At 41.5% G+C, this 114,101-nt stretch overlaps 9 protein-coding genes and 2 long non-coding RNA genes across 13 annotated transcripts; 3 read left to right on the top strand and 8 right to left on the bottom strand.

Annotated features, from left to right (window-relative positions):
• Window positions 1-500: 500 nt before the first annotated feature.
• On the bottom strand, window positions 501-9,324 carry slc24a6a (solute carrier family 24 member 6a; the record flags this gene model as incomplete). The annotated part of the gene is made up of 17 exons (XM_079167024.1): window positions 501-611; window positions 861-926; window positions 1,271-1,383; window positions 1,572-1,686; window positions 1,798-1,964; window positions 2,138-2,405; window positions 3,634-3,722; window positions 4,021-4,157; window positions 4,281-4,334; window positions 4,441-4,466; window positions 4,834-4,908; window positions 5,064-5,167; window positions 5,977-6,061; window positions 6,702-6,776; window positions 6,911-6,987; window positions 8,867-8,968; window positions 9,216-9,324. The coding sequence occupies 17 exons, from the start codon at window positions 9,322-9,324 to the stop codon at window positions 501-503; spliced, it is 1,773 nt and encodes a 590-aa protein (XP_079023150.1).
• A 5,063-nt stretch (window positions 9,325-14,387) lies between these two features.
• On the bottom strand, window positions 14,388-17,269 carry zdhhc24 (zDHHC palmitoyltransferase 24). The gene is made up of 3 exons (XM_079167310.1): window positions 16,706-17,269; window positions 16,132-16,409; window positions 14,388-15,894 (listed from the first exon to the last, which is right to left on the bottom strand). Exons 1-3 carry the CDS (start codon window positions 17,008-17,010, stop codon window positions 15,602-15,604), a joined length of 876 nt encoding a protein of 291 aa, XP_079023436.1. The 5' UTR covers window positions 17,011-17,269; the 3' UTR covers window positions 14,388-15,601.
• A 4,512-nt stretch (window positions 17,270-21,781) lies between these two features.
• Window positions 21,782-27,120, bottom strand: pola2 (polymerase (DNA directed), alpha 2). Its single transcript, XM_079168067.1, has 18 exons — window positions 26,906-27,120; window positions 26,289-26,413; window positions 26,098-26,186; window positions 25,918-25,975; window positions 25,689-25,798; window positions 25,296-25,495; window positions 25,072-25,160; window positions 24,553-24,705; window positions 24,164-24,226; window positions 23,941-23,992; window positions 23,684-23,802; window positions 23,525-23,563; window positions 23,234-23,307; window positions 22,988-23,096; window positions 22,665-22,771; window positions 22,406-22,462; window positions 22,193-22,319; window positions 21,782-22,102 (listed from the first exon to the last, which is right to left on the bottom strand). The coding sequence occupies exons 1-18, from the start codon at window positions 26,988-26,990 to the stop codon at window positions 21,950-21,952; spliced, it is 1,809 nt and encodes a 602-aa protein (XP_079024193.1). The 5' UTR covers window positions 26,991-27,120; the 3' UTR covers window positions 21,782-21,949.
• Window positions 27,121-27,661: 541 nt separating this feature from the next.
• On the bottom strand, window positions 27,662-33,161 carry top6bl (TOP6B like initiator of meiotic double strand breaks; the record flags this gene model as incomplete). Its single annotated transcript, XM_079167532.1, has 13 exons — window positions 27,662-27,781; window positions 27,897-27,995; window positions 28,225-28,335; window positions 28,684-28,805; window positions 28,895-29,053; window positions 30,404-30,527; window positions 31,149-31,344; window positions 31,522-31,593; window positions 31,778-31,833; window positions 31,925-32,008; window positions 32,148-32,269; window positions 32,343-32,396; window positions 33,119-33,161. 13 exons carry the CDS (start codon window positions 33,159-33,161, stop codon window positions 27,734-27,736), a joined length of 1,290 nt encoding a protein of 429 aa, XP_079023658.1. The 3' UTR covers window positions 27,662-27,733.
• Window positions 33,162-33,803: 642 nt separating this feature from the next.
• tstd1 (thiosulfate sulfurtransferase like domain containing 1) lies at window positions 33,804-35,813 on the bottom strand. The gene is made up of 4 exons (XM_079167266.1): window positions 35,702-35,813; window positions 34,508-34,636; window positions 34,177-34,339; window positions 33,804-34,010 (listed from the first exon to the last, which is right to left on the bottom strand). The coding sequence occupies exons 1-4, from the start codon at window positions 35,712-35,714 to the stop codon at window positions 33,956-33,958; spliced, it is 360 nt and encodes a 119-aa protein (XP_079023392.1). The 5' UTR covers window positions 35,715-35,813; the 3' UTR covers window positions 33,804-33,955.
• An 8,956-nt stretch (window positions 35,814-44,769) lies between these two features.
• slc16a2 (solute carrier family 16 member 2) lies at window positions 44,770-68,299 on the top strand. Its single transcript, XM_079167238.1, has 7 exons — window positions 44,770-45,547; window positions 56,038-56,182; window positions 57,075-57,573; window positions 59,002-59,145; window positions 60,679-60,907; window positions 62,743-63,006; window positions 63,119-68,299. Exons 1-6 carry the CDS (start codon window positions 45,064-45,066, stop codon window positions 62,988-62,990), a joined length of 1,749 nt encoding a protein of 582 aa, XP_079023364.1. The 5' UTR covers window positions 44,770-45,063; the 3' UTR covers window positions 62,991-63,006; window positions 63,119-68,299.
• A 4,553-nt stretch (window positions 68,300-72,852) lies between these two features.
• f8 (coagulation factor VIII, procoagulant component) lies at window positions 72,853-86,698 on the bottom strand (the record flags this gene model as incomplete). Its single annotated transcript, XM_079167531.1, has 28 exons — window positions 72,853-73,391; window positions 73,681-73,863; window positions 75,254-75,402; window positions 75,505-75,649; window positions 75,860-76,009; window positions 76,161-76,246; window positions 76,454-76,525; window positions 76,984-77,100; window positions 77,262-77,444; window positions 77,530-77,758; window positions 77,988-78,227; window positions 78,320-78,485; window positions 78,730-78,875; window positions 78,996-79,561; window positions 79,724-79,990; window positions 80,928-81,137; window positions 81,355-81,499; window positions 81,654-81,871; window positions 82,088-82,175; window positions 82,297-82,462; window positions 82,558-82,828; window positions 82,945-83,065; window positions 83,336-83,439; window positions 83,584-83,766; window positions 84,349-84,561; window positions 85,715-85,837; window positions 86,161-86,258; window positions 86,532-86,698. The coding sequence occupies 28 exons, from the start codon at window positions 86,696-86,698 to the stop codon at window positions 73,194-73,196; spliced, it is 5,004 nt and encodes a 1,667-aa protein (XP_079023657.1). The 3' UTR covers window positions 72,853-73,193.
• A 981-nt stretch (window positions 86,699-87,679) lies between these two features.
• On the bottom strand, window positions 87,680-100,095 carry LOC306702240 (MORC family CW-type zinc finger protein 3). 3 transcript variants are annotated; one of them, XM_079167803.1, is made up of 17 exons: window positions 100,032-100,095; window positions 99,858-99,930; window positions 97,906-98,038; window positions 97,031-97,251; window positions 96,774-96,921; window positions 95,946-96,099; window positions 94,912-95,040; window positions 94,093-94,212; window positions 93,911-94,014; window positions 93,402-93,530; window positions 92,629-92,745; window positions 91,681-91,755; window positions 90,773-90,812; window positions 90,300-90,652; window positions 89,140-89,653; window positions 88,780-88,961; window positions 87,680-88,241 (listed from the first exon to the last, which is right to left on the bottom strand). In XM_079167803.1, the coding sequence occupies exons 1-17, from the start codon at window positions 100,068-100,070 to the stop codon at window positions 88,085-88,087; spliced, it is 2,688 nt and encodes an 895-aa protein (XP_079023929.1). In that variant the 5' UTR covers window positions 100,071-100,095; the 3' UTR covers window positions 87,680-88,084. The 3 variants fall into 3 exon arrangements, with proteins under 3 accessions (XP_079023929.1, XP_079023930.1, XP_079023931.1); XM_079167804.1 differs by having other exon boundaries at window positions 91,681-91,752; XM_079167805.1 differs by lacking the exon at window positions 99,858-99,930 and having other exon boundaries at window positions 100,032-100,063.
• A 2,025-nt stretch (window positions 100,096-102,120) lies between these two features.
• On the top strand, window positions 102,121-103,346 carry LOC306701936. Its single transcript, XR_013767252.1, has 3 exons — window positions 102,121-102,219; window positions 103,180-103,221; window positions 103,305-103,346. It is a non-coding gene; the product is annotated as an uncharacterized lncRNA (long non-coding RNA).
• Window positions 103,347-104,304: 958 nt separating this feature from the next.
• Window positions 104,305-104,810, top strand: LOC306702209. The gene is made up of 3 exons (XR_013767258.1): window positions 104,305-104,345; window positions 104,500-104,600; window positions 104,710-104,810. It is a non-coding gene; the product is annotated as an uncharacterized lncRNA (long non-coding RNA).
• A 2,344-nt stretch (window positions 104,811-107,154) lies between these two features.
• pmt (phosphoethanolamine methyltransferase) lies at window positions 107,155-112,495 on the bottom strand. Its single transcript, XM_079167032.1, has 12 exons — window positions 112,415-112,495; window positions 111,206-111,377; window positions 110,823-110,978; window positions 110,128-110,264; window positions 109,806-109,957; window positions 109,474-109,662; window positions 109,237-109,326; window positions 109,038-109,127; window positions 108,805-108,927; window positions 108,144-108,275; window positions 107,408-107,524; window positions 107,155-107,304 (listed from the first exon to the last, which is right to left on the bottom strand). Exons 1-12 carry the CDS (start codon window positions 112,422-112,424, stop codon window positions 107,194-107,196), a joined length of 1,479 nt encoding a protein of 492 aa, XP_079023158.1. The 5' UTR covers window positions 112,425-112,495; the 3' UTR covers window positions 107,155-107,193.
• Between the last annotated feature and the right edge of the window lie 1,606 nt (window positions 112,496-114,101).

Genomic DNA, 114,101 nt, shown 5'->3' with positions numbered 1-114,101 from the left:
TTACAACCACAGACACAAAGGCGTGATGAAAACTCGACATTAAACTTTACATAAAATAACTTCAAGCGCTGAGAAGCAACTTCATACATTTGTGTGTAATCATCTGGTCATTGAGGTTACTCGTGGCAGTCATAAAATATTAATAAGTTACACACTTTGGGGTTCCCTATACAATATTGGTTTCAGAATACAAATACAATACGTTATAAATGTGTTTGCGATGCGAGACATTAGTGCATTACCAGTTGGGTCTGATTACACATCTGGGCCGGAGGTACAAAACTATGTAAAATACTTGTTTATCAAAGGTAAACAATGTAGCTTTTTAGGCAGCCGGTGTCGCAGTAACACTGCTCAACCATGTGAAATGAAAATTCACCCGTCCGCACATCTGATGAATAATGGCAGCAGTGAAGCAGGAGAACAAGTCAGACATCTTGTTCGTGCGTCCTGTTGTACGACTCCTGTACGTGAGTGTGCATGGGGAGGGTGCATGTCCTCTACAAACTCTCGAAGCCGACGGCGCAGAGGAGGAAGATGGCGTAGAGCAGTAAGAGACAGAGTCCCAGCCTGCGGTCCAACCTCCAGCTGTTCAGATGGACACACAGGACCTGAGAAAGTGATGGACGGAAAGACAGAGAGCTTCATTTCCTTTGCACTGCCCGAAATATAATTCTCTGAGTTTGAAAACAGAGACAAGGGCCTAGACAGGAAAAATACAAGACGAAATGATTGGTGAAGAAAAAAACAGGCAACAGATGTTGGTGCAGACTTTGTTTGCTCATGTTACAATCTAAGAAATAAGATGATTTAACTGAATTGTAACAACAATGATCAGATGGGATGGGGATCTAACTCACAGTGAGTATGACGGAGGCCAACAGAAGAATCACGGAGTACACCAGGCCTTTGCTGTTGATTGTCACCTAAAAAACAGAGATGACATTAACATGAAAGCATTAACATGTTGATAAATGATACAATCTGTGTTCATTCAAGGTGTTCTCTACATGAATACAGTAATTTACTTTATTTTGTCCTCCACTACATTCACGTTTAAAGGCATCTTCATTTCTTCTTTGAAATGCTGAGCAATACTCAGATGTAAGATATATTTTAGAAAAGTATTTTTTTTATATATGAGTGGGTAGTGAAGCAGCGACAAGGGGGAGAGACGGGATAACCAATAGGATAGTGTTATATTATTAAGATCATGGGTCAAGTCAGCTGTATCAGACATCAATCAGGTAAAGGAAGCGTTTCGGGTTACCACTGATCCGTAGCTGACGATGATAGTCCTCAGTGCCCAGGGGAAGCCCAGGCCCAGCAGCACATCAAAGATATTACTGCCAATGGAATTGGACACAGCCATGTCGCCCATCCCTGACATACACACGATAAAACTTTGTGAAATTTAAGAAGTGCGAAGGCATTCAAATAACATCCAGTCAGTTTTCTGTCAAAAGTGTGCTTGTGAATGCGATTTAGATTTGTAACTAAAATGTGCTAAAAAGCTAGGTGGTATAAATGATTCAACAATGTAAATATGTGCTGAGACACTTCAAACACACCTTGTCGGGCGACAATGAGGCTGGCCATACAGTCAGGGACACTGGTGCCGGCTGCCAGAAAAGTGATGCCCATGATGACTTCTGGAATTCCAAGTGTGTTGCTGATTATGGTCACCTAGACAGAGACACAGAGGGAAGAGGCCGTGTATATTTATGTGTGTGTGTGTGTGTGTGTGTGTGTGTGTGTGTGCACGCAAGCATGCTGGTGCATTACTGTGTTTCTTACCATCCAGACCATGAAGTAAGAGTAGAGGGCTATCCAGAGCGTGGAGGACAGGAAGGTGAGCAGGTACCAGCGCTCCCATTGCGGCAGGTTACAGTTGGGGATGGTGAAGTGAAGCAGGACGCTCAAGGGCCAAGAGAGCAGCCACTTCAGACGCACACACCAACCATCTGGAATTATGAAAACACACACACACACACAAACATGTGCACACAAGTTTCCCCACAGGGATCACTACAGATTCATCCAAACGTATTCATGTAGCATGGCTTGTTAATCTTAGTATCATCCCTTTTTAATTAGCTTTTTAATGTGCGAGTGTCTGATTTCATTTACCACTCACCTGGCAGAACGAAGGGTTCGAAAGGAGTGTTCTCCTCCTCTCCTTCCTCCTGCTCTTCCTCTTCCTCCTCTTCCTCTTTAGGCTGCGCTCCACCACCCGTCTCCCCCCCGGTCTCTTTACCCCCCTCCTTATCTCCCTCAAGCGGCTGCCTGTCTCCCTCCGACGCCGTCCCGTTCTCCCTCCCCCACGGCCCGTTAGCACCGAAACCTTCCTCCCCCGAAGCTCCTCCCTCCTCCGGCCCCCCCTGGGACCGAATCAGCCTCTGCCTCTGTTGGGTGGGGAGGGAGTGAGGGTTAAGTCAGAGAAGAGAAAGAGGGAAATTAAAAGAGAAGAAATCTAAATGAAATGAGAAAGAACTTAATCTGACTGTAGGGCATGTCCTCACATTCACCAGAGCGGATTTGGTAAGCAGCGATCTGGGGCATGACACAGAGCAGGGGCAGCAGGGGAAGTCACACTTTAATTTGGTACTGGAAATGGCAAGCACACATGCAGGAGAGCCCAGAGAGTGAGGCAGCCAATGTTGAAGATTGAGTTCTTGTCTGCTTTTGTGGGTTAATATTATGCATTAGGCAGCAGTCTGTTTGTTTTGTGGCAGCAAATAGGATGTTGTTTGATAATATGACGTAAAAAAGAAATCGATCTCATCTTTCTGTCTAACTGCAAAACTCCTGTGCACAAGCACATAGTATCCATATAGCAATCAAAAACACAATTACCATAAACACCACCACCAAGCTGAAATGGTAGCCTCTAAACGCACACAGACTTTTCTTTCAGTACAAATGGAGATAAGCTGAAAGAGATCTCATAATGGCAGATTGTGGGGGAAAAAATATTTTCAGCAAAGAAAGCAACAATGGAGAAGCTCCAATGGAGAAACAGCATTCTCACTGAGATCGGCTGTTTCTTTCAATAAGTGCATATAATGCCACTCTTTGCTTTCTGCTATGAATGAAAACAGTCAGTTAGTTCAGCATTTCCCACTCATTGTAGACTGTATGGATACCACTAACTCTGAAACACACATTTCTCAATATATATACATTGAAATTAAATGTAGCAAAGGCCCCGAAAACTAAATTTGGGCCGTTATTTTACAGCTTGTGGTATAAGTTTTAATGGTGCAACACGATTTAGTAAAGAAACTAGCAAGTAGTTAGCAACTACTAAGAGAGGACTTTACAGCACAAAGGAATAGATTTACTAACCGCTGGAGCAGTTCAGGTACACAAGCGTGAGTGCAGTGTTCCTGCATTAAATATACTGTAATTTCACCAATATGACCCTGCTTATTTGACAGTGATATACTGCTTTTTAAAATGCTGCACATGCACATTTAAATACCCACCAACCTAGCCGAAAACACGGGGGAACTTGACGCTATGTGAAGGGTGCAAGCAAGTGCAGTGTACCTCGTTGATGACCATGCGTGCTGCCATGCGCAGGCGGGTGAAGGGGGGGAAATGCGGGGTGATGAGAAGACGGAGGCTTGCCTCTGAGAAGGAGAGCTGGTGGGGATGCAGGTTCAGCATCTCATCCACCATCACCACCCCCGAGTCCTGGCCGGCCACCACACATGACTCTGGGGGTAGATGGAAGTTAGCAGGAGATATCAGTGGAAAAGAGAGGATAGTTTAATCAGACAGCAGACGAAAAAGAACACAAAGAGTACAGAGTGGAGAAAAATCGTGTCCATCAATGTGGTCTAGTTCTACTTCAGCCTGTTGGAAATCCACAGGGCAACACAAATGGGTTTTGACTGTCAGCCTTAAATGTGTCACTAGGTCTGTTGAATGCTGCTCAGAGACAGAGGGACCATTTTTTTATTTTTTCATGTTTTGAACGTTCACATTCACACGTGCATACACAAGATCCAGCACCTGGCTTCAGCGGTACCATGTCGTTGTCACAGTCTCCGATATTTCCGACAGCAGTGGTCCGTCGTAGGCTACTCAGGCATGGTTGACCTGCCCTGGTGCAGTGTCTCTCTGCCAGGCTGCACAGAGATCTGTTGAACCTACACACACACACACACACACACACACACACAGAGATGTCGTGTCTTCAGTACCTTCAGTAGAGAGTGTGGTGGCTTGATTACAGCAGGATGTAAATGTGAGAGGAATAAAAAGAGACTCACTTCATGATGATTATGTATAGTCCGTACATGGACATCAGGATGATGGTCTCCCACCTGAAACATGCACACACACACACACCAACAGATATTTATAAATACGAATACATTCGTCACACTGACAGTTATCTTGCAAACTGACATCCAATCAACAGAGGCTTACCACAGGACTTTGTCATCATAGATAACCTGCAAAAACAATGAAAATATACTTTAATTACATCTAAAAAATATATATACTTTTTCCATACCTCATCAAAGGAAAATAGAAGATTGATTAGCTAAATATCGGCTAATAAAGTTACTAGCATTAGCTCATCGCATCTTCGTTACAATTCTAAAACTAAACAAATTAAAAGGATCCTCATGAAAAAATATTACAACTGATAGGATAATGAATGAATATTGGCCTCAAAAGTCCAGTTCCATCAAGCTGTAATTTTGTATGGAGTGAGTAGTTTCTCTCCACTAGTAGCCATATGAACCGTTTGTGGTCTTGTAAATGTAGGAATTAATTAAAGTAGGTGATGTCTGTGGACACTGGAGGACTTCTCACCAAGATAAGCACCACTATGGACAGGATGTAGAAGACAGCATCACGGAACAAAGGCCACCAGCTCAGAGAGATGGGCTGGAAAGAGACGCACATTGTACATTTTCATTAGTGAAATCAAGTATATTGAGATGAGATGATGTAATCATATTTTTAAAAAAAGCTTTAAAAACATCCATTGGCTTTTAGGTCTGAAAAAGTGATATTATTCCTCCTTTTTGCTTTAGCAGTACCTGTCCAGAGAAGATGCCACAGAGGCCGATGATGACCAGGATGTTAAAGACAGCTGATCCCACGATAGTTCCCACACCCACGTCTCCTTTTGTGATAAACACCCCTAAAAACACGGAACAGGAAAAAAGAAGCTATGAATCATCAGACATTTTTTTGAATGTGGTTGTCTGAAATGAATAAATGATGGATTGTATTTCCCAAGCATACATAAATGTGTTAAAGTTAGACATAATGTCGCTCTCCCTTGAACAGAAATATTGCATCTTGTGTTCATAACCACAGACGCTGTGCGGATATCTTTTATCTTATGCTACTCGTGTGGAATATTCACTGCAATATTGCCTAAAGCCATTCCAATACCTATGAAAGCCAGCCTTTCTTTCTTTTGAGAATAAAATAGATTACATAAGAGGCAATATAAGACAAAATGTCCTTAAGCCACATGGATTCAGAAGCAAAGGTTTCATTCTTACAAATTACAACAATATATCTGTTTTAATAAACCGTATGATATGTCTTCTATTAAAAGTAGTTTTCAGGATATATCCCCAATGGTGTCCAGTGTCTTTCATTTCTAAAACATGTGTGTGAGTTTCTGTCTCTGTTTTATATCTGAGCCAAAGCTTCCAAACACTGTGAACAACATCCCTTTGTTGTCTATATTTATTTATATATACTTGTGAGAACATCTTGGCCACTGAAGTAATCCATCAAGCAAAATGAAACGTGCTCTTCTCGCCATCTTCGTTCACGTCTACTTAACGCTTGAAATCAGTGTGTCTGCCTCCAGCCACTCGACTCCTCTCAGTCTGAACCAGGTGATGTGATGACACTTAATTGGAGAACTGATGTAGCACTCATTGGGCTAACCCATTAGAGTGAGTCATTGATGAGACGAGCGCCCATACTGACCAATCAGAGAGGTGAAGAGCTCGGGGGCGGAGCTCCCAGCTGCCATGAACGTTGCCCCGGCAACATCCTGACTGAGGTGAAGGTTCTGGAGGAAGACGAGTTTAAACAGATTAAAAGGATGAAACTGGTGATATTTCATATGTTTCTTACTGTCAACAAACCCTAAATCAATGGTTTGATCCTACTATGTGTATCCAAAGCCTGATAAAGTCTCCAAAAACACATAAATGAGCCACTGTTGCACTAGAGACGAACATGGCACTGTAATTTAATTTGAGTTAGTCCCACATGTCCCCAATGAATATAAATCCACATTTGAAAATAGTCCCCAACAAATGCACTATTTACTCATGTTTGATTAATGTTTAACTAACACTAAACTGCATAACAGTTATTTTGCCTTTAAAATAAAAAAGTAAACAATGAGTATGTAATCTGTTATTAAAGATTTACGTCTTCAGTTCAAACAAATGTGCTTGGGACTGGGTGGCAGATGGGGGAGACAGAACGTACCGATATATATCTGGACTAATGCATTGTTGGTTTACTTTGTTTCATTAGATATAAAGACAGTAAGAAAATAACTCTTTATCCTTGAAACATTAAGAGGGGAAATCCCTGTTTATCTGAAAAAACACAGAGACAACATCAGCTATCTGTAGACAAACTATAGTATAAGTCCTACATGCTTTTATTTATGTATTAGATGTGTCTTTAGTTCATACCTCTGATACTTTTTCCAGTGATGGCACAAAGTAAAATTCACACACAATGGCCAGCGCATGAAACATGTAGATAGCCTGTGAAATACAGGAGACAGGTTATTGACCACATGGCTTATATAGGTTTATATATCTGTTTGTGAGTTTAATCCAACAAAGCAAGAAGCTTCCGTCATTTCAAATTCTGGCTTTCAGGCAGAGTCGATACTCACACAGAGAACATGAAGGAGTATCGCTCCATGTCTCCTCTGCTCTGGAGTGAAGATGTCTTCAGGAAAATCACTGATAGCTGCAGAAGAGACGGACAGACAGTAAACTAACGATGTACAAAAGGAGGGAAATTCCTGAACTACAGCTGAAACGATAAGTGGATTAATCGATTGGTTGAGCACAGAAGAATCAGGCAAAGCAAACATTTTCCAGCTTCTCAAATCAGAAGATTTGTTGCTAATCTGTCCCTGCAAGATTTAAAAATGTTATGTTTGATTATATGGTTTTTCAATTCTGTAATAGCATTCTCCACTGCTGTTTGTAAACGGGATTATTTTTGTATCAGCCTATAGTATATATTGTGTGTTAGGAATATGTTGAATATACCTTTAAATGTGTTGTTTATGGAGCTTTTTTCCTATCTTTAATCAAGAGAGTGATCTTTCAATGCGAGAGCATGAGTCATTGATTTCACTTCACATTTTGTAATGCCTTCCTTTAAAACCCGGTCCTCACTCTCAGTTAGCACTTTGATTTCTGCTCAAACTGTACGCTTGCACTCAAGATATATTATTGCCTGCACAGATTTAATGTGCTTCAGCCCTTCTCCTCACACTTCTTCTGCTTCTGTGTGCTCGTAAAACATGATTTCTCCTCTGCTCTTGGATTTCTTTTAGGGGGCAATAACCCTGTCAAAATGCCCCCAACCAATGGAATACCAGATGTCGTATTGATCCTGCCTCATTGCGGATGCGTGTGCTATATTTCTTATAAGGCATCTAATTTGGGTGAGTTAGACAGTGCACTGCAACCACCGTCTTTCCAACTGAGAAGAGGTGTTATGCTCGACTGCACCGTTTTTCAAAGAAAGCTCAAACAAATGCCACGACTCACTGCGCCATAAAAAAAAAAGCTTTTGTTATGAGGCAGCTCAAAGCAACAATAACGTGGAAAGTTGCCTCCCAAGTGACTTTCAGATTTCAGGAGTCAGGATTTATAAAAACCGCCGCAACAAACATGTGAGTTAAACAAGTGTGACTAAAGTGGATGAGATCTTGCACAGAGGCAACATTGTGCAGTTAGAGGTGAACAAGCATCATGTTTGGTGATGGAGGCAGAGATATTGAATGATACTATGATTTAGTTTGCATATTTCTACCACCAAGAACAAGATGGTGCTCTTGCAAACAGTAATAAGAAGATAATGTCTTTGAGGCCTTGAAGTTTAATCTGTACTGTTTCCCCCACAGGGAGTTTTCTTTAGCTCAGTACATGCAGCTTTATTATCTGTAATTGGCAACTAAATCTCTTCATCTCTCAGATCGTAAGATGATGTCACTGTTTCTCTCTCAGCCCTTTCAAACCAGCCAAATGGATCCAAGCACCACACAAGCGATGAGAGAACTGCTGATGAGAGGCTACTGATCAGCAGGTCATTAGAACGGGGCAGAGGCACTTTGAACAGCTCCAGATGCACCACACCATCCAACCACAAACTCAGCATTCAGTTTCCTAGCAACCGGGTCCCCTCAAAGGCCTAACTGTGTTTAAACACCAAGATGTGCAGAGTTGATGGATGAGGTGGAGCGGAGAGGCACAGATTGATGCACGGAGGAGATAGACTTGTATTAAACACAACGCTCTCACACTGCCTCGGCACACAAAACACACACACACACACTTGTGTTACTAATCATCACAGTATTTCCGACATGGATATCCAAACCCAAACTTAAATCTAGGCCTGTTGAAAGGTCCCCAGTCCAATTCAATACACTCACAAGTGACTGTATGGGGTCTGTTTTTGTAAGGATAAAAAAGAAGAAATCCCCTCCCTTGTCTCATACACACACACATACGGTATTTATATATATACACACACACACACACACACACACACACACACACACACACACACACACACACACACCGCACACACACACGGTTAAATGTCTCACCAGATCTAGAAACACTGTCAGTCTTGTTGTTGTCTTCTTCTTGCTGGATGAGCTCTCTCTTGGACAAGGAGATGTCATAATTCACAGTGGATGCGTGGGAACCTAAAAAATAGAGATTGACATATATATATATATATATACATAACTAAATATATAAGTCACTATACTGTATATCTGAGTGTTTGAGCAATACAGTGAGTTTGCCCAACTTTAACGTTTTTATTTGTCTACTGTGCTGCTAAAACATATGGTTGTAAATAACTAATATTACTGCAATCTAACATTTAAATAATGTTATTTGCTTGGTTAAATTCAACACAAGAATCAGTGTATATTCCTTGTGAAGCACCTGTAACATCGTTGAAGTTGAAGACCCAGGCGACTACGAGCAGAGTGACTCCACAGACGCAGAGCCGCGGGAGGAGACGCGTCTGTCTCGGTCTCCTCGGTGCCTTCATCCCGCCAGACGCCCTCGCTCGCCGGCTCTCCGCTCAGATCATGTCGCCTCCGCCGCTACACGGTCCTCCCCAAAAACAGACTGGATCAAACTGGCCTCTCCTTTTATTTTTACGATTTATCTTCTTTCGGCTATTTTAGCTTTGGGCTCCATCCACGATACAGGAGTATGTCTGGTGGGCTCGGCCTGTCATCAGCATCTCAGCACCGACGCAGCATCCGCACGCACGAGCTCAAACTCCACCAGACACACAATGAAATCATCAGCCAGCTCCGATATATAAAAAAAACATCTCTCGATTCAGACCGTCATCTCCTTCTCTTCTGCCCTACATATGAAGCCGCACTTAGCGGTTCTCTGTATGGGAGGGGGTGTTTTCAAGTCATGGACAAGACCACCAGGGAGCGCCTTCAACTGGGAGGGGCGACTGGAGAGACGGGAAGGCATTGGGCGCAAATATGCACTTTCACTGGTGCATGTAATTCAAAATGTGTAAAAGTAATTGGTAACATTTATACTGTTGCAGTGGAACTGAGAGACTTACCTGATAATAATTGATGGCCGGATCTGCTGATGCGTTAAAAAAAACTCATCAGTAATGGTCTGACTGTTACTCTAAGCTATTTCTCTATATTGGGCAGGGTGAGGCTATTCTCACAAAAATAACTAAGAAGTCAACTCTTTGTTAAAGGATTGCTACACGTTATTCAAGTGGATCTTCATACAATACTCACGTTGCTTGATATGCACACTGAATGATTTATTGGCTGCTGTCATTTCTCCATACTTGCCACAAAGATCCACGTCTAAAGCTATTTGTATGCAATTAGAATCCAAAGTGATCTTTCTGTGTAAATAAAAAAAACTGAAAAATTGCAGCAAAAAATTAAGTGGACTTTTTCTAAACTTCCACTTCCAATTTCCTTCGTTGTGCCACAATAGGAGAAACAATCACAGCAAACAAAAACTGTCTGAGTATGTTTTTAATAGAGTTGAAAAGGTATACATATATAGAGCATATATATTATTTTCATTGATTGACTTTGGTGTTTAAGTCAGACGTGTGGTAGCCAGGAAGAATAGTTTCTTAAATTATACAAATGTTGTATAGAAATTGGGTTGAGCAGGATTTTCTTCAATGTACATTTTTTTTTAAATCATACATCTCCTCCTCTAAACTAAAATCAAGTAATTCTTTTTAAAATAAAATGTCTAAGTCTAAAATCTAAGTCCTTTTAAATCGAGACATTTACTGATACAATATTTAGTACGTTTCACTGCAGACATTTTTATCAAGTTATTGACTGTGTTTTATCAAACTCAGCTACTGAAACGCTTAGTAAATGTGCAGAATGATTTATATTAAATTGCAAATGTATTCATGTATTTTTGTAAAACAAAAAGAAGAAATTCAGCACTAAACCAAATTCAAAAACCCAGACTATCAGTCAGATAAAAGGAGTCAACATGTTTAAAAGAGTGTTTGAATCAGATAGGAGGTAAGGCCACATAATGCACATGGCAGTAGGGTTCTAACATCAGGCGTGCACTGCTCCACAAGGTGTTGATGGAAATACAATTTCCTGTCCAGTTTACTGAAGTCACAAAGGCCAAAACAGTGAGAACGCCGACAAACACCAGAAGAAGTCCTGCTCTAGAGAACACATCTGCAAACCTTAGACAACGGAGAAACCCAGAGGGACGACAATGAACGAGGAAACATAAAGAACACGAAATCTGTATTTTTGATGTGAAACTGAAGTACCTTTTGGTCTGAAGGTCTAGTATGAGAGTTGGAGTTTTCAGCAGCTCCTCAGCCTCAGTTTCCTCCTGCAGACACAGTACCAGACATCACTGATCTCATCATCCCTATATCTACTGTACAGTCACAGCTGTAAGGGTTTGAATCTAGTGGCACACTCTAGTGGTCACTTGTAGGAGTACAGGACAATCAGATACAGCTTTACTAATAAACTGGCAACTGAGTGATTCTCTCAAGTTCAAACGTGTAAACACAGAAGGGAGGGGTCCTACATGTCTAAGATCTCGGGAGTCTGACACGCTGGTCTTCACTTCAGCTGAAGAGGCCAACAGCTTAACTTCCTCCGCAAAGGACAAAGGAGGACTGAGCGATCCTTCCTTCTCTCCCATCAGCTCCTTCACAAAAGTGCTGGAAACCAACAGCAGAAACACGGCGCAGTGTGAGTGCATACAGGTGACTCTCAGTGGAGGTCACCATATCATTTCAAAGCAGGAGAATATTTGTGCGTCAGGGTTACAACGAGGCCTCGTCCAGTCTCTCCTCCAACTGCTCTCTCAGCTCCTGGTTTGTCAGCCTGAGGTACTGGAGCAGAGAGACAACAAAACACACGTTCAACAGCTCATAACATGAAGATATTATCTGTGAATACGGTTCTTTCTGCTATGAATGAGACCATCTGTACCTCTATGGAGGTGGAGCACTCCTCGACCATTTCCTCCAAAAGCTTTAACTGTGCGTTTTTCTATCACAAAACACACAAAAAGAACAGTCAAAATATTCATGTTTGAACTCCAAAGAGAAAGATCAATAATCCGGTTGCTGCATTGTACTGATGTCTGTGTTCCTACCTGATAAATAACCTCGTCCCTATTCTGAAGCCATAGCTGAGCCTCCTCCATTCCACACTGAGGAAACACATGACGTAACAAATCAGGAGCTGTTTGACGATGTAACGCGACTCATGGTAGTATGAATGGAGAGAGAAAAAAGTAGTTAAATATCTCCATGTTGAATCCATGGCGTCACCTCAAGGCTTTGAAGTGAAGCGCTAAGCTTGCGAAAGCTCATCTTGTCTTCGTTCCTCTCTTGCTCGAGGCTCTTAAGCTGAGAAAAAAAGTCAGGATTATATTTATATGTATATTTTGGTACTACTTCCAACTGTAGTGTGACAGATTAAAGTTGTGAAAAGTAACAGACATCGTGCCTCTTCAGTGAGCTTCTTCTTCTGTATCTTCATCTTGGTGATTTCATCTTCCTGCACAAAAAAAAAGAACATGAAGGTTTACCTGATATGTAAAATGACAATCATATGCCTACTGTCAACCATAACTATAACTACCATAACTAACTGTGAAGGCTCCGATGTTTGGATCAAAATGAATGTGCAATTATCCTGTTGTATGTGTGCTGTATAACCCTAGCTTGTATTAAGCTATCTTATGTTTATAAATCAACAAACTTAATGTAATGAAATCATAGAGAATGACATACAAAATCTGAAACGTAATGTTTGAAGATGAATTCTGTTATTTCTTGTCAGACGTCAACTAAAAAGTAAAATCCTTGACATATACTTCAGTGTTATTGCATAGGTTTACGAGTGAGGTGCCACCGTGGCCTGTGTACAACCGACCTGGATTAGACTACAATAAAAGACACAATTTAACATTTAACACAAATTATGAGGATGTTAAGAACGAGAATAAAGCTGTTTCTGAACAATCAAACATCATTCAATGTTTGTTACGAGTTACTCGTAGATCTGAGCTCGTATAACGAGATCTCATCAAGGATTTAGCTCAAGTGTGGTCTTAAAGGCAGCGTTATATTTGTATCCAACACGTATACATACACCAGTAATACAAATTGTAACACTTTAATTTCTGGTAACGCACCAATTCCTCAATCTTTTTGTCACTGCATCTCTCCACAGCGAGGTCATCAGCCAGGAGACCGTTGCAAGGCTCTGCTTCAACCTTCAGCGCTTCACTGATGATTTTCTCCTGGCTGCAGATACACAAACATGTTAAAGTTAAGGTTAAAAAGTAGTAAGGAACAAAGATAACGTGGCTGACACATAACAACATTGAATAACAAAACATAAAAGCTCAAAGGCAGATCTCACAGATGAAGATAAAACAGACAGATTAAGTTTGACGGTTTGAGACAATGAAGTGACTTCATACGCTTCAACTTGTTCTCTGAGGGCGGTGTTTTCTGAACGCAGGATTGCCATGTCATCATCCGCAACATCCAGCCAGTCCCTCATTTTAGCAGTCAAGTCTCTCTGCTGGTTTAGACTGTAATCCCGCTCTGCTATCTTCTCGAGCATCTCCCTCAGTGTCCTACTCTCACACACACACACACACACACACACAAACACACACACACAAACCAGAAGAACAGGCGTCATATATTGCTGCTGAGTAAGTCAACCAAACATTTTTAAGTGTGTGGGTTTATTCGGTGAACATCACTCACATAGTTTCCTCTGTGACATCCATCCTGCTGGCTTACTCCTCCCTGGTGCACATAAATTACCAAAAGGAGCGACTCACAGCACTAGTATGCATCATCCATTGTTCTTCCAAACTTTATTTCTTTGTAAAATGTACACATGACTGAATCTCACATTGTAAATAACTCACTAAGGTTAGCTCCAGCTAAAACTTATCTAACACATCTTTAAAAAGCAGCACTACCTGCAATGAGAGGCGCAATGAGAGCCTTCTCATTAATTAGCTAGTTAAAATGCTAATATTTCGCCTAAATGTACTGTAGAGTGTCCATTCATTTATGTTTGTTATGCTAGTAACACGCTAGCATAAGCTAGCTAGGTTTCTCAGCTAGCTAACCTAGCATACTGCTAACGCTACTGTTTTGTACTTATATTAGCTTTAAAAATTAACAAAATGTCGAAACAGCGAGTAAATACAAACCCAGGAGGTTGTCAGCAGCTAGCTTAACCAAACTGTAGTTCTGGCTGCCATACCGAATGCAGGAAACCGTCAAAATAAACCAACAGTTACAATTACCGTTACCGTTACCGCGTTGTCACTAAGACGTCAGACACGGGACCGGTACGGTACAGGATCGCGAGGAGGGGTCCAAAACATTTTCCTGGCTATTTTAAAAATGTAGGCCGATACGATATTTGAACGTGTGTTGGACATTCTCCATAATGATTAATTAAAAAATGGTCCTGGTACTTTTTGGAATTGTTTCTCTGTATTAGATAAAAGTAAGACTTTTAAACCAAAATTTCACTAAACCACTAAAAACTACAAAAGATCAAATACATTTCAGCATTTTTATTTTTATTGAAACATTTTTTTTCAGCACTCAAATGGCAAAACCAACCATCATGGTGTGACCCATATGAAAGAGTACAAGAAGGCAGACTTTAAACAGGCAATCAAGAATAATACAAAAATATTTTTGGATGCAAAGTAAGAGCTCCTGTCAAAACAAAGGCCTGGAATTTGACACTACATTTTAAGGCCAGCAGAAATAAGTTAACTTCTGAGGTAACAATAGTTAGACGTGTTTTTTGGAAAAACATCTTCAGCATATCGTATCAAACATATTGTACAAAACAGTGATGCATGTTGATTTTCTGTATACTTACTGTAAGAACAGCATGGTATAAAGATCATAAACAGTGTACACTGGTTACAATTACTGTGTAGAAGTGAACTGAGACAGAACATGACTCTTCATGTTGTTACACTGTAGGTTTGGTTTGTAGTAGTACCTTACTGACTGAAACATGGACAACATAATGTGAAACACGGGGAAAAGCTGTTCACGTGTGCCCTCAATAGGTACATTTTACACAGTGTATTTACTAGATTACTATGTAAATGGCAATACTAGACTCATTGTCTAACTTAGTGCAACAGTATCCAGTAAAAGGCTCGATGTAATCAAATAAGATGGAGCTCAGGAGTGATGATCCGAGCTGCTAACGCACAACAGCAGGTTTATAATCCTACGGAGTATTCAGGGACAGTGCAAGACAAATTTGTATGACCTTTAGATTTAGGCAACATAAACAATAATAGAAAGAACAATTTAAGTGACTACCTGAGGGTAGTAGTAAGGGAGCTGTGAGTGCTTGTTAACAAGGATTTATAAGTATAACATTTTTCTCAATCAATAAAATACATTCTCATTTCAGTGTCGTTTACATACACTTTCAGTGCTCAGTATTCCAGAGGAACACTGCTAGCGTCTGTGTTAATATTCTGAGGCAAGCCTCAATGAGTGAACAGATTACCTTTAAATTAAGGTCAACGTACCTTCCACGGTAGACCCATAACTTCCTTGACTCAGCACAGGTAAAGGCTACGGAGAAGATACCGGTAGACCGTTATACCCGTTAACATCACAACACCCACACACGGCTTCTTCCCATCCCAAGCTACCTCTTCTTGAACTGAGGTGATGTTCCCTGCTGCTCCCGATAACATTAACCATCCCCATTAAAGCAAAGACAAGCGGCCCGTTTCAGCCGTTACCGTGTGGATTCCAGCGATCCCGTGACCTTGAAGGTCATCCCATCTCCAGGGAGAGGTGATGGGATGAGTGGGCAGAGCCAGCAGAGGTACCAGCGAAGGCCCAGAGCCTGACGCAGGTTGCCCCGCAGCCCCAGGCTGTAGGGTCGGCGGGTCGAGTACCACTCCCTGGTGGTCTGTCCCCGGAGCATCAGGACGAGATGGAAGAAGAAGAAGGCGGACACCAGCAGGAAGCCCACAACGCATGTATCAGCGATGAAGGCGAAGGCAAAAGCACGTGCCGAGACCTGGCCTGGGGAGAGAAGGGACAGCAGCGCTGATTAAGTCACAGACAGTGATAAAAATGCAAGTGTCGTTATTTTGAACTAGACATCTTAAGAAGTAATTCTTCTCTCGGGAAAAATGTGACGGGCACTTTTGAGTCAACATAGAAATCTTTATAGAGTATATGCTTCCTAGCTGTGGTACTTACCACAGCTAGGAAGGAATAGACAGGAAATAGACTAATATGTTACAAACCAGCTCATACCTGAAACTAGCATGAGCCAGGGAATGAGCAGCAGCAGGACACTGTGCACTGTCACGCCCTCCTTCAATATGACAAGGAAGACCTCTGCATTCATCAGAGTGGCGTACAGCAGCCCCGACCACATGAATAACAAGCAGCTCAGGAAATACCGGTAGTTGCGGAAGCCCACACACTGGCCAAAGAAGACGCAGTGGTGATCCCTCCGCAGCACGCACACGTTGCAGTCGTAGCAGTGGGAGCAGCGAGGAGGAGTGTGTGTCTCACAGGTATAACAGTACCTGGCAGGGAAAAAGAACAGAGAAAAACACTATTATTTATGGTCTGAGATGCTCCAAAATGTCTAAACTGAAGCATGAAAACTGTGACCATCAGTTGAAGCCAATGGAAATAATACACATGAAGTGAAAACTTAGAACAAATCTGTCTTTAAACCTGTGAAAAAGCAGAGGACTGAGTTCCTTTTTACACTTATGTGTGGATGTTTGACTGCTGTGATTACATATTCTCAAACACTATTATCTAAAATATCATTACTTGTCATCTGTAATAACCCCTCCAGCTGCTCCCTCCTTACCTCCACCCCTGGCCCATGCCCTCTCCACCCAAGAACACCCCTCTGATGCTGGGGCTGGTCCTAAGGAAGAGCAGCGCGTTCCAGCAGATGTTCCCCAGCATGAAGTACTGAGCCAGCAGGTGCGCCGCTTTCCACCAGGCGGACCACACGGTCTTCTTCTGGTCCGCCTCCAGCGGAGCCTCGAGCAGCACCAAGTAGCTCACCTCCCCGGTGATGGAGAAGACCAAGAAGGTGTTGAGGACCATGGGGAGGGGGCGACAAAACCTGTCGACCCTGGCAAAAACTTGACTGGCAAAACTCGTCATGTTTTCCTGCTCGTCCGCCTTTCCGCGGACGTGAGCTCAGCGGAAAGACTGATTTGACAGACGCACTGTGATAACCGTTGATTAGCTTAGTTAGCCGAAAAAAATAACCGCTCCGTTAGCTTTCTTTTAAGAAGTTAAATAAACCACATGATATCAATTATACTTTATATAACTTCTGAACAGATTAATGTCATTCATGAGTTGAAATGTTATACTGTTAGACTCTCAAAACTCTCTCCCTACCACGATCGCTGCTACTGGACGGAATCGAGCTTCTACTCTAGTATGGGTGTTACGTGAAAATACATCCGCAATGAAACAACACACTGGTTCCGCTTGTCAAACGTCTCCTCGGTGTATATGCCCGTTTTAAAATACTAATCAAAAAGTTATGTAGATTTTATTGTGGTTTTGAATTGGATATTAGTATCAAGTCTTTTTTTAAAGATTTGTTTCTAGATATTTGTGCCTAAAATAACCTGTTGCTGTTTCATTGCCTTGATAAGAGAAAGAGGCTTGACCAGGGTCAGTATGAAATAGCCACATGGTTTTGTAAACTCTTAATTAAATAAAATATTCACACAATATAATGTGTATTTTCTCATTTAATTGATAACTTTAGTGCAAAATAATCATATTTTGTATGTGCTTCTTATTATCGACATAACTGTGTATCACGATATCTCAATGTATAATTTCATCACGATATGATTCCATTGAAAGACTTTATCATATTGAATTATCGCCCAGCCCTATATTTAAGTGGATTAAGTTTCAATTTGTAACCTGTGTGGCACTGAAAAAAGCTCTGAAAAAAGCTCTCACTACTGATTAAGTTATTACCATGACCATGTGTGGATTGAGAGCATGTTTCTGGTCCCTCCCCCCGCCCAAAGCACAGACCTTAATCCCCGATAATCTCTACATCCACTGAACGCCTGCAGTCATGGCTGCACGGACGGAGAGTTTACTGTCTCTTGAGCATCTCACCGACCCAGAAAGAAACACTTTCACAAAACAAAGAGCACAGGCTAAAAATGAGGTAAGATCCTTGAGTGCTTTTATGAAGTATAGTAGTACTGTCAACTCATGGTTGTGTGTGAGGGTGGAGAAGTGGGATGGGTTACAATGATGCACTGTCTCTTTATCTCAGTATCAACAGGCCTCTGCTGTTGCAACCTGACTTTTCAACTCCTCAGAGTCATCAAAAGATGTAGTGCCAATACAAAAGGCAACAAAATACTTGCAAGATGCATCATCCTGTATGTTGGTGTAAATATATTTAATAACTGACTCTGTGTGTGTTTCCTGCAGCAGGGCAAGGCATCTGCAACAGCGCTGGCAGGAGCTGAAGGAGAGAGAGCTTACAGCCCAGCAAAACAACAGGCAGATGCTGCAGCAGTTTGAGGAAGCCCAGGACGCACTGAAAGAGATGTTAACCCTCACTGCTGCCATGAAAACTATTCGGGTGCACAGGCACAAACACTCACTTCCCATACTTTACCCCTGCCTCTGTGACGCTTGGTGTTGAACCTTCTTCTTGAACTTCGATCCCTCCAGATGGAGTATGAACGGTACCTGGAGGAGAGCTGCCCCCGCTGGCAGCAGCAACTCAAGGAGAAAACACAGGCTGCTCGGAGGAAGGTACAAGCAAATCACAGTCATCAGTCACTTCATTTGGGGCCAATGCCTATAGCTGGTTCGATCATAAGAGCCATCCAAATATACCTAAATCACTTTTTGCCGCTCTGCCTATTAAGTCATAATCATTGTAATCGTTTCTACCTCATCTTGCCTGATGTAAAAAAAAAAAATAAAATATGTAAAGGGCATTTCTGTTCACCTTTTACTGCATGCTGTGCAGCTCTATCAGTGTGAAAAAACAATGTGTCTTTAACAGAGGATGGAGTATTTGAGGTCATGTCTAAAGAACACAGAGGAACGAGAGACAGCATCCTCTGCAGATCAACCTTTCCTGTCACAAGGTTTCTCCTTCTGACTCTAAAAGTCATGTTGTCACATGTATTCTTTAATTGCAATTGTGTGTTCCAGACACATACAGGCTATTATCTAATATGCATCTTCATCTTTGTTGCAGGCTCCACCACAATGAACCAAAATATTGTTGCACCTCCAAGGCACTACAGCCCAAACAGCCACTTAGACTACAACCAAGATGGCCCCCCTCATCTCCCCTACGTGCAGTCTTCCTGGCAGACCCGCCTTCAATCCCAGACGGCCAGGTGTCCTATCAGAGCGCCTTACCAACCTCAGGGTTCCTCTCATGTCCCTCCATCTTTCCTCCAACCACACATCTTCCCACAGCTCCACCACCTCACCTCCTCACCTGGTGATCGACAACCCAGACCCAGGCTAAATCCACCAGGCTGGGCCCTGCAGCCCGACCAACCCTGGTCCTGGGCTGCTGGTGCAGCTGGGATCCTTTCCAGCTCTGAGGCTCTGTGGGGTCAGCTGTACCCGGAGGAGCCTCCTCCTGAGATGGGGATAGCGCAGGTGGTGGGGGAGGAGACTGACACAAGCCGGGCACCAAGCTCAAAGAGAGAGGGAGGTGGTGGAGGCAGGAGCAGTCGTTTATCCCCGGAGCTGGATATCAAACCAGGTGGGAAAAGAAAATGAGAATCTTCACTGTCTGTAAGCTACTTCTTCTTATGCATGTTATCTTCTTCAGTAGATATTTTCATTCACCTCCGATATGTAATTTTTGTGCGTGTGTGTATACGTACTTACTGTGACTAGTTCGTCTGTCCGGTGGCCTCGCAGAAAGCAGTGAGAGCAGCAGGGAGCCCAGCCAGGTGAGCAGGGAGAAGAGAAAGAAGAGGGAGGAGAGAGGGAGGTCATATTGCTCCTCCTCAAACAGCCAACGCTGCAGCTCTCAGGAGTAAGCCATATTCTCTTCAATGTTCTGCCTACCATATAAATCCACTACTTCACTAGCCTCTTATTCTGTACAATTTTCTTCTTCATTCACTGCTGATGTCAGGTCATCTAGGTCATCCAGTGCCATTGCCATTGCTGCAGTGAAAGTGGTCCAAAGCTCAGCGAGTGACGCCTCATCAGAGAAAGGCAGAACCAGCACAAGAAGGAGAACCAGGAGAAGTGGGGGGCTTGCTGTTGGATCACCAAGGGATGAGAAGGTGGTGAAGGGAAGCAAGGGAGACGACCCAGGGAGTCACAAAGAGGAGAGTCAGTCTACTAGTGAGGAGTTAGGGGGGCGAACTGAGGAATTCAGAAGTGAAAACGCAGAGAATCAAAATCCGGACGATAAATCAGAAAGCTGTGGAGAAGAGTCTGGATCCCAGAAGGAGGAAACAGGAAGTGTTAGTATAAAGATTGAAAATGGAGGTGGAGATGAAATAGAAAAACAGGAGAGTAGCAGCTCTGAAAGAAGCAATGTAGGAGAAAAGGATGAGGAAGATCTAGATGGAGAAGATGATGGTGACGCTGAAGAAAAAGAGAACAGTCAGACAGATGAAGAGCAAGAGGAGAGAGGTGGGGAGGAGGATCATCAGGCTTCTGAGAGAAAGAGTGCAACAGAGGATGACGAGGAGACAGGAGCAGAGGATGAGGAGCAGGATTCAGAGGTAAAGGATGTCCGTGAAGAAGAAGTCAGTCAGTCAGGTTAAAGAATGAATATGGTGAGAACTGAAAAAGGGTTCTGCATCTTCTCAGGATGAAGAGGACGAGGATGAGAGTGATGGAGAAGACAACATGGAGGACGAGGAGTCAGATGAAGAGGAACAGAGAGGAGACTTAGTAGGAGAACCAGAGGAGGAAAGAGACTCGGACGACAGCATCATCTCACCACAGGACAAGTAAGAGAAGTAAAGAATATAATCACCGTAAACACAAACGTCACCTGAACTTTTAAAATCTGTTTTCAGGTCTAAAAAGGTGCACATCATTCTAGAGGAGGCAAGTGAAGAAGATGAGGAGGAAGAGGGGAGTAAAACAGGATCCTCTGACGATGACTCGAACGAGATAAGTGATGAAGACGATGTTGAGAATCTACTTGCACCTCAAAAACAATCACAGAAAAAAGAGTGAGTCCTTTTTTATCTCTCTGATGGCAAAAACTACATCCTGGAATAAGGCTCACATTCTTTTTCTTTTTACATATTTTCAGAGAAAAAGACCTGAAAGCAGACGAGCAACCCAAAGGTACAATATCGCCAGAGTGTATAATTAAAAGATGGAATATACACACAAAACACAACTTGTTTTTAAAGATGTTATGTCATTTCTTTTCCAGCAATTTGTGACAACGTGGAGATTTTTCAAGTGGAGCCGGATAAATCAACAAAGTCTGATCACCAGAGTGACTCTGATGAGTTTGACCACTTTTATGGTTAAATGCGTTTGTCTCAACTGCCAAAATCTGAGAACAAAATATACCTTCCTCAGAATTTAGCTTTGCATCAGAAACAGTATATTAAAAGCAACTTGTGAAAAGGGAGGTCTGTATGGGTAATGTTGATGGTTTTGTTTTCTGATGTTTGATAAGTATTATTATAGTAGTTCACATCTATAACTAAACTACATTAAACTGCCTCATATAAAAATGCTTTTTGAGCAGTTTTTTCCCCCTCCTAAATCAGAGCCTTTAAAAGAGATACAATGCTGTGACAAACACTTAGGTAGTTGCAAGAAAATAGTATTAAAAAAAAACAATACAAAGAATAATTTATTGAAAAGAGTGTTATTGCCGTTGTGCCTGAGAGACTGATATTCCACCCCAGGAATGACAGCACCAGACACACATGTTTTGTCAAGTAAAAATAGACCAATGGGCAAAACAGTGAATTGTTTCTTTAAACATATTTTACATCAGGATGCCTGAAGAGCACAGCGTTTCAAAGCTGCTCACAAACTGGTCCTGGTTAAGTCAACAAGCATTCAGAGTCTTAATCTCCTTGAAGATTCAGATTTTCACCACCTGAGCTGCCAAACAGGGGCTCGCTCTCCTCCCGTCTTCGGGTGCAGCGCTGCGCTGAACGAGCAACCTGCCGTAGGTCCCGCCCACCTGGCCTTTGGTCAGCCGTCCGGGATTGACGCACACGCAGCCGACCACATCCTGAGGACAAGTGGAGATGAGGTGTTAAAAGACATCATGCGTCAAATAATCAGAAAAGAAAAAGCACATCTTTTAACAGGAGTTCTGCACCTTTACAAAGTAGCGCAGCTCGGAGGGAATGATGAGGACGTCAGGAGTCAGTGGCATTTGACCGAAGCTCTGAAACTTCTCGTAATCCATGTTGACCTCCTCCACAGGCGGGTACAGCGGGTAGTAACTAGAGGGGGAAACACAAACATGGCATTAATGTTGGAGGAGCCTCCTCAGAATAGAGCGAGCAAGTGAACGTTTTTAGGACTCTACCTTCTCTGGGTCAGCATGTGTTTCAGTATGCGAGAAAATCGGTCCGATCCAGTGCCGCTGAAACACAACATTGTAGTGATGCCATGAATTGAAATACGTATTTAATATTATGCTGGTATTTAAGTGAAAAGTGTGGCTGAGAGGTTTGTTCATGTGAGCACTAAACATCGAGTTCATCGACACATTTTCCTCTCAAATTCATTTCTAACTGCGCTCCAGTGCTGGGTGAAGCTATGTGAAAGTTAGAAGTCTTCCTCACCAGCTGATCTCCTCTGCGCCCATGTGGAAGAGGATGTCAGTGGACGTCAAGCCCAAGGTGACTCCATCAATTAGCAGGGTGCAGGGGTCAGGGACCAGGGTGACGCGCTGCAGAGTATGAAGAGAAACACTAGGTAAGGCTGAACCTGAAAGAGGTGTTGCTACTTGACCCAATTTAAGACCAGCCACTCCCCGAATCAAACGTTTAAAGCTATACTATTACAATTTGGCTTTCCGGGATTGCTCACAAGCCTGTTGCATGTGCTCATCAGTAAATGATAAACTTTAATTTAGTTTATGCAGTCGGGTCTTTGTGTGTCTGACCTGGGCCTGGTCCTTGCTGAGGTTCGGCAGAGTGAAGGGAGGCTGTGGGTAGATGAAATGATGGTGGATGTCTCTCTGGGAGGGCACAAACACCAGGCGGCAGCCAACACTGGATAGAGAAAACACACTAGCTGTCATTGTGGTTGAGGTTTCTGATTGGGGCACATTATTAAAAAATAAGATAGCATAATGAAACTCTTTAAGGAGCTTAAAGAGTTTAAATAGCGTAAGAGTATACCATCATACCTTTTGGTGCCATCCACAATGCTTTCAATACATCTTGAGAAAATGTCCTCAAACTTCTCGGTCACCTGAGCTTTCTATTTCACAAACAGGTTGGAATAAAGATGGTCACATCAAGTCAGGAGCAACCAACTTGTCTTAAAAAGCTGGACACAAGAAATGAATATGTTGAACAATTCACTTTGCCATGCATTGACTTTGGATGAGGACGTTTAAATGAGATTGTTATAAAATGCTAAATGGAGCGGTGGGTTTTCTAGGATAAAGACATGAAGAGTCCGCTGTTAAACGCACCTCAATTTGTTCATGTTTGGAGTCCACAAACGGGCCCAGCTGGAGAAGTGAAGGGAGGATTAGAAAAGATACGAGCATTCTGTGCATCTTCCAAGACATGCCTTCACTTGTGGAAGAACAAACGATTTTGAAACAGCAAAAATAAATAAGCAACAATACCAGCAGGCAGACGTCAGGACGATCCTTGACAATGACATTGATTAGGTCCAGCAGAGGGTCAAAGGTGAGGCTGTCGGAGGGAGTGTAGGGTCCACACGCCACCAGAACATTCATCGGCTCTGCAAACGCATGATATGACAAGTGTGTATGCAATGTACATGAAAGGGACACAAGCAGACTGCTCATCCCTTGTATTGTGGTTGAAAGCTTTACAAATAAACTTTTATTATTACAGAAAAGTGATTGTTATCACTTACCTTCATCCATCTCCATTTTCACCTCAGAAGAGTAGAAAGGAAGAGGGACTCCCTAAAAAAAAAGAAAAATATATTTAACAGAAGACACAAACAGGCCGCAGTTCGTAAAGTTGAGATACTCTGAACCACTTAATTGGGATTTTGATGCAAAACGTTATTTTGTAAAAAGCATTATCTCTCTTTATGCGTCAACAAAACTTGTAAATGCATAGTTGTCGCTGACCTCATAGAGTTTGGAAGCCATCAGTTTTCTCCCTGTTGTGTTCATTCCCTCCAGCGCCACCACCTGAAGAGAGAGAACAGAGTTTCATACGCTGCAGGCCGGTGGATTGTTATTCTCACGTGGGAGTTGTAGATCGGTTGTCGGAGTTCTCGGTCAGACGCTGGGTGACTCTCCTGCCCAGGTCCTTGGCATGCTCCGTTACTCTTGGTGGCCACGTAACCTGCTGCACACACCTCAGTGCACAGGTAAAGGAGGGACCACCGTGCTCATTCATACTGCCATCACAATGCACTCTCGTCTAGTGACTTCTTAATACAGTTAAAAAGACTTTTAAAAGCAGACCCATCTTCAGCTTAATCTGCCAAGACGAGACGTTTCCTTCTGCTCACCTGACCAGGAAACAGTGAGTACTCTTTAAGCTCCGATAGGTCAATGGGTACTTGCTGACCGCCTTGCTCCGGCCCCGCCTCCAACAGAACCGAGTGTGCGTTCAGTTTGCCGTTACTGTCGCAGCACACCTGACCCAACACGGTGATACTGTCCTAGAGAGACATAAAACACAACAAACCGAGCCGTCAGGAAATACTTAATCATACGAATACATTTAATGAAGTGTATCTAGTTTAGGAGAGCTGAAACAACAAATGTGGAGCACATGATGATGCTTTCCTAGAAATAACTAGACAAAATAAGCAAGTTAAATATCTTGACTAACATTTTCCTGCATCTAAGTTCACAAATATTCAGATTCAAATGTACAAAGTTTAGCACGAAGTAAAACAGAAGCCTCTAGTGTTCAAAATATCAAATTATTACTATAAGATATGATGTTTCCAATACTTTTGAAAGTCACAGGTTTAAGGCTTCTATGATTTTAGAGGTCTTTCACAGCAGTAACACCTTTGTACCTGAGCGGGCAGAGAGACGGGGGCAAACTCTTCGATGTTGAAGTGAGACCGGAGGCCGTCGCCAAGCTCCTCTATCTTCTCCGTCAACACTGTGGAGAAAACAGACGCACAAATCTTTAACTTCAAACAAGGTGTAATCATGTGACCCAGGGTGTACAGGGTCAGTGTTGTTCAAGATATAACATAAAGGACTCTTTACGTTGTTTTGTTTTTTTGTCTCTCACCGTTTCGAACATCGCGCAGCCTCTGGAACATGTACTTGTAGCTGCAGCGGAGCGAGTCTTCGGGCCCTTCCAGCAGCTCCAGCTGGACGCCGTCGCCCTGAGTCTTCCTGCCGGCCCAGCGGGTGCCCTGCACGACCCCGAAAGAAACCACCACCTCCCCTTTGGCTCCTCGCTGGCTGTACTTCTGGGAGGGTGTTGCACTGCCGAAGAGAGAAGGGAAGAATGTTGTGTTTCCAGTTTCCGCCAACAACTTCTTCGTAATTTGAGTGCCCAGGACTACTGTCCAAACAACTAAAAGTTTCCTTCAGCCTATTGTTGTCTGCGTTCCCATAACGGTCTAAAGACTTGCAAAGATCAGTTCACTGACTGTTGGTCTGGGTTGGTGGTGAGTACCTGGGGGAGAAGCTAGCAGGAGACAGCAGCAGGCTCGGGCTGGACAGCAGAGCTGCACTTCTTTTTGACTGAGGGTGTTCAGGAGTGGTCAGTGCTCGTTTCTGAGAACCCTACACATGAACACACAGTCAGCGTCGAGCACGCAAGTGAGTCACGACGACTTCGCTTAGCTTTTGAAAATGTACATCTCAACAGAATCACTGTGTGAAGTCAAAAGGTGACAGCTTACCTTCGCAGGAGTAGAGTACGCATCCAGGAGATTCTCTTCCTCTTCCTCAACTTTGAGTCTGAACAAATAATGTCAAGGATTGTGACACAATCGCAATACCACACACCCATGATAGACAACAGATAAAACACAGAAAGAGAAGCTGCTGGAAGGTCATGACGAGTTCACTGTGAAGGATACAAGTCCTGCAGTAATAAGATGTCTCTGGTTCGGTTATGAGTTTCTTCTTTTCTGAAGCTTTTTTTGGATTTACTCTTCTTGTTTAACACCTTCAAAGAAAAACAACTCATTGAGAATAAAGTAAATGTCTGACGGTGAGGACAGTGTGTTGACATAGAAGTTCAAAGCAACGATATCAGTAACACCGGTACCTCATGATCAAATTGCTCCAGGGTGTCCGTGGTGAGTTTTAGTCCATTTTTTGTGGTGCTGTAGGCCACCCACTCCAGCACTATCTCATCGGCTTGTATCCTGTTACAAATACACTGCTCCACCACTGAGGATGTGTGAGGGAAGGGAAGGAGAGAAAGTAAACAAAAGGGAGATGTAACAAGACATAGATGACTGCAAACACAGTACACAGAAGCCCCACAACTGTAACATGTCAACTGAACTTTGCAGGGTTATTACAGCAGAGCTAAGTGTGCATTAACACTCCGACTTGAGCACATTCAAATTACACTAATGCATTACTTTTATGCACCGCTGAGAGATGATGCACCTTCAATTAATTAATCAGTAGGTTTATTCACTAAATAACATCAGTGTGATGTAAAGGTGGCAGATTTGTCCACCTGCCATCCCCATTAATGTTGAGGTTAGGCTCTGAGAGAAACCAATGAGCAAGGCATGAACACATGTAATAATGACGTACACCTTGTTGACTACTTGAGTGGTTGTTGGGGTAAGTTGCACTTAATGGCTGAAGCTACTTTTGCCCAAAATGATTCCTCGAAAAGTACAAAATCAGCATTTGATATCTACTTACTCTTATCGAGGACGGAGTCATCTTGACAGCATATGTCGAACATTTCCAGCTCTGATTTGAGGTTTTCTCCGGTAACTAGCGCCATTGTTGTGTGCTGTATCGTTACCAGATTATCTAAGTTAACTGTGGAGAGGATAACACGTCAGACGATCCAACGTCTGTATATATAAATACTGTTTAACTACCTAACGTTACTCATCAGACGCTCATTTCATTTTGCCGCGAAAAAGAGCTGCTGCCGGTGTTGGCGGCCGGAACATGCGTCACTTTCAAAAACAATAATAAGCGGAAGTCAGCATCGTCACAAAAATAAAAGCCTCTAACGCCCGCTAGTGGTCAGCACGAGAGTGTCTGTTTTAATTTCAGCCCTCAGGCCTGTCGACACATTTCAATGTTTAACCAGTCTGGTTATCCAAGCTGAACTTGTTTTACAGCCACAAACAATAGCGTGAACTACAGCACTATATGACGCAACCTTACAGTCTCAATAATGTATACACTGAACTACATTATATTGAACAGATGTTTATGTTATTGTACTATATGTTTAATTAGGGATACAAAATCATATTTAAAAAAAAAGCATCTCAGGGTTATCTCAGATTAGAAATTCAGTTCAATGTAAATCTCTTAAAAAAAAAAATCTGTTTAAAAAGAACATCTGGTGATACAAACACACTATAATAATGCATTTTGTTTCTAATTAGATGTTAAATAGCTATTTTTTATCACCACCACATTTACGACATTCACTACTAGCACACATTTAATATTAATTTCAGTGAAAACTGCTTCCACAGCCTTCAGCCAGAACAAACACAGAGATGCTCAGATTTCTGTTCTGCTGGGCTCATCACTGTCAGGATGTTCTTCCATCTGTGAAAGTAAACATGTGGCGTTAGATTGTGGATTTAAAATCACACGTTTGAAACCACTGAAGTGCTGCTGTAGTAATTGGTTGGCATCAGTGAACAACAAACATCCCACTCACCTGAGCTGAATAGCAGCCGCTCCTGGGAGTGAATTTCCATGATGTCACCCTCCTCAGTGATTCACAGACGGAGGCTGACAATTCGTGAGTGTCACGCACCTGACAAACACAAACATTATGGATGCACATCTGACTTCTGTCACACTATCAACACACACACATGTACATCCCTGTAAGTAACAAGTGTATTAACAGTGTAGCACATCATCTAATTACATATGTACCAGTGGCTTCATTCTAAAATATGAGTTGTGGAAGTGAATAACTGTTATTTTTAAATTAACTATAAATATATGCACATGCATATTCAAAAAAATTGTTTTCAAACCTTCATGCTGTTCAGACAAGCGTTTCTGAAGTCCATGTTACTGCTGCAGCTCACAATACTGACGGCTGAACTGAGAATCACCTCAGCAGCTGAACGCAGCTTCTCTTGGTCCTTAACACCCAAACATATAATATTACGGCCCAAATCAATAACCCATTTTAATTCATTTATTGGTTCTTTTTTTCCAATTAATATGATTTAGTTTGATATTTAAAATGTCAGAAAATAATAAAAAAATAATCACGATGTCCCAAAGCCCAAAGTTGACATCTTAAATAGATTGACAAAACCCAAAGATATCATCATTTTTAGTGATGAAAGAAGAGAAAAGCAATAACTTTCTGGATAATTGTTGAGGTAATACACACTATTATTTAAAATTGTTAAAATAATAATAAACAAACACATTATTAAAGAAATGATTGCCTCTCAGGTAGTTACGGTGTGTGTCAGGCTTGCCTTTTTCCTGTGATTTTGAGGTTTCAGTGAGTTCTTCAGCTCGGTCTGCAGGGCTGTTGTGACTGCTTGCCTGTTGTTGTTCAGAATATCCTCCAGGTGGTGCTCTATCAGCACCTCTGTGGCTGTGGGGGGATCACAGACAGAGACAAAGAAGTGAGGAAGACCAACTTCAATGCAGCGTTTTGGGATTATACATGCAGCTGTCTCTCACCCATCATATCAGAGAGCTGGTAGGTGAAGGGGTCACTGTGCTGCAGGAAGAGGTAAAGCAGGAGACTCTGCTGCATTGGGGGAAGACCTGATTCTTGCTCTGGATCCTCACAGTTTTCTTGCTCTACTGTGTACACAGTGCCACTCCTATGCACTGGATCTGCAGAGAATGTTAAAACAATTACAGGAACACCTGATTATTAGTGACGATATTCACTTTAAACAGATAAAACGGCAAGTCTACACTGGTTGAAGGCCCGCTGGTACAACAGAGGGTTAACAATCACAACATGTACGTCACGTTGTGGCAATGGAAGACGCACCTTTTGGGTTGGGCAAATAATTGCTACAACATTTGTCTTTACAACTTGAGTTTTAAAACTTGAGTTCGCTAACGTTGAATGAGTCAACAGATGTTTACAAAATATTTTCTTGGGTGTAAAGTAACAACGATTATGACCTCAAAACGTATCCCCAAAGACCAGACCAGATCGTGTATTTTTAGTTTATACGATGTTTTGTGAATGACTAAGCTACTGGTGAGTTATGTAGACCTGTGGTTTTGCTTCTGAGTCATTGTGTATTTTACAAGGAAACAAAACACTTATTAAGCAAGGACAGTTTCTGAGAAACAGGCCAAATGTTATAAGTTGCACAAATATTATTTAGTGAGGATTAAGCTCAGTTCTACAGAAAGTGTCTCAAACACGGTCCGTTTAATTCAGATTTCTAACACACGGTTTAGAATAAAACCATTCTGAGGAATATTCATGCGCCAGAACTTATAAAAACTATTTGGGGGGAAATGTAATGTTTCAGACATGAGCCACTAAACCCACTTCGGTAAGGTAAGGGACCATGGTCAAAGTTAAATGTAAACACAGATGTCTAGTTTAATAAGACAGGATGGAAACCTGAGCCCTCAGTTTAAACTCAAACACATTGTAAACTCTTTCCCAACACTAAATCTCTGCTGTGAGAATGTTTTTGTGATATGAACGCAGAGCTACTTCTTGCATCAGAACCGACTGTTCACAATAAACGTGATAGTGCAGATTGGTTGCATGTGCTCATAATTCCCAGCAGATTGGTTTATATAACATGCAGTGACAATCATTTCGCTGCTGGAGCCCAGATTAGCAGACAGTGTTGGAGCCTGAGTACTGTCACTTTAAGTGGTTTTGTTACTACGTGGTATGTGTGTTCTTTTGTTCTACGTCCATTGTTCTTTCTGGTTTCATATGATTCAACTCATGGGCCTTTTGTGATCCAATAAAGTTTTTATATGCAGCTTCGAGCCAGGGCTGTGTTCATTCTCGAACAAATAAACACAAGTGGTTGAAATTAGTCTTCAACTCAGGCCTCATCAAGTGTTTCAGATCACTTTACAAGACAGGATGAACTGTCCAGGACATTTTTACCCTGTTTACAGTTCCTGGAGCAAATTACATCAAATGTAAACTGGCCATCGTATCGGTACATGTTGTTCCCATCAGTGGTTGTTTTCTACCTTCGGAGGAGGAGCAGTGAAGGCCATGCAGGCCCAGTTCCTGACAGTCCAGATGAGCAGGGAGGTTCTGGAGGAAGGAGGAAGGGCCTGAGAAAGGAACATTACTGGGGCCGCACACCAACACCTGGACACATGTGATGTCAAGGAAAACTAATCCAAATCAGAGGCCGGAAACACCTCGACTGAGTCGACACGTATGAGCAGCGGCTCAAGTCCGAGTTCCCCCCAGATGTCAGATTTCAATGTTTTGGTCATTACCTAAAGCTTATTACTTCGGGGTAAAGGTTGGAACGTAGCTCGACCAACGGAAGGGGAACTGTGTCTGATTGTTTTTGTAACTCTCCCAAACCGACAATCACACCGACTTCATGCCGTGATTGGCCCGCTGTGCTGAGGTAAGAAAATAAGCAGGCTTTTTTTATCTCGAGCATAAACTCGCAAAACTAACTTGACCCTTACCCTGACTCGTGAACAAGACCCCAAGATACTTGAACTCCATCGTTTAGAGCAGGGACTCACTCCCAATTCAAAGAGAGCAGCGGAGGAGTTGACCCTCATCCCTGCTTTCACGCCACAAACTGCCCCCTTGTGCACTGGAAGTCATGGTCCGATGAAGACAGCTGAACCACGTCATCGAGCAGGAATGCAATCATGAGGCCACCACCATAGCTCAGCCCCCCTTTAGAGATTCTTCTGTGTCTGTGAAAATCACAGACAGACTTATGATGAAATCAGCAAAGGATATTTGTATGTCAGTGAGTTGCGTTGCCAGATTGGGGTACTGAAGCACACAAGGGCTCAGGAGAGTGACCGGCTGGACGCTGAGCTCCCCAAACAGGCCGTGGTCCATGGCTTCAGGTGGGATACTGAGCGGCAACCGGCCTCCAAGGACCGGGTGTCCTCCATGACACCAGCATCCTTTCTTCACGCACTCTGGAGGCCTTTAAACCCGGAGAAAATCACTCTCTATAAACAACAGTGGACATACCCGTGTATTTGTTTTCATTGCATTAATAGATGAAAATAAAGTCATTTTGGTTACACATCCGTAAACTAAGACAGAATTGATCCACACATCAACTACACATGAAATAATGCTGAACAAGAGCTTAACTGACTGTGTTTTACATGTGACATCCAAGATCAGTGATGGTCGGTTTGCACAGGCAACTTTTCTCACAATATTCACTCTGCAAGAATATGAACACAACGTTAGCAACGTTTTCTGTTATATTCTAAATCATAAAGCCAAAAACATAGTCACTTGATATCTGTGGTGTAACTTTATATAATGCATACTTTGTGAAACAAAATAGATAAATGCTGCGTAATACAGCGTGACTAAGAAAGCCTAGGCTTTGCCTGCATTCATACCTAAAGTCTCGCTGGACGCTCTGCTGACTGAATTTGAATTTAAAGTGGATTTTGATCTGTGAAAAAGAAGGGCAGTAAATAAATGATTGCTGCCAATTTTAAAATAAAAAACATATGGTGGAATCATACTGTGGAAACCTCTCCTACCCTTGCGTTAGCCGAGCTGAACGAGTGTAGGAATGCCTCTATGCGAGCGCACCACTCTGGAATGAAAAGTCTTTCCTCTTTCATCTATACAGTGCAGAGATATAGACAGAAATGATATTCACTCACTGTGATCATCTATCATCATCCCACCCAGTTACTTAGTGAGATGAAAACAATGCAGAGGCTGTCAGTGATTGTAGTAAAGGATCCCTGTGGGTTGTACCTGAAAAGACAGGAGCAATCTGAGAGAACCATACGTGTCGGTGAAGGCACACAGTTCCTCGGGATCCGGCTGAGGACATGACCACGTACAGGCAAACATGCTCTCCTTCAGATCTGTGAGGACTGAAGTGGTAAAAGGAGGTGATGTAGAACAGCTGAAGATGAGTGATTGCGTTAGGTGTGCGCGTGTACATACCAGGTTGGAGTACTTTCATTTCAATCCCTGTGCACCAGGGACCAGCAGCTGCAACTGCACCGCAAATGTGAACAATATTACAACACTTGCCCAACATCTGCTGGCAACAGTTATATTCCTTCATCCACAAAGTAGTTTTATTTACTGCAATAATCAAGTGAAATGTGGAAATTAGTCTCAATGCATCCCTACTTGTGTGACCAACTGATATTCAGTGATGTATTAGTGTGTTTTCTCCATATATATCTGAAATGTTAATACACTTCTATACGGATGGTTACTAACGTTAGCTTTGCTATATTTGATTGAAACAATATAAAATGTATAAGACTGCTATTGGAACTGTTCATATGGAGCTTTTTCCTGTCAGAAAAAACATGAGTTGTTTAATTACATTTGACTCGGATAATGTTACTTTAAGGCCCTGTTATTCACTGCTAGTTCCTCCTGATGAAGTGTTTTTCTAAACTTACCAGTGCAGTTTATACTTGCTCCCGTTTCCGTCCACAGAAGTACCAGAAGCCCTCGTGCTTTCTTTAAACCAGGATGCTGTCTCTGTTTTTCCAAAAGCATGACCAGCCTCAGCACCTGAAGAGGTCATTAAAAACACCTGGTTTAGCTAAAGCTAAAGCTAACTATATATGTGATGCTAGCTATAGCTTCAAACATTAGCTGAGTGGCCATTCTTATAAATAACTACGAGCAGATATTAACTGTGAATCAGACAATACTTTTAACACGTACAGACGTTATGTTTTTATTATTCAAACCCTTACCTGCTGTATTTCTCTGAGCATCTTTAGCCAATTGAACTACCATGCGCGCGCTGAATTGGTTTTTATATTGTGCACGTGCCCCAGTCACAGTGCCTCACTTTTAAATAATAAACAAACTTACATCTTTTCTACAAACAATATCACAGCTAGCACTTGTGTGAACTCTGTGAAAAGATATGTAGTCGATAGAATCAATGATACATTTGGGGAAATTATACCGCGACTTGTTCATGTAATTACGCACCTTAAAGCATGACGTAGCCAGGACTTTAGAAATACTGGAGGTCATAACATCCGATTACACCAGCCAAACATGGTAAATGTTTATGCTCATTAGAAAAAATTTAATAAATAAAAAAATGTTTTAATAGAAAACACAAGAAAGGCCCATCAAATTTAAATTTAAAAAAATCATTGACTGCAAAGGAATAAAACAAATCCTGCACGTTTGTTTTGTGTTTTCATATTCAATGCATTTTCATAACAGGAATTACTGAGGACACGATCTTCCCTGAAGTTTTTTCCTTGAGCTTAAGCAGTCTTTTTTCTGTATGCCGTCTGTTTGTACTACATTTGATGCCACCGCTGTGTAAATCTTTTTTTAGCATGCAGTGTTTATTTTTCTACAGTTTTTCCATGTCTACAAATTCAGCTCTCTGAAATGATCCCCACAAAAACACATAAATCTGAGTAGATATCATTTATTTTATTTGCATCGATTCATATATCTTAAATACAATGACGTAAAGTATCAAAACAGAACAGAACAGAAAGATTTTGATGGCTTTTACAGTCGCTATTTAAATATATATATATGAAGCTTTCCTTCAACACAAATCACTTTCCCTCTTTCTCAGACCACTCCTTGTATCCTCCGGCATAATTACGTGCACTGAAACAGAAAGACAGAGGAAAAAATAAGAAAATGGAACTTATACAAAACACATGGAGAGCAAAGCTCAAGAGGCAATGTTACCGTGAGAAAACAACATTTGTACAGGAGTCGTAAAAGCAAGACGGGTTTGTGTGTAATGTATAGCAGCCAATAACTTATTTACTTCACGTATCCAAGTTTGCAGGCCTTGGTTGTGGCATCTGCCCCTCGTTTGCCCATCTGGCAGTGAAACACCAGCTCTGGCGCCTCCAGCAGTGGCTTGGTTACTCCGTACTTGGTCTTGAATTGTTCTGGCGCCATCGCAAAAGCAGCCTCTACTGTATCAACTGAACAAATAAAAAGGGAGCCAGAGAGGAAGAAAGACAAATATTTCAAGATAAAATAGCTGATGGCACACACCCAGGAGAACTTTGGTTTATGATGGGTGATGATATTGAGGGGGGAAAAAACTCTGTGTTCACTATGGAACAGTAGTACATTCCCTATGTGTTCACCTGGGATGTGAACGGATCCTTGAATTTGCCCTTTATCCACTTCCTGTTTACTGCGAACATCCACCAGGAAGAGTTTCTCGCTCTTTCCCAGGAGTGCTTTCAGATCCTCATAGGAGATGTCCTTGGTGACTGGCAATGAGAGGAAACACATTAAAGGCTTTGAAGAGCACGATGAGCCTTTGTCGGGAACTCCCAAAACATTTTTAAATCCAAGTTGGGTTTGATAACACAGCCTGATACAATATGTTGTTATTGCACTGTGTTCATTGTTAGGCACCATTCACCAAGCCAGATTCCTTGTATGTGGAACGTACTCGGCAATAAACAGTCAAAAAGTCCCATACAGTGAGCTTGACGCATTTTGAATATGGGGAACATGCGTGCTGGTGTGGATAATATGTTGAGTTGAGGTATTTCATGAGAGCAAATCATATTAAATTGCTTTGGGATAATGATTGAAAAGATTAGGATCCAGATTAGGATACAAAGAGGTGAAGACTGATTTTGTTTTTTTTTCAAATTCCTGATGCCCCCTCTACCTTCAGGTTGCATTCCTCTCCAGAAGATCGCTCCCTCATGTTGCCACTCATACTTGTTCTTATCAGAGTGTGTGTGTGTGTGTGTGTGTGTGTGTGTGTGTGTGTGTGTGTGTGTGTGTGTGTGTGTGTGTGTGTGTGTGTGTGTGTGTGTGTGTGTGACTGAAAAAGTAGGAGTAAAAGGTACAATGCACCGAGTCGCCTTAGATGTAACAGGTCACGGTATGCAATCGTGTTTAGCTTCGTTTGAGAGTGAAATATGAAACCGCTTTTTTCCCTGAAGACACAGAAAGCTTCCGGTTTGACGTTGTCAAGACGATCCTTTGTCTGCTGAGTCATTCTGAATCATTAAGAAATTAATACCATAATATTCTAAGAACAAGGGAGTCCTTCTTCATCTATTATTTATTAGTTGGGGAAATCTGTGCTCAAGATAGTTAACATGCAACAACTAAAGTTAAGAGACTCACCGTTAACGCAATCAGTCAACAACAACAATTAACGTTGCTAACGTCATGTTAACGTGATTCGTTAGCTAAACAAGTTAACGTGAACTACTAAACTAAACTTTCTCAAACAACATCAGGGATGTTTCAAGTTGTTTACTGCACTCAGTAAAATGATATCTGTCTCTCTCAATGAGATTAATGAGACTCACCTGTGCTCGCCATTCTTCTTAAAGGTAATTTCACACACTAGTTAACGTGAGATACATCTTCTTCCTCTAATTGTTTAGTGACCAGTCATTGGCTTAGACGCCAAAGAAAGGCGGGACCTTCTCCAGTTGTTAGCCAATAAAATCAACTTCCTTCTAGCTGTGCTTTTAAATGACTTTCAAAATAAAGGTTGACAAGTTATTTAAAGATTCAGTGCCCGTAAAAAAAGAAAAGATAGTACAATGTAAAAGTACTCTGTTAGGTAAAAGTCCTGCATCCAAAATTCAACTAAAATGATCATTAAAATTTACTTAAAATTAACTAAAAATACTAACTCTGCAAAATGGCCTATTTCAGAGTGTTATATTATAGGTTAATATATACAGCATGTTATTGAACTATTATTAAAGATGCATCAATTTGTGACGTTAATGTGAAGCTGGTCGAGGTGGAACTAATTTTAACAACTTAATATCGTACTGAATATTTTCCTCTATAAAAAGGCAAATATGTCAAATCTCTTCAAAGAAAAAAGGTAACTAAATCTCTGAAATAAATGTAGTGGCGTGAAAAGTAATATACAACAATAAATAATATGCCAACGCACATTAAAGCTGTTTTTGTAGCTTGTACACCTTACTAAGACACATTATGTTGTTTTCGCTATTAATTACATTTGTCACCCTTCTATGTGTCAACACATAAGCCTGCGCAAATAAGGCAAAAATTCAGACCTTTTTCACATTGTTTTTATTAAAATAAGTTTTAGTTTCTTATGAAAATCAGTACCTATATCCTAAAAAAATATCTACAATTAAATTCAGCCATGACAATACAAAGAAACGCTACAATAAACCTACAAAGCTTAATTTGCCAGCAAATAAACCTGTAGTTATAACCACAATGTAACAGAATTGTTAGTGTTATTCCATGAACTCAATTCCTCTTTCCCCCAATATGTTTACATATTCCCTGAAACAGGAGTATAAACAACTTCTTAATTCTATAATCAATCATAACACCACCCCAGAAATGTTTGCCTTTTGTTCATGATTACAGCGTTGCTGTGCCCCGTGTGTCCTGGGGCCTGTTAAGTGTCACTGGGATGGATTGTCTGTGATGAACTAGTCTTGATCACAGAGTCCCCTCTGTGCTGTAAGAAGGGTTCCCTAGTCCATCAGCGGAGTCCCTCTTTGCCTTTTTACGCATTTGATGCTTCCAGAGGATCACAGCTGCTATGATGAGAAGTAAAAAGAGGGCAACTCCTCCTCCTATAACCCCAGCCAACAGTTTATGGTCGGAAGATTCAGGAGGGTCGTACCGCTTACAGGAGAAATCTGAGGGGGTGCTGTGTCCTGCACTGTTCACTGCCTCCACGCACACCTTTGTGCCAACGTCCAAAGATACGACCAAACCTCGTCGTGAACCTTCCTGAAACTCCAGAGTTTCCCTCCCCTCTATCACCACTCTGTACCCAGACACCACAGAAGATGGAGCACACCACTGGACCTCTATCTTCCCTCTGTCACCCCCTTCACTGATTGGCTGCAGCACTTGGATGCGTGGAGCATGAGGAAGCTCATCGGCCCCACTGACCCCAGGACAGAGGCACCCAGTCCTTTCTGAAATTTGGTTGCAGGGCTCCTGATTCTCCAAGCAGGGGTTGTGCTGGCAGAACTGCGGCTTTTGTTGGAGTAAGGTAGTCTTCACGGAGTCCACCACTTTAGGAGGAGTGCTGTGGTTGTCATTTTCAAAGTAATCATCTTCATAGTTATCATCTGAGGTTAAGCCAGTCATGAATATGATCCGTGCACGAGTGGCGGGAGCTGTAGTAGAGGCGGCATGGGTGAAGTGGTGGGATTGGAGGAGAGGCGAGGCACTCAGAAAAAGAAGAAGCACAGCCAGGTTCTTACGCAGTGACGTCATCTCTAGGGACAGAAGTGAATAAGAAATGATAAGAATGAATTCCAAAAATATTGGTCACCGCAAAAACAATACAGAAAATAGATCTAAACGGATCACTAACACTGTCACCAGTACGTTCATCCAGTCAGTCTGAGAGATGAAATACGCCTTCATTGGCCATTGTTTCTCTATTGACCTTGTAAAATATTATTATACCTAGAGGCCAGTTATGAGAAGGAATTTAAAGTCTGAATAAGTTGGAGTAAAAAAACTGAAATGTAGTGATCACTGCATCAAAACACAGAAACCAAAATACAGAACTTGGTTACAATACCAGACAAAAATAAGCAAGGCAACAAGGATCCACGGTACTAAGGATAAGAGATAGGACACATTACATTTTTAAAGAAAGGTTTGTTGAGAGTGGTAAGACTTTAAACACATTTATTTAGCTTGTTGACTAAGAGGCTATTTTACCAAAGTTTATTGCTTGGAAATAGCTCTGTGGATAATCCAACAATCGCGTAGTTCTCGTTTCCATCCTGTAAACAGCTTAAGATAAATACATGCTGAGTGCTGGAAGAAAGAAATACAACTGTTGGTGTGACCCCATCAGCACTTCCATTTTCTGCTGGCACCAAGCCAGACGAGTTCTGTATGAACCCATGACTGAATCTTTACTTTACACTTTATGGTTATTTTTTAAATAACCCTAATACTCAGAAGATCATTTCGTCATGCCTGTAAATGCAACTGATGACTAAACCTCTAAGAATAAACATCCAACCATGCCAGTGTTTTGCATCTGGTGAACACACAAATCAGCATTGTGACAAATGTGACTAGTAAAGAAAAGTGTTCAAAATGGTTTACCTGTTTGACGGTGGTGGACGTTTCAAATCTTATTTTCTCTGGTTCCCACTCTGTCTGCTCTCACCGTGTACTCACGACAGTCCTCTGCTCTCACCGCCTTAAGTTGCCTCCCTCAGACTCTCCCCTCCTCCTCGACACCCCCACATTTTCTCCCCTTAGTGCCTCTCCCTCCCATTTCACTCTTTCATGCGCTCCTCTCTCCTTCTTTTCCATGTCTTGCCCCCTCCTCTTTCTCAACTTGCAACCGGCCGTTGTTGCTCTTTTATTTTTCTTTTGTATTTGTGTGTGAATGTGTGTCGGAAAAGTGGATGGGGGTGCAGAGCCACCATGTGCCTGTGTGCTGCTCCGCATATTGATTTGCTGGGTAGCAGCAGGAGGCAGGCTTGTGCTTGTTTCAGTATGTGTTTGTGTAATCCGTAGGTGTAGCGGCCTGTTTTTGATTACCTCTTTAAAAAGCTAAACTTCCGGCATACTTTGCAGGTGTTCTTGTGGAAACTAACAGGACATAGGGTCACTTCAGTGTGTTTATGTGTGGCTTTGAGAGTGGGGGGTGAGGAATGCATGCATGTGTATTTATTGTAGACCCCCCTCCACCTCTTGTAGCCCCCATTGTGACAAGCTGGAAAGGGAACAATAAAGGCTTTCTCCTCTCTCGTCCTTGGCAAAGACGACAAGTTCTTTCTTATTGAAAGTACCCACATTCACTGATGAGAGGAAAAGTACCAAGGCAGGAGCCTCCTTCTTTCTCAACTTCAAAACTTAAAGGATTTACTCAACCTGCTTTTTCCTAGAATAAATAGCTTCATTTAAATGTGAGCTGAGATGAGTGCATGTATACATATACAAGGAATTATTGGAAGAGCAAAACCAACGACATAAAGTAGACCACAGTTAAGAGACATTGTGAGAGTGTCCACTTGCACTAACAAATCAACTTGTACGGTTCACAAGAAGGCAAAATGGTTTGACAATATGTTCACAAGAAATGGGCTGAGAGCACAGAAACAATAAATCATTGGGAGATGAATAAACACCAAAGGCAGGCTTAAATGTACTGCCACTTAGAGTGTACAGCGGGAAATAGAATATAGATTTATGTACTGTTTTTATACAAACTTCTATTTACTTATTTGGGAGAAAATGTGTTCCAATATGTGCCCATTGGGTGTACAGTTGTGTACAAACGTAAAAGAATCCCAAATCATAAACAGTCAAAACCCACTTAACTTTGAACTAACTGAAGGAGTAGCTTATACGTAGCTTTTGATCACACCTTGATGAAACACATATATTGATGGCTCAGTGTGGCTCATCCTGAACTTGCATAAATGCTGAAATAAATGTGCGTGCTTTCAGGGAATATGGGTGAAACATGAATGGCGAAGTGAGAACTTCTCCGTAAAATGTCTTGTTTGTTGAGGTTTTGGGGAAGTGGCTGAAGTTCTGTGGTAATTACCATGTGTGATTAATTGGAAAAGGTGGTGCCTGTGAATGGTGCCTGTGAATTTCCATCTGCTCCTCCACATTCTCACTCCCACCTCTTATAATACAGCAGCTTGGTCAGTGGCCCCTTGGTTGTTGTTGTCATACCTATGATGGCATGTTATATCCGAATGATCTTGTCTCCGGGCTAGATGACACACACAGCCGTGTTCTCCCGAGCCAGATATCTACAAAGAAGTAAAAGATGGGCCGACTGAAATGCTTAACTAATCATACTTCTATTTCAGATCATAGGGCATGATAGTTCCCAGGAATTTATAAATATTGTTGATTGTTGGACTTTATATATGAAACTATTGGTTAGTCTGTATGTATTATGAATTACAATGCAACACACTAGAGAGGAGAATTCAGAAATGCATATATTGTTTGTCAAAGGATGTAGATGTGGATCAAAGAGGAGAGCTTTGTCTCAAGAAATACCATCAGTTTTTCCAGCTTTAAGCTTCAGGTTGTTTTGGCTGCATGAGACAACCATCTCTTCCACCCCCCGCCTGTCGTCCCGGTCCGTAACGTCAGGAGCTGATAAGTCTCAACAACCTGCTGGTAACTGGCTGGTACAGGTTGCTGTGACTTATCAGAAGTGAAGTGATTCATTTCAACATTCACTCCTGAGCGAAACAATCCATCTGCAGCCGTTTTTTTCTCACATTTCCTGGCAGTAGCCGTTTTACAGCGTTTCATCATCCAGCTGCACATTTCCCTCATTTTCCTCCATTAAGCAGTTCTTATTGTAATATCATTGTTACACTCACACTATAATGTGTGATGGTTGAAAAATCAGACCCTGTACTTGAATGAACAAAGTTTTAAAAACAAAAGAAACACACATATACAAACATAACATCAGTGATTTGTGGGGATATGGTAATGTTGGTTTGTCACTGTTTCTGTTGGTGAGTGGGTGACCACAGAACTAGTCTGTGATCAATAGAGCTATTAATATTGTATGAGTGAACCTCTGGAGGAGGCTTAGAAACACGTTGACAAGCTCAAAGGCTATTTCTATGAATGAGCTCATAATGTACTTGTGTATGGATTAGATTACATCCGAAAACAAAGGAGTTCCTCTCTTGTTCAAATAAGGAAAGAGGACAAGAAAGAGGCGAACACAAACAAGTATGTGAAATGTTTACAGGGACCATCTGTATTCTTCAGATCGACTTTTTGGTCTCTTGTACTTTGCCTCCGCCTTTCATATCCTTATCACTTATCAGAGGGGAAAAGAAAGGAACCGTTCAGTAACACTCATGATCATGGGCAGGTTAGTCAATCCCTGATGAAAGTCTAGACTCATCTAGACTAATTTGAACTGTTTTCTTCACAGTAGGCGGCATCACTGAGGAGACATTGTTTTCCTGCTGCTAGTGACAGGCCGGCATGCTGAACTTTTGTTCAAAATGTGGCTCCAAGGCCCTCAAGGAATAAAGGAAGCGGCTGAGCGTGAGTCATACTACTCTAATGACTAGCCCGCCAGTGCATTTTCCCTCTCCCACCAGCTCAGCAAGTCTGAGCATGCTGCTGGACATTTGTCAGACAACCTGCACGTATCCCCGTCGCCATCATCTGATTGTAGATAGCACCACAATTTCACTAGAGTGCTGTAAAGTCTCAGAGAAACAATACTTTTAATTCTTACCTCAATAAGATAATAGTCTTTTAAGGCAGCAATACCCCTCCGCCTGTTCAGCAAGTTAAAACAAGTACACATTACTTTCACATTCACTCACTTAATTCGGCCTTCAAGCCTCATAGTGTGACTTTATCAAACTCAGAAATGTGTGGGCCTCTCACAGATGCTCATTCCTTCTCCTACCCACACCTCTCTAAGGAGTTGAAGTATTCCAATTTAAACAGGAAGCTCTATTGGCTATATCCCCATAACCTTTGACCTGTACTTCATTCAAAAGGAATCCCAGGGTAGTCTTGCAACCATAACTGTGTGAAGTTGTGTGAACTGCTATTTTTAGCTTTAAAAAACACTGTGGAGCCAGAGTGGGCAATGCCGACTACTGATCCATAAGTGGTTCTAATAGGAAGCAGACATGTGATGATGTAGCAGCTCCATCTGATGACAAGGTCCCACATTCCTGCCGCCACTGCATGTTTGAGTCATTAGAAACTATGCAGTAAAAGAGTGGGCTGGTAATCACAGAAACCCTGCCGCAACAGGCGGAGTTCAGCTTAAATTCTCCCTGCTTAAGTGAATCTTCATGGATGTTGATTGATGTTAACCTTTGTTAGGGGAGGAAAACCTGCTGAATGTCCCTTTATGTATCCTATTAATGTCATACAAGACAACTCAAGACAACTTTGACTGGATTAAGTGATGATGTTATGGACACATCACATGTTGAAACGTGTTGGTGTTGTCTTATGACACGCCTCGGATAGATTACACAATGTAAAATATACATAGTGTGAGTGGAAAGTGGGCATGTTCGCCTGCTGGATGTCTGGATGTCTGTGACGACGGAACTAGATCATTATCAATATTTACGGTAAAGATTATACGACAGCATGTTGGGGCCTAACACACATCTCAGCTATTTCACATTATATGAAAAGATAGTTTAATCAGCCTGCAACCTGTGCCACCAAAATCAGGTAACAGGGGCACCGACTGATAAACTACAACACCAACTTGACTACATTAGAATGCTTTTTTGTTCCTCAACCGTACAACCACATAACAGGCCTTTTTTTGTTGTTGTTTTAATGTTACCAATAACGTTAATGATGGCTCATCAAGTGCCCCTGTTAGTCATGGCAGTGTGACAGTGAGCCAGCATAAAAAAAATACTAGGACCCTGAAACTGAAGCAGCTAAATTAAATTCAGCCGTCATGAATGTTATTATTTACACGTTTTTCCGGCTGTAACATGTCCTAATGTCTTTGATGACAAAGATACTGTATATGCGGTTTTCAAAAATACATTTGTGTTTTGTTATGTGAAATAGACAAAAACAAGCTCAAAACATTTGCTAGAGTAAGTTAAGCTCTGTAACTGTAACTTATTAAGCAAATCCGCCTCAGAATAAACTCCACTGAATGTCAAATGTTGGGTAACTTCCAACCAAACCAAAACACTTACACAGAGTTATAGCTCCACTTAGTGGTGAATAGTTGTACTTGTCAGCTACAATCATGTGAATACAAGTAAATAAATCCCCTGGCCTATCTCTGGGACACATCTGGCAGTGGCTCTTGCCTATTTGAGGTTATCTTGTTAAATCGAATTGATTGGTAAATAGGCTGATTTGATTTGTTCTTTGTGCCAGGGGAGAAAAAGGCAGACTTGATGTCCAAAGACACAAGATCAACATGGCAACATGATGTTTTTCTTGCTCACTCACTGGAGAACTCTTTTCGAGTGTGAAATTCCTTCCCAATAATGGTCTCGGCCTGGGGACTCTCCCTCACTTCATAAACATGAACCAGATGAGGCAGAACATATTTAGTTTGGAAGCTATATGGTTGACCTTCATGTTTAGAAGAAAAACATAATTATCCTCCCAGCCTGATCTCAACATCTATAACATGTTTTGTTTCTCACAGTGGTTTAATAAGAAGCATCCAGACGTTTTACTTGACTAAAAGATGACAAATGAAAATAACCAAGGACATTTACTGAAGCACTGTACTTTTATTGAGATACGTGTATTTCACTTGAGTATTTCTTTTTTTTTAATACTTTACACAAAGACAGTTACCTGATCATTTTTAGATTACTATTTTACATGTATTTAGCTGATGCTTTTATCCAAAGCAACTTACAATAATTGCATTCAATCATGTGGATACAACTCCAAAAATTGCAATCATGTCGTCAAAGTCAAATATGCTGAACTGCTAAATGTTGCATTTGGAGTAAATGCCGTTGAAACATTCATCCATGAGTAATAACAATCCAAGGATATATGCTATAATGATAAAATACAACTATAGTGTAATATAAGTATAATGAAGCATACATTGTAAATGCTAAAATTACAAGTATCCTACTTGTACTCTCGTCAATAACCTAGTACTTGAGTAAATGTAGTTACTTATTCAATTACATATTTTTCTAAATACTTTAGCTGGAGATAGACCAGAAATGGGTGGGAACATGCAGTTAGTTTTTTACTCCCAGTAAAGTGTACTAGAATCATTATAGGTTCGAGGTATGTTACTCAAAAACATGCGTCAAATCACCACATTTATAAAGCGATAAATGACCTAACTGTCAAAAGTTACTACATTTAACGCGTTGATGATCCGTTACATTCACGGCAGCGGGACGTTTTAAATCGGCCGAAGAAAAGAAACGGACGCCACCGTCGACGGTTAACCACAGGATGTAGTTAGCGTCTGAGGAAGTAAGTTGTCGGTGTCACACTGAAACACTCGGATCTTTACGTGAATCCGAAGCAGATCCGAAGTGCAAACTCGTTCCACAACTGTAAACTACCGTAACTGTACTGGAGCTCCGCCATTGGTTCGAACGGTCCATCCGCCGGGGAAGGGAGGCGGGGGCGAGCCGTTGAATGACGGCCGTTGCTCTATTTACACTTGAGAGAGCAGAGACAGCCTCCGGGACCCACACGGGGCCTACATATTTCATATTTATACCGAGTAACGATATCAGATGAAAGAGGAGGAGCGCGTAATCGTTTCTTTATTCACCGGGGGGGGGGGGGGTGGGGGGGGGGGGGGGTGTTGCGGATCGTGCGCGGACATGCGTGACGGGACGACACGGTGTAAAGATCAAGCGGACGTTTTCACAGGTTGATGAGCTGTGGGGAAGACAGCAAAAAGTAGCCTACACGATTGTAGTCTATAGGCTGCTTCAAATGACACGGGCTCACACTTAAAGGAGGAATAGGCGGTGCCTGCTAATTCCTGGAAAAATACAGTGGACCGGAATGAGACATTTAACGTTTTGCAGGTTGGGGTTTGTTCGCTGAAGTTGACGCTCAGACTTCGGCTACAAAGCAACGTGTGGTTGTCTGGACCGTCTGTCTGTCTTGCACATTTTGACAGATAGCCAATCACATCGGTTATTCAAATCGGCGCTCTTATGTCAGTGACCTATATCTCATGCATGTGCGCCTAAAGCCCACAGTAACCTCTTCGCCGGGACCAGACAGCATGGGGATCAACGGGTTAGACAACCAAGCGCAGCCGTCTAGCGGAGCGTCCCGGGCGGAGGAGACAGCTGCGGATCCTCAGACGGAGCAAATAGTTGCCCCTCGAGAAGCAGACTGCGGGAAGGATGACCAGGCGGGGGGCAGCGAGTGTAACACCGTGCAGGAGGACAGCTCCGTGCATTTGTTGGAGGCCGGGTGCAAGCCGCCCCTCTGCCCGGTTTCAGACTCTGAGTCGGGGGTCCAGGTGGAGGAGCGCGGCCACGGAGGAGCCGCGTTCGTCCCACCCGAAGGAGGCTACGGCTGGCTGGTGGTTTTCGCGGCAACCTGGTGCAACGGGTCGATCTTCGGCATTCAAAACTCTTTCGGAATCCTGCACATGATGCTGATGAAGGAGCACGCAGACCCAGACGACAAGACGTCTCAGTTCAAAGTGGGTGAGTACCAGACAGTCTGCTGAGGCGAGCCTGAGGATGAGGTGAAACAACAACACATCAACTGGTGCACAGATGCACATTTATTGTTTGCCTTGTCTGCATGAATGGTTGATTATAATCACTCATATAAAAAGCTAAAAGGTGGAAATGGGACCTCCAGTGAATGATTTGACAGAATATCAGCATCACGAAAACAATCTCCTCATGTAACACCAGCTTAATACTAGCGTACACTGTATAGTGTACATGCATCTACGCCACTTAAAGAAATATGGGTCATCTCACAGTTCAAGTGGGGTTTACCCAGCACTTAGAGTGGCACAATAAACATATTATATGTGCTTTGTAGATACATTTAAACTCTGCATGTTATTTTTGTTCAGAAAAGTGTGCTTTTAAAAAACTGCTCCTTCCTCCTTGTTTGACTCGGTCAGCTGCATGTTTTGGAGAGCACCATCGCTGATGTTCAATCATTAACAGGCATTTTGACTGAGCAGCTCTCTCCTTGCTATCCATTCATCACCATCACTGTTATATTAACTCCTTTAACTAGATGTGGCAAATCCAGTTAGTCTCAAATGGCTCTTTTGACAGCGGTTTCCCCCAAAGGCTGAACGTTATAGAAATGTGCCCCAGGTATTTTAATTACTTGAAAAGTGTGACCCAGCAAACTTTACAAACTTGCAAAACGTTTCTGCTCAGAATCTAAATATTCCACAGAATGTTGAATATCCAATATTTAATCTATTATTACATTACTTTTGTGACAAAAATCCTATGCTAGATTCTATTATTACAATGCTAAATATAGTATATAAGCTAAAAGACCTCGAGATAATTTAATTTCAAGAATTTATATTCCTATGTGTCACAGTAAAGCTGTTGTTGACCACATGCTGTTCATGACCAGAATAAGTCCAATGTTCACTTCTCTGTCTCCATTCTGTTAGATAAATATCACAAGCGTTCACTGGTGAATGTTCTGTCAAAATACTGGGTGGTGCAAGACTATGATATACAGCCATATACTGCAGCAGACACACACATCTTAATATATAAATCACTTATGTTCCTTTCAAGGAATAAGACCAATCAGTCTCCAGACGAACTTTGAAAACAAAGACTTCCCGAGCCAACAATAACCTCCAATAACTGACATGTTCTTGCTTGTGTTTGTTACCGTAGTGGAAATGTTGGGAAAAAAACTCAGCATCCACTTTATTGTCGATGAAGCATCTTTGGAGGTTTGGTCCCTTAATGGTTTTGCAGAGTTTTGGCCTCCAGCTTTGAAGTCGTTAATCACATAAACGACTACTGACTAAATAAGGTATTATGGAAGTTCTTGTTAAGGGAAGAACTTTGAAATGGTCTGTTTTAGATTATAGTGAAAATAAATGTTTTTTAGGAGGGGAGTAGCATGTAACAAGAGTAGGTATTTTCTTAACTTCCCGCCAAGATCCACCATCACCAGCGAAGGTTCAGGTCAGAATGTCGGAAGGGATTACGTCTCTAAGACTGTTCCCTGGAACAAATTCAACATTTCTCATCAGCATGAAAAACACAGAGGAATAGAAAACATGAAGTGAAAACCAAAAGGCTCAGGCATGATCAGCCTCAGTTAGGCACAGGTTGATTCATTTAACGGCATCTTGAACCATGTCATCTCTAACTTATCTGAAGGAAATTACAGTGTCTGGGGATAGGGCATCACCTTACTTTCAGGATTTGCGTGATATAGTGTCAGAGTGTGTCTGGCCTGAAACAGATTCCAGGCCAGATGTATTACTTACAGTATATCTTGCATTCAACAGAGGGCAGTTGCTGTCAAGGTATTGCTAGCCAGCTTTCCCCCCTTTTTTTTGGCTTGTGAAGGATTTCATCTTCAGCCGTTCCTTGGATTTGATTCTTGGATATTCTCATATGTGGAAGGATTAAGCTAGTAGGCCGAGTACTGAGTACTTTCCCCCCTGCAATAGAAGCAAACAGAGGGAAACAGCTTAACAACAATAGCCGCAGTTCTAAAAGCTCCTTTTAAACAAATATCCAGTCCGAAAGAAGTTACATTTACATGTGCAGAACATCTTAAAACAATATACTTCAAAAGTAATACATTAGGAGAGAAGGCAACACAAAATGATTGAGATGTGATTACCATTAGGTCTTTGTACCAAGCTTGATTAAACTAGGTATTTATTAAGCCTTCAGGGGTAAACAAGATATTTTCAAAATAGCTTTATAAGTATCAAGGTGGGGGATCGGAACCACTTTTTTTTTTAAGTTAAAGAAGTTAAAGAAGGGGTTTATGAGTTGCAGATGTTGGTGTTTTACTCAATGATTACAGCATGGCAAGGTTAGACGTTTAATTTCTGTTGTACAAAATTGCTTGCGTGTCAAAGATGTGTAACCAACACAACATTCTTTTAAAGTTAAAGACTGTGATGCTTCTAAAATCAGTGGGGAGTGATGAGGCGATGTGTGGCTGACCATAGGTGAGCCACATGTGCAAGAGACTAAGAAAACGTTTGCTGCAGCAGAGTTTGCAAACACTGGGGATGTGAGTGAAGCGGCAAAGAAAGGGGCTGAGTGTGTAAGTGATTCATCTTTTCTTAATGTGGACATTATTCCCCCGTCTCTACGCAACTAGTGTGAAACAGATCAGTGGGAAGACTGCAACGAGACAAACAAAGGCTCATTCAAGTACAGTCTGTCCTATTTGTCTAAATGTAGAGCTAAAGGAGTGGAGTTGTTTCACTCCAGTTAAGTGGACAGACTATAAACCTTACTGACAGCAGCATTTGGCCTTTAATGGAGTTTTCCATTAAATGCTAAAAAAGACACTGAGGACACTTAAGAAACCAAAATTTTTAACAACGTATTTTGGATAATGGAAACTTATCAGAAAGCTACAAGCAACTCTGTGCCACAATTACACATTGACGCTGATGATTTAGTTGTAGTTCAGAGTAGCTCATAGTGATTGCAGTGATAGTTGAGAAACAATGGTAACATACAAGTAAAACTAGATTGTGTGTGTTTAAATGTTGAGTTGTTTGTTTTATCATGATGCTCTTATTTGGCTTGGTACTTAGGCTATGATCGGATGTGTGTGTCCCGGGTTAGGGTTGATGAAATATTATAAATATGCATACTATGCTATTTATTTATTTATTAAACTTTTGCCCCGCTTCCCAGAGGAGCTATAACACGCTATGACCATGACAGACAGAAAGTGCGTACCCTTTCAAACCATTGGTGTTGCTTGTAATGCATCTGCTTTGTGGAGCATCTTTGGCACCATTCAGCAACTTTCAGAAGAACGAACGGGGCGCTGCCACCAACGCTGTAGCCTATTCTCTTTATGTATATATTTTTTTTTTAACCGCTTCCAATGTGGTTTAGATCCAATTTGCAAAAATCACATTTCATGTTTTTTTTTTTTGCTGTCCACACTTTCTAAAATCAATCTGGAGACCATCTGGGAATGCCAAAACAACATTTGAGCTGACAGTTTTAACAAGCATTAGTATTGAAATAAAGTCAATAAACATGTTTGTATTGAAGCTGCAGATAAACAGTATTTAGCAGGTGTTTATTACCTGGGAATTACTGTATATATTTAAATTGTATTATTGTCAGGGTGGAACAGCCTGTAATCAATTGAATTGAAGTACAGGTAAATAAAAGTATAGAATCTTTAAAGGACAATGCCCAATTCTACCCATTCAATTCAAACATACTAGCCGGTTTCAACACTGTGTTCCTTAATATTTCAATTCTCTAAAGAGAAAAAAAACAAACATCCAGGATTCAATAAATGTGGCTATGCTGTCATACTCAAACTCCTCCTATCATTAGCTTACTGCTGTGCTTTGTTGTACTGTATTGTAGTTCCGCTGCCCAGAATTTCACCAGCATCTCCAGGGCAGCTACAAATCCCAGTTTGGCAGATCAGAGAGTACTGTGGCATTTTTGGCATTCCAAAGAGCAGGGGAATGGGTTCGGCTGGGATTAGAGTCTCTTAAAGCTCCACATACTCAGAAACAGGTACGTACAGATGATCAGAAGCAGGGATGGACTGTTTTGTTGAAAGTGGGTTTACTTAATTTCAATAAATTAAGGTTTTTAATTCTAGAACATTTTCTAGCTAGCAGGGGCAAATGTAAATAGTTAGGAAAAAAGAAGGCAAACTCTCCCTAGCCGATACAAAGGAATGGATAGGTGATAAACAGCAACCCTTTCACAACTAGAAGTGAGCGTCTGTGGGAAATATGGTGTTAACTTCGAGAAACTCAAGCTGTGAGATCCAGCATGAGGTGAGGGCTACCAGTTGTAAGTTAGTTGAGTTAATTGAGTGTGATTTATGCCTGACGCATCTACAAGGGTCGTGGGTGTCTGTACAAAGTGACGTCACATCTTCGCAGGTGTTTGGTGCGGCAGGTTTTTCCTTGTCCTTGCACATCCGCCCATCGCGGACCTCAATGGGCGGAGAAAACAGATAACTTTGGATCACATGAAGTTTCCTCGTCACAATTCCGCTTCAGCTCATATGTCCGTACGACCGTCCTTGCAGAAAGTATAACCAAGACGTTAGAGTAGCACAACAGATGGTGTATCAGGAGTGAAGTTTGAGAGCCGAGTCGTGCTGCTTCACTGACATATGACCCACCGTACTCTCTGCAAAACATATCCCATACACATTCATTCAACCCCATTATTAATAGTGCCAACACAAGCTGTTTGTACAGCAGTGGATATTGGTAACTTGGAGCTTGATGTAACTGGTAAATATCTTGATTGGACCCAAATGCAGACAGTTGGAGGCAGTAGGAAGAATTCAGTGATTTATTGTAAATGACTCACAGGCAGGGAGTCCAAATGGCAGGCAGGAAACCAGCAGACAGGCAACTGGCAGTAAAATACACAGCATTGCAACTATTATGATCTGACAATGGAACAAAGGAAGTGAACCGGTAAATGTAGAGAGTGGTTGACAAAGGAATGAGATGCAGGTGAGGAGGTGGGGGAGGGGGAAGGCCTAGCAGAGCTGATTAGGGACGTGGGAACAGGTGTGTGGACGGGTGTGAAAGTATGAGAAACTCTGACAACGTAAATACCTTTTTTTTAAATGTCTTCTTATCTTCTCGGCACTTGCTTGATACAGCTTATATCTGCTAGCTACCTTCTGAATTAGCTTGTTTTTCTTTAATGCGTTTTTATTGTGCAAATCTCTCAAAATGTAGCTTCTATCCTTGCTGTGTGCTCATAAAGGGTATAACACACTCAAACATAAAAATTATTTTGGGTAAATCCAATTCTGCTAACTAGTGCTGTGCAACATAGGCAAACATAAAATCATTATACAGTATGTTTACCTAATTTCCATAAGGCTGTTTAGTTTCTTTTAGTTTCTGTGTTTTTCAGTTGAAGCGACCATGCAACAACATATTGCCCAGCCGTAGCCTGCTAAAGACATTAAATGTGGCCTTGAGGAAATGGGCTTGTACCTCAGCCTTTCCGGTAATGCTTCAAAAATATGTGTGACGATTGTTTTTTGAGCTATGTATACCCAAGACAATTTCAAACACATACGTATGTTGCATTGTTTAGTTGATGGAATATTTCTCCCATGTGTCTAAAGATAAAAGTGTAATCCAACAGAAGGCATTTGGACAGCGATGTGTTCAGTGAAATTCCTTTTCTTACTTACTGCAGTGACATCTATCTCAGCAGATAGTTTTAGTTACACTGGAGGGAGATAACATGTAGTTGGTACAGCCAGGAGCAACATGCCTTTCCAGAAACAATGTCTTTTCCTCTCAGGATAATCTAAAGAGCATGCTGTGAACATTTTATTTGAAAGAACTTCCTACGTTACTTTACCACCAAAACTTAGGAACTTAATGCCTTTAATCCATATGCGGCTCATTTGATAGGAATATTAACACCTTAAAATTAAAGCTAAAAGTATAAGGCAAACACAACCAAATGGTGTCACTGTCCAAATACTTTGTTCTTGCACCTTTGTGAATTTAATTTTGGGCTCCATATTGTAACCGCTGTGTTGAGGTAATTGTTCCATCACAGCTATGTCAAACGTAAAATGTTATGTTGTTTTGAAAGGCGTGGAAGAACCTGAACTGATGACTCAATTTTGGGAGAAAAGAGGGTTTGTTTGGCATGCAGGAAGATGTTTATGTAGATACTGAAATAAATTAGGACCAGTTTCAGCTTTGTACTCACACATGACATCAGTCACAGTAGACACATAAGCACATATATACATATTGTACATAAATATATATTTGGTTTGGTCTTATTTCGTCATGATATACATTGAAACAAATGAACATTCTGAAAATAAGGAACTAGAGCGAAACTAATTACTGTTGCGGAACTCTCTCGGTACATTAAACATCCCCCAACAGTGTTTCCCTGCCAGAGAGAAGATAGTTCCTCCAATATAAAGAAGGCCCATATAGACACTCACTCGCTGTCAGATTGCACCCTCACCTAAAGAGAGGAAAGCTTGTTAAGCCTCCTCACTACCACGAACACACACACACACACACACACACACACACACACACACACACTTTTCATTTCACTTCAGTCTCCATCCCCGTGTCCCTTTTCCTTTGTTTGGAGCCCTAATCATCTGTAATGAGTGCACTCCACTCAGTCTATTCACAGACCTTTAGCTTGTGCCAAGACAGGGGGAAATGGGTGCATCGAGGTGGGGTTAGTCGGCAAAGAGAGGAGAGAGTGGAGGAGTGAAAGATGTTGCTTTGCTAGCCTCTGATTGAAGGTTGATCCTTATATGTTGGTTCTGTACACTTTCAAACAGGGACTGCAATCGTCTTCTCCACAGTGGTTCAGTCAAGAAAGCGTGTGGATGCAGACTTGAATGAAGTAATTGCGGAATTTTAACATGACAACGTGACATTGTGCTGGTACTGCTGATGACTGCATGTTACAAGGCTGCTTCCAGTTACACAACTTTCTTCCTCTGGAGAATTTTTTTCTGAAACTGGAGAAATGATTGAGGATGCAAATGGTGAAAGGAGTTGATTGTGGAAGACTAACCCTTGAGTCCAGTGTAGTAGACCTCAACAATATGCTGTGTGTTCTCTTGTGTTTCTGTAGGGTTTCTGCATTACTCTATATACTGTCATTTTGTGATCCTGTCTCCTGTAATAATATATCCAACCAGGGATATAGGCGATAAGCAAACTGACAGTGTTAGTTTAATGAGCTAATCCTTGATATTTGTTATTTTGTCTCCATCCAGTTTTACACAGTGTTTTCCGTAGGCCTACTGTGAGTCACATGCAGTATATTTCCTTGGATTTTGTATTGATACAATTTATGATTTTGTCTTTTTTGTGTGTTCAGCCGTGGTGGCTGTCACTGCTCACTCTAGCCACCCATCTCCTCTGTTAGGGAAACAGTAAAATGCACTATTCTACAATGAATCATCCAACACGTACCCATAACTGTAAGTTCCGTAACAGAAAAGCATCGGCAAAAGAAACTACAGACGGAGAGATTAGTTATCCTTTTAAGACTCACGACCAGACAGAATTGACAGTAAAACATTTATGAGAACTTCCAAGGATGAACCGCTAAGAGAGTACACAAGGTACAGGACGTCCAGATTGGAGACACCACAGTGAGGCGGTTGAAAATGAGTGAAAGGATTTAAAATCCTGTGATTCTTTCAGACAAACAATCTGGACATGATATGGTAATGGACAAGGAACAGAAAGTGGTACTGGTGATCAGGAGTTTTGGGTTAGGGACATTTTTCTGGCGATTAACTTTTAGGGCTTTGTATTGTACATCTGTCATTACATTTGAAGGCTTTCTGTTTTATTTCTGACAGATGCTATGTGGCTTTACATCCACCACTGTAGTCAGGGAAAGTCATTGTATGACTGTTATGGCCTCATCCTTTGAGACATCTTTAAACCAGACTTATCCCCCTATATGTATGCAGATATTGTGTCATCTACATAGTACAATAGCCCTAACTGAAGAGATTATTGGCCAAAGTTCGATTTCAAGTTTGCTGTATGCGAAACCTTTAGAGAGCAGTCTATTGTGGGGAGTTTAATCTTGGTATTTCCATACTGGAAAGCCATATGTTTGCCCCTCAGGGCAAATATGTTGCAAGGGCTAAACAGAACACGTATTGTACAGCGTAACATACAGTTAGGCTCAACATTGTTGCTTGACGTTCAGTTGTGGACATTTTCAGGGTTCAGTATATTTTAAACTGCTGGAAACAATATTTTTACATTAACGTTAATTGGATCAAATGTGTAATGTGAAAGGGGTCGCTTGTAGTGACAAACCAGAGCCAGCTCTGCAGTTCCCCTCAGCTCTACGGAGCATTTATCATCTTCTAGCACATTGTTTTGGTTTTACGACTTTTAACTTTGATTCACTTTCACAAGTTTCACTTTCAGCCACAGCAGGCAGCTGTTTTTAGTGATCTTAAAAACACTGTATGCAACCTGCCCGGCACCAAACAGTGAACTGGCAAAGTTTGGGACTAACAGGTGAACAAATGTAAGCATTTAGCAGCTAAAGAGCCAGATATACCCCTCAGGTCAAAACAGACTGCCTCTGAATGGTGTGGGGTCAATCTGAAGAGCATTAAGTTTAAAGCACACCGAGTCCCATACTGAGAGTGCTTGTTAGCTCTCTAAATCAGTAGTGCAAAATAGTGCAATTGTAATGCTAAGGTGCTTATGGGAAGCCAAATCCAAACTCTAGGGCTAATCTGATCTCATGCAACTTTGTCATTGAGTTCCGTCTTAATGGTATAACATGTATGGTGTTTCAGTTGAAATGGGTTGGGAGGACAATGTACAACAACCATTTGAAATTCAATATAGCATTTGACCTACTTTACTGTTGCACCATACTGATATCCACTCCTGGATACACTGCAGGTATCTGCTGTATGCCTTCAGATGTGATGTGAAATGCTTTTACTAAGACCAAAGAAGTGGTGGGTTTTTTTGTGTATGAATGTTGCGCCTCAAGGTTAAACTTTGAACATTTTGCTGTGAAAGGTACAAAATGGTGGTAGTTCATGAAGTACATGCTAAATAGGGGAATCCCCCCCCTTTCTTGTTCCATTTGGATAAATAAACTATAGGAAGGCTTGGGTGCAGTCCCACCCTTAAACTACACAAACTTTACTTTGTAGTGTCCGCTGTGTGCTTTGTATAGTACAGAATGTTTAGGTCATCCGCCATAACAAAGACTGGGGTTGTACTGTGTTGTAGAGCTCATGTTTCACACTGAACTTGTGAGCGTGTGTGTGTGTTTTTGTCTGTGTGTGTGTGTGTCTGTGCGTGTGTATGTCAGTAGGTAAATCAGTCCATCCACCTGTTTTTCTTTCTCTCTGATCTCATTCCCATTGAGCTGTTAGATCAGTGTGACCTACAGCCCAGACACCACGGTAGACATTAAAGCTACCTTTGCTCCCCGGGAGACTGGATCCAGACATTTGTTTGCACTTCAGGGTACGCGGTGTCTCTGCTGGATCATTCTGGTCCGTTATGTTTCAACACTGGATGGATACTACGCCACAGGCCAGATCTGTCCACTTTGATCCACTTTTTGATCTGCTTAATCACCATGAGAAATCTAATAGAGTGTGTCTGATGTACATGATGCAAGTAAAGACACAATAAAGAGCAGAGTTACATAAATTCATATTAATAGCAAGTCACATCAGATGGTAGAGGGTCTCACTGAGAGAGAGAGAGAGAGAGAGAGAGAGAGAGAGAGAGAGAGAGAGAGAGAGAGAGAGAGAGATTTCCCAGAAGAAATAGTGCACACAAAGGCCCTTATTTTTTCAAAGCTTCTGCAAATATGACATTTTCATGACACCAAGGTACCATTAAAATGCCTACAAGGCAATTGGAGAACAAGATTCAACATGAAGCGCACGTTTACCTTCGACTGTGGCCTACATAGAGATCACAGGTGGCACGTTGTTCATACGATGACTTCCTTATGCAACTTATATATTGTAAAATTATAAAGGAAACGTCTATTTGATTTTTACTCATCTTTCTAATATAACAACTTGTATGTCCTGTTCTCACGTGGGGCGCTATTTACACTACAGTTGTTTGACTTTAAAACTATGTAATAACAAAGCTGCTTTGAAGCAAATTCTCCAGCTGCATATGACAAAATGAGCCAGTTTATTGTCTCCATGCAGGAAAGGGAAACGATTTCTACTCCTTCATTTTACTACGTGTCAGTTTTATTGCATGGTATTGTCTCCTGTACATCAATTACACATTGTTTTACAGCACACATTTCATGTTACATGGAAATCTGAGCCGTGCTTGGTGTACAAACGGGTACAAGACTGTCTCTTATTTCCTTTAGGTGTTGGCTACAACATACCGGGTATCCACATGTTTCTGACAATGAATTCTCTCTCCTCTCCACTTCCTCTCCAGCATGGGTCGGGGCCCTGGCCATGGGCATGATCTTCTTCTGTTCACCCGTGGTCAGCATGTTTACAGACCGCTTCGGCTGTAGGAAGACAGCAGTCAGCGGGGCAGTGCTGGCTTTTATAGGGCTGCTCAGTACATCCTTTGCAAAGTAAGCTACTGTACATTTATAATTAAAGACACTACTTATCCTAGCCCCACTTTGTGCCCGCGATGTATTAACAGCACATGTCAGTCACAGAGCAAAGCATTTGTGTTTCTGAAAAATAAATACTCTGAGATGTTGCTCAAAAATGCTCAAAAATCTTTCATAACGGCCATGCAGTAAGTCATAGTAAGCAGCTAAGGTGCTTTTTATAATTTAGTATAGTATATTTGCACCTTCTTTAGAAGCCCTTGGCCATGTTTCACTTTCTTGGATGAATTCTATACTCACAGCAGCTGCACAGAGCGAGAGAAAAAAACATGAAGATACAGCAATGAAAATAAAGCTATACTAACAATTCCACAGAAACCTTTTAGGAAAACCTTGGATGTCTTATTACCTACAAAAATCTAAAAGGGGCAGCCAGAACTACAGTTCCGCCTTATGTCTGATATATATTCCTGCGACTTTGTACCTATGCGTTCTGTTTTGGCTCCTCTCGTGCACATCAGGCATACATAGTTCTTTGGCGGATTGTGCATAGAAACTAATTTATTGGCAGTCTCACCGGGCTTTTGTTGTTGATGTAAGGTCATTTTTTGAAAACCCACCTCCCGGCCCTGATATCCAATCAAACTTCTGCAGCGTTTGCGGTCCGTAGTGTAGTCACATTTTTCAGAAGGTGCGTCTCTGCCTGCTCTCTGTGAGCTCCGCAAACAAGATCTGCGACTCTGCGGAAGCTTTTCTCGGAATATATAGATACCAGTCTGATCATGAAGTCAGTTATATTTATATTTCCCCAATATCACAAATCTCAAATTTGCCACAAGGGGCTTTGCAATGTGTACAACATACAACATCCTCTGTCCTTTGACCCTCCATTTCTTTTCTATTGCAGCTCCCTGAGCCTTCGCTATTTCACATATGGCATACTGTTCGGCTGCGGCTCCTCCTTTGCCTTCCAGCCCTCGTTGGTCATCCTCGGCCACTACTTCCGCAAGCGCCTGGGCCTCGCCAACGGTGTGGTGACTGCCGGTGCCAGCCTCTTCTCCATGGGCCTCCCGGTTTTCCTCAACAAGGTGGTGGAACCTCTGGGCCTCAGCAGGACCTTCCAGATTCTCAGCCTCTTCATGTTGGTCCAGGCCCTGCTGGCGTTGTTGTTCAAACCTTTACTGCCTGCTGGAGGAGGCATGGGACCCCCAGGCATGGGTCCTGGCCCCGCCAATCCCCAAACCCAGCCAGGAGCCACCGCTCAGGAGGGGAGCATGTGGAGCAGGGTTCTGGGTGGGGTCAGAAGGTACTTCAACCTGCGTGTGTTCCACATCTTGACATACCGAGTGTGGGCGTTTGGAGTAGCAACAGCTGTACTGGGCTACTTTGTGCCGTATGTCCATCTGGTAAGAACAATAATGGGAATGCTTGTACTTCAATTATAAGTACACATTGTGTGTTTGCTCCTGCCTTGAATTGGGTTATCGAAACTAAAGACTGTACAAATTTTAAGAAAAAAGTTCCTTAAAGTTTATAACAGCCGTGGTTACTATGGTATGTGACTGTGAAAATGTAGGAATCCTGACCTCTTAATTGATATTAGAGGGTTATATAAATAGCATTACGGTGTTGATTAGCTGCACAGCTGAAGCACATCACATAGCATGTGAACGTAACAGCAAATGTCCCTTTGTTTTTGTTTTTAATGCTGGCGTGGTTCAATACCACTGCTAATAACATGATGTCTGCCCTTGGCTTGTAAGCTACAGCACAGATTAGTTTACGTTGTGTCTCGTTCCCTGCTGGGGCTCAGCCCGCCAGCTGCTATCCATCTAAAACACACACACGCCCCTCCAGTGGCTGTGAGGAAAAGGAGCATTTCTGATATTTCTCCGAAGACCTTTTTTTTCTTGTTCCTTTTTAAAATTTAAAAACTATTAAAAAATGTGTAAAATAAAATGGATTAATTTTGCCTGGAAAAAGAGGAAACGTGATTTTTTTTAACTTTGGACTTCTATAATATGATGAAAAAAATAAAATAAAAATCACCTTCAAGTCAAAGTATATTAATTAAGCTTTCCATGATGATAACAATCTAAAATTCAGAGTAGATTTGAAAGATCTGCACGTGACCTATGGCTGACTTTGGTGTGAAATAGTGAGATCGTGAAGGAAGAGGACGAAGTGTAAAGCTGCAGCGTGTAGCTGTGAAGTTGATCCCCCTCTATCCAGATGTCGGATGTTCCAGCTCCGGCCTCCCTCTGTCAGGCCTGTTGTTTCAGGCTGGGCCCAGATGTAAACACAGCCCCGGTCTTTGTATTGGCTCAACCACTTCAGGAAACCTCTCCTGTATGGCCTCTCTGTGTCCCTAAACATGCCTATCCTATGGCCATTGATGAATGTAGAGCCCTTCAAAGCAGAGCAAATATTTCACAAGATCAGGAAAGACTTCAGAGGGCGGTTTAATGTTTTGGATCTGATTTGGGGGGTCAGGGCTGAGAGAGTGGGAGGGTCTGACCTATATGCGTTGGGTCTTCCTGGTCTGCTGTTGCAAAGGTCTGTGGATGGAGACGTTTTGTTATTGTTAGACCTTTACTTTGCGGTTATGGGTGGACAATTCCTCTACCCGTCCTAAATGCACACCCATTTGCTGAGTCAATTGACTTCTTAGACTTGAAGGACATAAACATATGAGAAACCAGCAGGTTGTCTGATGAATAATTTAATATTAGTAGCTTCTGGTGAGCTTCTTGTGCAGCACAATCACATTGAACCAACACGCACACAGCCAAAGCTCACGCAGCACTATGTCTGTTTTTCTTTCCGTGTCTCAGATGAATTTTGTGAAGGAGCAGTTCAAGGGGACCGAGAAGGAATGGGTTCTACTGGTATGCATAGGAGCATCATCTGGGGTGGGGCGCCTCGCTTTCGGCAAAATCGGAGACCTCATTCCTGGTCTTCAAAAGATCTACATGCAGGTGAGGAAATATTTGAAGGCATAAAATGTGAAAATGTAAAATGTGGAGAAACCAGCAAGAATACATTTTGAAAGTATTCAACCGATAAATGCAGCTAGCAGCACTAGCACCAAAATTAGCTAAATACAACAAGAAAGTCACCAAGTCTGCAACACTGACAGCTCGTCCCTCCAAAAACGGCAGAGAGTTGGGATGTAAAAGATAATTTCAACAAATGTAACAATGTTTCTTAAAAACATGACCTACCCTAGCTTTAGAGTTGAGATTGAAATTAGCTAGATCTCTAATACCACCTATAGTCCCAACATGATTTCTTGTATTTCATAATCAGCCAATGGTAAATTTTCTCATTCCTAATATCAGAGTATTTCTAAGGGTTTTGTAAGTAATACATGTACAATCCTGTGCTACAATTTCACTATGATAATAGCTTGTAACAATATTAAAATAAAAAATCTGCCCCCCAACTTTAACCTGAATTAGAAGACTTAAGGTTACCTATTAACAGTTGTTTTTTGAGGCTCTTTGTCAGACGCTGTGAACTCTGTACACATACTATCCCGCTGAGCCAAGATGTATTTAATGGTATTCTATTGAAAGGGTTATATAGTGTCAATAAGTTGAACATTATTTATTTTGATTTGTAACCGGAGAGATTCAGTGTCTTTAATGGCTTATTAGGCTGCAGATAAACATGACTCAGATGCTGATTTGCACACACTTACAGTACCAGAATAGAAATAAGCTTTTGTGTTGCCATAAGAATTACTTGTCTGGAATATAGCGGGGATGATTTAGTCTGGAGAAAATGGAAGCACGGCAGTTCAAAGCAGAGGTGAATAGAAATTTTCATTTTGTGCTGGTGTATATGGAGCGCCTGCTGAATGCAAATGATCTATAGGCTCTGTTGGCCAGAACCACCACAATCTGCAATTAAGTGTGTTGTTCAGCAGAGGGACACTGAGTCAGACGTGACATTCATAATATTTGAATACAATCTCTCTCCTTTTTTCCCAGAAATGTTAAGAATTGCTTTTCATCTTGCTTCCTTGTACTATATAGTAATAAGAACTACTAGGTTCTGCAATAGCCATTAGACTCTTAACTCTCAGAACTGTTAATATTTTGTAAAATTAAAGTCAGTTTTCGGCATTCAGATGCCCATCTGTCCGTGTAGCAAGCTGTTCACAGGCAAATCAGTGCATCCTTACCACATTGTTTTCCGACTTAAATATGTAGGTTTCTACCATGTCCTAATAGTAGCTGGAGGGTGTACTCTACCGCACAAATAACACAATGTTGAGAATGTTCACAATGAAGTCAAACGGCCTGGAGGTCTGTTCTCGATGTAAAAGTACAACGAGGATAGAAACTCAGCCATCTGTACGGCATTTCTCCCCTCACTTACTGTCATCAGCGCGCTGAAAACAAGCACGCACCTACTGCAGCTACGGCCTATGAAACAGGCAGCCATGTCATTTAGAATTTAGAAGTACTAGAGAGACTTAAAGCTTGTTACCGTGTCTGTTTCAGGTGGTGTCCTTCATGGCTCTGGGCCTGATGTCCATGATGATCCCTCAGTGCTTGGTCTTCGAGGGACTGGTGGTTGTGTGCGTGTTCTTGGGGCTGTGTGATGGCTGCTTCCTCACCATGATGGCTCCCATAGCCTTCGAGCTGGTCGGGCCCATGCAGGCCTCGCAGGCTATAGGCTACCTTCTTGGCCTTATGTCTCTTCCCATGACTGCGGGTCCACCCATTGCTGGTGAGAAGCAAAACATAGCACTGATTTATACAGTACAATCCAGAATTAGCGTCATCTGGTTTCTTGTCTCCAGGATTTTGGCAGCAGCAGTGCACAGCGAGCTTATTGATGTTAACAGAGTAAAACAGAATGTAGGGAGTAAAGGGAGAGCAAGACAAATGCAGGGCAAGATAGATCGTACAGCAGATTATATATGTAGAGAGATTTGGGCTCGTGGCCAACTGTAGGCTGTCTCTATGGGTTTATCTTCAGGGAAAAAAATCACATCAGGGTCAGATCTTAGTACTCAACTCCGCTTATGTCTCCTCTACCTCCTCCCTCTCTCCTCTTCTCTCTAGTAACACTAGTGTATAGAAGTGCACTGAGGTCAGACCATTAAATTGTTGACTGAGGAATCCTTGTGCTCTCTCATGCCAACCTCTTTTAGATCTCACACATACCTGAACTGCTTTTACTACAAAACACTCAGCGTTCCTTTTGTGGCCTCAGTTCAGCATACCAGAGGTTGTTATAAATGGTTTGAGATGTTTGTACCAAATTATATTTTAAGAACTAAAAGAACAAACGACCCGATGTCATTTCAAACGGAGGAGCTCTGTTTTACATTTGTGACATATCGAAAACTATGCACATGAATATCCATGATAATATAGTATACAAGAGCTGAAAGTTGATTCAGAGATTGACAAAATTGATCTGCAACTATTTTCAGCGGTTGGTTGCATGTTCTTGCATTTTTTAGAGAGAACAATGAATTGGTTTATCAAGACAATAATCGGCTGATAATGAAAATGATGGTTGGTTGCAGATCTAAAGTATACATTTCTTTCTTTTATATGCTTATATTTAATATATTAATACTTTTTTTGTTCTCATAATCTTATTTTAGCAACATGACTAAACTGACTAACTAGCCACATGATTGCGCTTTTTGTCTCTGCACACAAAGACCTGCATTCAGACATAAAGTACCGTAATGTGGCATATGGTTTAAATTTTCCTCATGACTAACCACAGATGAAAATGTAGTTAAACAAAACATGACATTGACAGGATGCAGACTATAATAATGTGTAATCTATACACACACACACAAATATAAGTTTTTTCATGTAGATGTATTCATATTAAATTAAATACATCTACATAAAAATACAAAGGCAGCTACATGTGGGCTCCTCACCAGTCTGAATGTGATCCCCGCGGTGTTGTTCTGTACATACTGTACAGTACATGAACAAGAATGCATACATTACAGGCAACAATGTGAGTGCACACCTCTCCCGCTGCTCTCAGCGGTAGATTAAACATTTAGTGCAGTGTGTTGAACTTCTTGACCTTGCCTCGTCACTGTCTGTACATTTTGTTTGCCTCAGCCTACATGCAGACAAGTATAGAATGTGGATATACGATCTGTAGACAGGGCGAGGTTTTAGTGCTGGATTCAATCACAATAGTACAGTCGCCTTGTTGGGTTCCACTGTTTTGATATGTAATGGTGTTATTGTGGCCATATCTTGTGTTGCCAGTTATATTAATATTAGCTAATTAAAGTGGCTAGTGCATCAATGAGCCAAAACAATTGACAGACAAATCTAAGGGACTATATTAAGCGCTGACGATGTCATGGTGTAACTGGAGCACACTTCTACATAACTGCATTAAGGCGAGACATTAAACCACAAGAGGTCAGCAAAAACAGGATTTTTATCTGCTGTTACGTCGCTCTTTTTACAGGAACAGGTCAACGTTTAGGGTAAATGTGCGTATTTCAATCTAACTGTATTTTAAGACATAATAACATGAATCGTGTCCCCCTGCCTCCAACTGCCCAGGTCTCCTACACGATTACTTTGGGAACTACACGGTGGCCTTCTCCCTGGCCGGGGTGCCTCCTATAGTGGGGGGCGTGGTGCTCTTCTTTGTGCCCCTGATACACCGCAGGCTCCAGGCAGCGGCATCAGCGGAGGAGACGTCCGCAACTGACCACATGCTTCCCACCGCAACACCAGCGGGGGAGCCCAAGAGCTGCTCCAATGGAGACATCCTGCCCGGCTACACTGACGTAGAGACACACATCTGAGTCGCACTGTACAAAGGTTACCCATAATTATACGTATCAAGCATAGATCCTGTTGGTGCACTTTGACGTATTATGTATACATATTTCTCCTTCTTATATGTTGCTCTGCTTCTGCTTTTACTCCCCAGGGATTCAGCCCACCAGCACCTTTTCTCACCCTTAGATTTCCCTCCTCTCAAACATGGACCTCCTGTCGACTGACGTTTCACCCTCTCACCCTCCTGGACTCTCATGGGCTGTTTGTTATTTTCACGTGGAGAGAAATCGAAAAGGGCGCTCTGGCTACAAGCTACAGAGAGGACGAAAAGAAGGCACATCAGCGTAGGATGATGGGAATGTATGGAGGAGGATAAGCACAACACGGTCTCAACTAGGATTGTTTAATCTGTGGGGACTCTGTAGTAGCACATACCTCCAAGAGGAAAGAAATTAAGAGATTTTAACTGACTGATTTCACAGCATTTATCATGCTGCTTTAGCTTTTTGAGGCGCTAAAAAAATACTATGCTTTGTTTCGAGACTCTATACAAACACACTGTTAAGATAACAGGCATATAAAATGAAAATTAATTCACACTTTCTTTATGTAGCACCTCATGCATCTACTTTTTTTTTTAACACAATACATTGTATTTGGTTTGTGTAGCTGAACCACAGTCTCATCTCGAGTGATTTGCTTTATTCTATTCCGCTGTGACAGCTACAAGAGAAAATCACGCATCTGTTGTAAATGTCACAGGATGTAACAGACAATTCTTCGGAGAGATCAGCCACCAGTCACAATCACCTCAGCTCAACCGCACACTGTAATCACACACAGGGTCCAAAATACTACAGCAACACTTATTTAGCTCCTCTACCAGCCTGCCTGCATGGGACACAGATGTGTGATTGTGGCAGCGATTCATATGCCACGGACCCTAGAGTGTTAAGAGTTTTTTCACAGTTTGAATTAAGGTCAGTGACTTTGCAGCTTGTGGCAGGTTCACTTATGCAATCACAAGGGGTGTGTCGTGAGAGCTGTGCATCTGCTGCCTAAATTCATGAAACACTACAGTTGATGCGAGGTCTTTTCACGAGCCCGTACAGCCTTAACTCTAAGCATTTGTTTTTTACAATCATCACACTCTCCAGTTATTATTGGCCTTGAAAAGTTTAAACAGGGTGCTAGATCAATCTGCATGAACTGTGTTTCGTATGGCTTTCAAAAGTAATTCACAGTAGTTTGTCGTAGTGTGAACACTGTATAAGTGGAAAGAGTTGGAATCATGCAGTCATAGCTGTTGGTAGCATCGGATTTTTATCAACTTCTGATTCGTATCATTTTATTCTGAATGTGTGCATCTGCACTTATGATAGTGGAGGCAGTTACTACGTTACAAGCTGTTAATAAGAGGGGGCTACTGAGATTAAAGCTGCCAAATGGCCTGAGCCCTCATCGGGCCGTGTCACAGACAATCCAATCAATTTGCTGCTGAAGTTTAGCTTTGTGTCACGAGGGCGTCACTCACTGTGTTGGCAGTAATGAAACAAAAGGTCACAGCCTCATTGGAGGTATTCCCTCAAGAGGAAAGTTTGCAGTTATTACGTTTCTCAAACGTTTGGACCACTTACCTCTGCACTCTTAGATTACAAGTTCTCTTGAACCATGAATTTTAATGAACAGATGTGAAGTAGAGCTGCTAGAGTTACAATGTGGGTATAGGCATAACTGAGGAGCAGAGAGGGGAATTAGTGCACAGGAAGGAAGGAAATGCCCCGGTGTTCAGGTGGTAGCCTGTTCCTTTCTGTCAGTTCCCCCTCTTTGCTGTCACTGCCAGTACTCAGTCAGCTTCAGTGTTACAACACTTTAGAGCCTAAAAGCTACACAAACCTCATTGCTGAGTGTAGTTTTTTGGGGGGGTAATGCTATTGGACAAACCGTTCTGAATAGGAAACATACATCTATACCTCAGTAATCCAACAATCCTCAGCAATCCAGATGATCAAGTTCTTTTCATCATGTTATTATTTCACTCTTCTGTGATGTGGTCTTTGTTGGGTGGAATTTTAATCAGTTCTCAGAGCCACAAAGCTGCCAAACGCCTGTTTTCAATCACCATGGCTTCCTCCGAAACCGTTTCTGTTTAGAAACCACAAAACTGTGGAAATGTCAAACTTCCATTCCCTATATTCTAACAGTTGGCGCGTAACCCATTTAGAGAATAATCCTTCCAGTTTATTTTGCCTTCATATCCACTTGCTCCTTTGTTCTTGATCCTCACCATTCCTGCTCTCTCTCACCTCTACCTCCACATCAGTAGCTTCTCTTTATCACAGTCTCATTTATCTGTCTGTGTTTGAAGAAATGCAGTTACATAAACACTAAACCATAAGCAGTAGAGAACCATATAATGGTTCAAGCCTGTTTGAAAGCAAAAACACATAGGCCTCTAGTTTGACTGAGGTAGTGTTACATTTTATTGGCAGTGCAAGTTGTTGAAAGCAATTGCAGCTGAAGCTACCAGACGGAAACAGAAGGTAGTGGTAATTCTAAAAAGTACCGCTGCCTGAATTGTCTCCGTACCAGAGATGTAAGCTAACTAGTGTCATAAATCTTTTGGGTTTTAGGTTCATCAGCCTGCTAGCAAATCAAATCACATTAACGTGAACATGAAGCTCCTGAACACTGTGCTCAATTCGATTTAAAAAATAAGGACATCTGCTACTACTTTGTATTTAGCCGAGTCAATGTGCTCCTGTCTGATTAATTGTGGTTTATTTAATTTACTCATTACAGTTTTGTGTTATGAAGGTTGCAAGAGATTCTCTTTAGAAAATTGCAGAACTGCATGAAAATTCTGAAAATAACTCAAAACCCAATGAGCTCTAATTGGACATCATTCAGCCACAATGTAAAGATGACGTTTTTACAGATAATAAAATAGAGGCAACATTTGATGAATCACTTAATATTTGAACTTGAAATGCTGTTACAAACTGTGGCCAGTTACTTAGAAGTTGCACTAATTTACTGCTTTCAAACTAGAGGCCTGTTTCACTAAAGGCCAATATCTGGCGTGCGCATACATGGAATTTGACTCCGGTTAAATTCGTTGCTCTCATCGTACATACATACATACATAGAATATACAATAAACAAGAGAAATATAAAAACAAGGACATTAAAGACAACAAAGTGGAACAGATAAACTAAGCATAAACATTTAACATTTAAGTACTATGTACAATATAAATATGTATCGAAGAATATATATTTGGAAACTACAACAGAGGACTTCCCCTCTGGTGGCCATATTTAAGGACCTCAGCCTTTTGGTTAACAACCTGGGAAAGGCTGATTGTGTTTCTATGCACAAAATATATCCGTCGCAACAAGATTGAATACAAATGTTTGTTTTTGACTGAATTTATAAGTGTTTTCCCTCCATTTTTTGGTGTCGAATATGTCGTCACGTTGTTAGCTAGCACCTTAACATCACTGTTTTTTGGGGGGGGTTTTAAACGACACGAGGACTATAAGCAAGACATTTGATCAGAGTTGCTAGATTTGAGATTATAAAGTGAATTTTCCAGATCTTAACGTGACTTTTGACTCATTATTTTTCTTCTTTTTGTATAGTCATTGTTAATTCTCCATCTTTTCTAAATGGCCTCCTTACTTTCACCCGAGTCAGACTCACACAGTCTCTGGTCAGAATCGCCGGTGTGCTCCTTTTTATTATTAGATTGGTAGAGAATACTGACATGTATGTACCAACATATGTACTTTATACTGTATACTTGTAATGGTTTTTAATTAACCATAAACTGTTTTATTGTTTTTAATAACCATTATTTTTATTTGTTGGTGTGTTTAGTGATGACACTTCAATGACTACTGGAAACTGTTGTTTTTTTCTGTATAAAAAAAGTGAAGGAGCCTAATGAATGAAGAGTGATACAGTACATCTGGATGGTTGCACGGTGTTTATGGAACCAGTGTTTGGCTTTCAAAAGTGTTTTTGTCTTTGCAGCGTCGATGGGCTCGCAGTCAACCTCCTGTGACCGCTTCACTTTCTGTCGTTATGTAAAACTCTAAACGATGAATTTGATCTCCTGTAGCCTGCAGTAGCTTCAGGACCAGCTAAACCTACAGTAGAGCCCCTTACCTAAACTATAAACTAATAACACTGCTACTTCATGTTTTTAAGACGACTTTCTTATAATTACAAAGTTTTCATTGGACTTACAGCTGTTTTTCCCTGACAGTCAAAACTTGCCATTTCTCTCCTGTGTTTGCTTTTCGTTTTCTTCTGGTGCTTGCCTGTAGTATGCAGGTCAGAGCTACAGAGAGGCACATTCGGGCTCTCTTTGGTCTTTTGGTTGTTACATTCTTCCAAGATCGGTGTAAAACAGGTAAAATGAACAAGAATCAAAATGTGTCATATTTACTATAGTCCGTTTGTGAAGTTATCCTGCCATGGCTTTATTTCATTTGGCATTTGCTTGCGTTTACTGCTGTTGTCTACCAATCAGTTGCTAGAAAACAGAACCAGGCTTCTCAGTCTCGCCCTCAGTAGACTTTTCTCTGGCAGAAAAAAAACTAAAACACTTCTTCAATGAGCCATTTCTCTGCTCCTCTAAACTCAATCTCTTGCATGCTGTTTAACTGCTGTGCTTTGCCCTCAGCCTGAAACTGTACAACCCATGTGTGAAACAGGATAGCTGAAGGTCTATATATCATGACGCTGAGTCATGATATGCAAAAAGCTCAACACCTCATATATATACTGCCACAGTCAACCTCCAGTCATTTCTATTCTTTGTGAAGGAAAGCTTTCATTGCTTTTGAGCACACCTGGATAATGTCTTTAGATGCTCCATATATAGGTTATAGAAACCCTGTTATGTGTGCATATGCATTGTCTTGACTCTTGGCATCATGTTTTCACAGCTATAAATACCCTCAACTATTTCTGGTGATGTATATTTCTGTATGGTGCCATGGAAACACTTGGCCCAGGCCTTCCCAAAGCCTTACATGACAAAATATTGGTAATATTTCAGTGCTGGGCTCTGCTAAACCTTTTCCTTCTCTAAACCTTTGAGGTTGCATCAGTTAAACCTCAATTGCCTCTTTTCACTTCTTCTGATATAAATACATATTTCAGCTTTAGTCATTTTACAAAATGTTCTAACAAGGCCAGTGAGGCCACAAGATCTGACATGAAATCATGCTGCTAGAAAAATTAAGGTAATTTTTTTGTGTGTGTGTGTTTTTTAAGTAACTTTGAATCAGTATCAAAGGAGGCACATTTTTCTATTAAACCAACAATAAAGAAGTAATATGAAAACAACTCATGCTGTCATTGCCAGTCACTCTTTTGTTGACGGTGTGCTTTCAGTCCTCAACTGTTCCACTTCCACGCTGCAGGCTATTATGTTGGAGATTAACCCCAGACCCCTCTGAATGCATAAAGACGTAAACACTCTGCTGCTGTTCAGGGACACGCCGGCTGCGTCTTCCGTCGTACGCTCCTTATCACCACAGCAACGTGGCTGAGTTTACTGAGGCAGTAAGTCCTCCCTCGACTCCCCATTACCCTGTTTAAACTCAGTACCTCACAGCTAGGCAGCCAACGCAGAGTCTTTAAGATCACAGCAGCGTAGCTCTGAACGCACATACAGGGATCTGTTGTTTTTGATGTTGTCACAAGACAGGGAATACGTCACTTGTTGAGCCTGGGGCTATCGCTTCTCTTTTTTTATGAATACGAATTAATACAGTGAAGAAGAATCTTTAACTGGGGCATAGATATAAAATCAGAATCATATTATTAAATCAAATGAAATCTAAAGTCTTCTTAAACCATGAACCACATATTTTACTGGTCTGGCATGATTCTTTTTTTCAACAATTCATTTACATGGTCAGAAACTCAAAACAAGTGTCAAAACAAGTGTCTGTATAGAATAAGGTAGGCTGCAGCAGACTATTGCACCAAAAACAACATATCAAGCACTTCGCTTTGGAAATGAAATAATTGTACTTTTTAATTTATTTTTAAAAACCATATAATATATATTTGAGTCTATAATCCTCAACTTTTTCAGATGGATATTTCTGCAGTGTACTTATCAAACATCTGTGTGGTTCAGTTGCGCTTATTCAAGGCAATTCTGGATAAAAAGCCCTTTGGTGATAAGTTATTTGTGTAGGCTACTGATACAAAATTCAGCTTCAGTTGTATTTAGCTAGTTTAAGTTCATTCGGATCCTGATTAGCTTCACCATTGCATATGGAAAAGGACTTACTTGAAAGGACATAAAAAACAGAGTTTCGTAAGTCATGGAAGGATATAAATGCTCTAGCGGTGTGATTCCACACCTCTGTTAAGTCTGAAAGAAAGGGCGGTGTCACACCCTGATTGGCCAAGAGGGAAAATGCACCATGCTGTTCTCAATTCGGAAGTCAGTTCCCCACACGATGCTAAACAGATGATCTGAATAACCCTCCACTCAATTCAGAGTCATTGTGAAATTTCTCTCAAATATATTGGGAAAAGGGAAATGACAGCAAGTACCAAAGAATGAGTGACTGCTGCACCATAAAGCTGACTGATGCTGCAAAGCTGTCTTACTGTTTATTCCTTATTTTGGAGATAAAATAAATGAGTTGGATGGGTACGAATTGTAAAAATGTAGACTGAATATTTGTATTTCTACAAACTGAGCAGTAGCTCCCCATACAGTGCAGAAACCAACTGTTTCAATGCGATATCTAATGTAACACTGTAGATTCTCCAGTAGGGGTCCTCCATCTCTCATTTCTGGAAATACATTCAATGTCAAAATGTTGTATCGTCATTACACATGATTTACTAAATAATCATAATTTGTCAATTTTAGGATATTATTACATAGCAATAAACAAAATAGTTTTTTTCATGCCAGTGTTCCAAACATCTGGCCTATCCAACGTATATCTTCCAGTTATACGTATACAGAAAAATACCACATTATAAACTACTTCTTTAAAATAACATATTTTAAATGAACTGTTCACTTAATTAACTGCTACACATCTACAGTTTATCTGGACATAAAGAGCTTTTTTCTCATCTCCCAGGCTTTCTCTAATTAACTAGCTGATCTATATGTTGTGAACAGCCAGCTCAATCTCTGTGCATCATCCACATTTACAAAGTCTAAATATACATGTAGAATGTTTTAGTATTTCATGGGGATCTTTAATAACTGTCATATTGTAGCACCCCGTTGCCACAGAGACCTGGTTCAAAACACCGTAAAGGCATGTACACACAAGAGGTGTTATGAAATATCATTGCTTTTATTGGTACAAATATAACTATGTAATTTAACCGGTGACAGCTGGTTTAGCGGGCAGGAGGAGTCCACAGACCGTGTGCCCAGATCGGGCACAACAAACAACTTAAAGCAAAAGAAACTCAACAAAAGACCAAGGCAGCGTCTCCCCCCCCCTAGAAAAGACATGAAAACAAAAACATAATTAATGACAAACAACTGCCAATAAACAGAAAACAAACCCAAAAGAAACTACCTCAACCCACCGACTGTTCAGCAACCCAGCCAGCCCCACTTGGATTTCACCACGTCAGTTCCACTTGGTTACAATATTCTCCTTGTAAGCATATGACAGGCATGAATGTTTTCTATGGTTGTGAAACTTTCAGGAGTTTTTCACGTTATCTATTAATGTAGTAATGTACACACTTGTGGGAAAAGCAGTGACATGCATGTATATCTCACACTGAAAATGCTGATACGATGGAACAATTATTAAACACATGTTACTTTTCATGGTGTTGTAACGTTGACCAAGAAGAAGAAGAAGAAAACGGGAAAGAGAAGGTCTAGTTTAGTGTATTATCAGGGGCCTCTGGGTCCTCAGGGGCCCCGAAGAACAAAGCAGGAAGTGATGTAAGTGAGAATGATAAAACTGCGGTAATTTTTTCTGTTATGTCACACTGTTTTCTTTCCTGCCCCCCTCATTGCGCTTCCTCACTGATCTGTCAACAGAGAAACGGATTCTTTTACACTGCTGTTACACATTAGCAGGCTGTGACAATGGAAAGTTTGGCAATCATTCATTCGGGTCCAGAGAAATTGAAACTCCAGATCCCATGTTTTGGAAGTTTCAAATCTGATGAAGTTTAATTATGGGTCAATTTTTTGTTCGGATTAAGTAAATGGCTGGAATAATAAAAGATGTTTATTTGAAAACAGTTGAAGAAAACCATATATATTTTAGAAATCTGTACAAACCATTTCTCAACTTTGTCTTCATTGGTAGATGCAAGCTTGGGCTTCTGGTGTGTCGCAAACTGAAAGAAGAAAAAATAAGAATTTGAGGGTCACCATTTGTTACAAAACCTTTGTGGTCGATTGCGAGTTTCAGCCCATCAACCACAAAATCTACAGCACATATCACTGCCACCCATCTTCCACTGAAAGTGATTAGTTCCCTTCCTTCTAGGCTGCCATTGTTTTTAAATGCTTTCAGTACAGTCTGAAAATCAACTTACCAACAGATCAGAGACTTACTCGAGACAGAGAAGTAACAGAATTTGGCCTTACAAAGGTTGGTGTTCGACAGCCAACACTCGAGTCTTAGATGTAGTTTCCTACAAACGCATGAACACGAGGAGTTGTCACACCTGCATTAGTTAGTGCTGAAATGATTTGTTTAATTTTGGTGATTGACAAAAAGCTAATCACCAACAGCTTTCATTATCTCACTGGGTCATACTTGTACATACTCAAATGTGTCACTTTTCTTTGTTCTATTTGGGTTTTGGACTGTTGGTGGGACAAAACAAGCACTTTGGACATTCAATTCGGAAGTGCTAATAAATGACTTATCGAAACAACATTAATTAAACGCTGCTGCTGTTGGGTAATCACACCTGGGCAGCAGGCCATGGCCTCTGCTCACTTATGTTTCATTTGGTTCAGATCATGTGTATTAACCATTATTCAGTTGGACCTGTTTACAGGTGCTCAGCCTGTTGTTGAGATTACAGCCGGTGTGTTATTGTTTTCAGAAAGATAAAGTGTGACAGCCAGGCACGAATGTGCTGCTGCCACGTCCCTGCCAACGTATGTCCTGTCCTCAAAACAAAACACACCCACTGCCTGCACACTTCCTGCGCTGATAATGAGGTGATAAAGGCTGCTCTTGTTTTCATGTTTCACACAGTCTGGCCAAAAAATGCACAACTTTAAAACGTGCACACACTTCGTTGTTCATTTCATCCTCGGCTGTGAACGTGCTTTTCCACTTTTCCCCTCTGCGTAACACAGCTGTGCATTTCAACTAGTGACGGGACATTGTTGGAGCAGAACTGTTCATTGTTTCTGCAGGGAGGGCCTGGTGGAGGTGGATAAGCCAGAATAACAGTTCATGAACATGTTGGACAAGTTAAAGATGGATGGGACAAAGAACGAACAGAGATAATGAGCTGGAAAGCGGGAAGGGAAGGAGGGAAGAAAGGGCTACATCCTCTCCTGACATGGACATGAAGAACAGGACAGGAAGCAGTGCATCGAGAGGTGTTCCTTATTATTAGAAGTGAACTTGTTTGAAGATGTTCAAACACACACCTGAACTTGGTTAAGAGTTTTGAAAGCAAACAATTTAATTTAGCTGGAACAGAAGTGTGTGTGTGTGTGTGTGTGTGTGTGTGTGTGTGTGTGTCCTGTTTCTGAGCACAAGACGACGTCACAACGAGGCGATAAATAAATGCCAGTGAAACCCTTTGAGATTCATCGTTTATATAAACTCTAATAAAGCAGAAAAATACATTAATACCAACTATTCCAACAATATACATCAACCATTCAAACTTTATACATCCATCTGAAATATTTACACACGCTTACATTCAAAAGGTTTGCTCTGAAGTGAAAGCAAAGCAAATAGCCTACTGTGTTGCTTAGCTGTGTTTTAAAAACTGTGGCTCTGTTTAAATTTACATCTTAAAATAGATTTCTACCAACATTAGAGATCCTTTTTAAAATGACATCAAACAAGATTCTTTGCTAAATAAAAAATATCGAAATGTAAACAAAGTTGTGGCCACAGAACAAATAGCTTCTCTTATACAAACAGCTTCATGTCATATATAACTTAAGTGCTCTAAAAATAATTTCAAAATGAAACCAGGAATACTAAAACTACTAAACGCTCCTAGAATGTGGCTGCGTGGCGTTGGTGAGTTGTCTGGGCCCCTGCTGCGTGTCACAGCCCAGGACCTCCAGACGCAGGGCGATGCCATTGATCCAACCCCGCGGGTGGACACGGAGGTAGCGGCCGAACAGAGGAGGCTCAAAAATGATGAGAGCTTCATCGTCTGACTCGTTGTTTCCCGTGAAGATCTGAGGAAAGAAAAAGAAGAAGAGAGAAACAGGAAGTGAATCGATGAACTCATTTTGACACAGAAGACTGTGTGTCACTAACACACTTCAATAGGATTCCTTTGGTGGTTTGTCAGCTCCATAACACAGAGTGACTCATCCACCTGTGTAGCAGTAAGGAAACTGTGCGACAGATTAGGCCTTCTGAATCGATGATTCAGTGAAGGAATACGTGAAATGAGTAACAGGGACCTGGATCATTTTTCGCAGCATCACAGGCCTTCTTTTATTGGTTAACTAGGATGTGTACCTTCTCTCTTTGGGAGCTCTCCTCCAACACACTACTCCAGGAGTGACCATCATGACTGATGGTGACTGAGAACTCGGTCACCATCATTTGGGTAAACACTGATCGTGCTCCTTGGGTTACGACCCCTGTGATGCGTTTTACTTTCCCCAAGTCAACCTGTAGCCACTCGTGAGGGTTGTCGTTCTGGGCAGAAAAGAGCAGAGGAAACATTTCTAGATCGTACAAAGGAAAATATAAGTGTCAAAGAACAAAGGCAAAAAACAGATCTGCAAACAGGAATACCAGGGTCTGTATTTATTCATTTTGTTCTGTTCACTGATTTGATTTTCACAAAGTATATTCACCGTCTCTAAATGAGAACTAAACGAAGATCATGTGATTATGAAATAATATGAGCAGAAATACAAAAGCCAGAAGTGTAATGCATAAAATAAAGGACATCTCATGAAACACAAATAAATAGATACCAGTTTCTGAAAGAGGTAGAAGTAGGCCGAGCAAATGAAAACAAAAAACAGATGTAGGGATGACCAAAGGGAACACCACACCACTTCCTCTCCCACAATACGATTAGGAAACTTATAAACTAGGAAAGAGTTTCTGGCAGTGCATCTTTTTCCACTGACATGATGTAGCTGCACACAGCAAAACCAAATAACATTAACCAACAGTTAATAAGGGGATTTTGTTCCCATTTTAATTCATTTAACCAACATTTGTGATCACTTATGGTTTCAACTGACATACAAAGAAAAGCCCCAACAAACAAAAATGACACAAAGTTAAACCCTATCTTAAATCACAGCTCTCACATTTTTATACAAGGAAAAGTAAATCAAGGTTATCCCATTTCACTCTGTTTCCTGGAACACATTTGCAACAAGTTTTCCGGTTCAGACTGATGTTGAGAACATTGAAAAATGAAGCTACTGTTGGCCATCTGTTTAGGCCATTGCAGCCCTTTCAGGTTGCTATTCTAGATAATAGTTGGCACACAGTGGTTGACCTCCAGCCATGGATCACAAGTGCTACTGATTGGCGTGTGGCCTTTAATAACAGCTCAACAGTTTGACAGAGCGACGATTCACACCACTACGGTTCAGTGCTGCAAAGAGTGGAAATGTTAAGCTGAGGAGGAGGAGGAGGAACTAGAGAACAAAACAATAAGAAGAAAGAAAGAGCAGAGTGAAAGGGTGGTAAGTCTTAAAATCTCTGGTTCCCATCACAATGTGAGAGAGCTAATGACTAATATCAATGACATCATTGCTAAGCGGGGTTGCAACGGAGCACACTTTTGACCCTACCTATCATCAATGCAGACTTGTGAGCTAAGCTAGCTGTTTCCCCCTGCTGTCAGTGTTCATGCTAAGCTAAGCTAAGCGTCTCCTCTGGTTGTAGCTTCATGTTCAGCAGAAAGATACGAGAGTGGTGTCAATCTTTTCATCCAACTCTTGGAAGGAAAGCGATCAAGCGTATTTAACATGAATGTCAAATTATTCCTTTCAGTTACTCTTTAACTAGTGGTATACATTACATTAGACTAATAGACAGCATTTGTGTTACTTGTGTTCACCTTTGGCCTCCAGGCGTTGGCGCTGCCTTCCTGGTGGAGGCGAGCGAGGTCGGGGCTCCAGCTATGCAGCAGAGATGAATAAATCGAGGAAGCACTAAAGCTGGCGTCAGGAATCAGCCTCTTCTGGAGCCCGAGAGGGAGAGAGCAGCCTGGTCACACAGCACAAACACACATATAAGAGTCATTCTCTGCACTTTCATACAGATCTAATGAACTCTGCGATAAATTCAGCTGCTGCCGGTGTAACTCACTGTTGAGATCGCAGCCCAGCAGCTCCAGGCGGAGAGCAGGCTTTTGCACAAAGTTTACCGGCTGAATCCTGACGTAGCGAGCCACAAATGGTGGAGAGAAGAGGTTGTCTCTCACCTTGGAGCTGTCCATGTTGCCATGAAATGCCTAAACCAGAGCCATGCAAACAATTCAGTTTAAACTTCAAGGATCATTGAAACTTGCTCGAGATAGGCAACCCATTACATGTGAACAATGTGTTGCCTTTACTGTATTCATTTTACAATGAAACCGCATGACGTCATGGTTATGCAGCTGCAATTAGAGACCACTAGTGCCTCTTGGTACATGTGATGCTAGTAACAGCAGACGACAAACTTTGTTCTGCCGGTTTCCTTTGTAGGTGGTCCAAGTCTCTTGGTCCAGGCTGTAGGAGATGCGGAAGATTGCGATGTAGTTGTCCCTCAGCTTGGACCTGACTCCCTGCGTCTGCACACCGTGCAACAGGGTGGGCCTCTGAAGGTCAACCTAATAACACACATTACAGCACGTTTCACTGTGTTTCTGTTTTACACGTGGATATTATAAAAAGAATACTCAATTCAGATCTCGCATTCGCACAGTACATACTATAGCATTGCTGTGCAATGGTTAACAGGAGAACGGCTGTATATCTTACTTGTATCCATGACATTTTGTTTCTGCCTATCCAGGCATTGATGAAACCCGACTGCTCCAGCCTCGCCAGCCTCGGCTCCCAGTTACCTGGAAACACGTGTGTAAACACGGTTATAATCCAACTCAGCGTGGGTATTTCCTGGCTTTCAGATTTAATAAAGCTACTTGGTGGCCACAAGACTGGGGCGTTTTCATTCTCAGCACACTGGGTATTTGTGGTAAGCACTTCCTCTCTCTACAAGTATTGACAAATATTGTGGGTCTTACCCTTTTAAATGAAAAACACTGTCTTACCTATGTAATCTGACGCTGTGATCTGGGAATCCTCGATCCTTCCTGATTTCATCCCCAGAGGCAAGACGCATCCTGCATATGAAAATTCCAACTCAATATTGCCTTCCACAAATCCTTTTCTGTGCACTTAACACACTTAACTACATATCTGTTTTCACATTTCTGGAAATGATGAAAAGTGTGACTCTACAGGTTTACTTCAGATATTCAATTTTGCAATATGGGAAGTTCATGAATTAAAAAGCCCCATAAATTACACACAAATGTGGGGAATGGCACTGACATCATTCATACAATGTGATGAATAGTGCACTGACAACATTGTTGGCTTTAAATACAATAAAAGTTCCTTGTGTTTCTTATACAAGTCCAAATGAACCGGACTGTTTGGAGCGATACATTTATCCCGACATTGATGCTAGCATGGCAAAACAAACCCACCTATAGTGAATCCACCATTACTGCTCTGTTTAGCTATAAAATACAGATACCGGTATCTTTCACAGATATGAGCCACTGCGTGTACCTACGTGGATTATAGACCAGTAGTTTAGCCCTCATGCCGGCCAGCTGGTAGTCTCCGATAGTGCACTCCACCAGCCACGTGCCGACTGTGGGGGGTCTCATCTCCACCGTGCCAAACACCCCTGAGTGACATAGAGCAATGCAACACATGAAATAATAGTCAAGAATAAGGCTTTCAGAGTAAACATCTGTTCATGTGTTGCATGTTTTTATGCAACACATGAACAGAGAGTTTGCATGATCGAAGTGTAATGTGTCTCTTTATGTGTGTGTCTGTGTTTACCAGGGAAGAGGTTGAAGACCCCCATACGGTGTTTCTTTTCGGTGTGAACAGTGAAAGGTAAACCGTGGAACTGCACAGCGTGGTACTCTCCATCACTTCCAACATTCAGAAGGTGCCACCTGACGAGCTGGTGCTGGGCGACCAACAGACCAGGAAGTGTCTCTGCCACATAACCGTTTATTGCTATGGAAGAACGCAGGCATTATTTCTGAGATTAAATTACGCTCATTACAACATGACACATCAACAATCAACCATTTTTCTCCACCTGCAAATTTATTGCTGGTGTGGTACCAGGGGTCCTCAGTGTTGGCCTGACAGGGCGGAGCACAGTGCCGCCGCAGGCTCTCCTCCATGTACCAGCTTTTAGTTTCATCAAAGGTGTGGAAGAGGAGGGCGAACTCCTGGACGTCTGGCTGCGTGTTCTGACGCGTCTGGAGAACACCGGATCTACAGATCACCAGTGGACCAATCAGACCTGAATGAAGGTCCTTCACCTGGAACATAGAAAACAAATATAATTTTCTTCTTGTCATGTAACTATAGCTCAAGACTATTAGCATTAATAATTAAAAAATATTTTTTTTTGTGATTGCCATTTGATTTCCGTGCAAGGAAATACATTTTGGATAAGAATTTATACAAATTAATACAGACATACTGTAAACGCTGTATATCTATGGAAGATAAAGTAGGAACAGGCTTAAGGCAAAGACCTATCCAGACCTTATCCACAGTGGAGTAGTAAGCCCCAGTCTTGCAGTCAAATTCAGCGTTGGTTGGTCCTTGTTTGCTGGTTACTCTCCAGGTATATTGCCGTGCCTCCCCAGGGGCCACAGGCTCTCCTGGGACCCCGGGTGGAGCAGAGGAGGCATGGGTTTGGTCGATGCCGGCCCCCTGGCTGCGGTCATAGACCCCCTGAAGGTGAAAGGAGTAAGGCCTGGATGCCTTGTTCTTGAAGACCACCTTGAATAAGACACATTCACCAATAAAAAGTTAGTATTATTTACTAAATCATTCAATACTCTTTTATTTTGCACAGGGACAATATCACTCACTGTGAGGACACCATTAATCTCAGCTCTGATGAAAGGTCCCATGATTCCCAGGTGTTCGTGGGGCTCTGCTCTGCTTACAGGAAGTAGGAAGTCTTTATCGCTGTAGGCCCGAAACACCACCTTCTTATACTCTGGCAGGAACTTCCTCATCCCTCGACGCATCTCTCTAAAAAGAGGAGTTGAATCAATACTGCTGCTTTACACATTGGGATTAGAATGGATAAAAAAAAAGCTTGGGCTGGGAGACAATTCAATAAGCATAAAACCACAAATTGTGCAATTTCACATTTTTGTTTATATACAGATTAAAGATACAGAAAATAACATGCAGGTAGGCACATTTTTTTATTTTCCACAAAACAATGCCTTTAAGGTCCTGCACGGATACCTGGATGAAATATTATTCCTACCTGGGTTTGATGAACTGGTGTGGTTTTCTGATGCCGTAGTCCCAGCTGATCTCCTCAGCAGCTATGTAGTAGACTTTGCGATGGCTGGAGTCTCCGGAGCGCAGGTCCATGTAATCCAAAGCAAGTATATCTGATGTGCTGTTCACCTATGATCAAATTTAGCATTTGCTGCGGTTGAGGGGGTTGTGTTTCGATTTGTGACCGTAGCCAACATATATATATACACTTGATGAATGTACATGAGACATACACACAGAAAATAGTACCTCTTGTTCGTAGTCATCATACTCGAGGGACCGATCAATTCCTGTTGTGACGTTGTTATTAACAGTGTAGTTGTATTTCAGATCAGGCAGATCTGCTGTAAGTCGCTCAGGTTCAGACCGGATGTGGTTTTGTGGGACTATGTTTTGATCCATCTCTTCTGAATTGCTGAGCCCTACAGTTGAGTCCTTCTTGTTCAGCTGTGGATTGCTGTCAAGTAAGATCTCGTTGCCCTCTTCGAGCTTTCCATTCGTCCCATTATTCACACTTGACGCTTCTTTCCTTTCCTCAGCTTTCACCTCGGCACCAGCCTCAGTCCTATCTTTAGCCGCTTCTTCTCCAATCTCAAGCTCAGAGCTTCCATCTTCTGAGGCTCCAGAACTGATATCTACATCTGTCCAGTTGCCGTCTGCTTGTCTCCTGTGCCTGCCACCTCCCTCTACTCCAGGTTCAGTCCCATTCGGAGAAACCGTCCGCTCCCCATCTCTCTCCATTTCCTCCAAGATATCCTGTGGGATTCCTCCCTCTCCTTCTGGTGATGTTTCAGTCACTTCCTTCAGCTGAGATGCTGAATGTTGTTCACCCCCAGTCCCCTCAGTTTGATCAGTTTGATCAACCGTCCGCTCCCCATCTCTCTCCATTTCCTCCAAGATATCCTGTGGGATTCCTCCCTCTCCTTCTGGTGATGTTTCAGTCACTTCCTTCAGCTGAGATGCTGAATGTTGTTCACCACCAGTCCCCTCAGTTTGATCGGAAATGTTTCCTGATTGAGTATTGTTATTAGCGGGGGGTTTCTTACACACTGGAACCAACACTGTGCGATTTTTAGATCTCCTGCCCCTCGGCTGTAGATCTGGCTGATCGATATAGTCAAGGTAATCGACTTCAATCCCGTCACGATCAACTCGGTCTCCATCGTCGCTAAGACGTACGCTGTAGCGGATGCTCATCCCCTTGCTCTTGAGGCTGCCATCATAGGCACTGATCTCCCACTCACCTGGGAGAAGACAATTTATGACTCAAGAGCGACACACAATCCGAGAAGCATGACGCATCAAAACAATATATATTTCTATAAATGCCCACATATCAGCAGTATCCTGATGCGTTGTTGTGCATCAATAAGTCAAGATCTGCAGCTGTCAAATTTCTCAGCATGGAGGCATGTCAGTGCTTCAGGAAAGCAGCATTTTTATGTTTCAGCTACTTCACCGGACTGTATGACACATCTTATGTGTTCAATATATATTTGGTTATAGTCTCTTGGAAATTATTCCGATTATGCTCTTTGTTTTTGTAAGTTTGTTGAAAAGAAATAAGACAAATGGAAATTTGAAAGCTACTGAGGTTGCCAAAGCTCTCTTGGCGAAGCGCTGCACTGCGCTTATATGGTAGTTACCGCTTATTACGCCTCCGGTTTCCTCCCAGGTAAATCACCCTGTCAACACTGTTGCTGTTGTTTGCAATGTTCGTGCTGTTAGCACAGATAGCTGCTAGCCGACAGCTGAGCTGTCATGCTGGCATGTTGAGAGCCATGTGGGAGTAATAGATATACTCCGAATTCCTTTAGTTATTGAGTTATAACTGTACTTGACAGTCGTAATGTGAGAACTGTTATGTTATTACAAAAAGTGTTTTACAAATTCTCTGAAGTAAAAAAAATCAGTTTGGATATTCCTACTTGATTTGGGAATGCTCTAAAATGTGAAGCTAGCACCTGTTAGCAACTGCAGTCAAGCCATAGAAAGATATCTGCAGTACATTACTGCACCTACAGTAGAGTCAGCCAAGCTTACCTTCCAAAGCACAACTAGCCAAAACTTCCAGCTAAAAGGTACTTATATTACGGTGACCTTCAAGTATCAAATTAATGAGTTACTTAAAATTTGGTTACACCCACCAACATTATCCAACAAATAAGACGTCAGTCTCACCCATCAGCTCGGTTTCCATTGGAACGGTTATGGCAGTCATGGGGAAGAGGGTGAGGACGGACTGGTAAAGGCCTTGGTACCGAAAGAGGTTTCCAGTGAAGTAAACAGAGAGGAAGTCACTCTGGGTGCCCACATTGGCCACATGCCAGAAGGCAACGTCCGTTTGAGACAACACAAACTGTCGCCCGCCGAACATGTCACCGTTTATACCTGGAGTTAAAAGGAAGAGTTATTAAATTGATGGTGTGATGAATCAATGTATTATGGGCCGTTCGTACGAATAACAACACTCATACAAATAAGAACAAAACAAAATACAGTAATGCCTGTTTGTGTGGACATAGAGAATGAATAGAAATAATCACTTTAAAGCAGCTATAATACATATTTTAAAAATAATGTATCAAATGACACTGAATTATCTTACTGTAAATGACATTAGAGCTGTAGAATTCAGGGTCTGTGATGTTCCAGGAGGTTTGGCTTGACTTCTGCATGTTTTCGTTGAAGTACCAACTTCTGTTTTCATCAAACACAGCAAATATGAGGCTCCACTCTTTGTCTGGGCCCAACTGCATGCAGCAGTAGATTCAGTGAAAGAGACAGAGGGTGTTATATTATATTAGTGCAGGTGAGAGAGAACACAGCAGGACTTTTTCAAATAATCCATTCAACATTGTGCTATGTCAAGCATGTTTATTATTGTTATAGAGACGTTCTTCTCACCAGACGTCCTCTGGTGTCCATGGTATTGTGTTTGCAGATGAGCAGGGTGCCCACCAGCCCGGAGGCCAAGTCCCTATCTCGGGAGACGGTGCTCTGATACAGCTGGGTCAGACACTGGGGGTCTCCCTCCAAGGGTCCATCATCTAATGTTAGCCTCCAAACGTAGCTAAACGTCCCGTTGGGCGGCACTCCCATGGAGCGCAAGTCCGTCTCTGCAGCTGTTTTAATGTGATGAGATAGATGAAACAGAAAATAAAATGAGAATAAGACCACTAAAGACAAGTAAGAAAACATATTGCACTGAAAACTGTATACATGCAGTTTGTGTTGCCAAAATTACAGATTTTTTGTATATTTGCAAGCTCGCATTGCTGATTGTGATATAAACGATTGATGAGTTTAGTCTGTTGGTTTATGTCTTTGCTTAAGCTTACCATTTGCGGATCTATGCAGTGGACCGATCTTGGTAAGGCCATTGGGGTAGATGTTAAAAGGGCGGCTGGCCAGGTTTCTGAGAGTGATCTGGAGACACAGTTCAAACCAATGGAAGATCATTAGAAAGCCAAAAAAAAAGAGCGCTACATATATGCTTTTGTTTTCATGAACAAAAGACCAAATTTAATATTTTTTTGTCGTCACTCACAAAGATTTGATCGTTGATTTTTCCTTTCAGAAGTGGCCCCAGCAGTGTCGGGGCAGGGTACTTCCTCCGAGTGAAAGATCCATCTGTGTATTCCACATACACAGCCTTTGTATACTTGTAGTCCAGGTGATGGGGAGGTGCAACCAAATGTCCTGACTGCAAGTCACTGATGAGTCAAAGACGACAGAGAAAAGACAATCAATTAAAATCAACTTTCAATCTCTGTTATTCTTCTTCCAGCTCCTCCTCCATCTTTCCTACCTATCTGTGGGTTTGAGACGAAGGGCGTAGTCCCAGGTGACCTCTTCAATGGCGATGTAATGCTCCCAGGTCCTAGGTGGCTGTCCTCCGCTGGCTCTTGCTTGCATTTGTGGCTTCCTAGGCTGAAAGCTTATGGTGTTGAACATATCCTCGCCACTGTCGTCATCGCTGCTGTCCTCGTTATCCTCGTATTTGGCGTGACGCAGGTCGGGTCCCGGCAGAATCACAGGGTCAGGGCATTTGTCCACCGTGAAGAAGGCGTTCATGCCATCTGAGCAGCAGCACACAATAACCACAAGAGTTATCATTTAAATAGAGGAGGTGAAGTACATTTCATTCGAGTGACAGATTGTCCTAAGTCCAGGAGACGTATCTGGTCTTTCTTACCGTGGCGGTGGGCATGTATCTGGCAGCTCATAAGGAAGCGGCCTAAAGTAACAGGTCTCATTTCTGCAGTGATGAACGTCATAGGGGTCATCTCAACGGTGACTTTGCGTTGGGTCAACACCTAAACAATAACAATACAAGTGTCAATGTTAGAGGGAGGGACGGACTGTCAAATTGCCGACGTGGCAATTTAGCTAGATTTAGAGACTTTTGGAGCTAGTGCTGCTATAGCTACTTAAACTGGAAAAGAGTTGGCAACACTGAAACTTTCAAAATCTAGCATACTCTTGCTGGTTTGATTGATCAGATTTTTTGGGGGATTTAGGAGTTTAGGAAATATCTCCTTTACTCTTTAAAATGTGTGAGTGTTTTATGTGAAGACTTGAATTACCTGCAAAGTGTGATCCTGAAACTGAATGGAGTGGATTTCTGGAGCTGTGCCCATCCCAATCAGATGCCAGAACACATGTTTACGACTCTGACACATTGTCAAACCTACACACAGACAGACAGAGAGAGATAGAATTAGCCACATACAGCACAGACACTGATACACTGGGCACAGTGTTAGCAACACTTAACGTTACAACACGACTTCATGGAACAGACTCCCTGTCTACAGCCGGTCTGGTTCATTACCGGGTAACGTAGAGTTGACATATCCATTGATGGTGTGGTATTCCTTTCTGCCGATGCTTTTCTTGAACTTCTCTCTGCTCTTCCTCTCTCCTATCTCTCCATACCAGCTCTTGGTCTCATCAAACACTGCAAACAGCAGGACAAACGCCGGGTTTCTCCTCTGGCCATCATCTTTGAAGGCACCTGGGAAGAAAAAAAAACACACATACACAAAATACATGTGATTCAAGATGTGATACTATGCTTGCAATGCTACGGAGCAATTTAAAATACAAGAGCGTCTTCATCTTATTATCTAATATTCCTTTTCCTCTACATTTTTGTTTACTTTTCTATACATTCGGATAAATCCGTGCTCATTGCGAGCGTCTCTATTCAGTGCAGGAATGAAGATGTTGATCTGTTGGTCGATTGGTCCACCACTTTGTTCTAGACTGAAACATCCCAACAATTATTGGAGGGATTGCCGTAGAATTTTGTACAGATAATCAAGGTGCCCACTGGGTGAATTTCAATGCCCCTCACTTTTCCTTTAGCACCAGCATGAGGATCACATTTGTAGTTTTAAATTAAATGTCTCAGCAAATACAGAATATGTATTATTGATTTTTTTTAATTTGTCAAATACTTTGGTTTTTGACACTAATAAGAGAGCTTTAAAGAACAATAAATTACATAAAGACAAAAGACATGACAAGAGGTAATGCATGTTTGTAGGTGTGATTAGATGCTGTGTTTGTACCCTTTGCCCGACCACACACTGACTTGTTTTGCAGATGAGCAAGGCACCGATGAGTCCTGAGTTCATATCTCGGACTGTGTCCACCTGGGATGAGTAGGAGTAGGTGAGGCACTCTGGGTCACTGGTAGTGGGACCGTCTTCAGGGCTGATGTCCCACACGTACTTATAGTAGCCTCCAGGAGAGACGGCATCATCCTCCTTCTCATGGCCTGCTGTGGAGTCATCATAGCCGGCTCCTGGAAACAAAGACGCCGCATGACTCCTCTGATTGTATTCAGCAGTAGAGGAGGGTCGAGGCAGGAAAACGGGTGGCGCAAGAATGCAAGTAATCTGGTCTAATTTTTATACTATACAGCACAAAAAATGTCCTATAATGACATTGCAGGAGCACAACAAATAAATAAAGTAACATAATGTTTTAAAACAATTATGTTTTGGGAACTTTCCCTATAAAAAAACATACTGTCAGGAATAAAAGTGAAAGTAACAATGTACACTGCTGTAAAAACATATCAAGAGGATTCACTGACAGACACACACACACACACACACACACACACACACACACACACACACACACACACACACACACACACACACACACACACACACACACACACACACACACACACACACACACTTTTCTTCGCTGTTGATATCACACGCTGGTGCGATTAGATGAGACGCCTCATTCCTGTATGCGACAGGTGCAGCCTTTCAGATTATGATGAACTCCATTATGATAATCTACCCTGTGACAGGAAGACCTGAGCTGTTTACAAGAACTGGCTGCTTTGGATCTACAGCAGCATTAGGACATACGCCAATGGCTTCTGTGAAGGGTATTAACCTTCGAAAGCTGCTCTGATCAGGGATCATTCATTATTTCCTTTGCAGTTGGGTATTGTAATTCAAAGGCACCTAACATTAGTCATCAGGCTGTAAGACTGGCCGTTTGGCTCAAACATGCAGCAAGAAATTTGCACAACCAAGATAATGACCGTTGCTCGCTGTAATTTCCCAAGAATGAGGAGTCAACTTTGTTTTTTAATCTCTTAATGAAGTCACACTGTTTGCCTCTGATATCATTCTGGTCAGTAGGAATTTGACATTTACATCATTGCCTTTTCTGTGGATCTTTCTCCTTCTTGACCCCAAAATTATTTCAGACAGACAACAATCAATTTTTCCTGAAAACCGTAAAAGTAGGATTGGACCAGTAAGTGTTTTGCCATTGACTCATCTAAGCTGTAACATGGACTTCACATTCACAAAGTGATTATGAGTCAAAATGCTGAGTCAAAAAAATGAAGTGTGCTGCTGCTGACTAATGTTAAGCACGTGCATGAGAGAAAGTAAAAAAGCAGATCCCTCCATTTAGTTTCCTACCTTCAGACTGTTTCCAGTAGGTGATCCCCACAGGGCTGATACTGTAGGACTGAGAGGCCAGGTTTTTAAAGTGGATCAGCAACATCTCACCAGCCTGAGCAACAATCACTGGGCCTTGAATACCTGCAGTAACAAGGACACAACATTCTTAAAGAAGTCATACATATGATCAAGACAAAAGGTACACGCTCCGAAACAGAACTGTTCGTTCTTTGTGTTGAAAAGTCAGGCAAACGCTATATTTGTCCACAACATCAGTATTCAAATCACATTCTTGACTGTAAAACTACTAAATTTGACTTTTTACTTTCCGTTTCAGGTTCTGGACATTATTTAGTTTGTTTTATTTATTAAATTAATAGAGCAGTAGGCTATTAAACATCAATGAAAATTATGATTAAATAACCTAATGAAATATTTGATTGAGAATTTTAAAAGAGACCTACCTGTCCATGCTGGCCTTAGTTTGGGGACAGTGTATGTAGAATCTGTATACTCTCTGTAAACTGCCTTGACGTATTTTTGAGGAATATCTCTGGATCTCCTTTTAGAAAAAAAGAAGAAGAAAATCAATGGAACCAAACAAAACAAATAATAACAAAATAAACACTAAACAGCCGCCCTCTAAATCAATTGTTACCATCTTTATTAATTGTATATGTTTTACTTTCTAAAACACGAGCTTGTATTGGAAGCATGCAAGCCTAATTGTACTTTCTATACTTTTCTATTCTACTAAACCAGCGTTTGGAAACTGTCTGAGGCCTGAATGACATATCAAGAGTGGGTAGTTTGAATTAAACAAAGAAATATTCACCTTTGGTAGGACGCTGGGTCAACATCGTCCAGGTAGACGTAGTCCCAACCGATTTCTACAGCTGCTATGTAATACCCTTTTACAGCAGCGGACTGCTGCTCTGCTCCTCCGGCGGAGAAGCAGAGCAGCAGCAGAAGTGTTGCGGTTCTCATCGCGGTCAGCTCCATGTCCAGGGTCAAAGACTGCACCGGCCGGCTCTGCTGCTTCCCCTGTGGGCTGAAACATTTAAAGGATGGGGGTGGTGGGGGTGGGGAGAGGAGTAACAGGGTAGCTGAAGTTGCACGTGGGGGCGTGTGTGGTGGGTGAAATGCGCACGCTCTGCTAGGATAAGATCAGGTTAAGTTGTATTGCCCAGTGGGAGACATTTTTCTTGGACACACCGTGCTGCTGCACAATGAACTCGTAAAATACAGTTAACTCATGGGAAAAAAAGCACAAATACCTACAATGATGGCTCATCAAGTAGCATAATATACATATTAATAACACATATTGGGGTTGACAAGTTGTGAAAAGTTCCTTCGTCAGGTGCTCCAGCATGACACTCGCTGGATCAAAATCCATTTAACAACGTATTATTCACCTATAACTGCATCGCTGATTTGAAAGTGAGAAACGACAAACTATTATTCTAACTGATTGCAGATTTTTTCCGCGTTAAAGTGTATTTTTTTGGGGGGGTCGCAGGACAGAGGATGTCGTGTGCTGTACAGATTGTAAAGCGCTCTGTGGTAAATTTGTGATATTAGGCTAGAAATAAATTTAATTGAATAGTGAAACTTATTTTTTAAGATTTGGTCCAAACAGCTTTTAGCTGATGGTGTTGTAATACAAAATAACCCACCCATCACATTGAACAAATAACAGAATGCAGTGCCCTTTATTTAATTTAGGATCCAACTAACTGACGGCAATACCTGCAAGAGGAAAAAGTTGATCCCAAAACCAAAAAAAATTGTCAAATTAAATGATTTTCATAATCTTAACACTCCAAGAATATGGATTTTAAGAGCCACATTTTCATAAATAGGCTTCACTGCCACCTTGTGGAAAATAAGAGGTACTGCAGAACGTCTGCATTTTGCACTGGACCGAGTAAGAGCACACTGTTAATCAACCTTGAAAATAAAGAGGCAGTGTACAGTAAATGGTTTCAGTATTTTAATGCAAACATAAAAAGTCTCATCTATGGATGTGTGAACAAATCTAGAAACAAGCATGCCTCCATGTTGATCACATGCATATAAAACTCATTTAAATAGACAGTGAAAACAAGCAAAACTAAAAACAGCAATGCGTCACACTCTTTAGAAACAGTAAATTTAAAATGTAAAGTTATACGTTCGTCAATGGGACAGAAATGTTCACAACAATGCTTCTTGAAATAAACGAGCACATGAAAGGGATGCAAGATGAACTGGCAACATGTGTGGAGGCAAAGAAAGCTTGATAAGACAGCGTTCGTCTTACTACTCTGAAAACAAAGACTACAAACTTCAATCCAAACTTTGCATATAAAAAAAACATCAATCTGGATTTTATAACAGTACTGATCATAGCTTCAGTGAGTTGACCTCTATGATCTGCTGCATGATGTTGTCCACGTCGGTGGTCTCCATGCTGATGCCAGCCAGGTCCAGTTGGGGCAAGAGGGCCGTGAGAAGCACCACCACGTTGTTACGGATGCTGCGCAGATCTTCCTGTAAAGATCTGATTGGAGAACAGCTTAATCATTAAAGCTATTAAAAGTAGCTCAGGTGATGAAACTCTGTCAAGGGGAATTCACATTTTATTTACGTATCAGCAAAAATGGAGAACAAGAATGTGTAAACAATTGTGAAAGAGGACGTGAGTTAACCGTTTTTGGAGAAGTGCGAGTAGAAGAAACAGTAAAGAGTGTTGGTAAAGATGGAAGCAGATATTTGTCCTGTTAAAAGTAGAAACATTTACGCCCCTGCAGATAAATGTAGTCTTGCCAGCTACAGGAAAGGACTCTTTGTACTGGAAGTATATAGAAACAGATCTTTATATCTGAAAGTCAGCAGTTTGCCATGCTTGGAAAGTACAGACAAACCACAGTCAAAGACAGTAAATACAGTTAGAGGTTGAAGTTGGATTCATCTTTTACTGCTATCCACGACCGAAATCTTCAAAGAAAAGCTATGATTGAGTAACAAATTTCTGCCCCGTAAACAAACTAATTCTGAACATTCAGGGGTGCCGGCGCACGTCTCTCTAGAATACACACCTGTTGCTTTCACAGGCCTCGTTGTCGCCGACTATCATCCTGCTATGAGTTTCCGTCTTCTCCTTCTTAGACACGTTCTGCTCAGGCTGCACTATTGACCCGCACACGGCTCTCTGACTCAGGACCACCCCCCCCCCCAGAAGTCCTGGAGCCAGGGCCGAGATGCTGGATGAACTAGAGCTCTGAAGCAGAGGAAGCAGAATAGAGGATTACACAGAGTTTGCCGTTAGATCTTCATTTACGATGAGTCTGAGTAGATGGCCTTAAATTTATCTTTATCAGGCACTCTGCTCATATGTGATTTTTTTTGTCATGTATCATCAAAATTAACCTAAAATATTGGGTATAAACTCTGCAGACCTCAGCCACGTCGGTCTGGCAGCCGACCTCTCTGCTTGCTCGTGATGCTGGCGGAGTCTCCAGCCCTCCGGTCGGCTTTTCAGCGCTGCTATCCGCCGTCGTCATCGTGCCTCGGGTCGTCTTCGTGACCTCCAGAGCTAGAAGCCTCCGTAGCCTCTGGGCCTCTTTCTCCAACCCCGCCAGCTTCTGCACGTTAGCTTCCCGCCCACTCCCCTCCGGAAGCAGTGGTCGGCTCCCTTCTGTTCGACTCAGAGGAGATACCATCACAGTCTGGGTGGAGGGGAGCGAGTGGGTCCAGGTGAGACTGCTGGGGGTTCGCTGTGCTGCATCACCTGGTTTCTCCACTCGGCTGCTACCGTCAGGCTTGGGCTTCTCCAAGGACACCGTCTCGGGTATATTTCTTTGTTTCTCAGGATTCATCTCTTGGGCCACATTTTCTGAGTCACGCTGCTCCTCCTGATGAGATGGCTTCTTTCTCACACCGTGAATTAAAGATCCTGATTTCCTCTTGCGGCTACAGAGGAAAAAAAGCTCGTCAGTGAAATTAACTGACAGACACTTCAAACATTCTTGAGACAGGTAATCCATAACACAGAGTATTTCATGAGCTCTATCTTGTTGTCAAAGTCATGTTATTATTGTGAGATAATGCAGCTGAAAACATACACAGCTCTGACAATACTCACTGCACTACATGTTAGCGTCAGGGTTAGCTCTATTTTTCACCCACCGGAGCACTCAATGCTCGTTATATAAGGGTTGGCAGGGTCAGGTTTGTGGAAGGAGAACTCTGGTTGTGTACAGGGACACTTCAGAGATTTGAGAGTCAGTGATTCTCATAAAACACACTCACAAGACTACTAATAACTAAACATCGACATAGTCGAAAAGAAATGTCTAAAATATGCGGTAGCAAACAGACAGCAGCAACCTCTTGAATCTCAAAGGTTGGAGTGTCCTCTATCTGCTGCACGTCCAGCTCCCAACTGCATTACCATTCATTGAAAACTAAAATTAATTAACAAATAATAGATTAAAAAAAAAAAAACATTGTAAAATTTAAAACATGCTTTTAAACAACGGCACTACAGTAAAATACACTGATGAGTATTATTCACGATTCTGAACTGGCACACAATACACAATGCAACATAGCGAACCTGAATGCGCATCTGTTCTCCTCTTCTCTTTCAACCGGCTCCATGTTTTTGTCTCCTTCTTTATCTTCACCCCCGTTACCAACGGTCTCATTTTCCACATGTGTGACTTCAACGGCCGTGCCTCTTCCAGCGCGATTCTGTTGTGCGTGTGTGACTTCAGCCGTGACTGTACTTTGTGTCTGTGCATCATCACGAACGTGTGCGTCTGTCAGGTGATCTGTGCTCGTCCGATCTGGCTCTGGTGCGTCTCCCTCTGTTTGGCATCGACCTGTCCGCAAGGTGGGCCAACTTGGCTCTGATGAACTGCGTGAGAGGATGTCATGTTTCGCCGTTTGGTCCTGGAAGTCACACACCTGCAGCACAAACAAACAAGCACACTTACAGGCAATGTATCCAGACGCTGTACAGCTAAACAGCACATTGGCGTCTTTAGCAACAGCAAAGTTGCCTAAAGTTTCCAACTTTTCACAAACCTCCAAGGATTTTTCTCGTTTTCTTCTTTTGGGATGCTCTCTGCAGGAAAAACAAACGGAGATTAATGACTTGAGAGGGGACGATAATCTAAATATGGCGAGGTTTAACTGTAATGTACTGTATATATTTTGTATAACTCCAATAACTGAATAGGTTCTCACTCAGTTTTACTCATTTGTCTTCTCTCCAATTCCTTTGTGGTCCCAAATCCTTAAGATCTGAGAGTATTAAAGATTGTTTTTGTGTGCCAGTTATAGAAAAATGATCACTTAGTAAGTTGAATTAGAATAGGTAATTTCTGATTGGCTGTTTTGTCTCCAATCTGACTGCTAGCAGGATTATCTGTTACTAGGGAAGAATGTAAGCACGGAGAACATAGTAAGGAGGCCCATTGCAGCCATACATATAGTTTTTACAGTTCCGGTTACATAAACCTTTTTATTATATTTTATGAACCCGAAATTCCATTTCTAAGCAATAAAGGTTTGTAGCTAACTTCTGAAAGATAAACAGTTTTCTCAGCTAGTAAACTAATTTGATGATCCTGGATCCTAATAAGCCCAACATTTCCAATGATGCACAAACACATTTTCATGTTAAGAGGTTTAACAGTTTTGGGTTTCAATCAATATTTGAATCACTTTGCATTTATGGACAACAAGTCACCACGTTTTGAAGAACTGCCTGATTTCTCATTTCAGTGCTTCTACGTTGATCACTGTTGGGCAGAGTATAGCAAAACCAGAAACACGCAGCCACATGAACAGGAAATAAGAGCGTGAAACTGACAGACGAAAACCACAAAATGGCACATGAAGTTAGAGTAGCAGTGTGAAGCGTCTCTCCGTGTCCAAATTCTCACACGGGCCAAGTTTGAGAGGTCTAGAGAAATTAAATGAGAGCTTACTGTTTCTTGTGGTTTTTCTGGTAGCTGGGTGTTAACAGCTCGCTGTCTTCTGCTTCCTCTGGGGAAGAGCAGCTTCTGAAAGACAAAGAGAGTTGGCAGCTCAAGAACTGCTAAACTTCAGCTCATGGCCTTCCTGGTTTAGCCAAAACAGACTGATAAGACTGATCTCTGTGCATTTGATCTTAATTATCTTATTTATTTTGCAGCATTTTAAGCCTTTTTAATAGACCATAGAGAGATGACAATAAACGAGGGTGAGAGAGATACCTATTTAACATCTTTCTGGTACACAGACCAAGGTACTATGGGGAAACTGAAATGTGACTCGTCTGTGGACGAATGACGAGTTGCTGCTTTGCTTCACCATACGATACCGGTAGTCCGTTCAACACTTTTGTCGTCGTCGTCGTTTCTGGCACATGCTCATTACATAAAACAATGGGCATGAGCGAATTGAGATGACATCATTGTTTCCCAAAGACTCCGGTTTATGTCCACACAGTTACAAAGTGACTGGAGTTTTTCAAAAATCAGAAGGTGTTTTCAAAAATGCTAAAATCTTTTTAGTGACGAGAGGACAAAACATAGAAGAAAATACCGGTTTTCAAAAATATCTGAATACGTATGTAGACGGAGCCTGAAAGGGTCACTTTAGTAATTCAGTACTGCACTTTCATAAAGCTGGGAGACTTATACGATACAAATAAAAATAAATAATTGTCTAAAATGGAGGCCGGGGTATCCTGACGTTAAATTCAGTAGTATGGGTGAAAATCCCCATAAATGCTCTATCCTGCATTAATCATAATACAGCTGAACAGTGGCCTTCATTAGACCATTCTTGCCTGGTAAATGTCTCCACTCCACGCCTTCAGTTCAAAAGCCAAGCTCTCTAACGTTCGATGTCTTAAGTCGAATCCAAGTAAATCAATAATATGAAACACACACCTGTAACTTGGATTGGGGTTGTGGCTGCAGTTCCAGCTTTCAGGAACCACATTGTAATGACTTGCCGGGACGCTTCGCCACTTCAGGCAGTCTTCACACTGTAACCACATGGGACCCCTGTACATTCAGACATACATGTATGAGGAGTGTCAGTGCACAGAAGCTGGCACTAGAGGGGGAAGTTCTTTCACCAAAAATAATTATTATTAGAATAAACATCACAGTGAGTCTATCTGTTTGTGTACATGAACATGTCTTCTCAAAAGCCATATCCAACATAAAAACATTTTCTGTTGAAGCCATTTATTTTATGGTTCTGCATGCCAAATAAATAATGCTGAATTGGGTATAAAGGCTGTTGAAGTTCCTTGTCTCAGCATGTTTTCTGTTCTTTGCTACTGTCGAGACAGCAGCTCAAGTGTCTCAATTCTCTAATTTCAAGCGTTGGGAGAAAAATGACCTATTTTACACTTTCAGTTGAATTGACAAGTTCCTACATGAGTGGGTTGATAACTGACCTGCATCCTCCTGTATTGTTACCGTCGTTATCCATAAAAGGCTTGTTGAACGTGGACCAGTTATTTTACTCTTCCAGTGGATTCAACAATTTTGTGTACAGATTTAGAGCCAGATGGACCAGACGAAGCAAATAATTCAATTTTAACATATTTTGGACCAAAGTTATGAAAACGCTTGTAGGTGAGGAGAAGAATTTTCTTTTCACTCCTTGCACTGCAACTGCCAAGATAGAAAACAACTAAGTCAACACTTACTCGTCAGCATCCGCATGGTCTGCATTTTCATCTCTTTCCACGGCCTGAAACTCACGCTCTCTGGCCTTCTTCTCTACCACCTCTTTCCAGTAGTCGTTCAGCTTTTGGCCCAAAGCACCAAGGGTGAGTCTTGGGAGAAGAAAAAGTAGAAGAGAGTGCATTTCTTTAACTGTTTTACTTTATATCATAAACACAACAGTGTATCAGGCCAATACTGCTCAACAGGTCTGTTTCTCTAGAAGACAATAAAGTCTGTAATCAAAAGGATTCTCTGATCATCATCATCATTTAGTGTAAAGTTTGCAGAAATTAAAGCACTTCCGGGAAGAGCTGCATGAGTCACTAGTGCTATGATTCCTAATAACTTTGTGAACACTGTAAACACTGTATTGTAGCAGTTATTTTCTGCCATTCTCTGCTTTATGGAGAGAACCAATCCAAGCAGATAGCTAATTAGCGCATATTAGCACAAAACGTCTACTTCTAGGTTTTGTCTGTGTGTGTTGTACCTGTATTCTTTGGTGTATTCAAAGTCTTGCTTGTTGTGGGCAGGTTTGAGAAAGTTACACTCGATGATACCGATGACCCCGACACCTGCCCTTTGACCTGAAGCCTGTAAGGAATTGGGAAGTGTGATTAAGATCACCGCGTCTGCAATGCATGAAGACATAGTCACATCCTTTTCCCCTACCTTCAGCTGGCAGCCCACTTTCTCGTAGGCTTTAATGAGTCGGTTCCTGTGGTACATCATGATCCCATAGTGGTCTTTGTTTTTCGGGTTCAGCCCAAAGGTCACCTTCACCTTCTCTTTCTGACAGACACCAGTCAAGGTTAACAGCACTGGGCATTGGCAGGTTTCAGAATAGGATCAGCAAACATTTAGCAAACTCAAGTTATCAGAGGTGAACAGCAGCAAAAGCAAACATTGACTTTTTTGGGGTTGATACTAATATAATATACTAATATGAATGCAAATATAAATATATAAGTATTTTTGCAATGATTTAAATTACAACTAAACAAGGGCAAATTAAGGATAACTCCATGAAATGACTGTGCATTAAGGAACATGTCTGAGACAGCAAATCTTAAAAAGAATTAGCTTCACACAGCCAGAATAAAAGCTCAAAAGCACCATTTTTGATGGGATTTACATCTGGAAACAACAACAACTTGACAATTTAATAAGCCCAGAAACATATAAAGTGATTGGACTTCAACACGAGTGCCGATACGATGCCTGAGTTTCAGTACGAGTGTCACCAATGTGGATATATACTGTATATATAAAAAAAAAAAAAACATAGTTCTGCATTTGCCATTATCTTGCCTCGGGTTTATTTTGGTGGACGTAATCCATATCAAAAGTTTTGATGGATGTTAAACAAATTTGAGAGAAGAGATTTTCATAGCCAATGTGTCTCTCCATTTAAAAAAAGCTACTGACTTCCCACTTCCTGTTTGCATCTGATACGGATAATGACCATGCACACAGATATTTTAAGGATACACTGAAGTGGGGTTTGTACACATCATGCTCAATGTGTTTCAGCCTCCTCGACACCAGCTTAACCAGAATCTTCTTCCCCCTCAGTATAATCCGCGTCCTCGGCTTCAGATACAAGATACCGAGGTAGGCCTGAGTCCAACACAGAAACAGACAGAGAAAGTTTTTTTAAAACATCTACTCATAATATTATTAGTCTGACACCATCTGTTGACACGCTTTAACATGTTGATGTGTAGCCTGAGAGTACATTATTCAAACTTTTAAAACTCAAGATTCTATTGAAAAACTACATCTATAGTAATTATGAATCGTATAATGACTTATGGGTTCAAAAGGAAACTGGCGCAGTGTTACTACAAGACCAAAGGTACGTCTCTGCATGAAGCTGGCACCCACACAAGTTTGCATAGGACTTATATTTTGTACTCTAGGGGATTACCCAAACTTTAACCACTCAAACCCTGATCTTAACCACTAGACGTAAAATCACCCAGAAGAGCTTTACGTGTTCCTAACAAGCTTGAATATTGACGCTATCCAATTAAAATTATGTTTTTCAAATTTGGCAAATATGAATTTTTCAGATAAATTTAAAGATAAATCAGTACCACGTTTGTACTGAAATGGCAGTATTATCATTTACCAAAATGATATACCATATGTAATTGCTAGTACTGCTATACTATACTGTAATTACCACAAACACACAAGGCCACCACCATAAACGTCATCCTTTACATTGGATAGTGTTGGAGAAAATTAAAAATGACTATTGACTATTTTATGGCATCCTGCTTGAATGAGTAGAACTTCCTTTGACACTCAGGACAACAGCTGTTTACTCTATTTGAGTGTCAAGGCCTGCTGAGAGGGACCTCTTAGATATGATCTACCGGACTGAAGGGACATCACTGTATAAAACAGGAAGAGGGTGCTGTTTTGGTACAACCGTGTTTGTCGTCTAGCAGGTGCAACATTGAACGTTCTCATACCCTCCTCTGTGTTTGTAATGATCACACAGGTGATCCACTCACGCTGAGACTGTAGTGTATGTTGGGGATGTCAGGTTGGGCTGTCAGGGATCCACCGTTCCTCAGACATGTCTTCAGCTCCTCGTTATGAATCTCGGGCAAACGGAAGTCACTCACATCGGTCTCAAAGTCTATCTCTGACTTGCCATCTTTTGCCCTTCAGGATAACATCAAAACACATGATACTTTCTTTAGGTTGTAAAGCTTTTCCAGTGGTAAAGCTACACAAAACAGGGATTTCAAGTGCATCGCCTTACACATACATACAGATACATTAGCACAATTTCATTCACCCTGGATAATCTTCATAAGTGCGGTACTTAGTATTTGATGATAATGATAATCTTCTGAACCAACGTAAAGAAGAGAAACAGAAGAACTCCTGAACATGAACTGTTTTATTTGAGAGAACTTTGCTTCAGAGAGCAACGAGGAAAAGGGACTTCAAATCTTCAAGTTCAAATTTCATCTGCTCTTCATACGAGGACGATACGAGGCTTTGTTTCTGAATGTGTTGTTTTGCATGGATTTGACTAAAAGCAATCCTAAACAAATGTCTTATGCGTGTGCTCATGCTTATTTGCCTGTTTCTGTTGGAGTCTGTTTTTGCATACTCAGCAATCTCGTCATATTAGAGCATACCCCCAACACATCGAGCTACTAACTCAAACAAAGGTTTGTGTGAACTCAAACTTAAGGGACAGTTTCAACATTTTGTGAAATATGTTCATTGGCATAAATGTAAATTGGCCTAAATGATTAATTACCAACATGCAGGTGAAAAAACCCCAACTCATATCGTTTACTTTGGAACAAATGTATGATTCTGACCTGCGGATGTTCCAGATTAATATCTTGGTGCCTTTCTTGGAGAGAATGGAGTCAAACTGTGCATGTATCTGCTCCTGGGAGGTGATGATGGAGTGTTGGAGGATGGCTGCCAGGCTGGCCTCCGAGTCCTCAGTCACCACCAGAGACTGTTACACCGAGTTAAGGTCAGAACTTAAAGGAGGTATGTTTGTGCAAGGTGACAAACATATTCTCTACCAATTCAGTGTGGAGAAACCATATTTTTTCATGAAGGATATTGGTTTGTTGGTTGAAGGGGACAATGGGGACAATGACGGCCTGGGCCTTGATGTTTTCCAGGTAGGTCTGAGACAGCATCCCCATAGTCTGGCAGCCGCCATTCTTGGTGAAGATGAGCGCGTCGCGGCCCAGACGCATTGAGCCAGACTTGAAACCGTTCCCGTACACGCCGATGGCCTGCTGACTGGCCTTACCGGAACCCTTTTCTGTAAAACCAAAGCTGGACACATGGAGAAATAAGGATGTAGGTTTGATTATAGTTATTGTCGAATAAACTGTCATCATTAATAAATAGAAGTCAATAGATGTGATTCAGGGCATTTTTACGTAGAGTAAATGGGGAGTACACATGGGTCTCCCCCTGTGCTTATAGAACTAGTGTTACAATATTGTAACCTCATTTTGTCCAACCGGCAGCCAAAAACCTAAAGACATTAATTTTATAATGCTAGAAAAAAGCAGCAAACCCTCACATTTGTAAATTTAAATAATGTTTAGCATTTAATTTATTTATACACTTAAAGGATTAATGGATCATCAAACGTGTTTGACAATTAAATGTATTCATACTCTAGCAATGAATCAACTTATCTCTTCAGCTCTATGTATGTGTGTAGTTACATTCATATTTGTGTGAATTTGATGGACACTCTTTGGTGTGGGTCTTTGTCAGAGAATGTGTGTGTGTGTGTGTGTGTGTGTGTGTCAATTTGCGGTCTAAAACGCTGGTGAGTCACACTGTGGTTTAGAGAAGGGAGGAACCTATCAGTGTTTGACAACATGCCACTAAATGTTTCTGATGCAACATTAAAAATGTTGACGTGTTTTTCATTAACATGTCAACTTCATGTGGATATGCAGGTGTGCGTCTTACCTGAGCATCTTGTGCAATTTGTTGGGAGTCATGCCGCTGCCATTATCAGTGAAGGTTAGACACAGTTCACCGGCTTCATCAACTACGTCTATCCAGATCTGTTTAGCGGATACACCAGGATCTGAAGCATTGTCTAGAACACAAGAGGAAATAAATGAATTAAAAACAGAGAAAAGGAGTTCTCTGTGATCTTTTGAACCATTATTATAAGGCCTACTAGTTAGATGATCATTTTGTTATTTACACATATCACAGCCTTTGTCTAACATTTTTATTTGTCCGAAAATGTTGGCTCTGTAAATCATATTCTGTAAAATTTAACTTCTTTAAAAAGACAAGCAGTTCACTAATTATTTTACGAACAGGTTGTGAACATCGCATTGATAATTCACAGCACCTGGCATTTAAACTCCAAAAGTATACCTCATACCATATAGGAAATAACTAAAGTCTTAAGGAACTTAATGACAGCTACACGTATCATATTGCACAAAGAGTAAATTGTCCCTATATTGCAGTGTATATCAGCTAGTTGGAATTCAGCCAATCATTCAGGGTTTTATATTATTTAGAACTGTGTTTTTCCTTCACTCTTCTCTGAAAATATATCATGCTGAATCCTGCAGGAATAGTCAAAGAAATGAAGACGCACGCAGAATAAAGTATAATAAGGTGACTGTAAAATCGCCACCGAGTAGGGCTGCACAATTCATCAGAATTATATCGAAATCGCAATATGGCCGACTATACACTATAACAAGTTACAAAGAAAATTACAAGAGAAATCATTAGATAACACAAGGTGTGTTCCTATTATTCTGCCCCAAGCTGTTTAAATATTAGAAACGTCTGTTTTCGACACACTACAGCACGAAAAACTAGTGTCGAAGTGTGAATGGTTTGTACATTAAGTCTTTTGCTATTTTCATGCTTCATATTGTATACACTGTATGCTAATACATACATATTCTCATCCAGTTTCAGTTTACTTCTCTCATCTATACCATGCATGTTTTTACTTTGCTGCATGTGACCTTTTGCTTTTCTTCTTGACATGTTTATCTTCTCACAATCTCATATCTCAACGAACACCTCTCTGACACTCTCAACTAACATTGAATATAATATTCTCAGAGTCAGAATTTGCTGCAGATCGTCCAGCTTTTCATGAGCTATTGAGTTACTATTGTGAGAAGGTACGGCATTCCTTTTACAAACATGAGGTTTTTAATGCAAACACATAAACTCAAGGTGCAATGCCCCTGCGAGCAGAGAAGGCAGTGATCACATAAGATCATCATGTAAAAACAGTGCACTTACTGCATTATACAGCACACTCCCACTGCCCCTCCTGTCAAAACCTAGCAGCCAACAGACTGTCAACACGTCTGAACCAGTAGGAGAGCACAGAGTGGCGGATTGACAATGTTGACAGCCCAGAAACAGACGCGTTGTATCACGTGGAAGGACAAATCATATGGTGAATAATATGCCGAATTGTAAAAAGTTCAGGCTTTTTGTCTTTTTCAACCCAGAGATCTAAAAAGCCATACGGTGAATGTATGTACAATTACTGCACTGTGAAACCTGACCACAGTTTACAAGTTAGTAGCATTTTAGGAATATTTTGACCATTGCATGGTGATAACTAACGCATTACAATAAGCCCAGTTGTTATTATTATAATTATCTCCGTAACACTGCCCTGTACTTTCAACAGACGCAGAGGGGCGTGTGACAGTCATAACGTTGCTAAAGGGTGCGAAAGAGGAAGTCCACTCGGTCCATTATAGCAACAACACAAATATCTGTTCAACACACGATTCAGGTTGCGCGTTACAGCGGAAGAGTGCGCGACATGAAGTCATGAAAAGTTGCAGCAGCAACAGCAGCAACAGGCACCGAGCGCACCGGAGCTGGGTCTCAGCGTAGTCCTTCATAATAACACCCACCTATTAACTCTGCCACTGCGCTGAAGGGCCAGGTGTGACTTGTGGAGTTGCTATTCAGGAAGGAGGGACTCATCTTAAAAACACAAACATCAGTTTCAATTATTCTGCCCCCTTCATGTTATTTTGCAAGTAAATACACATTCTGCCATGATGTGAAAAATGTGAAATACGTACGGAACTCAGGCGAATCCCATGCTCGCTTAACCTCGCCATGACTGCGACTGAGTATTTGGCCTCTCGCGGTCTGTATTCTGCGCGCAGGCACGTGACCAGCCAGAGGCTGTGGGCGTAGCGCCCTCTGAGCTGCACTGTCAAAAGGAAGTCACTGAGGAAGATTAAAGAGGCGAGCGAGCAAGACCTCACTCACTCAATCTGAATGTTTTTATTTATTTTATTTGAGGATATAAATCCTTATCTAGCAGTTCTCTGTGACAGTGCCTGAGATTGATATAGTTCTCAACGTTTTAATTGTCCTAGTCCAGGGGTGCCCACACCTTTTCGGCTTGCGAGCTATACTTTTAAAATGATCTACCTACATTAAAAATGCTAAATATCTATTTATTTATACTGCGTATACTTTATATTTACAATATATGTTGGCATACCTTGCATAACTGCATGAACGCTTATGGCACAATACAATTCTGTACATTTTTGGTCATTACCTTATTCTGATGACTTGCACTGAATGGAATCAACCAGGGTTGAATATTCCGGACAGCAGCTGCTGGTAGCCAGCCCCAAGCAGACTTATGATCATCAGTCATGGTGGAACGATATTTGGACTTAATATTCTTCATGTGGGAAAAGGCTGACTCACATAAATAAAAAGAGCTGAAGAATACAGTCAAGAAGGTAGCACATTTCCTCATGTTTGGGTACTAAAACTGTCCATGAGCCCTGGACTTCCGCTGAATGTCAGCCTGCAGTGTCAAAATCTCATCCTCCACTCCAGACGAGTTCAGGTTGCAATTTTTGATGAGAGTGAATCAACCTCAATATCTGCCCGAAATGTGCAGCACATACATGTAGCGACTGGCTCGAGTAAAGCAAAGTCTTGAAAGAGTTTGTCAAACTCTGACAGACACTTGTCAATCTGCTCTGTGTAGCGCGCACTGTCAAGTTGCGCACACGCCTTCCGTTGCATCTCCAGATCTGGCGCGAGGTTTCGAAAGTTCCCAAAATCATGGCGCTGCAGCTTTAGCGTCTTTCATAGAAGTAAATTGGAAGGGTAACTAATTAGCTCGCCGGAGTTTTGTAGTTGACCGCGCATACGTGGTGACCCGTGTGTTAGAAAAGACGTGATCTCAGACTGGCTGCACTGCACGTCAATCAACTGGCAAATGCCATGAGGAAGTCAACATTGTTTGTAATGTCATGCATCTACTGACCCTAGTCGATCGCAATCGACGTATTGGGCACCCCTGTACCTAGTCCTATCAATATTTTTAGAAAGCCACGTGCCATAGGTGTGTTGTCAGCGTGTCTGTTCGGCATTACATTGATGTTTTACAGAGCAAGGTCAAGTGTATGTCAAGTGTTAAAGTGCGTCAGCCAACAAGATACATGAGGTAGTAATTATTTAGGTGTTTCAGAGGATAAAAGTCTTATGATGCTTCAAGGAAGGTGGGAGCTGCTGTAGTTCCTGACCGTCAGATGAATACATAACGTCACAACAATACTAGACTATCCAACTGCCTGAGGCATGATGTGGATGCAATAATTGAAACAAGAAAAGCTTGTTTAACTGCCGGTTTAGTCTGGTTTTGTTTCAACATCTGTCTATTTCAGTAACCTGTGTAACATTTCCCAGTGAGCACTAACCCGGATTTCAACGTTGATATTTGGTTTAAATCGCGGTGAAATCGGGTCTGAACGTCTTAGACCTATTTTCACCCTCATTTCAACCGGCTAAATTACGGTTACAATATCAACGTGTCACAAAACACCAATTTCTTTTAAAATATTGATGGTGTGTTCAGTTGTAGGTTGAAAGAGACGCGATTTTGGTTACTTTAAACTTATTTCTCCAAAATGATATTATGCTGGCCGTTGATATGTGGTCTATACGAAGACGCGATTTCAACGCATTTAATGTTTCATATAAAACGTCATAAATATGGAACTATAGACTCTGTGCTGTCAACAAGAAGCTCCCAGGACATCATCATCTGGTCCGTTAAATACATTACTTTTAAATCAGACAGTTTGCTTACAGCTGTAACGCGCATGCGCACGTCCTCTACGCCACAGTCTGGAGCTTCGACTGCACCGCCAGAGACGAACAGCAGCAGACACGTTGCGGCTCCAGAGCATCGAGAAACGGGCTACTAAACCCAAGGCTTAACGCTCCACATACTTTGTAAGTACATTGACTATTTTAAACCTTAAATTATAACCATTTTTTTCACTTTATGCTGCCCACACGATACTGGATGGGCTGCTCGTTCTGGCATGCTAGCTTGTGCTAGCTTGTAACGTTAGCATGCCAACTTAGCACGTGCTGCTGCGACGATACAAATTAAACGTAAAAAGTAAACTTAAATAGTCTCCCAGACTTTAATGTACAGTATGTGTATGTTTGGTGTTACTAATGCATTTGGCTTCGTGGACTGTCGTTACCTATAAAGTACTTTTAAAGCCCATTTCGCATCGGAAATACACTGCAGAACGCGAGAGGGGCTAATTACAGATTGGATGGGGGAGGAAGTAAACAAGGCCTGTTTTGCAACCAATACGGCCAAAACATTGTATGTTGCTGCATGCTAAACAGCAAAAAATGTACAGTATAATACAGTGTAATGCACAATGTTGAGAATGTTTCTCTATAAATGTAATAGCTAGTCATATTTATCTTGTTAATAGTGTAATAAGTAAGCTGTATTTACTTTATTAATGACACGTTACTTATTACATGTGAGTACATTTTCATTATTTTTTGTATAACTTTTTTTAACTGGACAATAATGCTGAAAAGTTTTTAAAAGAGCACCATAAATAGGCAGTGTAAACCTCACAACACTGATCAACATTTAATACTATCCAACTTGTATTAAAGTTCTTCAATATAACTTGATTTAAAATTATAAAGGGCTACTATAATGATTGATCTTTTCTACATATATTCTAGCCTAAGCCTTTTAGCAAAAGTCAATTTGGGTGTAACCCCTTTGTAATCACCAACATTTTGATAAGAAACTGTTAGTTAATTGCATGTATTTTTCTCGGTAACTGTAACTGATTCCAATTATATTTATTTGGTAATATAATAATGTAATTCTACCTAACAATGTACTAATTGTAACAATATTTTTATTTACAGGCATCTTCCCTGTCAAACACCCACATGGACAACATGGACAACGTAAGTTGTCTACATGAAATGTACTTGAATTTGTCAATTCTCCGCACAAGCTGAATCTAACACAACTACATTTTACATTACAGTAATTAAACGTCTGCTCAAACAATAATGGATTACAATTATTTGAAAGAACGGAGGGTATGAAAAGCCAAAATTGATGCTTTAGCTACTTCCAACACAACTGATGGTGGACAGGAGGGATCTTTTGCACACGTGGAATCCGACACATCTGTTAATGAGGGTTCCAACACGTCTCTACGAGAGGACTTGTCCATGTCTGCACTCGAGGGGAGTTCTACACACTCTGTCTTTTTCTGAAGTTAACATTTTTCGTTGACATTCCACACCGTTCATGCTAATGTATCATGATTTTACTCTTGTTAGGTTCTGTATGCACTCACCTAGAGGCCAGCACCATCAGTCCAGAACTGTCAGACCATGGGCACAGAAGTCTGCAGACACAAACACAAAGAGGTGAGGCTTAACCACTAACAAAGTACTACATTCTGCCCTGTAATAAAGACCTGAAAGTATCTCCTAATTTCTTTGACTTTCAACTTCGTATGACTCAACAAAATACTTGACTGATATGTTCAACACAGTATCATAACATTCCTTTTCCATCTGTCCATCAATTTCGCCAGGCAACAAGAAAAGTCTGTTTCCGATGTCCACAGCAAGTAAGTAATAGCTTTTAGACTGAGGGATTTGTCTATAATACCTACATCAATGACCATGCAATGTTTTTTTTTAAAGAATTCCAGAGGGTGGTGCTGGGAAAATTGGTGGACCTCATTGAGGAAGTGAAAAGAATTGGGAGAGGGGTAGAGAACAAAGGACTTGAGAGACAGGTGCCAACATTAAGAAACAACAAGGAGCTGGATGAGCTGGATGAGCTGGAGGGCAAGCTGCAAAATGCTGAGCAGCGGGCATTGTTGGTAAAAAAAAGAAAAGATTTTTAAAGATAATTTCTTTTTAAGCTTTAAACATTTATGAAAAAACTGAAGTCGGTTTCTAAGAGCACAGAGCAATAGATTGTACGCCTTTATTTTTAAACAGGTTCATCTGCTGGCCAAAGTGAGGGGGAAGAATATCAAAGATGCCACAAATAAAATCATGGACAGGTATGAACGTCATACCAACACGGTAATATCTGACAACTAAAGAAGTGGAAATAAAATGTATATGGCATGGACATCATGGAGCCATTCTAAACAGGTGAGCATTACTGAACAGTTGAAACAGCTTAAGTGACACTATGCGTTTTCTTATTCACAGACTCTTCACAAACAGATTAATGGCCACTTTCAATATGAAAGGAGGTGGTCATAAGAAAAAGAGGGCCTTCAGGGAAACTGAAGTCTACGCCGTTGTTAAAGGTAATATATGTTCTAATATGCAAAATACATTTAATGAATGGTTGTACAGTCAAAGTCTCTCATTTCATGATCTACTATATTCAATAATGCTATTCTCCTAATTTTATAGAGGCTGTCATACGGTCCGACCAAAGTGCCACAGAGTCAGCAGTTGACAGAGCCATGGCAGACCATCTCAAACAGGCTCCTGGGAGGTCCGGTGGGGGTGGCTTTTGAAGAAAAAAAACCGTTATGTTTACCCCACACTGGGAGCTAGCTGATTTCAGCAGAAAATAGTTTTATTTCCATAGTTGTTCAGCTTTAATATGTCATTGTGCTTTTTTTATATTGTTCATTAATAGATCCAAATGTTAATATATTATGATTATTTAGCTTTATTTTTGTTATATTTTTGTTCCATTTTATTGTGCTTTTATTTAATAAATGTAATTCATGTTATTGTTATATTGTTCCATTTCATTTTGCTTAATAAAAATACTTCGTGTTATATTGTTCATGCATTGTTTGTTAATAAATCTAAATGCATCAAAAGCATTGTGTTGTCCTTTTAAGTGAAAAATGTTAATGTATTATGACTAAGTATGTAACTTTTAATGTGCTGTGGGTTGTCTAGTTGTCATCCTATACCCAGAAGTACTGTATGCATTTTGGCATTTAAAACACGGTTAAAAGTGAACGTTTTTTAGACGACTATATATAGTCGTTGTTTAAACGTTCAGGTTTAGACCAGATTTCAACGGGATTTGCGATACTGGCTTTCAACTGATAAATGAGGATGTGGTTTCTTAGTGAGCATCTAAAATAAGGATATACTATTATTAGCACAATGTAGAGGACGAAAAATTGTAGTATTGCAAATCCCGTTGAAATCTGGTCTACGCGTGAACGTTCAATCACCGTCTATGAATAGTCGGCGAAAAAACTTTCACTTTTGAACCAATTCTGAACGTCTTTTCAACGGTGGGCGTAGACGTCTTTTGAACGTCTTTTCAACGGAAAAATGCTCACTGGGTTCCTGTACAGCAGCCGCTGTGGCCATGAGTGGCAATCACAAGATAATGCTAAAACAAAGTGTAAAAGCAACACAAGGAGGGTCATTATGGAGCCAAATCCAGGTCAATAGTTTTGATCATTTGAAAAAAAAATGTGAACCTGAAAGTTCAAGTTGTGATCTTGAACAGTGAAAAATACAGCAATGTATTCAAAATAAAAATAAGTGAAGTTTTTTGGGGTTGAATATCATTTTGATTAAGTTCTGGAATACATTTTTTTTTCATTTTCATATTTGAAGTCTTATATTTTTCAGTTTCAGATTCAAATGTTTTTTTTACTTTCAGATCGTTTTTTTTTCAGTTCAGACTTTTGACCCAGATATGGCGTGGGGGGCGTGGCATCAACCGACAGGGGCGCGTCATCATGAGTGAAAGCATAACAAAGAAGGCTGAGGAACTTCCGCAACAAAGATGCCTTCAGGCAACGCAGGCACCGTGAGAATTATGAGTCAACACTTTCTATACACCATATTCACGTGAATGCAGTGAGGGGAAAAAACTGGTTGATTAGTCTTTCGCACATATACCCAGTTCGGACGACTGATTTGCACGTCAGGACCGCTACGGGCCTCCACCAGAGTTTCCTCTGGCTTCGCCCTGCCCAGACATAGTTCACCATCTTTCGGGTCCTATAGCACACACTCACGCTCCACCTCCCCGACGGTGTGGGCGAGGTGGTGCCGCCCGACCCCGCGGGGCCGGGATCCCACCTCACCCGGCGCGCTGGCCCTCACTTTCATTGCGCCGTAAGAAAGTGTTGAATCATAATTCTCACGGTGCCTGCGTTGCCTGAAGGCAACTTGGTTGAGGAAGTTCCTCAGCCTTCTTTGTTATGCTTTCACTCATGATGACGCGCCCCTCTCAGTTGATGCCACAACCCCCACGCCAGATCAGGGTCAAAAGTCTGAACTGAAATCACCCATCTGAAAGTGAATAAATGTATTAAAAAAAATTCCACTACTGAATCAAAATTATATTCAACCCAAAAAAAACTTTTCATTCACTTATTTTTATTTTGAATACATTGCTGTATTTTTCAAAGTTCAAGACCACTACTTGAACTTTCAGGTTCAGGTTTTTTTTTTCAAATGATCAAAACTATTGACCTGGATTTGGCTCAGGTCATAGCTAACCTACGCCACTATAAGCTACTGGTCATACCAAGCCAAGGAAGATTGTCGGTGCATGTTATTACTTTTAGAATGTGATATCTTCCTTTAAAAGTTAAAGTGTCGCTTTAACAATGAATTCAAGCAACTGGTTCAGCCGATGAGGTTGAGGATGAAGCCACTTCCCGCAAATTGCACGTCACATGCAATAGATAGTTACTTTAAAATCCTGCTAAAATCCCCACTTTTACCAAATGTATCGGTAATCTGATTACATCTTTGCATTTTTTACTATAACTAAACTAACTGAAAATATCCACATAGTTGTTTTTTACAACAAGCAAAAGACAAATACATAGACAATAAGGAAATCAGAAAAGAAAGATTCCCCCTTTTTTCTTTTATTATCTTCTCAAATCTTAGTGCAATCACTCAATCCCTCGTTGCATAAAAGAGTCCCCATCGTTGGTCTCCACTGTTGGAACGTTTCAGTTTTTCCCCCCATCCGTTTACTATTGCAAGGTAGTCCTCTTCAGAGAATTCCTGCAGGGGACAGGAGCCGGTATAATGAGCGGAAATCAAAAGAATTTAGAGACAAATCAAGGTTCAGTTTGTTTCTGTAGGTCGACAGGTTATGTAAGCTAACCTGAACGAATTCTTCCTTGATGAGCTCTGCTCTCTGCAGCTCTGTCTTTATCACCTGGATGAACTGGGCTGTCCGGTCTTCTGACTGAACGTTGCAGAAACCGGCTTCCTGAAGGAACTACAGGAGAACAGACAGAAGGGGTGAAGTAGTAGGGAATCAGCACTACCAGCTGGTGGACGGTAGTAATACAATAGCAACACATCTACAGAGCAGACTTTTTAGAAGTTACCCAATTTGTCTGGGGATTTGGTAAAACAGACATAGCATTCACTAAAAAAAAAGTAGACAGTCTTTAATAGCATAAGATCTTAACTTAACATGAGCTCTAAGCTTAACTAACAGTTAAAAGATCATAGAATTCTATGCATTTATTAGATAGCCAACAGTGCACAGACAGGAAACCATGAGAAAGAGACATGAACAAAATTATATATGAATATTCGATACATATGTTGATCTTTGCACTACACAGTGTTGGCAGAGGAGCACGACATTGTTTCAAAACGTAATTGTCAGTGCCATCTGGTGGACAAACTATGTAATGCTGCTACTGTTTCTTTATTCTATATTGGATGGTATAAAGTGTGCCAACAGACATTGCCGCGTAATCTGCAATAATTTGTGTCCCAGCCGTCTCGTCATATAGTAGTCAAGAGGACCAAAGGGTTGAAATCCCCATAGGGGAGTGTGGTCCTCTCACAAACCGTTACATAATCAGGCTCTACTGTATATTTACCTTGCCATACTGTGAGGGTGTATAGAGGACGTAGCCTCTTTGTTTCACGTAGGCCTCGAACACCGGTGTCCAGGGCTTCTCCCCGCCGCAGTAATCACTGATAAGCAACTTTCCACCTGGCTTTAACCAAGACTGGACACAAAGAACAAGGTGAACGAAAAAATCAAAGGCAGTTTAGTAAGACCAGATCAATTCACATAAAAGGCAGTAGTTTCCCAAAGAAATAAATATATTTATATATGACATAAAAGAGTTTCACTTGGTTTGTGCATACTGTTGTAAATTGTTTATTGATGTGATTTACTTTGACTGATTGTACTGAAACAGGAAGTGCTTTTATATTGAAACCGGAAGTGCTTTTACTTTGAAGCCAGGAAGTTGTTTTGATACGAGCTTCTTGATGCTAATGATAAAACAATGATAGTGTAAAAACGTGGTTATGTCGAGTTCTGTTCACTCCCAACAGTTGTTATACTGCAGAGAGAATTAAAGTGTCCCGTTCGAAACGCAGATGTGTCTCGGTCATCTTTAGAAGCTCCACTTCACTACACATACGTTTGTTAGATTTGCCAGATTTCCAACAAGCTACAACATTAAAGAGGTTTGGAAGTCAATGAAACGACTCTATGCTACAGTTTAAAGTATGAGAGTAAATGCTCACGTGGAAGCGTTTGAAGAGGGCGAGTTTGTCGTCTATGTGCAGGATTGTGTCTCTGCTGTAGATCACATCAAAGGATCCTTCAGGGAACGACCTCCTAGTGGCATCAGCCACCTCAAACTGGACCTGAAGTAGAGTGCATGCCATTACTGAATAAAAACAATATATATATATGTTAATCAAACCATTATCTGAGGTATTTAAACCAGTAGGATAAGAGAACAATCTGGACGTACTGATGGCAACTTCTCAGTGATCGCCCTCTCCATGGCGATTTCCACCATGTTGTCTGACAGGTCCAGCCCAAGCACCGCCACTCCAAACGTCTGAAAAGTAATATAATCGTTGCCATCACTGTAGTCCCGTTAATCATTATAAAACCCCCCCTATCATCACAACTGTCGCTCTAACTATGCCAGATGCCGTGGCTCTCACCTTTGCCATGTAGAAATCTCCTCCACCGATGCCACAGCCAACATCTAGAACCTTCTGTCCGGGCTTCAGGTTCAGCCGGTCCACAAACTCCTGTCAGCACAAAAGAAAAAAAGGGTTCATTCTTTAGTTTATCCAAAGTCCCAGGAGATAAAGCTGATAAAAATGATCAACAATCCAAAAGCAGCTATTGATTCGTTCCAGCCAAAGTCTTTGGTGTTTTCCAGACTTTATTCCTACCTTGGTGGTGCTGGGCCCGCCTGTGCTGACGTAACCAGCCCCGAACATCTTCTCGTAGCGCAGGATGCCGCGGCTAGTGTACTGCTGGTTGTCCAGGAATTGCTGGAAGGTGCTGAATCCGTTCCGGGTGCTCGGAGAGCGGGGAACCTTCTCCAGAAGCCAACAGATCTGATTTGGATTGTTTTTCATCTGGAAAAGGAGGACGAGGACAGAAATGATGGACATGGGTCATGAAGTGGAGGGGGGTCAACTGCACATCCTCACACCTACAGCACACACAGCTTTGTCCTTCTATTTCATACTCGGTTCCACGAGAAGACTGAAATGCCTACCTCAACATAGGCCTGAACTTTCTTTTTCAACACAATGTCGAAACCAAACATTTGGCCCCCCTCTGGCTCCTCCACTTGTAGTGATGAGACAATGTGGCTGTATTGTGCCTCAGTGCGGTAGCAGGTGGGGTTGAAGTCCCTCTTGGAGTCACCTTGGTTCAAATATACAAGTTGAAACAAATCCTTCTTATTGTTGCAAAAGATGTTGCTGCACATTCATAGTCAACTGAGAACATCTTGAGTCAGATTCAGTTTGCATCAATGTTTAAATCATTATTATTGAAGAAAGAAAGATGTGGATGTTTTATTGTCAGCTCAGTACCTGACCGGTGGTTGCAGGACTCTCTGAAGAAAAGAAAGCCACCGGGACGCAGCCAGCCTATCGTCTTCTCTATGAAGGAGTTTAGCTCCTCGTCGCTCAGGTACATCAGCAGCCAGTTAGAGAAGATGATGTCAATGCTGAGGGGAGCAATGAATGGATGCATTCAAATAAAACAAAAAAGCTAAAATTGCTTTCTTTTGTCTAAACAAAGCCAGTATTCTGGTTTCAGTCGAAAGCTTGGGAATGTCCAATGTATGATCTAATGGCCAGTGGATTCAAAAGCTGTAAGCGGGCACTAGCTCATTATTGTCCGTCATTCATCCTCCTGCAGAATGCATGACTTGCAAGTCTTACAGTCTACGACCATACAAATAGCACTGTGAGGCTGTACTTTGCTAAACGCTAACACCATAATGATTACAATTCCTCCTGACGGTGGGCATGAATATCTCATTGATCCAACATTTGTTGAGGCACTTCACTAAAAATCACAAATGTCAACCTCATGATGGCGCTACAGGAAAAGTCAGGGGACCATCAAAGTGAGTAGGCTTCACACTTATAGCTGTTGAAGTTTTCAGTCTGGACCAATGTGACAGACTGACCGTCATACCTGTACTGCCATCCCTAGAGCGCTGCACGGCTAAAAATTTAAAGTATAAAATGTTTCTAAACAGATTTCTTAACACACACACCTGTTTTGGGGAATATCCAGTTTTGTGACATCAGCTTGGATGAAGGTAGCGTTGCTGTGGTGACCATTTTCCTGCCTGTTCCTCTCCACAAAGCTCTCCATGAAGTCCACAGCCGTCACATGGGAGGCCTTGGTCAGCAGGTGGCTGGTGTAACGGCTATAGAGACACGCCAGTATAAATCTATCTCACTATCTCCGTTATGTGCAGAACCAAATTGAAAGTTTTTTTTTTTTAAGATCACAATATTAAAAGACATAAATCGGATTACCTAAACTTGAAAATTGCCTTCTGCTACAGGCCCTTCAATTAAAGGGAGACCCTGAAAACCCTGCTCACACACACATCCACTACGACAGACTAGTCCGATGCAGCTGTGCGCTCACCCGATGCCAGCTCCCAGCTCCAGCACTCTGCATCCAGCCAGGCAGGGCAGCATGGACAGGATCTCGGGCAGCTCCTGCTGGGTGAGCTCCTTGGCACGAGTGTCCAGCATCATCTCCTCCACTGTGGCAGCCTGGGAGTGCTCCTTCCAAAACGTAGTCATGTTGTTTCGAGCTGTGAAGCAAAAAAAAAAAAAAAAGTGTCCAGATTAGATGAACAAAAATGAGATTTGAAAAAAAGTAAAACAATATTTATTTCTAAGGAGGATGGCGATGACCTAAAAGAGGAATTGTATATAACTTTGTTACTGCTTGACCAACAACAACGTAACAAGACATCTACTACTACCTCTGGAATATGTGGCAAAGTTCAAGTACTCCTGCCTGTGAATCATCTATCAGGTATTCAATATTTCTATTTTACCAATTATATCAGACATAAAATGTGCAACCAAAAAAGTTTTTAAGAAGAAACTACTATGCCATTCATTCGATTTAAAAGTGACATTTTACAGAGATGCGTGTTAATGTTTTAGATGAAGTTCTTCAAAACACAGATTAACCATTAATCTGGTAACAGCAAGGAATCTTAAAACAATACATTGGTGTGGCACACACACAGCTACTGTGTTGGGGAGACCGTAAATCTAGCAAATAAAAGAAGAAATGCCAAAAAAAAAATAGTATTTATCAAAAGCAGAGAAAGCCACAGTAGATAGTACAATGCTTCAGGACATGTTGAAATAATGTAGATAAACAATACATTAACATTTAAAAAAGGAATAACTTAAAAACAAAACTTTTTTCTACTCTATTGCTTTTCATCCACTCACACCCCATGAATCCTGCTGTGCTACGCTGCCAGCAGCACAGCGCTGTGGACACCAACCTCCCATCTCTTCCAGCGCAAAGATGATAACGAAGGTAAGTAAATGTCTTCACAGTCCACTACCTGGTTACACAACAAGCACAGCTGCAGGGTAACGTTCAAGCAGACAAACTCCACATGGAGGGAACATTTGACACTAAAAATCAGTCAAACCACTGACACATTCCAGCAGGATTACTTCCACCAGCTGAGTGAACACATTAGCACAGAACAACATGTGGCAGCTCCAACACAGTCAGGTTGCATCAGATTTAAAAGACACGTTTCAAATCAGGTCTTCACGTCACCAAAAACAATCAATATTTACTCTGCTCATACTGTACCTTTTTCCATGGTGGTCTTAAATGTGTTTGAACTTATTGTAAATGTATTCTACACTTCCAATGTAGTCTGGCAATTAACCGTTATTGACAAGGTGGTTACCGTTAGTAACCCCTCTGTGACAGAGTGCAGGTTTCAGAGCGTGTGGGTGCTCTTTAAATAACACGACGCGTGGAGAAGATGGTCGCCAGGTGGCAAACTGGCCATTAGGATGCGCCCAACATGACAGGGGAGGGGAGGGGAGGGGAGGGGGTGAACATGAATAATCATATGGGGACAAGGGTCCATGCACCATCACAGGCATGTTTATGGACGTGAATCCCCTGGCAGCTTGCACACATCTGTTTATCATCCCCATAAAAAAAAAAAAAAAGACCCGCGTGTTGTCCTGCCCCGGATAAATTGGTGTCAGTGATGCAAACTCACTCATGGTTAGTTTATGGAGTGGTGTGCGTGTGTGTGAGAGAGTCCCAGCGGCAGTCTCCCCTCACCGGCTCGCCGCGCCTCAGTTGCGCTGACACAAGCAACAAATGTCCCGTGGCATTCGGCGCCGATTGCGCAACATTGCGTCATAGTGCCGCTGGAAACATCAGCGCTGTTTAGGGTGGAAAGCGATGCGTGCTGAGCTGCCGCCCCCCCCTGGACCTAACAATGCATATTAAATGATGTCTTTTATTTTTACATTTTATTTTAAAATATTGTAACGTAGTGACATGTTATGTTAACCTGTTATGAGTGTTATTGTGTTTACAGTAAGGAGGTGATCAAGATAAGAGTAATTACTGCATTTCCCGAGTTCAGGAGGTCAGTGAAGGTGTCATGACCTGTGAAGCTGTTAGCAGCAGGGATTGGCACAGAGACAGACGAGATGTTTTTGTCTCATACTAGACTGTTGGGACTCAGTCAGTGACCGACCGACTGCTGTCAAGTGAGACATCATCTGCGAAACTTCGGCCATTGCTTGAAATGTAATGCTCGTCTATTCGTGGTGTTACGGTATGGGTGCTTGGAAAGCTCAAAAAGCACGAAGATAGACAACAGACTCGCCAAACTCCCTGGATAAAGTTATTGTAATCCATTGATTGATGGATTATAAAAAGTGTTGCACTCTACCATCAATTTAGTCCAAATAGGAAACAACACGTGGGTCAAACTTTACAAACAAATAAGACGACAAAGAGAGAAATAAAATGGACAAAATGAATGAAAAACAGAAATGTTGTTTTTTCAAGAGAAAAAATCGACTTCTGGTACTAACAGTACAAAACCTGGGAGTGTCATTTTCTGCTTAAGTGCAAATGTGTGATTTATTATTGTGTTCGACTATCGGCACAGTTCCAACCTAACCACATCCAAAGTTCACAATAACCAGACCGCACTGGATGAGGTCAGCATGTGGAAGAAGGTTAGAAAAAGAGGCTTTTAGGTGCAGATAGTGGCTCAGAAAGTCCCTATACACTCTGATAATGACATAACAGCAATCAATAGTATGTGTTCAATGTGAACACAGATACACATACAGTCAAGGCCATAAGTATTTGGACTGTGACAGAATTTTTCTAATTTTGCCTCTTTATATGATTCCAATGGATTTGAAATAAAGCAGTCAGTATGTCGTTGAAGTGTAGACTTTCAGCTTTAATTCCATAGATCAAACAAAACTATCACATTAACCGTTTAGGAATTACA

The sequence above is a fragment of the Pholis gunnellus genome, assembly GCF_910591455.1.
Source record: "Pholis gunnellus genome assembly, chromosome: 10".
In the NCBI taxonomy this organism is placed as follows: Eukaryota; Metazoa; Chordata; class Actinopteri; order Perciformes; family Pholidae; genus Pholis; species Pholis gunnellus.
The sequence above is the reverse complement of the archived record's forward strand: the minus strand, read 5'-3'. Positions and strand labels throughout refer to the sequence as shown.

Excerpts from the sequence above, each read along its gene's own strand:
- zdhhc24 (XM_079167310.1), bottom strand. The coding sequence starts at position 17,010 with ATGACGAGTTTTGCCAGTCAAGTTTTTGCCAGGGTCGACAGGTTTTGT. Across the intron at positions 16,410-16,705 it reads GGCATGGGCCAGGGGTGGAG|GTACTGTTATACCTGTGAGA; the intron begins GTAAGGAGGGAG and ends TTTCCCTGCCAG. Across the intron at positions 15,895-16,131 it reads CTGGCTCATGCTAGTTTCAG|GCCAGGTCTCGGCACGTGCT; the intron begins GTATGAGCTGGT and ends TTCTCTCCCCAG.
- pola2 (XM_079168067.1), bottom strand. The coding sequence starts at position 26,990 with ATGGCGCTAGTTACCGGAGAAAACCTCAAATCAGAGCTGGAAATGTTC. Across the intron at positions 23,803-23,940 it reads GAAAATGGAGATGGATGAAG|AGCCGATGAATGTTCTGGTG; the intron begins GTAAGTGATAAC and ends ATGCGTTTGCAG. Across the intron at positions 23,564-23,683 it reads GTCCTGACGTCTGCCTGCTG|CTGGGCCCGTTTGTGGACTC; the intron begins GTATTGTTGCTT and ends TCACTTCTCCAG.
- tstd1 (XM_079167266.1), bottom strand. Across the intron at positions 34,340-34,507 it reads AGGATCCGTTCACATCCCAG|TTGATACAGTAGAGGCTGCT; the intron begins GTGAACACATAG and ends TTATTTGTTCAG. Across the intron at positions 34,011-34,176 it reads TGCAAACTTGGATACGTGAA|TGCACGTAATTATGCCGGAG; the intron begins GTAAATAAGTTA and ends TTTCTGTTTCAG.
- slc16a2 (XM_079167238.1), top strand. The coding sequence starts at position 45,064 with ATGCATGTGCGCCTAAAGCCCACAGTAACCTCTTCGCCGGGACCAGAC. Across the intron at positions 59,146-60,678 it reads TTCAAAAGATCTACATGCAG|GTGGTGTCCTTCATGGCTCT; the intron begins GTGAGGAAATAT and ends TGTCTGTTTCAG. Across the intron at positions 60,908-62,742 it reads TGCGGGTCCACCCATTGCTG|GTCTCCTACACGATTACTTT; the intron begins GTGAGAAGCAAA and ends CCAACTGCCCAG.
- LOC306702240 (XM_079167803.1), bottom strand. The coding sequence starts at position 100,070 with ATGGCGAGGTTAAGCGAGCATGGGATTCGCCTGAGTTCC. Across the intron at positions 97,252-97,905 it reads AAATTGCACAAGATGCTCAG|CTTTGGTTTTACAGAAAAGG; the intron begins GTAAGACGCACA and ends CCATGTGTCCAG. Across the intron at positions 89,654-90,299 it reads GAGAACAGATGCGCATTCAG|CCGCAAGAGGAAATCAGGAT; the intron begins GTTCGCTATGTT and ends TTTCCTCTGTAG.
- pmt (XM_079167032.1), bottom strand. Across the intron at positions 109,327-109,473 it reads GCGGGCCCAGCACCACCAAG|GAGTTTGTGGACCGGCTGAA; the intron begins GTAGGAATAAAG and ends TTGTGCTGACAG. Across the intron at positions 107,305-107,407 it reads TCAAGGAAGAATTCGTTCAG|GAATTCTCTGAAGAGGACTA; the intron begins GTTAGCTTACAT and ends TGTCCCCTGCAG.